This window comes from Vigna umbellata, chromosome 5 (assembly GCF_029865625.1).
Source record: "Vigna umbellata cultivar VRB3 chromosome 5, Vumbellata_1.0, whole genome shotgun sequence".
In the NCBI taxonomy this organism is placed as follows: Eukaryota; Viridiplantae; Streptophyta; class Magnoliopsida; order Fabales; family Fabaceae; genus Vigna; species Vigna umbellata.
The window spans coordinates 61,092,909-61,226,566 of NC_142169.1; the positions used below are offsets into that span (position 1 = coordinate 61,092,909).

At 31.5% G+C, this 133,658-nt stretch overlaps 12 protein-coding genes and 3 pseudogenes across 15 annotated transcripts; 9 read left to right on the top strand and 6 right to left on the bottom strand.

Moving 5' to 3' along the window:
* The first annotated feature begins 5,848 nt into the window (after window positions 1-5,848).
* LOC124837963 (GDSL esterase/lipase LTL1-like) lies at window positions 5,849-8,553 on the top strand. Its single transcript, XM_047313461.2, has 5 exons — window positions 5,849-6,221; window positions 6,342-6,472; window positions 6,826-7,068; window positions 7,264-7,516; window positions 8,068-8,553. Exons 1-5 carry the CDS (start codon window positions 5,984-5,986, stop codon window positions 8,301-8,303), a joined length of 1,101 nt encoding a protein of 366 aa, XP_047169417.2. The 5' UTR covers window positions 5,849-5,983; the 3' UTR covers window positions 8,304-8,553.
* An 865-nt stretch (window positions 8,554-9,418) lies between these two features.
* Window positions 9,419-14,038, bottom strand: LOC124838000 (uncharacterized; annotated as a pseudogene).
* Window positions 14,039-21,049: 7,011 nt separating this feature from the next.
* Window positions 21,050-22,742, top strand: LOC124837953 (GDSL esterase/lipase At5g18430-like). Its single transcript, XM_047313450.2, has 5 exons — window positions 21,050-21,358; window positions 21,472-21,599; window positions 21,688-21,930; window positions 22,005-22,257; window positions 22,357-22,742. Exons 1-5 carry the CDS (start codon window positions 21,100-21,102, stop codon window positions 22,587-22,589), a joined length of 1,116 nt encoding a protein of 371 aa, XP_047169406.1. The 5' UTR covers window positions 21,050-21,099; the 3' UTR covers window positions 22,590-22,742.
* A 6,950-nt stretch (window positions 22,743-29,692) lies between these two features.
* Window positions 29,693-30,215, top strand: LOC124837981 (two-component response regulator 24-like). The gene is made up of 2 exons (XM_047313480.2): window positions 29,693-29,944; window positions 30,036-30,215. The coding sequence occupies exons 1-2, from the start codon at window positions 29,708-29,710 to the stop codon at window positions 30,213-30,215; spliced, it is 417 nt and encodes a 138-aa protein (XP_047169436.1). The 5' UTR covers window positions 29,693-29,707.
* Window positions 30,216-44,970: 14,755 nt separating this feature from the next.
* PIR121 (transcription activator) lies at window positions 44,971-64,835 on the top strand. Its single transcript, XM_047313439.2, has 30 exons — window positions 44,971-45,139; window positions 45,604-45,676; window positions 45,810-45,874; window positions 45,983-46,060; window positions 46,474-46,593; window positions 46,702-46,772; window positions 46,859-46,951; window positions 47,757-47,826; window positions 47,968-48,032; window positions 48,627-48,822; window positions 48,974-49,125; window positions 49,659-49,752; window positions 49,881-50,072; window positions 51,073-51,284; window positions 52,699-52,846; window positions 53,454-53,622; window positions 54,507-54,583; window positions 55,272-55,442; window positions 55,804-55,880; window positions 55,974-56,076; window positions 56,932-57,051; window positions 57,157-57,300; window positions 57,502-57,645; window positions 58,217-58,360; window positions 59,433-59,520; window positions 60,183-60,310; window positions 61,101-61,308; window positions 63,311-63,483; window positions 63,758-63,967; window positions 64,381-64,835. Exons 1-30 carry the CDS (start codon window positions 45,083-45,085, stop codon window positions 64,573-64,575), a joined length of 3,837 nt encoding a protein of 1,278 aa, XP_047169395.2. The 5' UTR covers window positions 44,971-45,082; the 3' UTR covers window positions 64,576-64,835.
* A 1,233-nt stretch (window positions 64,836-66,068) lies between these two features.
* On the top strand, window positions 66,069-67,983 carry LOC124837933 (U-box domain-containing protein 9). Its single transcript, XM_047313428.1, has 2 exons — window positions 66,069-66,547; window positions 66,715-67,983. Exons 1-2 carry the CDS (start codon window positions 66,296-66,298, stop codon window positions 67,792-67,794), a joined length of 1,332 nt encoding a protein of 443 aa, XP_047169384.1. The 5' UTR covers window positions 66,069-66,295; the 3' UTR covers window positions 67,795-67,983.
* Window positions 67,984-74,332: 6,349 nt separating this feature from the next.
* Window positions 74,333-75,143, bottom strand: LOC124837774 (indole-3-acetic acid-induced protein ARG2-like). The gene is made up of 2 exons (XM_047313240.2): window positions 74,888-75,143; window positions 74,333-74,780 (listed from the first exon to the last, which is right to left on the bottom strand). The coding sequence occupies exons 1-2, from the start codon at window positions 74,959-74,961 to the stop codon at window positions 74,573-74,575; spliced, it is 282 nt and encodes a 93-aa protein (XP_047169196.1). The 5' UTR covers window positions 74,962-75,143; the 3' UTR covers window positions 74,333-74,572.
* A 3,753-nt stretch (window positions 75,144-78,896) lies between these two features.
* Window positions 78,897-79,814, bottom strand: LOC148198766 (putative hexosyltransferase MUCI70; annotated as a pseudogene).
* Window positions 79,815-81,581: 1,767 nt separating this feature from the next.
* On the top strand, window positions 81,582-85,284 carry U1A (spliceosomal protein U1A). Its single transcript, XM_047295573.2, has 5 exons — window positions 81,582-81,782; window positions 81,862-82,034; window positions 83,442-83,535; window positions 84,274-84,362; window positions 84,799-85,284. The coding sequence occupies exons 1-5, from the start codon at window positions 81,698-81,700 to the stop codon at window positions 85,081-85,083; spliced, it is 726 nt and encodes a 241-aa protein (XP_047151529.2). The 5' UTR covers window positions 81,582-81,697; the 3' UTR covers window positions 85,084-85,284.
* A 7,376-nt stretch (window positions 85,285-92,660) lies between these two features.
* On the bottom strand, window positions 92,661-94,846 carry LOC124837922 (uncharacterized). Its single transcript, XM_047313407.2, has 4 exons — window positions 93,846-94,846; window positions 93,515-93,733; window positions 92,989-93,249; window positions 92,661-92,907 (listed from the first exon to the last, which is right to left on the bottom strand). Exons 1-4 carry the CDS (start codon window positions 93,849-93,851, stop codon window positions 92,851-92,853), a joined length of 543 nt encoding a protein of 180 aa, XP_047169363.1. The 5' UTR covers window positions 93,852-94,846; the 3' UTR covers window positions 92,661-92,850.
* Window positions 94,847-98,535: 3,689 nt separating this feature from the next.
* NPQ1 (non-photochemical quenching 1) lies at window positions 98,536-102,284 on the bottom strand. Of its 3 annotated transcripts, none has more exons than XM_047313387.2 (6): window positions 102,148-102,284; window positions 101,406-101,743; window positions 101,094-101,263; window positions 100,884-100,980; window positions 100,395-100,786; window positions 98,536-99,316 (listed from the first exon to the last, which is right to left on the bottom strand). In XM_047313387.2, the coding sequence occupies exons 2-6, from the start codon at window positions 101,682-101,684 to the stop codon at window positions 98,815-98,817; spliced, it is 1,440 nt and encodes a 479-aa protein (XP_047169343.1). In that variant the 5' UTR covers window positions 101,685-101,743; window positions 102,148-102,284; the 3' UTR covers window positions 98,536-98,814. The 3 variants fall into 3 exon arrangements, with proteins under 3 accessions (XP_047169343.1, XP_047169327.1, XP_047169333.1); XM_047313371.2 differs by having other exon boundaries at window positions 101,980-102,183; XM_047313377.2 differs by having other exon boundaries at window positions 101,873-102,183.
* Window positions 102,285-103,063: 779 nt separating this feature from the next.
* LOC124837890 (putative receptor-like protein kinase At5g18500) lies at window positions 103,064-106,695 on the top strand. Its single transcript, XM_088115909.1, has 7 exons — window positions 103,064-103,172; window positions 104,458-105,039; window positions 105,137-105,574; window positions 105,694-105,809; window positions 105,935-106,195; window positions 106,281-106,481; window positions 106,612-106,695. Exons 1-7 carry the CDS (start codon window positions 103,064-103,066, stop codon window positions 106,693-106,695), a joined length of 1,791 nt encoding a protein of 596 aa, XP_087972035.1.
* A 1,843-nt stretch (window positions 106,696-108,538) lies between these two features.
* On the bottom strand, window positions 108,539-111,303 carry LOC124837973 (putative serine/threonine-protein kinase PBL25; annotated as a pseudogene). The gene is made up of 5 exons (XR_015779798.1): window positions 111,001-111,303; window positions 110,693-110,868; window positions 110,421-110,610; window positions 109,849-110,240; window positions 108,539-109,469 (listed from the first exon to the last, which is right to left on the bottom strand). The product of XR_015779798.1 is annotated as a putative serine/threonine-protein kinase PBL25 (transcript).
* A 5,959-nt stretch (window positions 111,304-117,262) lies between these two features.
* On the top strand, window positions 117,263-118,754 carry LOC124837914 (putative F-box protein PP2-B12). Its single transcript, XM_047313396.2, has 3 exons — window positions 117,263-117,771; window positions 117,840-117,958; window positions 118,064-118,754. Exons 1-3 carry the CDS (start codon window positions 117,442-117,444, stop codon window positions 118,584-118,586), a joined length of 972 nt encoding a protein of 323 aa, XP_047169352.1. The 5' UTR covers window positions 117,263-117,441; the 3' UTR covers window positions 118,587-118,754.
* A 6,199-nt stretch (window positions 118,755-124,953) lies between these two features.
* LOC124837881 (uncharacterized) lies at window positions 124,954-129,320 on the top strand. The gene is made up of 2 exons (XM_047313350.2): window positions 124,954-125,198; window positions 127,257-129,320. Exon 2 carries the CDS (start codon window positions 127,358-127,360, stop codon window positions 129,185-129,187), a length of 1,830 nt encoding a protein of 609 aa, XP_047169306.1. The 5' UTR covers window positions 124,954-125,198; window positions 127,257-127,357; the 3' UTR covers window positions 129,188-129,320.
* The last annotated feature ends 4,338 nt before the right edge of the window (window positions 129,321-133,658 follow it).

Below are 133,658 nucleotides of genomic sequence, written 5' to 3' on the forward strand. Positions count from 1 at the left end.
GATGCAATCTTCATTATAACATATATTACAAACTTCACATAAAAGAAGTGGAAGATAGATGGATAACATTATTAACGAACCTTATTAATTAAAGCTGAATTATTAAAAATATGCTTCTGTATATATTCTTCTCTTCTGTATATATGCTTCTGTATATATTAAAAATAAGTTAAAGGAATTGGAAAAAACATAAATAAATAAAACACATACTTTGACTTGTCTGTGGAAGGATCACCTTGTTTTTTTTTTTTTTTACATGTACAGCCAAATGATGGTGGATTAATCATATACAGAGAAAATATCTAAAGGACAAAGACAAAACTTAGATATTTGTTATATTGATATATATCCAAGTAAAATAAACCATGTGATCTTTTAGGCATGACTTATTCAACAATATACATTTGATTTTTTTTTATTGAAGAACAACTATATACGCGTAAAAGTGATTGTATATATATCTAAGTTTTATTCTTTTTAAAATATTAAAATGACTTTAAATATATAATATTTTAGAAAAAGAGAACAATGTTAGCAAAGGTGTGAGGATATATGTGATGAATGTTAGAAACTGAAGACGAGTTAAACGATCCACATCGAATAAAATTAAATTAAAAACTCGGTTTTTGATTAAAAATATATCCTAATATTTTACATAAACATGTCATTAATATGGAATTGTCCAATAAATATCTTTTTGAAAAGTATACAAAGGATAATTAAGATGAAGGAACAGAAAAAGCGAGGACGAAAACCGAATTTACGACTAAATCCGAATGCATTAAAGAGTGCACCAACCTCAGAAATGATGAAGATTGGTGAAATAAATATATAGGGGCCATGGTGTGCTAGCTAACTCATGTGTTGTAACAATAACTCAGCCTCCGAATACGTTATACGGAGTAAAATAATTAATCCCAATTAAATTTTTAATGTTTTTTAAACGAAGCCAATTTCATGTATACTTAATTTTTTCTTTGTAAGAAGAAGAAAAAAAATGTGCAGACGATGATGATGTGGTGGTGCATTGCATGATGCATGATGCATGATGCATGGGGATGTGATGAGATAGTTGAATTGTGGTGTTTGTTACTAGGTAGGTATAGGTTTTGGGAAGTGGGTGTTTGAGAAGTTGAATTGGTTGGAATTGAATAGCCTGCAATGTTGGTTAGAGAGAGATGAAATTAACACTTTTGTGATGTTAGTTGAACCGTTTCTCCAGCCAAATTATGTGATGTCCAAGGTATTAGGTGTAGAGTAGTTGGTATTATAAATGTCTATACAGCTCACTCTTACTCTCATTTTTTCTATCCATCTCCTTCTAATCATCACATACCATCCAAAAACTAAACCCTTTCTCCCTATGCCCTACTATTTATCATCATCACTTTATTATATTTAATTCCTCAACAAAATTCAAAAAATCACTCTATCTTATTCTTTGCACTTTATCGGTCCCTAGTGCTACACATTCCATATTTCACTTGTCTACAAATATAGGTCATCAAGTTTGTCGTTGATATATGTTTAGATTATATTTTAAATAATTATAAAAGATTATTTTAAAATAATTTATCTATGGATTATATTATTAAATTTTTTTAATGAATGATAAATAGATTGTTTATCTTAGTACAAATTTGTCTCATCCATTTTTCATGGATCTTGTTTATTTTGATTGAGAATTGGAGAAATAAATCTGTACGAAGGTAACATTATGGCGAAGGACCCTTGAGTATTCGAAATATGATGGACGGTTAGGATTAAGGCGAGTTTCACCTAAAAACAGGAAAATGGAGAAGTTTTTATATTGATACAGAGATAAAAAAAATACTTATATTTTTTATTATATTTATGTCATTTTAAAAAAATGAAATAATCTCTTTAGTTTTACTGTTTTTTACTAAATAACTTAAAGAAATTATTCAATTTTTACATCAATTTTTACTGCACCAAATTATATTTCTGCTTATATGCGATCAATTTTTTTCTTCCCAAATTTCATTTCACCAAACGTGATTTTAGGTATTAAAAATTGCTTTTACTTTACTATTACGTCCGTCCACTCTATATATACATAGATATATATTATTCATAATCTTTAATTTTATAACATTTTTTATTCTTTTAAATATATATATATATATATATATATATATATATATATATATATATATATATATTATTTTTTTTAACTAGTTGACTATGGAATTAATTCACATCTCCAAAATATTTTATCTTTTATCAAAAAAATTGTAAAATTATATTTAAGTGATATGTGTAAATTAAATACTTTTTATATCTTATTTTAAATATTTATACTCACTTTTAATATTTATTTATTACTTATTATTTTCATGTAAAAATGTTTAACTTTTAATTTAATTGTTCAATAACATAAATCTTTTATTTACTAGGTAATATACAATAATTATTTTTTTATTCTTAATATTTGTTTCATTTGGAAAACTATTTTTGTTTTGTTAAAACAATTTTTATAATCTATCAACGATTTCCCAAGTTTGATATTTAAAAAGGTTTTTTAAGATTCTTAAGAAAATTTTCATGTTATTATACCCTTAATTATGTATTTATTTTCTTTTATAAAATTTCATAAGATTATCAATTTTTTTCTAAAAAACACGTTTAACTTCTTTTTAGTATTTTTATTTTTTATATTTTTTTATTATATTGAATATTGAATATTGTTTTGATTTTTTTTATATAATTATTTTTATTTTCTAACTTATTATCATAAGTGTACTTTTATCAATACAAATGTATAAATTTTTTAATATAATAATAATTTAATGTCATTATCATTAATATTTTTTTATAATCCAACATATATTAACGTTTAAAGAGGAAATATTTGTGTTAAACTTAAAGTATTATTAGTTTAATTTTTTTTTTGTGTGATTTCATTCCAGTGTTGAATTATAATTTTTATTAGTATATAAAAAAATATTTTGTTAAAACTTAAAGTGTGATATTAAAAAAACATTTAAAATATTTTTAAATTTGATTATCTATATTTGTTTTTGGTAATTTTTAAAAATACTTTTGAGTTTTATCAATTTTGTTTCATTAGTTTTGCAAATTTAATAAATATTTTGGTTTCATGAAATGTTATTTGGATCCTAATTTAAAATGTATACATTTACAATTTCTTTCTAATTATTTAATATTAAAGAAACATAATATTATGTTTTCTTTTATAATACTTTTTATTATTTTATAAAAATTAATTACTCGACGAAATAGTAAGAAAATAGTTACATAAGTGTATATGAGATAGTGAAACCTGAATGTGTGTATTTCAAATAATTGACAAGATTATCACCAAGTTCTGAGTTTGGCTATTGGTTTGATTGAATTTAAAGTGACTTCAATTGTTTTACTGTACATAATTTAAAGAAAATTCTAATACATTAACTGTCGATGTTAAATTCTGAAACCCTTTCAAATCTCTTGTAGATGGGAGCTTGACCTATATCTACTTATACCACTATGATGAAAGATCATTGATATTGTCCTAAAAATACTTTAAATTATTGGTTCATTCAATCATTCCATTTCGTCAAATACCAAATTAAAAAGTGAGAAAGTTAATTTAAATTATTATTATTTTAATCCATAAACTTTTTAAACTCTAATCCACATAGTTTTTCATAAAATAAATAATTTTGAAATAATTTTTTTTAACTGGGAAAACTGTGGTGGCATTAAAGTAATAGGGGAAATAGGTTTGGCTTCCTTCAAATGCTTTGAATTTTAATTCTAGTCGTTGCGTTTTCTTTTTCTTTATTTTTATTCAATGATTCAAACAATACTTTTTCTATTAAAAATTTACAATTTTACATTGATTATTTTTTTTATCAACACAAACCCAAATGAATAATTTGTGCCATCCATTAATAAACCACAGTTCAAAAGATAAATGAAAATAAATAGAAAAACAATGTTTATTGCGTGAGCGTAAAGGTATTCTACTGATATTATAAATAATTTTGCATTGATAGTTTTTTTTTTCCTTTAAATGACATGACATTCTTTTAATTAAATATTAAAAAAACTTTAGAAACTCTAAAAACAAGGGTAAGCTTGATAATCCATCGGTCTATTTCAATCTGTCCCTAATAGACGTGGATCAACATGACTAACAAAAATTAATTTTTTTAAACTGTGATTTGATAGGTCACTTGTTAATCTTAAAAACTAACAACATCAATGTCATTAGCTTTTTAATAATTTTTTTAAGTGTCCAATATTAACTTTGTAACTTCATAGAATGATTGGATTATTTCTCCAAAAAATCACTCTGAATAAATTCAATTACAATTATAATTTAAATCTGGTATTTTAATTTAAAAAGTAAATCATAAAATATCAAAGAAAGACAAAATTATTATTATTATTATTATAATGGGGTAGAGTGTTATACATTACACGAAGTCGAAATCAATTTTTCAATGAAAGACACATCAATTAGGATTGGAAAGTGCATGTAGATAATGAAACTTGTTGAAAGGAGCATCACTTTACTTGCTAACATGATCTTATTTGAATATGTCAGGTGATACTTAAACTATATATTAAAATATGAAATTTAATAGCATTAAAATTAAACAAAAGTGTTCTATTAGAGGATGTTGACAACAACCATGTTCGAAACAATCAGTGGTTAAATGACACAAACAACGACACCAGTTTATGAACATAAACATCTTAACAAATATATTCTAATAATATTCGTGTGTTGTGTCTCTCTCTCTCTCGCATTTTATCAAATTAGAGAAACATGTTTTTCTAAGAAAACAGGTATTTTTTTCTCGAACAAAAATTGTAAGGAGTGATATTTGTATGTCCCTGTTTGCCTTTCACAAACATTAATTTGAACGCCCCCACATACCTAAAACTCGCTAATTAGAATGCGTGGATCCTTTTATTTTGTGAAATTAAAATATCTCTCACTCCTCTTTTCTTGTTGCACCAATTACTAGCTTGTGTATGAGGTAAAAAATACCCAACTTTTTTGTATAAAAAACATAATTAATATTTTACTTTTCTTAATTGTTTCCAATTTAATAACTCATTTCATTAAGTAAACTTTTAGTATTAAAATTATATTATTAAATTGTACCCAAATGAATGTAAACCTTATTTTATAAATTAGTTATGTAAAATTGAATTTTTTAATATGATAAAAAAATTAAAATATCGAGATTTGTCATATTTGGAGTTTATCATGTCATCTTACCTATCGTAAATATTTTGTCTCATCCTAAAAACTGTGTTGAAATTCTCCTATATTTTAAAAATAAAACCATTTTTAAAATATCCTCTTGAGATAAACTAAATTTTCAGAATATAAACGAGTTTGGTAAATTTTTATATTTGAAAAGTTACATGCTCATTTTTCTGAGGTAAATCAGAATACTTGGTGTGGCCGTACATACAGAAAGGAAACATGCATGTACAGTACAAAATACAAAATGCGAAGGATAGTTCGATATAATTGAAGTGGTAAATGTTTGTCAGTTCTGGACAACGTAACGAAATTGTCAGTGCTGTTGTTTTTGATCCTTAATGAGGCACAGATTTACATGTACTTCCTTTCTTTCACCCATCAAAAGAGGGTCAAATCTTCCCCCCCACTTCGTTGAGGGCTTCTTCAGGCACATGGCTGTTTCATTTTCGTTAATGCATCATGTCTCTCTCTCACTCCATACACTGTCAGACACACCCATAATTTCCAACCTGTGCTACCTTTTTGCTACGTGGGCCATTCACCTTTTTCCAATATCACACACTCTCGATCTTATATAACACCTCTTCCTCATTCCTCCTCTGCATGCACGGACACCACAATAACATATCAGCTTAATATATATCTATGTGGGTGTCTCAACAGCTCTCATTATATATATAACTTGATCAGTTCGATATCCTCTTCTTCCTCGTCCAGTTAAAATCCAAGTCGATGGCTAGTTCTATGGCTCTTGCGTGTTACATTGTTGTTTTGATATCGATGTTGGGTTTGAGAGGTGCAGAGGCACAACGTGCCTTCTTTGTGTTTGGGGACTCGCTTGTAGATAACGGCAACAACAATTATTTGGCAACTACGGCTCGAGCTGATTCTCCTCCTTATGGCATTGACTACCCAACCGGAAGAGCCACTGGCCGTTTCTCTAATGGCTTGAACATTCCTGACTTCATCAGTTCCGTTTAAACTTCTTTTTCTTAATTATTGCTTCAATCTCTAGTACTGTGTCTGCATGCTTGCTTCAATATAATGTACTAGTTATTGTTCTCATATTCATCTATGCGCTCTTTTGTAGGTCAAGCTATTGGGGCGAGCGAATCCACATTGCCATATTTAGATCCTGAGCTCAACGGGGAAAGATTGCTTGTCGGTGCCAACTTTGCTTCTGCTGGAATTGGAATTCTCAATGACACTGGAATCCAATTTGTAAGTCACATCACTTGCTTCTGTGTTCCAGCTGTGTTGAAAATCCATGTTCAGAGTGTCCAAATTTTCAAACATAAACATATTCTTTAATTCAATGATTTATTTATGTACAAAAAATTAGCTGGGAAGATTTGAATCATATATACATGATATGGTTATATATTAATAACATGTCTAGTATCTCCATTAGCTGAGATGGATAGTGATTTAACAAGACTGGTGACATTTTTATGTGAAAAGATTCCCATGTTTTTCTTATAATTGACTAAATAAGAAAGAAAAAAGGTGGAAGAAAAAACGAAGGAGGCATTGACTATATATAGAGATAGATTATTTACAATATTGAATTGCAGGTAAACATAATCAGAATATACAGACAGTTACAGTACTGGGAAGAATACCAGCAAAGAGTGAGTGCTATTATAGGACCTGAAGAGACTCAAAGCTTAGTAGAAGGAGCATTAGTCCTCATCACTCTTGGAGGAAACGACTTCGTCAATAACTATTACTTGGTGCCTTACTCTGCAAGATCACGCCAATACAATTTACCAGACTATGTCAAGTATCTTATCTCTGAGTATAAGAAAGTCCTCGGGGTACGCAATATATTCTCTTCCATCAATTTTCTTTATTAGCTAGCTAGGTCTTTCTACTGACAATGGTCAACAACACTCATCACACGAAACAATATACACGTATCAGTACGTGTTTGGTGTTAAAGTAAATTAAGGTTTCATTATGATAAGCAAAATATTATGTGAAATTGAACATGTTTGTGTTATATATTTCAGAGGCTATACGAGATTGGAGCACGTAGGGTGTTGGTGACGGGAACTGGTCCTTTGGGCTGTGTGCCGGCGGAATTGGCCCAGAGAAGCGCAAACGGGGAATGCTCGGCCGAACTACAGCGTGCGGCGGCGTTATTTAACCCTCAACTTGTTCAGATAATCAGAGAACTCAATAGCGAGATTGGTTCTGATGTCTTCGTTGCGGTCAACACGCAACAGATGCACATTGACTTCATCAGTAACCCTCAACGATATGGTAAATAATATGCTACTAATTACCCTATGCATACACTGGCTTCATTAATGAACATGGAGTAGAGTAGGTGTACAATATTAAACTTCTGCCAGATTGCTGAAATAAACACATGATTTCTTAAAATTAATACGTGAAATGTGCTATAAATATATATGTCTAGCAATGTTCAAAGCCATTTTTCTAAAAGTAATATAAGAATGCAAATATTAAAGTCACGTAACTCACGTACACAGAGGAGACTATTTAATTAATGGGGATAAAGTTATATAGGTAGATGCCATTAATATAGGCACGGGCCCATGCATAATCATACGTGGGGGAGAATAGTTTCCCTTTCCTTTTCCTTTCTTTCTTTGTTAACCCTACTTTGCTGCATATCAAAAAGCCAGAGTTAAAAAGTTACGAGACGTTGTGCTCAGAATTGCATGATATGTAGTTCATGATGAACTCACACATACATATATAGAAAGTTTATCTTGACGACATTTTAGTTTTAAGAGTAACAGTGATTGTAAAAGTTTATTTATTAAAGGTGGTGGATGAACATGCAGGATTTGTTACATCAAAAGTAGCATGTTGTGGTCAAGGAAGGTACAATGGCATTGGACTGTGTACTGTGGCATCGAACTTGTGCCCTGATCGTCGCGTTTATGCGTTTTGGGATCCTTTCCATCCCTCAGAAAGGGCTAATGGGTTGATCGTTCAACAGATACTGTCAGGCACATCAGATTATATGTATCCAATGAATCTCAGCACCATTTTGGCTATGGATTCCAAGAAGAACTAGATCGTCCATCATCAAGGAGTTAAAGGAATCTGGTTCATCTTTTGTGTCTACCTCTTATAGTTTGTGATAAATATGTATTGAAATTTGGTGCATCTACAATTAAGTTATAGTGTGTCAGTGAATAGTATTTCATAATGTTGTGTCCTTCTTCTCTTGGGAAGTAGAAAAGAAACAGTGCACAATAATCGAGTGATTTTTAATCTTCAATAATTCCTTCTTTGTTTCTCCTATAAATATTTTATTTATTACATGTGTTTGAGTTTAGAAAATCGTATTGTTATCACAGAAATATCTGAACTTTTCATTCACGAACACAGTCTAAAATTTCAGTATCTAATTACGTGTAGTCAGAAAGAGAAAAATGATATCTATGAATTATTTCCTTAAAGTTTAATGTCTATATTTTTTGTTTTGCCTTGCTCTCCGCTGAGTAGAATCAGGCATGAAATGATAGATACCCCATCCGCCTATGAATATTACTTAACCCAGGACCACAAAAGAGGGTCACTGAACAAATTAAGCCAATCTTGTTTGGGTGGAATTTTATATTTCAAGATCAATTGATTACAACATTTAGTCTTTCTGTTGCCCAGAATGTCTAAATTTGATTTCTTAATACCTAAATTTTACTTCTTAATATTTGTTTATTAACATTAAATCTTAAAAAAAATATTTACTACTATAATTTTTTTATTGACTTTTCTTTAACGAATAATTCAAATTAAACTTTTTTTCTTCTTCTAAATCTTTTCAACTATAATAGACCTCAGCCTAAACAGGACGAGACCGTCTCAACCCTCCATGCTAGAAATAATGTCCATCCAACAAACATGATAATGGATAACTAATGGAAAATGCTAATCACAAATAAGAAAACCTTAAGAGGGAGTATACCTTTGAATTCTAAGTCCATGAACGACAAAAACTCATCTAAATAATATAAATAACCACTATCAAGAAAGTATGACATACATCTAATTATTTGTTACATATTACTATTGACCGTGATATTTGTTTTGCAAACTTTCTAACCGAAGAGTATATATAACAGTATATATATATATATATATATATATATATATATATATATAATCTTACCGACATCATGTCTTCTCTCACGGTTGAAAATCTTTTAAAAGCATATTTGGTTTTCGGTGCCTCATGCTTTTTCTTCCTTCTTTAATTTCCTTATCACCCTCTACGTGTCTCTTGCCCATTTCCACGTGTCTCTTCTCCATAACCAACTTTCTCACGTTTTTATCTGTTACATTATCTTTCCCTTCCAAATCAACCTTGTCCTCAAGGTTGAACTGAGGATAGTGCTGCTTAATGAAGATGAAATCTTCCCACGTAGCTTCATTAGGGTCTGATAGTTCCCATTGAATCAACAATTGTTGCACTTCTATACCATTCCGGAGGATGGTTCTAGCATCTAGAACCTGTTGAGGCTGAACAATAGGCCCAATTTCAGTTGTGGTAAGAGGTAATGGGAAATATGGTTTCTGTTGGTTACCGTAAAACTTCTTGAGCAATGAAATATGGAAAACAGAATGTATACGAGCCGATTCCGGTAATTCCAACTTGTAAGCCACCTGACCAATACGCTGCACCACCTTAAAAGGGCCAAAAAATCGCATTCCCAACTTTTGATTCTTTCGAAGGGCAATAGAGTGTTGCCTATAAGGTTGTAATTTCACCAATGCTAAATCACCCACTGCTAGTTGAACGTCTCTCCTCTTCTTATCAGCTTGGAACTTCATATAATTCTGGGCTTTGAATAAGTTATCCTTAAGTTGCTGCAAAAGTTTGTCTTTCTTGATTAAGGTTTCTTGCAGAGATGAAGAATCCTTAGAATGAATATGATAACGAATAACCGAAGGGGCTTCTCGACCAAACACAGCCTTGAAAGGACTCATTGCAATACTGTGATGAAATGAGGAATTATACAAATATTGTGCCCAAGATAACATTGGATACCATGACTTAGGATTCTCATAAACAAAGCATCGTAAATACATCTCAAGAGTCTTGTTAAGGACCTCCGTCTGACCATCACTTTGTGGGTGATAAGAAGAACTCATAGCTATGGTGGTGCCCTACGGTTTGAATAATTGTTGCCAGAAAGAGATAATAAAAACTTTGTCTTTATCAGACACAATAGATTTAGGAAAGCCATGGATTTTTGCAACATTGTTGATGAATGCATTTGCTATTGTTTTACTGTTAAATTCAGCTTTCAACGCAATAAAGTGACCAAATTTGGAGAGACGATCTACCACTACCATAATTGTAGCATAGCCATGAGAAGAAGGTAGATGAGTAATGAAGTCCATTGCATTGTCTTTCCAAATCTGTGTAGGGACAGGTAAAGGTTGTAGTAAACCAGCAGGCAAAACCAGATCACTCTTCGCTTGCTGACCTATGCTACACTTTTTTATGTAGGTTTTAATATCCTCCTGCATTTTAGGCCAATAAAACTCAGTGCAAATTCTCGCAACAGTTTTAGTCCTGCCTGCATGACCCCCGGTCTTGGTATCGTGAAATTCTTGAAGTATTTGTTGTCGCAAGGAAGAGCCTTTAGAAATCATCAGCTTCCCTTTCCTAAATACCAACCCATCCTTTATTTCATACTTAGGATCAATTTTAACCCTTTGAGCATGCTGATTAAGTAACTCAAAGAGTGTGTTATCCTTCTTTGTTTCCCCTACAACTTTGATCAACCAGTTACTGGTAGGTTCTGACCAAGCCATAAACAAGCTCCTAGATAAAGCATCAGCAGGAACATTTTCTTTTCCAGGCTTATACTGAATAGTAAAATCATAACCTAGAAATTAAGGTAACCATTGTTGTTGTTCAGGAGTTTGTAATGTTTGTTCCAATAATTCTTTAAGGCTCTTTTGGTTCGTCCTTATAATGAATTTGTGGCCAAGTAAGTAATGCCGAAATTTAGCCAGTGCTTCTGTAATTGCATAGAATTCCCTTGCATAGGTAGATTGTTTTTGCATTCTAGGAGATAGCTTTTTGGAGAAATAGGCCACTGGATGGTGTGCTTAACTCAAAACAACCCCGATACCGGAACCTGAAGCATCAGTCTCCAAAATAAAGGGTTCCTTGAAATTAGGAATGACCAATACTGGTGTTGAAGTCATAGCTTGTTTGAGTTGCAAAAAAGCTTGTGAAGCTAATTTAGACCAATGAAAATAATTTTTCTTCAACAAATTCATGAGTGGACCAGTCATAGACGCATAGTTCCTTATGAATCTTCTGTAGTAACCCGTGAGGTCTAGAAACCCTCTGAGTTGTTTGAGAGACGTAGGTTGTGGCCAACTATTAATAGCTTCCAATTTTGAAGTCTTCATAGCAACTCCTGCTCCAGATAACACATGGCCCAAATAATCAATTTGGACAACTCTAAAAGAACATTTAGAGAGCCGAGCATATAGTTTCTGTTGTTGGAGAGTTTGCAACACAAACTCTAAATGCAATAAATGATCATGCCATGTATGACTATACACCAATATATCATCAAAAAACACTAAAACAAATTTTCTCAAAACTCCTTTAAAAGCCTCATTCATAAGGCTCTGGAATGTAGCTGGAGCATTAGTGAGTCCAAATGGCTTAACCAGCCATTCATAATGCCCATGATGTGTTCTGAAAGCTGTTTTGTACCTATCCTCAGGCTTTAACAAAATTTGGTGATAACTAGATTTCAAGTCCAACTTAGAAAAAAACTAGGCTCCAAATAACTCATCAATTAATTCATCAACTGTTGGGATGGGAAAGGTATCCTTCACAGTAACAACATTTAATGCCCTATAATCAGTACAGACTCTCCATGATCCATCCTTCTTTTTGACCAAGATTATTGGTGAAGAGAAGGGACTCTTAATAGGTTGTATGATACCGTCTTCCAACATACCATGTACTAGTCTTTCAGTCTCATCCTTCTGACTGTGCAGATATCTATATGGCTTGACTTTGATGGGCTTAGATCCATCAATCAGGGGAATAGCATGATCATGTGATCGAGGTGGTGGGAGAGAAGAGGGTGTCTCAAAGACAAATAGATACTTGTGCTATAATAAGGCCAAGTCAGGTGCTACCTCAGCTGTAAACTCATCTAATGGAGATTGAAGATCAAGAGATTCCAAAAGTTGCATGCTGAAAGCTTCAACAATAGAATGAGTAAAAACCATTCTTTTGAGATGGTGTAATTGAGCGTGAGTAGGGGAATGATCCTTCTCGCCATGTAGGGTTATAAATCGTCCATTGTGCAAGAATTTAAGTTGCAATGAGTTGTAATTTGCAATGTCAGATCCTAGTGTTTTTAACCAATTAGCTCCGAGTATGAGATCAGCACCACATATAGGTAATAAAATGACAGGTACTTGAACTTTGGTGCCCTGAGCTTGAATATTAAGATCTGGAATCATTCCTTCAACAGTCATGTAATTGCCATTGCCAACCATAACCTTAAATAAGGGTGTGGTTCCACAGGTAATTTCAGAAAATTGGCCACCCTGGGTTGCAGAAAAATATCTAAGCTTCCACCATCAACCAAGACTGTCACTGGCAAGGTATTAATATGGGCAATAAACCGGATAGTCCCCACACCAGGACCACCTTTCAGAGCATTCAAAGACAAATGAGGAGGACTATCAATGCCACTTTCAGAGTTAGTATTACTATCGCCAACAGGAACATCAAAAATGGTCTCAGATTCAACTTCATCCTCATCAAATTATAGCATAAGCATTTGGCGGTTGGGGCAGCGATGGTTAAAAGTGAACTTATCATCACAAAAGTAGCACAACCCTTTTTCACGCCACAATTGCATTTCAGCCGGAGAAATTTTCTTAATAGCCCCATTTTTTAGAGGAGGGGTAGTAAGAGTGGGTAATAAGGGAGGCAAGGGAGACTTATTGTTATGTCGAATAACAGTAGCAGACACTGAAGTGGAAGGAGAAGTAGTAGCATGAAGGGGGGTATATTTATGAACATAATTGTTAGGACGAGAGGCAACTTTTGGTGCATATTTTTCTTCATACAATTTAGCCAATGACACAGCTCTAATCAAGGTTGTAGGACTCTGAGCCACAACATCTCGCCGAATATCAGGATTCAAACCACTCACAAAACAATTTAAAATAGCGTCATTAGGAAGGCCGTTAGATTGTTAGCTAAACTTGTGAATTTCAAGTAATAATCTGAAACGGAACCAATTTGCTGGAGTTTAAACAACTCACCCATAGGACAATCAAAAGGAGAGGGCCCAACTGAGATTCCAATGCACGAGTAAGATCTGACCAAGAATACATCAAATCCATCCGTTGCAGCATTTGAAACCACGAAATGACGTCTTTCTCAAAATGAATAGCAACAATTTCTACTCTATCCTCATCCGGTGTATGATGATAGCTGAAGAACTTTTCAGCTTTAAAAATCCACTCCAAAATTGGAGTATGACCATCAAAATATGGAAAACCAAGGGAAATGTCTCGAACAGAAGAAGTAATAGAAGCAACCGAAGAGCTCGAAGTACCTCCATCTGAGTTCGTACCATCGACGGCGCGACCGTGATTTCGAAGTAACAACTCCATCATTTTCTGGATTTCCTCAAAGCGATCTTGATTTTCCTTTTGATACTTGCGTTGTTCTTCCATCCACGTTGTCAGAGTATTAATCTGAATCTGCATAGTTTGAATCCGCGTACGATCGTTGTTGTCCGCCATTGATGTCAGTGAAAGCACCAATGTAACAATATATATATATATATATATATATATATATATATATATATATATATATATATATATATTCGATATATGTATAACAGTTGCCAACACAATACAAAAGAAAAGTGTGTTTAATAAAGTTTCAGTATGAGGTAATAAAAGAATGAAAACGCCACTAAGCAGTAAATCACCAGGCCACGTGCAATCCAGAATCAACCTGAAGCAGAGAATGACAGAGGTATGAATAGAGAGTGACAGAGTAGAGAAGTTTGGAGAAGAATTTTTAGGAAGAGGAATCTTACCCACACCATGCCTTCTCTCACGGTTGAAAATCCTTTGAAAGCATATTTGGTTTTCGGTGCCTCATGTTTTTTCTTCCTTCTTTAATTTCCTTATCACCCTCCACGTGTCTCTTGCCCATCTCCACGTGTCTCTTCTCCATAACCAACTTTCTCACGCTTTTATCTGTTACAGTCTCAATCAAGAATGGTAAAGATACTCAGACCTATATCCTTGAAGACACCTTGGTTTAAGAGGAGCAAACATAAAAGACGTTTTTATCTTCATTATCATTTATCTCTTCTCAATCATTGTTTATCTTTTCCTTTTGTTTTTCTTTTCTTTCTGTTAATGTTTTTTTTATCGTTTTGGTGTCATAGTTTGATGTCATTATTATCTTTTCATGTTGGGCCAACACAACATTACATATTTATGTTGGTCTTAATCTATTGCATTTACATGTCATAACCTTGTTGTCTTGATTGTTAGTTTGCGTTTAAACAATTAGTTTTAGTCTTTCTTGTTCTTGGTCACGAGCTTGCTTATATATGATCGAAACTTTTTACTTTTGTTTTATTTTTTATTTTTAATTGTTTTATACTTCAATTATCATATTAATCGAAACTTATTACAGAGCTTTTGGTTGACATCGGAAGTCTAAACTCGTTCTTTTACCTTGCTGGATATGTTTTGGTGTATAAGCAAAATATAATGATTAAAACTAGTGCTTTTAAAGTCTTTCACGATATTAATCTCCTCAAGTTAATTGTTGAAGAAAATGTGATTTTGCTTTCTGGTTAAATATAACTTGGAAAAAACATGTTTCCATTGGTCAATATTAACCCAAATAAAGTACTTGAAAAAAAAAACTAACGCAAAAAACTTTTTAACATAGCGAAACCGTATTTCTGTTCTGTTTTATGAATTCATACTAACACGATGAAACTATCATATTGATCTTTTTATACAAGAATAACACAGTAGAAACTTGTTTTTGTTACTTTTAATATATATATATATATATATATATATATATATATATATATATATATATATATATATATATATATATATATATATATATATATATATATATATATATATATATATGGGGTTTGCTAACGCGCGTACGTCTGTTTTTCAGTTGGTACATTTTAGCAATGTGTACCGGGTTTTAGTAGACAAAAATACCCTTATATATCATGGATTCTAAGTTTTAAGGTTAAGGGTATTTTAATAATTTTCATTCTCAAAACTTAAAAAAAAAAGAAAGCCCCGAAACCCTTACTCACCTCTCTCATTCCTCTCAATCCTTTCTCTTTCATCTCTCTTACTCCAACCTTTTCTCTGTCATTCCTACTGTAGTCCCAATTGAAAAAATAAGGTTTAATGTCTCAATAGGTCCCTATTTTTGTTCAGAATTTGAAATAGGTCCCTTTATTTTTTGGCGTCTCAATTGGATCCTTTCCGTCAATTTCATCAAACGGCGTTAATGAATGTGTGACGTGGCCTTACACGTGTCAATACTGTCCTCAGGCCACGTCACACATTCATTAACGCCGTTTGATGAAATTGACGGAAAGGATTTATTTGCATCAAATTAACAAAAATAAGGACCCAATTGAGACGCCAAAAAATAAAGGGACCTATTTCAAATTCTGAACAAAAATAAGGACCTATTGAGACATTAAACCAAAAAATAAAAAACACTTGCCTTTAAACAATTTGCCTTTGTAAAGAGTTGAGTAGTTGACATATTCACCTTCAGGCAAAGGTTCATTCAAGATCTCTTCAATTTCACCATCTTCACTAATCTCTCTAAAATTAGATAAGACAAAAATTATAAAATAAAAACTCATTATAAAATCATTTTTTGTAAGAAATTATTTAACAACAAGTATTTCTGATTTTTTTCCAGATCAATTACCAATTCCTTTATGCTTGTGAAAATTGGATAAGACAAAAATTATAAGATCAAAACTCATTATAAAATCATTTTTTTTGTAAGATTAAGTGTTTCTGATTTTTGCAATTGGAGCTACAGTAAGGATGACAGAGAAAATATTGGAGTGAGAAAGATGAAAGAGAAAGGGTTGAGAGGAATGAGAGAGGTGAGTAAGGGTTTGGAGAAATTATTAAAATATCCTTAACCTTAAAACTTAGAATCCATGATATATAAGGGTATTTTTGTCTACTAAAACCCGGTACACATTACTAAAATGTATCAACTGAAAAACAGGCGTACGCGCGTTAGCAAACCCATATATATATATATATATATATATATATATATATATATATATATATATATATATATATGAAAACTTTAATTCTGTTATCATAAAATTTTTAAAAAAACACATACAAATAAAACTTGTTTATGTCTGATGTATTTCTTCAAAAAAATAAAAAATGATTTGAGAGAATTAAATATTCCTCTTTGGAGTGGTTTATATTTCAACTTGATGGTTGAATTATCAATGTGTTCGAATAAGAAATTTTTAAATAATAACATGCTTCTATAAAAGAAATTAAAACATTTTATAACAAAATATTTTGAATGGATATATTGTTTTAAAGTTTATAGATGTATGATAGCAAATTCTTTATAATTAGAAAATTTTAAATTCCGAAGTGTAAATTTTTAAATTCCAACTTCACATTTCTTACATCTATATGCATTTCTTTTCATGTTTATTTGTGTGCTAGATTCCAGTTGAAGCGTTGGTTTTCGATCTTAAATGGAGAGTTATTCATTTAACACTATTCAACTTTCATTAGGTTTGTGTTTATTTGACATCATTTGTAACATAGTTAATTTAACATTTATCTTTTTTCATTAATGTCAAGTAGGATTTATTTCAAATCAAAGTCAACTAAAGTTATATTTGACAATATTGTCATGATTATTTTTGTATTGATGTATTAAAATTCATTAACATAAACCATTATTATTGCTATGTTTTTTAATGAATATTGGAAGGAAAATTATTGTAAAAGAAAATAAGTTATGTAATTTTAAAATTTGTATTAGTAAGTTATGTAATTTTTTAGAATACATGTTACAGTTTTTTTCCTGAACTGAAGATTATTTTTTAGTTGATAATATTGAGAGATTTTTTAATAGTAATTAAAATTTCAACAAGTTCGAATTATCTTATTTAGATAATTTTTTTAGAAAATAAAACAATAAAAATAATTTAAAATTCAATATGTTTTAATTTTTAAAAAAATGCGAATTACTCTATCTTAACTTGTAGGAAAGAGATTTTGGATAAATTCAAATATATGTATATGTTTATAATTACCATTCATTGAGTAAGAAGTACAACTGTGTGAGAATATGGTATCCAAGGGATAAAGGAATGAAAAATTAAAATTTTTCACGCGAATATAGGTACAACTATTCCCTTTTTTAAGAGTGGGTACAAAAGCATCCATTATTTCCATTTTTTTTCACAAAGTTTTTATCCTTTAATTTAACAAATTTGTTAAAAATGTAAGTTAGCTTATATAGTTTTATAAACAAAAACTAGAATAATTATGACCTTTTTATATATAAAAATGTATCAGTTAATGAAAGATATTTTTTAAAAAGAAAATAATTAATGTTATTTTAAATTTTAAAACAATATATAAATACAATAAAAAAATTCCTAATTTACAGATAAAATAGGAAAAGAAAACGTATATATAATTTGAAAATTTAATTAAAACATTGTCGGTGCTAAATTTTTTGCGGTATGGGCCTAACAATTAATGGTAGGGTGTTGCTCCCTCCACCCCCACACATCTCTTCCTCCACCTCCCCAATTTTCTAAAATGCCAATTATATCCTTCTAAAATGACAATTATATCCTTTTAATATTTTAATTTATTTAAAACTTCTGATTTATTTCCCTCTGCACCTCTGCACCTCTTCCTCTCTTCCATTTCCGTTTACCTTTCTCTCTTCCGTCAAGCTTCTTCTCCACCGTTTATCATTTTCTCTTCCGTCAAGCCTCATCAACGTTTAAAAACTAATCATATATAACATTTAAAATTATAAATTTAAATATAAATTACTGTGAATAAAATAAACAAATAAAATAAAAACGAAACGTAAAACGAACGCTGCCTCTGGACGGATGACATCCTTCAACGGATGTCAACATCCGTTTAAGGCAAAACGGATGTCGACATCCGTTTAAGGTAAAACGGATGTTGAGATCCGTTTTTCCTTTAAATGAATGTGTGTTGATTTTTCTTAAACGGAGTTCAACTTCTGTGGAAGAAACAGATGTTACAAAGAGGGTCACGGATGTTAACATCCGTCCAACTAGTACTCAATTGTTTTGTTTGCTAACGAAGAAACGAAATAGAAAATTAGAGTTATTCAAACTCAAACCCTAACATTACAAAAAAGAAGCAATGTATCGACTTTTCTCTTGCATTCGCCATGACCAAGGATCTTCCTTTGAATCTCTCCTTGCATCAAAACCTGCATATCCATTTTATGAAAGTAGCTTAAGGTAGCATAAGATGATGGAAAAGTAGGGAACAGTGTGGGTGTATAACCTAGTTAGTGCAGACTGGGTAGAAGAATATGGAATCAAGGAAGTCAATGCTTTTATGGAAGCTTTTTGAATTAATTGAACTTCAATAGTTGGTCTGATGTTGTAAACGGAAAAGAAAAAAAAAGAGTTCGGAAGAAAATAGAAGTAGTGGTGGTGCATTAGAAGGCGTTGATGACTTGTTCGAAAGATCAAACAGTTGGCATGCATGATGAGAGGCATGGACTTGGGTGTGCTCATCAAGCCACAAAGCCACTGCCAACATCAACAACATTATTTAATAGGAAAGTGGCAGTGTTAAGCCAGTGTCAAGGGTTGCCATTTTAACACCCCTACCAGTCATTCTTTCTATACTATTATACTATTATTTCCTCAATCTTAATTAATTTTTTAATTAATCTTTTATTTAATCTTCCTTCTCTATCATTAAAGGTGGCGGTGGAGGAAGGATGGAGTTGGATGAGACATGCACGGTCGTGATGGTAGACGTTCATTGGCTGTGAGAGCTTAGGTGGAACGGAACTCCTTTCTAGCGTGGAGGTGCAGATGTTTAGGAAGATTTAGGATTTTAAAAAAGATAAATAAAATTAAATGATAAAAGTTAAATTAAGGTTGGTATTTTTGGAATAAAAATAATAATGAAAAGATGTAGGGAGTATTTGGGATGGTGGAGGAAACAATTTTAAAAATAAAATTTTAATGAGGGGCAAAATAGTAAAGGAAAGGTGGAGGAAGGGGCAAAATGGTAAAGGGGAGGTGGAGGAAGAGATGTGTGGGGGTGGAGGGAGCAACACCCTTAATGGTATATGTTGGATCAGTTAATATTAGATCCGTACTTTCTTCTTGCACCTCCATATTTTCAAAATTCCAATTATATCTCTGTAATTATATTTTCGGGTTGTGCAATCTTTACATATTTTGGATTACACTATTCGAATTCGAAATTCAGAAACATAATTTTCATATATTTTAGGTTATATAATTTGTGATGTAAATTTAAAAGACAATTCAAAATATAAATTACATTCTGAATTATAAGATTCGTAATGTATATTTATATTACGGATTATACATTTTATTATGAAATTTTTCGATATAGTTATAAAACAGAATGTGACTGGAAGTAGATAAAGAGTAGCCTAAGATACTCACCAGATTTCAATGCTTAATGCTGCCAATAGTGTCGAGTTCAGTTTCAAATTCTTTAATGCATCAAAGGAGAAATGCACAGGCAATGAAGGGAGGAAGGACATCTTAGTGGCGTGGGATGAAAGGGATGAAGGGTATTAAAGACATTTCAATAACATTATGGGGGTGCAGAAAGAAAACATTGGGGTGCAGGAAACAATGTCCAAATTCAGAACATGTAATTCGATAGTCACTTTTACAAAAGATAAAATGGTTATTTTGAAAATTTGGGAGGCTCATGAAGAAATTGAGGAGGTGGAGGAAGTGAAAACCTACTAATCTCCAGCTAACTATACTATGAACTATTAGTTGTGAGACATGAGTTGTCATAATTTAAATATATTATGATAAAAACATTTTTCTGTATTGTTTTTAACCTTAAACTTTAATGATGTATTTTTCATCTTCCATGAAAAGTAGCAACCCATAGCTTGAGCCACATGTCACGTGCCTATGAAAAAGTTGTTTAGAGTCAACTAGAAATCCACTAGGAGGAGCAGAATTCGTTGATGAAGCCATTGATGCATGGAAAGTTGCAAGCTGGCAAAAAGGTCTAAGGCGTTTTGAAAACAATCTGATCTGAAAACTGAAGTTCCACTCGTGACTGTAGCCACCACAATTCATCACCTATGTGACAACAATTATGCTGTTGAATATTAAAAGCATGCATCAACCCAAGGAAACATACCTCTTTTCACTTTTCGCTTTTTTCGTCTCTTTCTCATTCTTCATATAGAGCCTTGGGCGGCGGAAATAACTTCTCTTTGCATCTCCTCCGTTCACCTCACATCACATGCCTCATGCACCTTTAGAACTATACAATCATTCAATTATTCAATCCCAATTTAAATCCCACCTAAAAGTTGCCATGCAAAACCCAAAACCTATTTCTGCCTACTGCATACCCTGATAAAAATCTCTCTTTTTTATTTACTTTTTACTTTGGAAGTAAATTATTTAACGGCTATAAAAAGCCATGATTCCAGTCTCACTGCATCGACATCAACATAGAATTTAAGGTTCATTATTTTCACCCCAATGGCAGTTCCCTCAGGTTTTGTTGGCACCATGGTGGTGATACTTTTTGGTGTGGTTGTGTTATCTGGGGTCGTTGTCCCAGGGGTTGAGGCCAAGTCAAGGGCTTTCTTTGTGTTTGGAGATTCACTCGTTGACAGTGGTAACAACAATTACTTGGCCACCACTGCACGAGCTGATTCCCCTCCTTATGGCATTGACTATCCATCTCGCAAACCAACCGGTCGTTTTTCCAATGGCCGCAACATCCCTGATCTTATCAGTTAAGCACAATCTATGTTTTTTAAAAACAGTCTGCTTTTCTTTAATTATGCACTTACGTGGTGATTAATCTAACGCATGCACTTAGTAATAACATGTTTTGTTGATTATCAGGTGAAGGAATGGGTGGTGAATCCGTGTTGCCATATTTGAGTCCACAGCTAAAAGGTGACAATCTTCTGAACGGAGCCAATTTCGCTTCAGCCGGAATTGGCATTCTTAACGACACTGGAGCTCAGTTTGTAAGTCTGTTGTTGTCTTGTTGTAGTAATCATGGTCGAGTTACGTAAAATTTATTGTATAAACTTGCTGATCACTAGCTACTTGCAGCTGAACATAATCAGAATGTATAGACAGTTGGACTACTTTGAAGAATACCAGCAACGAGTGTCCATTCTCATTGGAGTAGGACGAGCAAAGAAACTTGTGAACCAAGCATTGGTCCTCATCACTGTTGGTGGCAACGATTTCGTGAACAATTACTACTTGGTACCTTATTCTGCAAGGTCTCGCCAGTTTTCGCTGCAGGATTATGTCAAGTATCTCATTGTGGAGTACCGTAAACTCTTGATGGTAATCAAATCATTCTCGTGTATAAACTGACACACGTGTTATAGCTTAGATTAATTTGTCGCAAATTGTTGCAGAGGCTATATGATCTGGGAGCTCGAAGAGTGCTCGTGACAGGAACTGGACCAATGGGTTGTGTTCCAGCAGAACTAGCCATGCGTGGAACAAATGGAGGATGTTCTGCTGAACTTCAACGAGCTGCATCACTCTACAACCCTCAACTACAACACATGATACAAGGACTCAACAAGAAAATCGGCAAAGATGTTTTTATCGCTGCAAATACAGCACGGATGCACAATGATTTCGTAAATAACCCTGCAGCATATGGTACTTGATTATTACTACATACAAGAAAAACTTTTATATTAATTGTTCTCTCTATATATACAGGCATATGTCAAATTGTATATTTTTGTTGTTGGGCAGGATTTACTACATCAAGAATTGCTTGTTGTGGGCAAGGACCGTACAACGGGATTGGGTTATGCACACCACTCTCTAACTTGTGCCCAAACAGAAACTTGCATGCGTTTTGGGATCCATTCCACCCGACAGAAAAGGCAAACAGAATCATTGTGGAGCAGATTATGTCGGGTTCTAAACGATACATGAAACCAATGAACCTCAGCACCGTCCTAGCATTGGATGCTACAAAATGACAGCACTTATGATGTTTTCTTTGTTGTTGTTATAAACTTGTATCGATTATCAGGTGTTTTTGTTTTGTGTGTGCCATTGTCATAGTCTTTAGAGTTGTTATTTCACGAACAAATTATTCATCAATTCAATAATTTACTCAGAGTCTTCTTTTCTTTTCTTTTTTCCTTAGCCTTTATCTTTTAAGAATTAAACGTCAATTTTTACAACTTCGTTTCTTAGTTAAAAGTGTTAGAAAGTGGATTTTTTAAGCCTAACTCAATCCCACAAAACCAACTTGTAGGGTTAGATTTACATCCAATTATAAACTATGAATTGACTTTATCTCTAGTCGATGTAGGACTTCCAACACACCTCCTTCACGTCGAGGTATAGACATCTCGTGCGTGATAGTAGAAATTTGGTGGTCCAATGACGGCTCAATAGCGGGTGGAATAGAAGAATAGAATGTTCACTTAAAATTCGTTAGGATAGGCTCTAATCATGACTCTGATACCATGACTCTGATACCATGTTAGTAGGATAGGCTCTAGAGATAAGGTCAATTTATAATTGGGTGCAAACTTCACCCTACAAACTCTGATACCATGTTAGTAGGATAGGCTCTAGAGATAAGGTCAATTTATAATTGGGTGCAAACCTCACCCTACAAGCCAGTTTTGTGGGGTTGAGTTAGACTTAAAGTCCACTTCTTAACATGGTATCATCAGAGCCATGATTAGAGCCTATCCTAACGAGTTCTATGTGGGCATTCTATTCTTCTATTCCACTCGTTATCGGACCACCCAATTCTACTATCACGCACGAGATGTCTATACCTCGGCGTGAAGGGAGTGTGTTGAAAGTCCCACATTGACTAGAGATAAGGTCACATTATAATATATAAGTGAGATGCAAACCTCACTTATCAAACTTTATAAATTGATTTTGTGGACTTGAGTTAGGTTAAAACCCACTGCTAAGTGTTTCCTAAACATAACAATTTTTCACAACAAAGTTTTTTAATTTACACAAAAAAAATTGTCATTTACTTTAACTATTCACTTTTATAGTTTAAAATCGTCCATAAATATGATAATTTCTTCAAAATAAAGTTTTATTGCTTATACAAAAACAACTTTATTACTTAGTGGTAATTTTTTAAAGCAAACCCAAATTGATAATTTTAAAAACAAATTGATTTCATTATATTAAAAAACCTTTTCTTGTTAATGTCCTCAAGTTGGATAGTGACGTTTAATTTATAAAAAATAAAGGCGAAGGAAAAAAAAAAAAGAAGACTGTGAAATTATATAATTGGTACAAATCTTTTTACTGTGAAACTATGATAATTTTTATACTCAATTTAAATTAAAACTTCTTAAGAATATCCCATACAATTATTAAAAAAATTTACTATAAAATATAACATTAACACTACAAACGCCTTATATTAGAAATATGACCAAAAACAGAATTCAAAATGTATAAACATTAAGTCATTCTATTTGAAATATATAAAAAACATAGGATACTCTTTAAAAAGATATCTAAAATATTTGAATCTTAAAAATATTTATATTTATATTTATTCATTATTATTTATTATAATTGATTATGAATATATTTTCATTATTTATTATATTTATTTATATTATTTAATGTTATTTATATTTATTATGATTTATGCATATTTATTGTGAATTATTTTTTATTATTTATTATTTATATTCATATCGTTTATCATCATTTATATTATTTATTATTTACTATAAATTAATATTATTTATTATGAAATTTTTATTGTTATTTAATATATCTATTTATATTTATTATTATCAGTTATTGTTTATTACTTCAGATGTCCCTATTTCTGTATATTTGTATTAATTGGGTCCTCATATTTTGAAAGCTCTCAATTGGATTCCTATTTATGAAAAATTGAATGAATAAAGTCTCTGCTGTTAAAGTCTGTAGACGACGTTAAAAGTGTTGCCTAATGACTAAGTGAGGTGGCATCTCATATGCAGGTGGCACGAAAAGACGTTAATAGGTGGACTTAAATGACTTTTTAATTTAAAATAAAAATTAAAATAAGGTATGCGACGAGAACGCGAGAAACCCTAGGTCTCCACGGTGTTATGCGACGACGCTTGAACTTGGCTTCTGGTTTGCTTGCAGGTCTGATTGTGGTTGCAGATGCAAGCAGCGACGCAGTTAGTGGTGGAGAAGAGTGACGATTCGCGATCTGCAGCAGCGACGTATGGTGGACGATTCTGTGGTGGAGATTGGACGGCAGTGCTACTGGCGCGACAGCGATTTGGCTGGTGCGAGGGTGAAAATGGTGAAGATTGGTGGTCGCGGCGTAGCAAGGGATCACGTTGGGTGGTGGCGCGAGAACGAAGGCCGAAACGCATCACCTTCGCGATTTGGATTTTGGGTTCTGTTTTCTAGGAATGATTGGATGGTCCGGTGATATGCGAAGGTGATGGACGTGCAACAGAAGGGAGAAAACGCTTTGGTAGTGGCGCGTGATGCGTTGGAGACGACGGCTAGGGTTTCATGGAGAAAAATTAGGGTTTCTCTGCAGATGGTGATGATGACGTGTCAGGGTGGTGATGTGGCGAGGACTTTTCTAAACTTTTTTTAAATTAAAAAATCATTTATGTCCACCTACTAACGTCTTTGGATGCCACGTGCTTATGAGATGTCACCTTACCTAGCCACCAAGCAACACTTTTAACGCCGTCCACATGATTTAACATAGAGGCTTTATTGATTCAATTTTTTATAAATAGGGACCCCTTTCAAAATATGAAAATCCAATTGATACGAATATGTAGGAATAGAGAACTCCGAAATGATTAAACCTCATGGAAATATTTTTAGAGTAGTTTTAAAAGCTTATTTATATTTATATGCTTTAACATATGATAATTAATATTTAAATAATCTATTATTTATTTACGTGATTAAGAAAATCACTTTATGATATTTTTTAATATTTTATTATTTATTTAATTATAATTTTTGTTTAATAGAAACCAAAAACATGTTTTTGAAACCTTAACATTATATCTAATTATTATCGTAACAATTGTTCATGAAAGTTGTGTTTATTGCTTTTTATTTATTTATTATGATTAATATTTATTTTGTTGCCTAATTTATATCAAAATTTGAAATGCTTATATATATTATTTTTTGCAGAATGAATAAATTAATTTTTTTCATTTATAATTTGAGAAGCTTTCATTGGATTGGAATCACATAAGATGAATAATTCTTTTATTTTAATTTATAACAATTTGAAAAAAAAAGAGAGGCTAAAATAGAACTGATTAGCTAAGGGTTTTTCCTATATTTATCTACGTTCACACCAACATTCATTGAAATTTGGAAGTTTATCTCTGCACCTCCAACTTTTTTTTTTATCTCCAAATTTTTTTAAAATCCCAAAACTATCTATTTTATAATAAAAAAAGATAACTTAAAGTAATTTTTTTAAAGCTTTTCATTTTTTGTAACTCAAAAAATCTTACACTTCCACTTTTGATGTTTTACAAAAATCGTTGAATGTTTTGATAGATTCCAAAATAGGTTGAAAATTTAGATAAATTTTAAAACTTACTTAAATGAATTTTGAAATCCGTAAAAAAAATCTTTGAATTTCGAAATCTATTGAAAATTTGAATGAAAATTCATAGAAAAGAATTTTTAAAAGATTTCAATAAATTTCAAAATTTGTTGAAAGTCATCAATACATATGTTTTCGTTTATCATATTCTTTTAAGTTTTGTTTTTCAATTTAAAATTAGTAAATATTTCATTTAATTTAATATTTAATATATGTTAATATTTTAATATTTTAAAATATATTTTATTAAACTAAAACAAGTAAAAAATATTTAAAAAATTAAAATAAAAAAATGTAAAAGAATAAAATTAAAAAACTTAAAAGGTCAGAAAATAATTCTAAATGGATTTTGAAATTTGTTGAAAAATGTAACAGATTTCAAAATCTGTTGAGAAATATAACAGAGTTTGAAAGCCGATCAATTTCTCAAATAGAGTAAGTTGGTTTTCTGCTTCTTTCTTTGGTTTGTTTTGTTTTCCTTTGCATGCAAATTAATTGGAGTTACATGTGACATCATAGTCATCTTTAAGAGTCTCTATTAATCAATGATCCTAATGGTATGTTTGATAGTGTTTTTGTTATTCGTATGAGCAAATAGAGTTTTTTTATGCTTTTGGAGATATTTTAGAACCTTTAAAGTTGTTTGGTCAAGGAAAGTGATATACTTTAATAAGCATGAGTTGGATATTGCATTTGCTATGTTGAATTTGTATTGAATTGCATGGTATATTTGATTGTTTCAACTGAGTGTTGGTTTTGTTTGGACTCTGGTAATTGAGGAAACTAAGGATTTCACCATTTGATCAAGTTGGTGTTCATTCTAACATTAAGAACTATTTTTAACTAAGCATTGAGTCAGGAATAGCAATTTGATCATCTGAACAAGTCTTTTTTTCCCTAATCACATATTTGAAGTGATTGTTTTTTGATATGGCATTGAGCGACAGTAATGTGGCACTGAGTTCTAGTTTGATACTGCAAGTCTGGAAACAATTTTACTTTAGACGAGCGCCTATTTTTCCCTCTGAGTGACCATTTATGCAAATGGTTTGGCATTAAACGGTGGTACGTAGGGCACCATTGAGCAACATTTTTCACTACAAATCTAAAACCATTTTAAGTCTAGTTCTCTGAGCGAGCCATTTACGAGAAGAATGGCGTTGAGTGTCAGAGTTTTCGTTGAACACCAATTTAAATTCCATGTTTTTGGTTTTTTCCTTTGGTTGCTTCGTATTGATTTGTATAATTCTTAATGTTTTTCGTGAGTATAATGAGTATTTGCATATATATGAAAACTTTTGATATGTTGATGTATGGTTTTGATATTGAAAGAATTTCAACGAGAAATTTTATGTCTCGGTAATGTTTAATGTATGTTTGACATATGAGAGTTTAGAAAGTAGATATCCTAATATATTACGTGTCATTCAACTTATATAGAGATGAATGGTGTGTAGGAGAGAATGACAGGAGGTCTTTACCTTAGACTTTTGTTCTTAGGCGTGAAAGATTTATCCTGTGAGTGTAGGGTGATAACTGCTATGTTTATAACTCTATAGAGTATAAACACTATTACGAGTGCACACCTATAGTGAAACTCTGTCAAAACATATATCCAAATAATTGAGTCTAAAATCAACATATGTATGTTTTTAAGAGTTTCTAATACTTTATAAATGTTGATACAAATAATTTGATAATATATTATTTTAACACTAGGTTATCTTATATATTGTCTCTTTTTGTTTTCTTTTGTGTTGTTTTTTTATGATGAATACTTTATTAGTATGTAACGAATGTGTTGAAACATATGATAAAAGACTAATACTATAAAATGTTCTTCATAATCGTCTAATTATTTTATGTTTATAATTTGAGACAATTTGTTTTAATTTTATTAATATTTTATTGTCTTGCTTTATTACTTGTAAACTAAAATTAAGACGTGACACTTCGAATAAGTAAGTTTTTTTAAGAATATATTATATTATAATATATATATATATATATATATATATATATATATATATATAATAATAATAATAAGGGTTAAATATGTTTTTAGTCCCTAAACTATTGACAGTTTCTGGTTTTCGTCCCTCTTTCAAAGTAAGGTACAATTTGATTCTCATTCTTTTCGAAACGTTCGTTTTAGTCCTACCAAAATTCTGAGGACTAAAACGAACATTTCGAAAAGAATGAGGATCAAATTGTACCTTACTTTGAAAGAGAGACGAAAACCAGAAACGACCAATAGTTTAGGGATTAAAAACATATTTAACCCTAATAGTAATAATAATAATATAATATAATATGTGTATGTTTTCATCGTATAAAGTGACAACTTTTTAAAACATTGTTTAAAAGATCGAAAAACAACACTTATGATTTGAAGTAAAATGTTTTTTCATATATATATATATATATATATATATATATATATATTGCATTTTAATTAAGGCAAAAGAAAAACATAAAAGTGAAGAAAACAGAAAATATAATATTTAAATGAGTAAAAAAGAAAGAGGAAAGTTTATAAACTATTTAAGAAAGGGAAAAAATAGAAAAAATAAAATGAAATTATCTTCTCTATTAATAGTATAAATTAATACTATAGATATAGAAATAGATTCTCCTAAAACTGGAAAATCTCTACACAAGAGTTAGAAGTGAAATCTAATGCGTTTCTGTTATAAATTAAGACTATACTTTAGTGGATAATCATATTTGGGGTTTTGCATCTCATCCTTTTAGCATTTAAATAAAGATTTTTACATAGTTTTATCCTTGATATCATTCAATGGATTTGGATTAAATATGGGGATAATAATTATTGCAATCCAATATACCAAAAATTAATATTGCGTATCTAATTCAGTGGTGAAATTATTGACGTGATCCCTATCGAACAGGAAAAAATGAAACACAATCAATCTTCCATTTCAGCTTATATTTCTCTCAATCTATATCATTTTTAATATCTATATGTTTAGTATTTATTTATAAGCTGCAAGAACTTCATCGGATGTACCTTTCAGCAGCTATAATCAAAAGAACTGAAGTCAGTGATTCGAGCACATATTTTCTATGTACGTGTAACGTATGCCATTTTGTTCTTGTTTTTATAACGTCAAGCATTATATTTGTGGGTGGAACTGTTTTCTTTCGAATGTAAATTTCTCGTTATAAGTAAATTGTACAGGATTTGTTGTTTGTTTTTCTAATCTCATGTTCAAGATATGTTAGAAATTTTATCTCAACTAAAAATATGATGAATTTATTGTATAGTGTAATTCCCATTTTGTCATATTATGAATTTGAATTAGATTTAAGATCCGATATGTTACATATACTTCAGATTTAAACTTCAGTTGATTCTCTAATTATGTTATATGCGTGAATTTATTGTAGTTGGATTTCTATCTCATGCATGTGTACGTGCACGTCATTTTCCTAATTTTTTTCTGTTAATTAACACAGGCATAGTTAACTATCGGGAATACAATGGAATCAATGAAGCAGAGGAACAAAGGAGGAAGTACAAGGTCGAGAATTTCAGCACTGATTGTGGATGACGATGCTGTCATTCGGAAAATCCACATGATGATGTTGGCACGGTTATTTAACATGGACGCAAAAACGGTTAGTGATGGAAAGGAAGCAGTGGATCTGCATCGATGTGGGGCAAATTTTGACATAATTTTCATGGACAAAGAAATGCCCATCATGGATGGTCACGAGGTACCACTACTATATATCATGATACTTTTATGTCACTATAGGGTGCTTAATATGATTATTTAATGGTGATTATGGATGGTGTCTGAATTAGGCCACAAAAGAGCTACGTGGTATGGGTGTGAAGTGCTTGATTGTGGGAATTACTACGCGTGCTAATGGGAAAGATGGTGAAGAATTTTTTGCTGCAGGATCCAACTATTGCTTTGAAAAGCCTCTTGATCGAACAAAGATTGAACGAGTCTTGCAAGACCATCCCAATTTTACAACTTGATTCATTTTTTCAATGTGTATAGTTTTGCTGTTTAATTATTTAGCTCCTCCATAGTCTGTAAGATTGTGGTGTAAAAATATAGTTAACTGTTTATCTTTTGTTTATCAAAATCTCAATTATATCTTTTGGTTTAAAATCTAAAGTAATTCTGTTTACTTTGGTTCAAAGCAATTGACAAGTCTTCAACTAAATTTTTTTTGGCATAGGTTAATGGATTTAATTATGGTACTTGCTGTCAAGATGAAACAAGGGTCCCACAATTTTTTAATACAGTGAATTCATATTAAATTCGTTCCGTTATTACATTAATTAAAGAATTAATGTTATACAAGAATAAAATTTTATTTATAAGATTGATTTGGTAATAATGTGAGACATAGTGTGAATTCAAATTATCCACTAACACTTTTTAATAATTATAACAGTGATTTGGTGAGTTAGCAATAACAGTATAACGCGTTTAATTCTTATCATTAATATAATCCTAACAATTAACACTGCTCATAAAAAAATAATAATTTTATATTTATGATTGCTTATATAAAATTATCTTCATTTTATAATTTATATTTTAAGTGTGTTTCACTTGAGAATCCTAAGAGGAGTCGCTTAGTCCTAATTATCAAGTGTTACTGTATAATGTCGTAAGTTGAAAAATGAAATGATCTATTGAATGAATAGAATTAAAACTTTGTCCACCCACTAGGGCAGTCAGGGAAACGACAGTGGTTATTTTCAAGTTGATACCTTAATCATAAGTTAATAAATTTTAAAGTTAATCCACTATGATATCATTCATCCTGATCGATATAATTCAAGGTTGAACGGTTTGTTTAGTGATCATACTGACTTGTTGGTTTACTTTCTGAGTTGGTATTGTCTGAGCTGGTGTATGAACTGGCGACCTATCTGATGCTTGGCCAGGCCCACTCGATTGCTTTCCAAGTTGGAGGTTGTCCATCTGGATAGACGACTTGTTTGATAATTGGCCGGGTTTGCTGGTTTGCTCTTCAAACTTAGGATTGATCATCCACGATGGTGCATAACCCACCAACATGGTTGGTAGTCGGTCGAACTCATTGCTTTATTTTCTAAGTTAGGAATTGATTGTTGAGATTAGTGTATGGTTAGCCGAATTTATTGATTTTTTTAAATTGAAAATTAACCTTCTAAACTATAGTTGATTGTTCAAATTTAACTAGATGATAACATATTTTAAATAAGAGTTTATTGTAATTGACCCAAAAATTATTACAAAATCTTATAGAAAGTAACAATTTCCTCAACCGAAGCTAATATAGGAATTATAGGAATCTACGGCGAATAAAAGTTAAATATGCAAAAACATAATGAAAAGAGTGCATGTATATATAGTCATAGAGATAAAAATTTAATCTACTGAAACTATATATAAATATAAATACATAGATATATATTTTTAAAATATTAAAGTAATTATTGTAATTTTAGTTTGTATTATGAAAAAATTGTTAGTCTTTATACAGAAGAGAGGTTACATTTTAAGATTATATCCTCTCCCATTTATTTTATTTCTTTTCAGTTAATATCTTGATAGTGGTCCATTTTAAAATCGGTTTTCTCAAACGTGCGTGGATGTGCTGTGATTCCCGCAACAAACTCTTCTAATGTTAAAATACTTTGTGATTGTTTTTGGAGTTCTATAGAAATTTTATAATCAGGCCAGTGAGTCTACTCTTTACTTCATATCATCATCACCGTGTTTTAAGAGCAAGGATTCAGAAACTAGAAGTTAAACAAGCATATAACAATGGTTGGAGGTTGGTCTTTCTACTTCCGCTTTTTTTCTTATAATATGAATATGCTTAAATATATGCTTGTTTGACATATTTATATTTATTGAATCTTTAGTATAAATCTGTTTCAAAAATATTTAATTTTTAAGAAAAACTAAAACATGAAGTTTCCCCTGCCCAACTACTTTCTTATCTCGGCATCAAATATTTTTTGTTTATCCTGAATAAAAAATAAATCTAACAGTGACGAGTTATTAATCTATATTTTAAAATAAGTATTATAAAAATTTAAACAAAACACTATACTAATATAGTTGATATTATATTAAATAACATTTACATCTTATTTAATGTTAAAATAAATACTTAAACTCATATATCTTCCCTTTCTAAATAAGCATTCATTTATTTTTATATTTTAATTAATGTTATTTTCATTTGTAATTTATACATATATCTAAACAGGATTCGTTTTTTTCACACTAGTTTTTTCAAATTTATCCTTTAAGTAATTGTTATTTTAAATTAAAATAATTTTCATTTTTATCTTTAAATGATCCGTTAATCTAAATTTAATTATTTTATAAAATAAAATAATTATTTTATTATTATATATTTTTAATATTTTAAAATTTAAATAATTATTTAGAATAAAAAATTATTCAATAATAACATAGTATAAAAATGATATTTTAATAATTTTTTATAATTAAATAATTTTTATTTAAAATAAAAAATATGTACACAAATACCCATATGTGTTTCCACCCTTTTATTTTATTTAAAAATATTACTTCAATTAAAGTTTAAATACTTAATTAAAAAAATGAAAAAAGAAGAAGTAAAGTTTAAAACATAAAGCAAACTTTTCCACCGAACATAATGATTTAGTTATTATATATTAAAAGTTTCATAAGAATTATGATGATTCAAAACTAAAAAAAAATCTTCTGAAAAATAAAAAATATATTTTTTGAGAAATATTTATTTTAATTAAAAATAAATAAATAACTGTAAAATATATTATTAAATGTATTTATTTGTCATTATGTTTTTGTAAGGACATGAAAAATAGAGTATTATAGAGTAATGAGACAGACTATTTTACTTTAAAATAATATTATAATATAAATAGAATTTTATAAACACTTCTCATTATTCTAAGAACATTTCATCTCTCTAGAACTCTATTCTTCATAGTTCTCTGACTTCTCTCTATAATCTCTCTCGGTTGAGTTTTCTGTTCGACGATCAGGAGGTGCATAGGCGATCTTGGCGTTGAGGGCTTCGATATTGATCGATCAATTTCGTGTTCTTCAGCTGGTAAGTGGTTTCCACTGTTATCCGTTCTTCACTGGACTGTGAGCATGCAACGTTTTTGTTTTGCATGTGGTTAGCAGTTCTTCCTTCAATTTTATAGCTCGATTTAGGTTCTAAGTGTTGTTCTCTATCATCAATTGGTGAGTTGTAGGTTTATGTTGAGTTTCCTTGCGTTGCAAGTCAATTGTCCGTGTATCTCTGTGAGCGGGACTGTTATCTCTGAGGTAAGGGGAGCTAGCTACTGTATTAAATTGTTGTATGACCTGTATATATGTTGAATGTGGTAGCATTTTACTGTTTAGGACTAAATTGTTAGTTTTAGGGTAATGTGAATTGAATGTGTTGAAAGGGTGGATTTATGAAACTGTAATGTGTTGTTGATGAACTGTTTTGGATTAATCTAAATGTTGTAATTGTGCGTGTTGGAGGTAGTTTATGTGAGTAATCTATTGTGGTAGTGATGAGGTATGAAGTGAAGTGAATTGTGCTTGTTTAAAGTCAATTTAGAGGAAGTGAGGTAGTGAATTTGAGTATTAGAGGTCAAGTGCTGTTAGAGGCTGTTGGGATAGTTTAGATAAGTATGTGACTTGTTTGAGTCATCAAATTGGTTAAAATCAGGTTCAAAGTGGTAAATTAGAATTTGGGTCTCTAAGTTGATGAAATTGAGGTTTTAGAGTAGGATTTGATGTATAAACACTTTAGATTGAGGTTAGGAAGGTCTAGAATCACTTAGTCAAGTCTAATTAAGCATATACAACGATCTAGGAGTGTTAGAAGTTGGGAAAATTGAGTAGAATTGGTAAGTGGTGGTTGAGTTGCATAAGTCTGCAGAATTTCGTTCTGCAGATTATGCAGACTCGCTGTGCGAATGGATTCGCACAGCGAGTCACCTTGGCAAGGTGCTCTCTGTCAAGGCATTCACATAGCGATGGGTGCGCTGTGCGAGTGGATCGAGAGGGTTGCTCTATGCTTGTCGATACGCATAGCGAATCAAGTCGCTATGTTACTGGTTGAGGTCTGAAACTATTATTCATTTTATTCGAACATCGAGTGGGTCTTACTCTGCGAGTGTTTAGGAAGTCTGAGTCTCTGTATGAGGTTCTCGCATAGCGAGTTGGGACGTTATGCGAGGGGTTTGGGGTCTGATACATTTCACAATTTATTCGCATAGCGAGTTTAACCGTTATGCGAGTGGTTATGAGAAGTTGGTCTCTGTTTGAGGATTCGCATGGCGAGTTTGGTCGCTGTGCGAGAAGCTTATGGTTTCGCTATGCGAAGGTGTGCGCTGTGCGAGGAGTTCAGTTCTAGTTCAATTCTCTTTTGATCTTAAGTTGTTTTAAATGAAACATTGAGTGTTGTATGGAGTAAGTTGAAGTTGTATCATGTAATATCAGTGGTTATTGATATATATGTTGTAATTCAAAGTGTAAAGTTCAAAGTATGGTTAATAGATGTAATTCCATGATCCTCAAGGAAAGGAGACATAGTGGTGCCCTATGTTGTGATTCAAAGTGAAATCTCTAGTTGAGATTCAAGTAAGTTTAGAATGGATGCAGGAGCTTAGTCTTGGGGGTTATCCTGAAACTCCAATGGTCTTTCATTCTCAAGTAAAGAGGATTGATCCATGTCGTGAGGAGTAGTAGGAGGTCCTAGTCTTGGGTGCTTCCAGTATGACCCAAAGTAAGTGATAACGGACTAACCTCGTGAGTATGGTAGAGTGAAACCCATTGGCAATGGTTGTGCAAAGCAGTAGAAGTCATCACGAGTGCACGACCCGCCATGGCTCGGCAATCATTCTAAGTCTGGATGGTCAAAGTCAGTGTAATGTTATGTGTGAAGAGTTTATGTGATGTGAATGAATAGTATGATTGTATGAAGTTAAATAAATTGATGTATGATTAATCTTTGTTTAAACTAGCTTACCCTGTTGTGTGCTTGTATTTTGTATGTTCTGGTCTTCTTCTTCTACAATGATCATCCTTTGGATGTGAGCAGCGGGAGAAGAGGTTTCGCTGGAGCAAACATTGGATGGAGGTGATGCTACTGAGTAGTTTACTGAGTTCAGTAGGGACCTTGTGTATAGTTTTGAGTCTCCTATAATATGTTTATAAAGTTTTAAATTTATAGTTGTTTTTGGATGATTGTAAAGGTAATACTTTATACTCTAGATGGATAACTATATTACTTTATCATGTATGTGACTTCTCTTTAATATAGTTTATACTATATATTTTGGGATGTTGCAGTTTTAGTATAAATAAAACTAAATAAATATAAGTAAAATAAAGGAAACAATTGTTATTTTGAATTTTGAAGAGGGCATTTTAGTCCATACAAAAGTGATACCTGCTCAGACTTGCAAATGAAGACTTATGTTAATGTGCCTACCGAGTAGTGGGAAGAGAGAGAGAGTGTGGATTATAATGCTTTATACAACGATTGTCAATTAATTTTTATTTATTTGATTTTAAAATAAATAATTAAATAACTAAATAGCTTTTTGTTTAAAAAAATAACAGTTATATAATACTTCATTATTTTATAATACATTCTAGAAACTATTTTACTAAAAAAATTTAACTTTTGTTTAAGGGTTTCTTTCATATTTATCTTATTAAAAATCCGAGAAACTAGGATTAATCCTTGCCATAAATTCTTTAATTTGGAGAAACTAAGATTAATCCTTGCCACAAATTCTTTAATTTGGATAATGATTTTTTTTTTTGCATAAATTGAATTTTAATCTTTTTTTATTATATTACATGTGAGTTTTTTTCCACTTATACGTATTTTTTTAATCATTTATATAAATTTCTGTTAATCAATAATCATAGTATATTTTGATTGTTTTTGTAATGTTTTTACGTATAAATAAAATATTTGCAAATTTAAGAAAAGCTTTGACTCATCAGGGTTTTGTGAGATGTTCGTCAAATAAGTAAAAGTAATTATTTTATTTTTGAACTATAAATATTTTGAAATTTTTAATTGTATGATTATACGATGGAGTGAATGATTAATTATATAACGAGTATGATATATTGAAATATAAAAATGTTATTTGATTTTTGTTATTTTCAGAAATGATATAAGATATATTTTTTTACTTTGATATCCTGTTCACTAATATTCTTGAACGACTTGGCAAAATACTGTATTTTTTCATACATAAAAGTAACGCCTTGGTTAATGCATATTATTTTAAGCATTTACAATCACAAAATAAAGTAACTCTTGATATTATTGTTATTACCTAAAAGCTGGTAAAAACATAATTACATGTTTGTTTTTTTAGTTACAGTGAAAATTTATTAAAAATAATTATAAAAATAAATAATTTATATAATTTTTTATTATTCAAATGAAAAAAAAAACTATTAATGGAATAAAATTAAGAAATACTTTTGTATTATAAATAATCATTTAAATTTAGAAAAAGTGATTAACAAAAGATAATATTTAAAAAAATACGAATACCAAAAAAATGAATTATCTTTATATTTTAACGCGAGAATTAATTAATAAGATTGAAAAACTGAACTTGTTATTTTACTTTTATGAAGTAATTTATGGAACACTTTTAATCTAATAAATTAATTTAAAATTAAAGATGAGAAACCCAGATTAATCAGAATTAAAATTTTGACAAAGCAATAGAGATAACTAACAATTATTTGATCTGGTATGATTTATTGATTATTGATAAATGAGAGAATTGCTAACAAGGACTCCAAGATTCCCTTTTTTCCCAGTTTGTATTGTCCAAACTGTGATACAAACCATCTTCTCTGACAGACCAAAAAATACGTTGTCCTTTTTCAATACTAGGTATCACACTGATTGTTGCACATGTGATTATTGCACCTTTATTCCATCTGAATCCACCAGTGTGGCTCTCCATGTTGAGCAATTTTACGTAAGCATTTTCATTCCCAGGGCCAATTTCCACTTGTGACTGAAAATCAGCAAAAAAGAAAAGCTTTGATGAGTCTGGAGGCAAGTCGTTCTCAATGGAAAGCCCTATAACATTTATAGCAGAGACCCAACTCTGCAAATTCAAACACACAGCAAACAAAACCACAGAGAAAACACGAATAGAGATTGAAATCGACATTTTTCTGTGCTTGTCTTCCTACTATTCTGCTTCTGTCTATCTATCTATATATATATATATAATATAAAATTTATTATAACTTCTTGACTATTAAATACGGAATTTTTATATTTTTAAATTGATTATGTGATGATTATTTTGTTGAACGATATTGTTTAATTACTTTTACGTCTTACGAAATATAAAATTTCAAGTATTTTTTAATTTAAATATTTTTAATTGCGTCTTTATTAGATTTTTTGGCTTATTAAGCATGAAAAATTCATTTATTTTAATTAATTACCTGATATCAATCTTTTTATTAATTTGAATGATATGAAAATTATCTCATCTCGTGGTATTTTTCTATTTGTTTTTACATGCTATCAAACATGAATGATGACTTTATTTTATAATAATACTTCCCAAAACATAGATTTCATTCACGAAATTTATGGGAGAAGGACCATCAGATATTTCTATAACATTTACTCAATTTCTTTTAATGTTATGAATTCAATGTGTACCAGATTACTTTATATTTATTTAGGCATGTTTTTCAAAAGCTCTTTCAAGGATCTTTCCAAAGCCAAACACAGAAATCGTAAAATTTTATCTTGAAACTACAAATTTTTCGTTCTTCATTTTTTCATTGAACTAGCCGTTGTTTATTGTGATCTGGCATTGGAAAACGAGCATTAACAATAAATTGAAGAGTCAAAAGAAATTTAAAGCTGGGTTTGAGGTAGTAGTCCAACCAATAAGATGCAAGTAATTGTTAACCAGATGCAGCTTCTGAGGCCAATTCCAACACTCTTTTTAACTGTTGTTTTAAACTAAAATAAGTACATTATTACTTTTTTTAACTGTTTTTTAGTTTGAATTTAATTATTTTTGGCATTTTTCTTCCCAAAAATTATTGCAGTAGGATAATAGCTAGGAGGATTTGAAAATCATTATGGCATTAGCTAGGAGGATAAGACCCCACTACTCGTCGTATTTGGTTTGGTATTGCTACCGCACATGACTTCGAAAGTCATGATGATATTACTGAGGAACGTCTTTATCAGAATATTTTTGCTTCTCATTTCGGGCAATTAGCAATCATTTTTCTGTGGACTTCCGGGAATCTCTTTCATGTAGCTTGGCAAGGTAATTTTGAGTTCTGATGTTAAGTCAGAATTTTTTCTCTCAATATCTAAAGCGATTCAATTATTAAGAAAAAAAATTATAGAATTCCATTTGCATTTCAAAGAAAAAAAGGTAATTTCTTTATAAAAAAAACATCATGAAAAAGTATAGAGAAAAAAAAACATTCAATAGGGATACATGTAGAATTCATTTAACATTTTTATTTTATGAACTTAATTAAATTTCAAGTCTTTTTTAATTTAAATATTTTTAATTGTCTTTATTACAATTTTTTGGCTTTTAAGCATGAAAAATTCATTTATTTTAATTAATTACTAACATCAATCTTTTTATTAATTTGAATGATATGAAAATTATATCATCTCATGATATTTTTTATTTGTTTTTACATACTCTCAAATATGAGGTATAAATAAATAAAAATCTTTAATAGTTATAAATGATTAGTTGACTTTATTTTATAATAAGTTTGTAATAAGAATAATAAAAATCATGCAATTTCATATTTATTAATATTTGAAAACTTTTTAAGTAAAATAATAAAATAAAATATTAATAATATAACCTCATATTTTTATATTAACAATAATCTCACATTTTTTATACGTAAATTTTATTTAAGTAAAATAATTATTAAAGTAAGAATCACATTGAATATGAAAGACTGAAAAACAACTACTTAATTAAAAAGTATTAAATTTTTAATAATTAATAGATAAAGAAAATACAAACCCGGTAACATTTCTTTTAATAGTATAAAATTACTAAATTATAGATGTGGTAGTCAAAAAGCAAAAAAAAAAAAAGACAGTCATACGACCATTATTTTATAGTCATTAGTAAAAGCATATGCTAAGTATAAAAAGTCATATATATATATATATATATATATATATATATATTCACTCTAATAGGATCAAGAGTTTGTCAAAAAAGATTATATAAAATAAAATTATATCCTAAACTAAGTGGTTGCATGATTCACATAGTTAAAGTCATAATTGTAAACAAAATAACAAAAAGATGAAAAAAAAGTAAGCTAATTTTACTTTTATGAACTAATTTATGGAACACTTTTAATCTAATAAATTAATTTAAAATTAAAGACGAGGAACTCAAATTAATCAAATTTTATCTGATTTGGTATGATTTATTGATTATTGATAAATGAGAGAATTGCTAACAAGAACCCAAAAATTCCCTCTCTTTTTTTCCCAATTTGTGTTGTCCCAACTGTGATACAAACCATCTTATTCACAGACAAAAAACAACTATTTTTTATGTGCACAATTTTTTATTATTTTTAAACTAAAATAAGTATCTTATTAATTTTTTTAACTGTATTTTAAAACAAAATAATTATTTTAACAAATTGTTTCAGCTGAAATGGGAAGAGGATAATTCATGTACGATACTCATGTCTTGGGTGTACTTTCTCTCTGTTCTAGGTGATTGATCGGTTTGAGGAGGTTGACTTGTAGAAGACACTCTAGTGCTCAAGTCAAAATATTTTTCTTTGAAGATCTAAAGTGATTCAATTATTAAAAAAAGTTTTACCTCGAAATTAAACCCCTATTTACAGAGTTTACAAGAAATTTGACAAATTAATATACCTCTTAGTGGTCATTAATGTCAATTTTAACCAGATATCAATAACAGTTACCGTATTGATTGCACTTTAACTATGCTCAACTACTGTCGTGACCGAACGAATGCGAAGTCCATTTCCATGCCTCGGCCGTTCGATCCATTTTACTCAGCACACAGTCATACCTGATTAGTCGGGTCTAACCCTTTAGTAACATAAGCCCCTAAGCTCTAGCAGAACCTTGGATATTGCGTAGGCTTTACTTAGCTATACTAATCGGTTGATGCATTTACCTAGGTTACCCAAGGTAACGACGATTCACAGAAGGACACGTGTTCCCCCGAGATCCGTGAAAAGGCGGGAAAGGGTAGAAACTGAAACGTCAGGTCTTTTGAACCGTCAGATCCCCTCACATCCAACGCCTCAAATGGCTTGAGTGAAATGCTTTTGTCGGCTATAAATAGTGGTGGGGTCACCCTTCATTTTCACCTTTACCCTCGAGCTCTCCAATTCCCCAACGTTCTTTCTATCTTTCCAGATTCCTCTCCAAAGCTCCAAGCCTTCATCTTCATTCAGGTAAATGATGTCTTCTCCGACGAGTTTTGAGTTTGTCGGGAGGGAAGGCCAGGGGTACGCTGACGGTGTTGCAATGTCCACTTCCATAATTAACTCCTCTACCTTAGGTCTCGACGATGACAGAAATCCTCCCGCCGAGAACCAAGTTGATTCACCAGCCGTTGAAAACTCCTCTCGTATACTTTAGGACAACGAAGACGAGAAAGTGGAGATCAACGTTGATTTCACTGATGAATGGGATGAAAGATGTAAAGTTAGGCTCGTCGTCATTGGTTACGACTAGGCTCCTCACAAGGTTAAACTTTATACATCCTCTTTCGTTATCGGTCGCTCGATAAAAGGGCTTGCCAGTGAGATTTGCCAATAACAGTATATATATATATATATATATATATATATATATATATATATATATATATATATATATATATATATATATATATATATATATATATATATATATAAACATTTTAATATCATATAATTCGAAAAATAATAATTCATAACAAAAACGGTGTACAAAAATTTATATATTCATTATATAGAATTAGTAGATATAAAAGGTGTCCTTCTTTTAAAAATTTATCAAACTATAAAATAATTAATTATAAAAATAAACAATTTTTATGATTATCTTATTATAACTAATTATTTAAAGTTAAAAAGATAATTGTTAAAGAGATTAAATTTTAAAAATTATTATTAAAAAGGTAAAATTGAAGTTTTATTAGTATAAAGATAAAAGTGTGATTATTTGGATTAAAAATAAATGTAATAAAAAATGAAGGAAAATGACAATAAGTTTAAAAAAATTAGTGAATATGCGATAAAATTGATAGATTAAAAAATTATTTTAATTAATAAAATTAAATAATTATCATTTTATCTCTTATTATAAAATATAATTTGTGGTTAAATATGTTAAAATAGAATTATTATTTAAAATTAAAAAAATCATAAAATTATATTGAAATAAGATAGGTAATTGGTTCCCCACGTATCCACAAATACAATTGATTTTTTAAAAAATCAGATTGTGAAGAGAACGATTGATACTATGGGGAAGAATATTCAATCAATAGTTATTTTTTTTATTATGTTTAAATATTATGAAAGGTGTTTATTTAGATAAGTCAACATTAATTTTAATGTGTGTTTTAACGTATTTATGAAGTTAAGAAAAACTTTAATAAGATAATAATTCATTAGTTTTAATTTAGGAAAGTTTTTAATCAAATTTAGAAAATAAATCTAAAATCTTATTATTTTAATCAATTAAACCACTTACATAATTAAACCACTTACATAATCAATTAATCTAGTAAGTTTTAAAATGTGGCTAATGCACATTAATCGATTAATCTTGAGTTTTTTTTAAATCTTATATTTTGTAACATTACATTTTAGTAGAATAAAACTACTAAAATAAAATATTAGATATTAACTTACAAAACAATTATAGACTACCGAGAAAAAAAAACTTTATTATCTATGTTGTTGTTTCATTCTCAACCAACGACTGAAAAGACGTTTTCCCTAAATTCACGCCATTTAAGGTGATTATCGCAAAAAAAAAACACAAACAAAGACAAAAACAAGAGTAAGCTAGTGATACAAAACATTTTCATAATACATCAAACCATATTAAACATTTTACTTAATGATACATATCTCACACCAAATCAACAAAAAATTTATTTAAAAATTTAATGCATGCACTAGTACAAAAACACCGCATAACCTCGCTGTTTTCAACCTTTCACGTCAAATTCGAGGTCGACGTCATATTGGGAGACATTAAATTGACATCGAACATAGAACAATTCGACGTTCATAGTAAAGCAAATTAACGTTTTACAACTCTACGAGACCTGAAAAACAAAAAAATAACATTTTAGTTTTTGGTATTTTACAAAGAATGAACTATAAACGTGTGTAGTGTAATATAAACAACAAACACCAATAACAAATAACAATAACAAACAACAACACAAGTTCAATCAAACAACAACAAACATGTTCAACCAAACAACAACGACAAACAAGTTCAACAAAAAAACAACAAACAAGTTCAACAAATAAGTTATTCAAAATGAAAACTAACTTTCAAAAGGTGGGTTCGTCGAAATAAAGTGTTGCCACTAGTGAGAGAGAAGCAGAATGTGCCTATGAAGAACAAGAACACGAAAATAATCGGTCAAAACAAACGAAGAGGGTATCGCGCTTTATGATAAAGTGAATGACTTTTCAATCTTTCGCTCAAATTTTTATTGAATCCACTAACCTTTTAACGTCTAATGCTGAGACATTCGACGTTTTATATCATTTTGACATCTAATTCTAGAGAATTCGACGTCATACGTAAATACAATTTTACTTTCGCGCTAAACATTTTTGCAAAAATTTACCCAATATAACAAATTGTCGTCGAATTACAATTCTAAACGACGTCTAGTAATTGCATTTATTTACAAAAATGCCACCGATCATTTATAACGTTGGCTATTCAGTGGTTGTACATTGAACGCGTGATGTTATACGTTCTTTTTGCACTAGTGATGTCAACCCTTTGACTTGACTATCTGAATTAATATAAATATCGAGCTATTGCAGATCATGCACTTGTTGTGGTGAAACAACTGACCCACCCCAAGCTACCATAAAAGGTTATTCGTTATCACTCGCCTTATGCCAATATAAAACCCCTAGACTAGGACCTCCTGTTATTCTTACGACATGCCTCACCTCTCTCTATTTGAGAATGAGTGATCATTATAATGTTAGATGAATTCTAAGACTGAGTTTCCTATATTCATACTATGGTACTGTTCATTCTAATCGATCCAATTTAATGTTAGATAATCTATTTAGTGATCATCCTGACTTTGTGTCATGCTCTCCTAATTGGTGATGATTATTCGAGCGAGCTTGTTATTTTACTTTTCAAATTAAAAATTAACCATTCGAGCCCTCGGTCCTAAACATTATTACAAAATGTTATAGAAAGTAACAAATTCCTCAACTGAAAAGCTAATATAGGAATTATAGGAATCTAGTTGAATAAGTTAAATATGCGAAAACATAAAGGAAAGAGTGCATGACTTTTCTTTCGTATATATAGTGATAGAGATAAAAAAAAATTAATCTTCTGAAACTATATATAAATATAAATATATAGATATATATTTTTTAAATATTAAAGTAATTGCTGTAAGTTTATTTTGTATTATGAAAAATTATTTAATTTTTAAGGAGAAAACTAAAACATGCCCCTCCTGAATAAAAATAAATCTAACCGTGACGAGTTATTAATCTATATTTTAAAATAATTATTATAGAAATTTAAACAAAACAGTATACTAATATATTTGATATTATATTAAATAACATTTACATCTTATTTAATGTTAAAATAAATATTTAAACTCATATATCGTCCCTTTCTAAATAAGCATTCATTTATTTTTATATTTTAATAAAGTTATTTTCATTTGTAATTTATACACAGATTCGTTTTTTTAACACTTGTTTTTAAAATTTATCCTTTAAGTAATTGTTATTTTAAATTAAAATAATCATATTTTCCTTTTTATCTTTTAAATGATCCGTTAATCTAAATTTAATTATTTTATAAATTAAAATAATTATTTTATTATTATATATTTTTAATAACTATTTTTTAAAATTTAAATAATTATTTAGAATAAAAAATTATTCAATAATAACATAGTATAAAAATGACTTTTTAATAATTTTTTATAATTAAATAAATTTTAGTTAAAATAAAAAATATGAACACACGTACCCATGTGTCTTTCCACTCTTTTATTTTATTTAAAAATATTAGTTCAATTAAAGTTTAAATACAAAATTAAAAAAAAAATGAAAAGGAAGAAGTAAAGTTTAAAACATAAAGCAAACTTTTCCACGCAACATAATGATTTAGTCATTATATATTAAAAGTATCATAAGAATTATAATGATTCAAAATTTAAAAAAGTCTTCTGAAATATAAAAATTATATTTTTTTTTTGAGAAATATTGATTTTAATAAAAATAAATAAATAACTGTAAAATATAGATTAAATGTATGTATTTGTCATTATGTTTTAGCATAAATAAAAGTAAATAAATATAAGTAAAATAAAGGGCAGAATTGCTATTTTGAATTTTGAAGGAGGGCATTTTAGTCCATACAAAAGTGATACCTGCTCAGACTTGCAAATGAAGACTTGTGTTAATGTACCTACCGAGTAGTGGAAAGAGAGAGAAAGAAAGGGAAGAATTGTAGTGGTTAATCTTTCCTCTGTTCTTCTTCTATGCTTCGCGCTCTTGTTTTCTCCTTTGATTGACTCAGCAATTGATGATGGCTGTACCAGTAGAGGAAGCCATTGCTGCTCTATCCACATTCTCTCTCGAAGTACACTCTTCACCTACAGCTCTCCTACATCAATTTCTTTCTATATTTCAATCCAATTTCCGCCACATTTTTCTCACTTTCTTTTGTTACGAACATTGAAATGAAATGCGCTTACCGATTCTTTTCTGTCTTTTTGTTGCTATTGTTTGTCTGATTCAATCCATCACTCGCTTAATTTGTTGATGCTAATTTTAATTAAAGAAACTTCCATCTTGGTTTCTTTTAAGTTTTGTGAGATTGTTATACACAGTGTGGCTTCTTTATTTTCTCTTTCCGAAATGTTTATTAAGCAGAAGATAACTGAAACAAACTTCTGATCTGCGAATGCTAGATTTACATGGCATGTCATTATATGACGAGGTCCCAAACTAACGCATTGCAGGAACTTGAGGTTTTTATTTCTATGTACGAGGGTCATTTTCATGTATCCCCCTTTTTTATTTATTTTGTTGTGAATTATTTAGGATGAACAACCGGAGGTGCAGGGACCTGGAGTGTGGGTTTCAACTGAGCGAGGTGCAACGGAAAGTCCAATAGGTACTTCTTTTTCTTATTGCATTATTTTTTTCTTTGGATCTGTTATGCTTTCACGCTATGATGACTGTACTTAATAGCTTCTAAGATGCATAGAGTTATTCGTAATTGCCATTTACCACCCACTTTTTTGTAGAGTACAGCGATGTCTCTGCTTACCGACTATCTCTATCAGAGGACACAAAAGCTCTCAATCAGCTGGTATGCAGCTCTTGAGCTATTCTTGTTGTTTAATCTACCCTTTACCTCTAGTTCAATTTTTTTTTTCTGATTATAAATTTTAACTGTTTTTTCTGATATAAAATGCAGAATGTCCTTAGCCAAGAGGGAAAGGAGATGGCATCAGTGCTTTACACTTATCGCAGTTGCGTCAAAGCACTTCCTCAGGTAAAATTTCTTCAAAGCTACTGGTAGTTGAGGAGTTCATCAATGCATACAAAATATATTTCTTTTAGAAATAAAGAAATTTGTCGGAACAGAAAGATTTAAGCTTTGGGCTTTAACTAATTATATTTAAAGTTCACCGGCACTAATTCAGACTTACTATATATATATATATATATATATTATGTTGCTATTTTTAAAACTTAGCATTTTGGGGATAAAGAATGAATTCAAGTAGACTGGGCTTTGTCTAACTGATAGTTTTCTAATGCAACATGATATCTTATGTGCTGCCATTTTCTTTTGCTTTGTTGATAGTTGGAAATATTAAATTGACTACACTGGAGATCCTTTTTAATATTTCCGTATGCCTATATTGTTTTATGTAATTTATGCATTTTGCCACAATGGAGCAGCTACCTGATTCTATGAAGCAAAGTCAAGCTGACCTATACTTGGAGACATATCAAGTTCTGGATTTGGAAATGAGTCGTCTGCGTGAAATTCAGCGATGGCAAGCATCAGCTTCTTCAAAGGTATGGGATGTTCTTAACATATTATAAGACCCTTTGTTATTTTATTAGAAGCTTAGCTGATCCAGACTTAGGACGTTAAGTCAATATGTAAATGTCACTTTTATGCAGTTAGCTGCTGACATGCAACGTTTTTCCAGGCCTGAACGACGCATTAATGGCCCTACAATATCTCACTTGTGGTGTGTTATAATTATTATGCTTTTGTTGTTAATTCTTGTTATTGTTGTTGTTTTAGATTTTTTAATAGCTTTGTTCGTATGTTTAGGTCTATGTTGAAGTTGCTTGATGTTTTGGTGCAACTTGATCACCTTAAAAATGCTAAGGCAAGCATACCAAATGACTTTACATGGTATAAAAGGTATGTATTTTATTTATGCCTATCTCCCTTTATCTTTAGGTTGAGGGTCTTCAACTTTTCTTCCAGGTTCAGTGTTTCAGTTTGTGTATATTGTATCTTATTTCCATTTCTTCGTGGAGGTTTTATTTTTTTGTTCTCGGTGCTTTAGGTGCATGTCAATTTGTTTGTATAATAATGAACAGAGATTTAATCAGCTTTTTAATAGTATTTGGTTTCCAAGATTCTTCAATATAACTTTTGCAGAGTTGATCTGTTCGACACATTTCTTTGTACTTTTCACATGTTTGGGTAAATAGAAGAGCAAAAATAAACAAATTATAGTAAATATATTTTTATATTCATTATTTTTTTATTCTATTCTTATTCTTAATATAAATTTATTTATTATTTCTAAGTAATAAAAAATTATTTAATTTTTATGAAATTAAAACAAAAATAATAGAACAGCAGATGTGGGAGACGATTCTTCAAGGAAATAGTTTCATGCTTAAATTGGGAGGAGCTTATTTCCATGTAGGCCTTTCAAAAGTTCACTTTTCCCCTTCATTTCATTAAAGAATGAACAAGGGAAGTTAATTTCTCTTTCATTTTCGTCTTCTGTACAACCTGTAAGTCATCTGAACAAACAAGATGTAATGTAAGGATGTCGAAATTATGGTTTTCATTTTTGTCTATGTTAATAAGTACAGGCTTAAAAATATTATTATGCAATCATCTACTCACCTGATTTAGGATTTCCTTCTTTGAAAAGTTACTTGATGAAGTTCAGTCATTCATACTGTTTTTTTTTCCTTCAATTTGTCAGGACTTTTACACAAGTCAGTGGTCAGTGGCAAGACAGTGATTCAATGCGGGAGGAATTAGATGATTTGCAGGTGCATAATATATGAAATTTCTAAGTTTATGAAACAGTTATGAAAGATTCTTTTCCAAAATTGTCCATTTTCATATTGTACTTTGGAATATGCCAAACTAAAGATGGCCGGTGATTGATCCTTTTTTAATTGAATGTGCAGATTTTCTTGAGCACAAGATGGGCTATTTTGTTGAATTTGCATGTGGAGATGTTCCGAGTGAACAAGTATCCTGTATATTTTCTTCACATTTCTTTGTTCCATGAGATTCTTTGAAAAACCACAATACCTACACTTTTTGTATAACATGTAAATGTTTTTTTTTGTTTAGATTTTGTTTTTGTTGAAAAGGGTCATTTGTGTTCAGGCTATACCTGGAAACTGATTCAATTGACAAATAAGGTGGTCTATTAAAACAAAAAAATGAGTGCTAGTTTGTCTTGAACTTTTAGTGATGATGAGAATATGTAGATGGGAGGATTTTATCCTTAACCTAGTTATACTTTCATAAAAAAGAAAAAGGTAGATTTCGTCAATACTTGGGTTGAGAAATAAAGACAAGAGAATAACTGCTGGCTAGGCTACCTCAAATCCTTCTTTTGATTAGTTATCTATGTTTGCAGTTTAAAGCAAGTCAAAGGAAATCTAGTTGACAAGAGATGTTTTTAATCTAAAATTTAGGGTTCGTCTGTTGTCCTTGAATACTATCACAAAGAAGTGAAGAGAACTGATCAATATATCACACCAATAATTTTATGCTTGTAACACTGTTTAAATATCCTGATTTTTTGTTTGTTGTTAAAATCCTTTACATGAGATAGTGTAGAAGACATTCTTCAAGTTCTTATAGTCTTTGTAGTAGAGTCTTTAGAATTGGACTTTGCCCTTCTCTTTCCAGAGCGCCACATTCTTTTGCGTGTTTTGCCTGTTCTTGTTGTCCTAGTGACATCATCAGAGAAAGATAGCGAGTCTCTGTACAAGAGGGTGAAAATCAACAGACTGATCAATATATTTAAGGTACCGTTGTTTATATGCTTATTGATAAATGTACTGGTTAACAAAATAACATTATTATCTGATTACCTGAAAAATTCTACGTTTAATGCACTGAATTCTTTCTCTGTTGCCAATAAGTTTAATTTGTGTATCATTTTATCCCTTTTTACAGAATGAGGCAGTCATTCCTGCCTTTCCAGATCTGCATTTGTCTCCTGCTTCAATATTAAAGGAATTATCAACATACTTTCCTAAGTTTTCTTCCCAAACTCGCCTTCTCACACTTCCGGCGCCACATGAGCTTCCACCTCGTGAGGCACAAGAATATCCTCCAAATTGTTTTATGTTGTTACTGATAAATTTATAATAATTTATTATTATTGAACTAAATTTCAATTTCTTGAGTGTCATCCATGTACTGATACTACTTTTCAGTACCACTCTAACTGCACATAGATGAGTTGTTATCATGATATATACATTTGGGTAACAAATTGCATGTTTTCTGTTCAATTTAGTTAAAGAATGCCAGGAGGGTGGTCTATATAGTTCTTCTTTTTATTGTTGACAGATTTTTTATATTTTGTATCAGCTGGAATTGAACAATACGTTAGTTGAAAACTGGAGTGGTTATAGCTTCATAAAAAAATGGTGTTTACGCAGTTAATTTTTTCCTGCAAAGTTGTGTATTCATTGTTGGATGACATGGAAAACTTGTAGGTTTAATGAATACATTTTATTGCAGCCTCTGATGCATTTTAGAACTTAAATTAGTTTGTAGTTAAGATTACTAGAGGAGCTTCTATTAAAAATATTACTGAGGAATTCCTTTAGAATGTAAACTTGACATGATACACATATCAGAGACATTATTTGATCATAAATCATATTGGAGCCATCCGTGCTGAGCATGATGATTTTGTAATTCGATTTGCTTCTGCAATGAATCAGGTGTTGCCCTCTGCTCTGCTTTGGCTGCATATTGAATGCCCTTCCTGAAATCTTATTTGTTTTGTTTCTTTGGACTGTTTCTTAGCGTGTAATATCTGCTACTTAGTTGTTTGTCTCTACTTTTACAGCTGTTATTGTTGAAGTCAACTGATGGTTCTGATATTGAATGGAGCAAGGAAGTCAAGGGGAACATGTATGATATGATTGTTGAAGGTTTTCAGCTATTAAGCAAATGGACTGCACGCATATGGGAACAATGCGCATGGAAATTTTCTCGACCATGCAAAGATCCATCCGAATCATTTTCTGACTATGAAAAGGTAAGGAGTATTAAAACGTTGCAGTTATTGAAACTTCTATTTCCTTATCATTCTTTTTCTCCTTTGTTGTGATGGCTGATTTATGTTCTAATCTGGTACTGGGGCTATGGCAAATATTACTATCACTTTTTTATTTGTATAATGTAATTGACTATTTACACAAAATAGCAATTCTACATCACTATTACAAGTTGTATGTGCAGTGGTCTTGATACCGCATGTAGCCATATCCATCTTAAATATTACTCAAATCGATTTAGTTTTTCAATTGGACACATCAAAATTAACCATTTTCACTCTAAGCCAATATTTCCTTGATTTTTATTTGTTATGAAATAATTAATTTAGAGCAATTCTAAAATATGATATTGTGCTTTCAGTAGTGTTGATACTCCTTGTTACTTCAAGCATATAAAACGCTTAAATTTTGAATTAGCCATAAATTTTTACATAAGCCACATAGAACATAACTATTTATAAAGTATTGCATCAGTTAGGCATTTATTTTCAGTTATTTAGTTAATTGTGTTAATTACACACAAAGGTGATTTTTGTATTAGTTGTGCATTTTGATTATGTCAAAGTTGGCACCCTGCACTTCAAATAAAAATCTATCTTGAATAAGTCCGTTGAGTGACATTGTTAGGTTAATCATCCCTCCTCCGAGGTATTATCTACTTTGGAGCATGTGTTTCATCACGGTTTTGAACTATTTAATGGGATAGAAACACAAGCCCCCAGTCGAGGTCTAAGGAAAACGACTGGTCATCCCAGTGACATTGTTAGGGTTAGTCACCTCTCATTCGAGATATTGTCCACTTTGGAACATGGAGCTCTGTCATGGTTTTGTCCTTAAAAGGCATTTTGGAGGGTGGAAGGAGGAAGGAGTATTTAGACTGTCTTAGACTTCGACTCCTAAGTAATGTGAGATTATTGGGTATGGTAGGAACAATTTCTATTAAAAAAATAGAAGTTAACATAAGAGTTGTGTTTCTTGTAGGTGGTAAGATATAATTACAGTGCGGAAGAAAGGAAAGCACTGGTTGAACTTGTGAGCTACATAAAGAGTGTTGGATCTATGATGCAGCGGTGTGATACTTTGGTTGCTGATGCTTTATGGGAAACAATACATGCTGAAGTCCAGGATTTTGTCCAAAACACATTAGCTATTATGTTGCGGACTACCTTCAGAAAGAAGAAGGACCTCTCTAGGTAGTATTCTAATTTCACATTACATGGTATAACATTGTTAGTTTTTTGATTTCATAGCTGATATGTTCCTTGGACTTGGCGTTCTCATGGAATTGTTCTGGATCATAATTCTGTATCATGAAAAATAATTCTTCTGGATCATAATCAACGACATGGCAATGTTCTGTTTGTTCCTTTTTAAATGTTTGTTTTTTAACAACAAAATGTTCCTTTTTATCTGTCATTTTTTTAGATTTCAAGATAACATCTTCTTTTCCAGTTACCCTTTATTTCCGTTTTGATTTTATAAAAGTGAATAATTATTATGCATTGAAAATTCTTTAAACATTAAATAAATTTTTAGTGTAAATTTATTTGCACAGTTAGAAAAGTTTCCATGTGTTATCTATTTCCAGTTACAAAATCTATGATCACATATGACCTGAATCTAAATTTATATGTGAGAAGTTCAAATGACATTATGGAGGGAAGTTTATTTTTTGTTAAAAAAATGTTAAGTGAACAAAAAAAGGCTTCAAGAACAACATTTTGAGAAAGAAAAGGTGCAGAACCCTTTTATTCACTTTGAGAAAGAAAAGGTAGTTATAATTAATGAGAGAGAATACAAATAGGCATACAACATTTCTTTTGATTGATATGGAGAGTGAATAAGTAGGTTATAACGTGCAACACTTTTCTTTAATTAATATGGAAGAGATAATATAATGACACATAAATGTAGGTTGCAATAAGAAAACTGAAATAAATGTAATAGGTAACTCACTTAAAGTTGCATTAAAATTAGAAAAATTAAATGATTCCTTGGCTTGGGTGAAAAATATCTTACACCACTATTAGGCTATCTCCATAGTACAAATTATTTTGTGAGGTCTTAATTTAATTTTGGCAGGTTTCACTGTACGACATAACTTTGAAGACCTTTTTGTAACTTTTCCAGGGGAGAGGTTTAAATTTCAAATAATAAATATTAGTAGTTGTCATCTGTTAATCAAAATGCTCTTGTGAGCTGCTGTACTTTGTTTCTATTTCTTACTTTATTTCCTTTGTTGAAAATTGCATTGCCTGAGGCTTGTGAAATATGTGAGCAACGCAGTCAAAGAGTATGGTTAGAATTTAGACTGTTAACAAAACCTGGATTTTCAGTTTGCAAAATTTTGCTTATGGTTTCATGATTTCAGTTGTTATTATTTGATAGAAATTGAGTTTTATTTTTAAATTTTATAGGCAGTATTTGATAATTTTTTGAATTATCCTATGAGATTAACTTCTTTATGGAGTTTTTGGGTTGGATGTTGTCCCTTCATTTGAATAAGAAAATTTCCAGGAAAACAGTTCACTGATTGAAAAGTCTGCATCAACTGTTCCTTCATTCTTTTTGCTTTTTTGTATCAATTAACCAAATATGGATTTTCAGGATTCTTTCAGATATGCGGACCCTTTCAGCTGATTGGATGGCTAATACAAACAAATCAGAATCTGAGTTACAGTCCTCACAGCATGGAGGTGAAGATAGCAAAGCAAACATATTTTATCCAAGAGCAGTTGCCCCAACTACCGCTCAGGTCTGCATCTTTTTCAATTCTCGTTGCTCCACTTTTATAGTTTGTCATATCAATATGCATGAAGAGCTGCATGTATTAGGGATCAAAATTTTAATATTGAATTCTGCTATCTGTATAGATGTTTTTGTTCAACTAGCAAATGGACTTACCAATGCTGTGATAAGGGAAAATAAATGAAGATGCTCAAGTGTGTCTTTATTTTGAAACGACCATTCATTTGCGGTATGCATGTGGGAAGACTCATTCTTACGTGTTATGATTTTGAAAAAGTCTATTTTCTTTGTTTCTTAGATTACTTTTTTCAAGTTCCAGTGTCCTGCATGAAATTTTCTTGTGTATTTGTTAGAATTTCAAGTGAGTCTAAGTTCCACATTCGATAGAAATGAGAAAATAAAATACTATATAAGAATGAAGACCCATTAACCCATTGCCTTAAGGTTTTGGGTAGATAGTAGTGTCAATCACTTATGTGGTTGAATTCAGGTCTCATTAGTGTTGTATAATCAATAGTTGTTACCAAAGATTCTGTGTATCCTGACTTAAGCTGCTTTGCAAATTCTTTCTGTGGATACATGTAATTGTTGCTTAGCTAATCTCTTTACTACAGGTCCACTGCTTGCAGTTCTTAATATATGAGGTGGTTTCTGGTGGTAACCTTAGGAGGCCAGGTGGACTCTTTGGCAATAGTGGCTCAGAAATCCCAGTTAATGATTTAAAACAGCTGGAGACATTTTTTTACAAGCTTGGTTTTTTCCTTCATATTTTAGACTACTCAGGTAATGGTCTTCGGTTTATCTGAGCATCAATGTTACTGCAAAGACTCATTTTTTGGACACATTCCATTGATATATGAAATATCATCTAAACTGACATCCTCTTTCTCTCACTACTCCTGCCGTATGGCTCTTCTCTTAAACTAGGGGCTAGTTTGAAGCATTACATTTTGTTTTGTATTGCTGTTTGTTGGAAGTCCCACATTGACTAGAGATAAGGTCAATTCATAGTTTATAAGCGGGTGCAAACCTCACCCTACAAGCCGGTTTTGTGGGGTTGAGTTAGGCTTAAAGTCCACTTCTAACATGGTATCACATGCAATGGAGCTGATAGATGATTATTTGTTATCATTTGGTGTTCAGGAAATCATTGGGTTCTTTCTAAAGTTAAAACATCTAATACAAAACTAAACATGGTTGAATTGGGAGGGTACATGGATGTTTAAATGATAGCTGAACGCAACATTAAACTAATACCTACTTTCTTGAGTAGAATAGTTTCTGATAAATTTCTGCATTTTGGGTGTTATTTAGTTCTCTGGTAAATTATCAGGTTCAGATTATGTTTGCCCCTGGCATGTGGACCTAAGAGTGAAGATTGGTCCTTTTAAAGCTTCCAAACTCATTTTTTGTACTATGTAGGTGTCACAACTTGATTTTATTTGCTCATTATTGTACCTTAAGTATACCAATTTGAAGGTCATTTTCACCAATTTTTAGAAAGTATCCTAAAAGTTTTTGGTTTCTTGGACTTGAGAAATACATTAGAAGGTAGTAAATTCTGAAAGATTTTGACTCTAACTTCTGAGACAGTTTACTGATAGAATCCTTTGCATATACCTTATTGCATCCTTCAGTGTAATTTACTTGGGTGATGATGCTTGCAGCGACTGTTGCAACATTGACAGATCTTGGTTTCTTATGGTTTAGAGAATTCTATTTAGAGTCTTCACGAGTCATTCAGGTAATACTTCATCACGAAATTTTTTGAGTTTCAAATCTATCAAGTTCACAGCAATCATTTATGATAAGATCACCTACTAATTTCATAGCTCCTTGCAAAATATTGATTGCCTCAAGCATTCACTCATCTATTTGTACTTGTAATTGAATAAAAAAAATTCAAATAATGGAAGGCTAGTAACTTTGAATTTGAATTGTTATATAGTAGGATGATGGTTTATCTGTTAGTTTTTTCCAAATTTTTCTTCTAATATTGGGTTTTTCTTTGTCCTGAACCTTTGAAAGTTAACATCTTGTCTCCAATTCTGCATATTTTTATTTAGTTATCCCCTACTTGCCACCAAATCCTGGTTCTGTTAGTTACGTAGACTACTCATAGGGATAGAGACTGAAATAACAATCAAAAGAAGGCTGAAGATTTCGTAGAAACATGTTTTATTAAGAAAGAAAAGTTATATGTTGTGTGAATCTGATATTTCTTTATTCTTGCTGGTAGCCTATTCTGAACTTCAACATTACTCTATTTTCAAGTAGTCATTCCTGTGTAACGGGTATTCAATGTTGTTTTTCAAACTTTGAAAATTTCAAATTCTACCAAACTTGTGATCTTTTTTATTATTCCTTTCTTTATATGCTTGTTTGTTCCAGCTCCCCTTCTTTTACTAAATTTACTTTGTTATTTAATGTAGTTTCCAATTGAATGCTCTCTTCCCTGGATGTTGGTGGATTGTGTACTTGAGTCACCAAATTCTGGTCTTCTCGAGAGTGTTCTGATGCCTTTTGACATCTATAATGATTCAGCTCAGCAAGCCTTGGTGTTGCTGAAGCAACGTTATCTATACGATGAAATTGAGGCTGAGGTATTAGAAATTTTTAACTTGGAAGGCTAATGCTAGTTGATTATATGGTGAATTTCCTGGAACAGTATAATATCTGATACAATGATTAGGTGCATATGGTGAAGTACACCAAATTTATGGGAGTACTTTTGGAAGGGAGGATGCAGGATCCTCAATAAACTTGCAATTTTTTGTATCTTTGTTTTATGTTTAAGAGTTGTTTTTGATGTTATGCTTCATGACTTATGTTAACATCAGTTTATACTAGTAGCAGATACAGTATTAGGTTGTTAGTAAGATCAGATTTTTGCTTATGTTTACAAGTTTCCTGTCATATACTTTCTCCAACAATCAACTGTTTTCTGTTTACCTTTTTTCATAGGTGGATCATTGTTTTGATATATTTGTTACAAAATTGTGTGAAATCATTTTCACATATTACAAAAGTTGGGCAGCAAGGTATGCTTATTTTTCTCTGGGTCAGGCACATTTTATTTTCATTATTCCATGGACTAACCTTTTTTTGTACTGATGGATACCTAAATCGTGCAGTGAATTACTTGATCCTTCATTCCTCTTTGCTTCAGACAATGCAGAAAAGTATGCTGTGCAACCCATAAGGCTCAATATGCTACTTAAAATGACTAGAGTGAAGGTTAATGGATTACATTATCATCATGTTTATTCTACATAATTTTGATTTGGAGCTTTAAAGTGTAGGCTAGGTGCATACTGCCTGCTTAACAATTTTGGGATATTAAAATTGCCCAAGGTGGGGCATGTGTGGGAGGATTGTAAACATATGTGTGCATGGTGTTAGATCACCTGCCTCCCAGCAGAATCTGGAAACACTTGACTGAAGCCCTACATTAAGTGAAAAAAGATTAACTGTTTTATTACTTATTTTTTTAATAGCGACTTTGGAATGATGTGACTTTCTATAACTTGAGAATGTATACATAATAGATAACGTTGTGTACTATTATAAGCAGGAATAAGTTGTTAGCCTATTTTTCCCCTGGGATTTGATTTCATACTGATTATCAGTCAGGTTCAGAAAAGGCTTCCCATGAGTTAACAGAGTTTGTTTATCAGAAAGTCCTGATTTTGAAATCTTGGAAAAACAGGTGCTGGGAGTGTTTCTGCTTTAATTGTTCAACCTAACTCCATATTGATTAGTTAGGTTCCAAAGTGGCTTTTGGATGCCAATTGGCTAACGTAATGTTTGGTCTAATTTTTTGGGACTTCTCTCTTTGAAATGAGAAGCTAGGCCAAATACAATTCTAGAAAAACTATTAAGTTTAAAAGTAGGTTCTTTCTAATGAACTAATGAAGAAAATAATAATGAAGACTAAGATAGATGCTTACATGATTTATAATTTTCTTTTTATTTTCATGGTGTATTCCTTGTTCAGTTTATATGGTCTCCCTCTCTCTCTCACACTCACATTCGTTCTGCTGGATGTCATAATTCCAATTTCTCTCATGTGATTAAATATACTATGTACAGCTTCTTGGAAGGATGATTAATTTGCGTAGTTTGATCACTGAACGGATTAACAAGGCTTTCCGTGAAAATATTGAGTTTTTGTTTGATCGATTTGAATGCCAGGATCTTTGTGCCATAGTGGTTAGTGATTTTACCTCTGCTACTTCCCATTGCCTACAATTATGAACTATTTTTCTTTTCTCAATGTTCATTGACTAAAGCAGTACTTTAACTATTTTATTTAAGGAATTAGAGAAGTTGTTGGATGTCTTAAAGCATTCCCATGAACTACTGTCTAGAGATCTTTCTATTGACTCTTTCAGTCTCATGTTGAATGAGATGCAAGAGAACATCTCCCTTGTATCATTTTCTAGTCGACTGGCCTCACAGGTTCGTCTTTTGAGCTCTAAAGATGACTTTAACTTGAAGTCTCCCTTTCTTCTCTGCACCACTTTGTTAATTAATTTCCTGTTATCTTTTAATATTGAACCTTCGAATTGACGACTGAAATCACTGTTTTAGTGGTAATTAATAATGTCATGACTTGCTCCGTTTTCAATTTAATTTGATCTATTTCTTTATCCATGCTAGATTTGGTCAGAGTTGCAAACCGATTTTTTGCCAAATTTCATTCTCTGCAATACTACTCAACGTTTTATCAGATCATCAAGAACTGTTCCTGTTCAAAAGCCATCTGTACCCTCTGCTAAGCCTAGCTTCTATTGTGGTACTCAAGTAAGCATTCCTCGGACTGCCTTTAATGACGGTACAACCATTATAAGTCAGTATCAATATTTTTATGGGTTAAATAATCATCACTTTGTGAATAAACCTCTTAAATACCAACAGTTCAAAGTCTCACTTATGTCAGATGTTTACATTGGTAAAATAATGTGATTTACTTTCTCTGACTAAAATTTTCATCTCATTTTCCATTTTGGGAAGTTCGAAAAGTTATTTCAGCATGGTTTAGTCCTTAGAAAAATCTAATGCAAATTTCTTGGAGTTTAGATCACTTTTCTCAGTTTTTGTTCTGTTTTTCCATATTTTTTCTGTCTTATATATATATATATATATATATATATATATATATATATATGTATGTATATATATATATATATATATATATATATATATATATATGTATGTATATATATATATATATATATATTTACTTGTTCAGTGCTGTTATAACGGGGGAGAGGGAGATGAACTATTGTGTTTTTTTGCGCTTTCTACAATTTTCCCATGTTCACATATGTATAGACTTAGTATTTATGTTTCTCATTCTCTCACACTGTGATAGGATTTGAATTCTGCCCATCAAAGTTTTGCACGATTACATAGTGGATTCTTTGGAATACCGCACATGTTTTCTATTGTTCGACTTCTGGGATCCCGATCATTACCTTGGCTTATTAGAGCTCTTCTTGATCACTTATCAAACAAGGTACACCGTTCTTTATTATTGCTAAATTCTGAATAATTATAATTGCACACATTTTTTTTTCCTAGAAACCTTGTAAACATAATAAAATATAATTTAATATATACATTAAGTTTGATAATAAACTAAACAATAGAAACTTGTTTAAACTAATTGAAATATTTCTTGCTTCTTACACCTTGTCACTGATGAAGTTTTTTTTAGTTTTCTACAAAAAATCCTTCATGTATATACATTTAGTATCCATATTCAGGACACCTGTTTCCTATTTCAATAGTAGGTTATGTTCCGATATCAATTCTGCTAACATTTTATTATTGAAGTCAGTTACTGCATCATGGTTTTGTCTTTAAAAGATGTCTTAATGAGTTAAGAAAAGGTGTATATAAATTGCCCTTGGCTTTGACTGCTAAACAATATGGACCTTTTGGACATACTAGAACGTAAGCCCCTTAATCAAGGACTAAGGAGAAGGCTCGTTTTCTTTTGGACCTCTTCTTCATTCTCATGAACGACACTAATATTTTGGCCTTAAGTTTGTTTAGATAACATTATTAAGGTTAAAGACACAATCCAAAATATTGTCTGCTTTGGAGTTTAGTGACTCTGTCATAGTTTTGTCATTTGAAGGTGTCACGGTGGGTCAAGAGAGAAAGGTGTATGTAAAGAGTCTTAGTTTTGACTCGTAAGCTGTGGACTTTGAGCTTATCAAAACAGATTATAAAGTGCAAAGTTGTCCTACGGAAAATGATCAACTAACTCTTTATAATCATGTAAAAAGGATTTGAGCAATGAATACATAGTGCAAGGCTTTGTATAATAAGTTTTACCATAATACTGTGCACACTATTTTGCTAAGGATAGGGGGAATGAATGATGAAATGTTACAATCTGTAGTTTTTCAAGTATATAGATTACACATTGACATTCACGAAAATTTCTACCTTAATATAACTATTTTAAGCAACTGATTGTTGTTTATAGACACATGCATATTGTATGCTTTTAGTTTGGATTTGTCTATTATAAAATTTGGATGTGGCTCACTAACACCGAAAATGCATGCTGTTTCCAGATTACTTTGCTTGAACCAATGATTACAGGATTACAAGAATCTTTGCCAAAATCAATTGGGCTTCTTCCTTTCGACGGAGGTGTGACAGGTAAATGGTGACATTTTTTCATTCACTTTGTTTTTATTGAAAAAAAGGGTTTATTCTGCAATTTACTTACATGCGAATGCTTTAAATTTATTCTTCTTTCAACATCTTGACAGTAAATTAGGCATACTGATTCAATGTATAGAAAATTGTTTGAGTATATAAAATTCTGAACAGCGAATCATTGACAAAATAGTGGTGAATTTTATAGTGTAAATCATATTGGTAATTTTATATGCTTGGATATGCATGCAACGTACCATATTCCAAATTCTTGGTAAATATGCCCCAATTACACAGTGTGTAACCAAAAATATTTTTAGATAAATATTAATTATTAGTTCTTAGTTGTTGGTAGCGCCTATATCTTTGCCTTTTCTTTTTAGTATAGTAATACTGGATACAGTTTCTATGTCATGGTGTTGAGGTCATTGGCATAATTCTTTCTCTCTTCTTTTGTTTTTCTTATATTAAGGGAAGAAACCTTGGAAGACTAATGCATTTTTCAAAATCTCAAAAGCACTTAAAGGTTTAGCTAGAAATATATAGGCACAGTTATATTTCATGGACTTTACAAATAATTCTCAAACAAATTAACTGTAAAGGAATACAGTACGTACATACATGATCGTATCTGGAAATTGACTTAGATTATTTCTACACAGGTTGTGTGAGACTTGTTAAGGAACATCTTAACTGGGAGACGAAATCGGAGCTGAAAGCTGAGGTTCTTCATGGCTTAAAAGAGATTGGAAGTGTATTATATTGGATGGGGCTTCTAGATATTGTGTTGGTCAGTAATGCAGTTTAATTTCCAATTTATATATTGGAATTTACATCGACAAAAACATAAAACTTAATAAATCTGCTTTATATTTCAAGATAGTTTTAGAATTTATATTATGTTTTTTCTAACACTACCTAAAAAGAAGAGGATGGGACAAAAACAATTATTTTAGCCAATTGTACATGTAGTCAAGAACCTCTCTATATTGAAACTTGAAGGCCATGAAAAGCTTGGTAAATACAATGAACAAAAAGGAAATGTTTTGCAGATCACTTGCCTGAAGTCCTTATTTGGTCATAAACTTTAAATAGATGAAGAGGGAAAACTTGTTTAGGTAGAACTAGAAAAATTTGGGCTTTCGCTTTGAAGGCACAAAAATGGAAAGGAAGGACCTAAGAATGTATGAGTGGAAGTTAGGTGCTTGTGGGTAGGTTAACTGGTCTAGTCCCATCCTAATGTTTTGGACTTGAACCAGGCTGGTCTATACTTAGACAAGACAAAGTAAGAGGTGTTTAGGGAGTTTGAAATCTCATAAAGGCATTTTAAGAATCTGAACCCCTGAACTGGAGGAGATCTAATTTCAGTTAAAGTATAATAATTTATCTATCATCATCTAACTCCCGAAGTAATTTACAAGGATGCATAGTGCTGAAGAATAAATTTTGCAAAATTGGTAGTATTACAGGGGAAAGAAGGAGGAATAATCATATAACTCCTTTAATTGTAATCTTGATGTTTTCATGTATGCTGCTTTAATTGGTGAGTTATAGTGATAAATACATTGCATTCTTGATAGAGAGAAAAGGATTCTATGGATTTCATGCAAACTGCTCCTTGGCTGGGCTTGCTTCCTGGAGGAGATGGTCCAATAGTGACTTCCCAAGATGGTGAACACAGCCCTGTTGTTAGTCTCTTTAAATCAACTGCTTCTGCAATGGTTTCATACCCTGGTTGCCCATCGCCTTCCTCTTTCCATATTATGGCAAAACAAGCAGAAGCTGCAGGTGTGCTGTTGGAATGCTTTTAATTTGTTTGCTGTTACCTTGGCATGCTTTCTTGTATAAATAAAGGCACTAATGCTTGATTTTAAAAAATTAGTTGAGAAACTTAGATTTTAACTGCAGGAAATATAATGCCCATAAGGTATTTCAAATGAAGGAAATAAAATGTATAACTCAAATTAGTTTAGTATCATCATGATGCAATAGGCATGATTGTCATTGTCTGGGCATCTTCGAGAAATGATGGTGAAAACTTAACACAATGTCTTTATGTCAAAAGAGATATCCAACAACAATAATCTTACTATGTGAGGTTGACTATATATGACTTTGAACTCGGTCCAAAAAACAATATTGCTCAAACAAATTTTATACTAGTTCAATTACCATCATTGTGATCTACATATTGTCCACTAAAATCAAAGTTCATACTACCAAAACATATCTCACTTTAGTTGTTCTCAGGATCCCACAACTCAAATGCCTTCAGCCAAGAGATACTCCGCTCTTAATATGTTGGATGGCTTCCTTTTCAAACTTCACAAAATAGAGAAAAATACAGTGTTGTAGTGGCACACTACTCCCTTGGTGCATGAATCTGCCAATGAAACCTCTAAAATCTCAATATGATGGTTGAATGTATTTGGCTCAAAATTATGGCAGCATAGTGGTACTTTTTCCAAGTTCAAAAACCATGGCTCAAGTATTTAGTAATTACCCCTTCATATAAAATTTCAAATGGGCTACACAAATGACAAATACACAAAGAGTGATAAATTCCTGCACTGGTAATAAATTTCTCTCACTTGTAACTGGCCCTATTAACCGTTTAATTGATTACTGCACCCCAACCATGAATCGAGTTATTTCACAAAATATTCAATTACTTTGTGTGGATACTCTTGGGTAATTGATTATTGTACTTTGATGGTAATTGATCAATTTTTCAGTGGCAGTTATGAAAAATCTTTTTTGAGCCAAACCCAACCTTTACTGTTTAGTGAGATTTAACATTATTACTAATCACTCAAACCGTAAAAGCAAAACCACTCAACACCAACAAAATTAAAAAAAAAAGAAGAAAAAACCATTTAACTAATCTAAAAGTGGAATCGTCAAAATCATTTTGAGAGGCATGTAATCCTAAGTGCCTTTTGAGAGGTGCAGCATCTGCATTTACTGTCACCGCTTTTTTCTTTCAATTCTTATCCACAATAATACCCACTACATCAAGCATTATGCCTGATTTTAAGCAACTAACAGCATAAAATTTTATTGAGAGAAGATTGTTAGGATAGACTTGGATGGCCAAAAACATCTTGTCACATCTCACATTATCCTCTAGGATAAGTTTTCCTGTTTCCTCATTTATCTCTTAGGATTAGTTACCATATTTCCTTATATTATCATGATTTCTTTTATCTATGTAGATAGGAGTATGATTAGTGTACAAAAGGGTTAGTGCTGTAGGATTTATGAACACATGAATGCGTTGTAGTCCATCTCAATAATATCAATTAAACTTCATTTCTTTTTCTCCCTCTATACCAAAAACGAAATTTTTTTTCTGACAAATACATTATTATACCGTTGTATTTATACTAAATTCTTTTTCAATAAAACTTTCTGACTTTTGATTGCTTAAAATCAACTCTGGGGGTTTTATTTAGCAAAATCCTTTTATTATCTATTTCTACTAGAAACGTTCATGTTTTGCTTGCGTTCATTTACTTTGTGATGTAATTTTAGGAGAAGAAAAGCACATTTCTTATTATACATTAATAAAATTACGAGTGATATATAGGCAGAGCTGGCCAGTATTCGTAACTACCCTGATTATAGAACAAATACGAGGATAAAATAGGGAAAGGGAGAACGAGATCAATCAGATTTAAAGAATCTAGTCTTGATCATAACTACCTAAATCTTCTAGAATGAATTTGAAATAAAAGTACATACATGATCCTTTATTAGTGGCTCAAACCTTGTTTTTTTTTTATTGCAGATCTTTTATACAAGGCTAACTTGAATTCTGGAAGTGTGCTGGAGTATGCACTTGCCTTCACTAGTGCTGCGTTGGATAAATATTGTAGCAAATGGAGTGCTGCACCCAAAACAGGCTTCATTGACATTACAATTTCCAAAGACTTCTACCGAATATACAGTGGTCTCCAAATTGTAAGGAGCAACCTTGCACACTCCTCTTTTACTCGTCGCACTGCTTAATAACTTGCTAGTCCTTTGTATCTCTATACACCTTTTAGCTCTATGTTTTGGTTGCTTAAGTTGGCCCTGCGGTTGATGGAAACTGCCTGAACATAGAAACATTATAGGTTAAAGGTTAAATGGCTAAAACTTAGTTTGAACCACTTTGTAACATCTTGTTCAATACATTAATAAATTTCCTACTGTGTATATATAATTAATGGGTGCTTTTGCTTGAGCTACGTAGGGATACTTGGAAGAGTCTGCTCAAGTGTCATCAAATAGTCATGACAGGCTGGGAGATTCAATTGCTTGGGGGGGCTGCACTATTATTTATTTGCTTGGGCAGCAGCTGCATTTTGAGCTCTTTGACTTTTCGTATCAGATCCTCAATATCGCAGAAGTGGAGGCTGTATCTGTTATGCAAACACATAAGAACTCACAATTTTCTGTCCAGGTTTATTTTACTTCTTCAAATCATCCAAAAGAAAACTTTCTAGGTTTACATCATCATTGTCCGTTAATAAAAAATTACTGCTTTCATTATTGTCTACATGCAAACATTATATAAATGTTTATTATTTATTCTTCTGTACTGCATTTCTAGAAAATAATATGTTTTTTCAACTCAGAAATACTGTGATAAAGATTAAATCAACCTCAGTCGTACCATGTTAAGACAAATCAAATTTAATTTATATGGATGTCGTATCAGATGTTTTAACAATATCCAAATGGTGCACAGTAATGAAGAAGCTGCAACCTGGTTGTGCAATTTAAATTCCACGTCCTGGCAGCATAAGGAGCGATGGTTTTCTTTATGTGTGTCTTTGTCTGCTGCTTAAATAGCATTTATTTTTCTTTTGACAGGGATGGGAAGCCTTATTGGAAGCAATGAAAAAAGCTAGGAGATTAAATAACCATGTATTCTCTATGCTTAAAGCACGTTGTCCCTTAGAAGAAAAGACAGCTTGTGCTATTAAGCAAAGTGGTGCTCCAATACATCGTATAAAATTTGACAACACAGTTTCAGCATTTGAAACACTGCCACAGAAAGGTTCTTAGACGAGTAGTCGAGTTGTAGGCTTCCTGCAACTTCTGTGCCCTTTTTCCTGTACGTTGTACATGTATCTCTTGTGTTGTATGTAAATGTTCATGAGCTGAGTTTCTATGCAGAGGTGGTAACATTTTTTATAAGCTGTAATGGAACTCAGTCAGTTCCCAATTACAACTATTGTTTGATATTAGTTATAAGCTTGTTGTATAAACTCGTTACTCTCTACCTCTAAAGAGTAATTCAATTGGAGATTGCTTTTGCTTTTTTCTCCAAACTCTTTCTTTTACTTCCAATTCTTAGTTTATCCGACAGCTTTCGTGGTAGCAAAGTTAGCTCTCAAGAAATGGTAATACAATTAATTCACTCTTCAAACCATCTCTAGTTCAATTTCATTCAAGTTTAATGAAGGTAACCTTCCTTCGAAGCAACACGTGTGAATAATGGTCAGGGTAGGTTGCATCAGCATCAAATAATTTTCTTTTTCATTGTTAGAAATGAGAAATATAAAACTACATTTTTAGATTTTATTTAAATAGTCAATTGAAAAAAAAAATACTTCTTTAGTAGTCATTTGATAACTAATTCATTTACATACACATGTATGTAAATATCATATGAAAACCCCTTTTACTTTAAAAAATGAAAATTGTTAATATATGTTAGGAGACCCTATTTGACCTGTCAATATTAAAAGAAAACAAGTCATGTATCGATATTGTTTTAATTAGTTTTTATCTTAATCATCCTTCTTAAGTACAAATTTGAGGTTTACTTTGTTCACAATCTCATTTCACATTTGACAAATTTTCAATATTAGGGAATCATCTGTTTGGCTTTGTTATACTATTTTATACGTTCTATATTATAAAGTAAAATCTTTTAAGGAAAAAGAATAAAATAATTTTTAAAATAAATCCAATATTTATGTTTTAATTTTAGTGTGAATAATTTAGCAACTAAAAATTAGAACATAAAATATTGGATTTATTTTAAAAATTATTTTATTCTTTTTCCTTAAAAGATTTTACTTTATAATATATGATGTATTTAATTCATACAGATTAATAAAAGGTTTTGATTAAAAGGAAAATGCTTAGTAAGTAATCATAATTAAGACACTAACATTATGGCAAGATGTTAAATATGAGAATCCCTTGTAGTAGACAGAAATCATTTAATAGTGATTTTGTCATTTTATATCATTTGACTAAGTTCTTTTATTACAAGGAATCAGTTTCCGATCCTGCATTCCTTAAAAACCTGTTGTTTGTTGAGCTAATTAATGTAGGAAGAAGCAAATAAAAGGGACATTTATAATTATTACATTCCCGTGTGCACCTTAGACTTCAATTTAATTCACGCGCACATTACTCTCCAGCCTTTTATATGGGCTGGGCCGGGCCCAGTGGGTGGGTGACGTGCCGTTATAACTAGCTTATTTTATTTATTTATTTATTTATTTATTAATTAGAGCTATCTATCTCACCCTACCACGCTACACGGTGTCTGCACTCTGAACACACGCACTCGCATAGAGAGATAAAGAGAGTTAAATTGTGTGTTGCGTTGTGAAGCATGATATGACAGAGACACATTGCTTACTGTTTATAATTTCGTTAACTGTCATCATTTTCATACAATAGAGAAGAGAAGAGAGAATTTTCATTTGTTTGAATTAGGAAGAAAGAAAACAAGGGGAATGAATTTTGGGAGTTAGCAGGAATAGTAATGGCGAAGAGGGAGCGAGTGAGAGGAGTGTCGGCGTCGGAATTGAAGGAGAGGTTGAGGGAATTGGTGAAGGCTATAGTTGACTCCGACGACTACGTGGTGGCAGCCGCCGACGAAGCCATCGCCACCCTTTCGGCTCTCAAACATTTAAAGTCTCCAGACTCTTTGGATGACTTTCCCCTCCCTCCCGAATTTCGATGCCCCATTTCAACCCAATTGATGACGGATCCCGTTATCTTATCCACCGGCCAGGTTAGGTTATTCCCTCTTTTCAATTTCATTTTCGTTTTTTTTTTGTTCTGTCAGTGTTTGGTGTTTATAGTTTATTCCTTTAGAAAATAGAAAGCGTGACACTGAGTGGTGACTGATTGCGTTTGTGCTTTTTTATGTGTTTTAATTTCGTTGTATTGTTGCTTCAGACTTATGATAGGCCATTCATTCAAAGGTGGTTGGATGAGGGTCACAGAACGTGTCCGCAGACACAGCAGGTCCTGTCTCACTCCATTTTAACACCTAATTACTTGGTCCGGGACATGATTGTGCAGTGGTGTAGGGAGCGTGGAATTGAGCTTCCTGAGCCTGTTAAGGACATTGATGGCGTGGTCACTAAGGCGGATAGGAACCACTTGAATTCGTTGCTTCGGAAGTTGTCATTGTCTGTTTCTGATCAGAAACAAGCTGCCAAGGAGCTTCGCCTTTTGACAAAGCGAATGCCTTCTATTCGAATCCTTGTTGGGGAGTCCAGTGATGTGATTCCCCAATTGCTGAGTCCATTATCATCGCCTGGCACGGCTTCTACTGACCCTGATCTCCACGAGGATTTGATCACCACGGTTCTCAATCTCTCTATCCATGATGATAACAAAAAGGCCTTTGCAGAGGATCCTGCGGTGATTTCTCTGCTTATTGATGCCTTGAAACGTGGAACAATTCAAACGAGGAGCAATGCTGCTGCTGCTATTTTCACATTGTCCGCGCTTGATTCCAACAAATACATCATTGGAAAATCCGGGGCTATCAAGCATTTGCTTGCGCTTTTGGATGAGGGACAGCCATTGGCCATGAAAGATGCTGCTTCGGCAATATTTAACCTTTGTCTTGTACACGAGAATAAAGGAAGGACAGTGCGAGATGGGGCAGTTCGGGTTATTCTGAACAAGATGATGGACCACATTCTAGTTGATGAGTTGTTGGCCATACTGGCACTCCTATCCAGTCATCCCAGGGCTGTTGAAGAAATGGGTGATCTAGGTGCTGTTCCTTTGTTATTGGGGATTATTAGGGAGAGTGCATCAGAGAGGAGCAAGGAAAATTGTGTTGCAATTCTGTATACAATCTGTTTTAGTGATAGAACTAAGTTGAAGGAAATTAGAGAAGAAGAAAGAGCAAATGGTACACTGTCAAAACTTGCACAATGTGGAACTTCAAGGGCCAAAAGGAAAGCTAACGGTATTCTTGAAAGGTTTAATAGATCCCCCTCCTTAACACACACTGCTTAGTGAAACTAAACCTCGGGGATTAGGAAATCACCACTCTGTAAATAGTTTTTCTTGTGTTCTTCTGTACAAGCACAAACCATCTCGGGTAGCTGTAAAAATGGGAAAGAGAAGTTCACATATTGTGTACAGAACCTTCACTTACAATCAGGGTGAATGAGCAAAGAGTTTGTTACTTATTCCTTTATTTCACTTCGGTTTGATTCTTTATCCCTTTTGAAAAAGCTCTTTTTCTTTGCTAAAGTTACTATATTCTTCTATTTTCTCATTGCCTGACTGACTGCCCGTGATTGATGTTTTTGCTATCTAAATTTGTAAGTATTCTTCCCGTGTTTGTCGCGTAGCCAACCAACTTTGAGTGCTGACAAAGTGTCTGTTTGTATTTTGTTAGTGACTCTATTGTTGTATTTGTATGTGGTTTTCGTTGCTGGTAACTTGGTATCTTACAGCTGAGAAGGATAACGAATAAAAAGGTTAGTGTGTGGGAGTGGGGTAGGGTAGGGCCTCCTTTTGTTTTCTTTCCCTCGCCAACCAGTGAAGAGTGTCGGCACCGTTTTTGTTGCTCTACTTTACCCAACTTTCTTTTATTACACTTTTAGGCACCAATTTTGCCCATGCCCCATAGATTTTATGAATTGATTATATATGTATGATTATCGGTCACATACTTTCGCCTCTAAGTTGATATGACTGGTATTTTGACTTGTGCGTTTCTTTTTATTCATGTTCAGTTCCATGGTGTCACCGACAGTCTAGAATATTCAAAGTTACTTGGGTCATGCATGCCTAACTATTCAGAATCTTAATCATGTCCTGACTGCTGGTGCTGACTAACTTGTTATTCCATCAAATGTTTAGTTAACTTGTTCCAACAGCCTATCATAAGTATGAAAAAGAAACAGTGGATTGGTTTGGTCACATAAATGAAGAGTGCTAGGAAATAGGAACGATTTCAGGGTGAGTACTGCTTAAATCTTGCCTTTCTATATGATAAGGTTCTTTGTACCTAGAGCTTTTATTTCGTTCACAGTCGCAAAGGTAATGATTACTTCAATAAAATAATATTTGCCATTATTGTCTCTTATTATACTAGGCTTGCTGCAAAAAGGTTGGTGAGTCGAGTGGTGATTAGCCTACTCGTAGAATTCAATTATTAAGTCCCAAAGGATGGCTGGTTTTAGGTTCAAGTAGAATGATTTAAAACTTTTGTTTAGAGCAATTTTAGGAGGAGCTACTTGTAAGGAACTGTTGCATATAAAGTATCTCGCAGGAGCTCATGTGGACAGATAAGTATAGGCACCAGGAATTTGTACTGTAAATTTTTTTATATTAATTTCATTAAAATATGTCTTTAACCAATACATAAGTAATTCATTTTAAATTATGAAATAAACTATTTCATTTTTCTTATTTTCCTTTCTTAACAATATTATTAATGGAAAATTATGGATGAGGTTGAATCTTTAGTGACACTTGTGTTGTGCCTGTGGGGTTATGCTCTCCTTGTAGTGTGTTTGAATGACGAAATTTAAGATGAATTCATATTTTCTACGGGGGAGTCTTCAAAATATATTGGTGTTGGTATATTAAAAGTCTTTAATATATTTTAAAACATTAACATCAGTGTCCATCGTCAACACTCAATCAATTTTGTCCGGGTAATTGCGATCCCGACACCCATCAATATAGTTTAGAAGTACAGTACAAAAAATTAGACGATCCAAATTCAATTTAAGATAGTAATACATTTATTAAGAGATTTTCAAAACTTTTTGTTACAAAATGAGTTGTTTAAATATCATCTATTTTAATTTCTTAAAATTACAGAAAACAAAAAGCATGATCTTAAACTCAATCCTCAGAAATCTGTTTTCGCTTTCTTGGAATATCAAGAAATGCAAACAATCCTCGTCTTCTCCTTAGAGATTCCTTGACATCTAGAGAATAGATAAATGGCAGTAAATTAATAAAAGTGGTTGTGGTTGATGAAATTGGATAGGGATATGTTCACTGTTTCGGCATGTAGCATGTGATTAGCATCCCCAATAATATTAGCATAGTTTTTTGTCCTACCTCTTTACTCTCCCAAAGAAGAACTACCATTTATGCAGTCTATGTTTAAGCATCTCTCATGAGTTAGTTACATAGGTATTCATATTGTGGACAGACCAAATTTGGTGTTCAATTTTGAAAAGTATTTCATATTTGTGCAAACTACTCTTCTCTTACTTTTGGCAAAATTTACTGCAATAAAATAATTACATTGTAGATGCATGGACAATAACAGTGTAAAGTGGAACTGGGAAAGAAGACAAATGCAGATGGGGAGAAGAATTTGGAAGGTCCTTTTCGTGGGCACTATAAAAGGCCACCTACTGATCCCAAAACCTGTTATTTCTTTCTGCGCACGTTAGTGACCGACTCACTCACGGGCTCCACTCTGCTTGTTCCAAAGTAAACCATGAGCTGAGAGCCATTATTTCATGGCTGAAGATGGAAAATGATAGAATCTCACGCAATGTAACGCTCTGTCACTTATTTGGCTACTGTCTATAATATAATCATAACTTCCTTAACAGCAACCATATTCAATGGATGAAACTCTTCAAAAAAAAATCACCATCCTTAGAATCTTATTTAGATAGTGTATTTTTGTCTTTGACTGGTTCTTTTTTATTATTTATATAGTTGAAGATTGTTGATTTTTTGAAACATGATCTAACTGTACTGTATAATTATCATCAAACTCCTAATACTATAATTCTGTGAACTGTGAAGTGAATCTGTCAATGTATACATTTTTTCTGAGTCATCTTCTTTTAGTTTCTTTGAAATGGTCCTCATTGCACAGAACAGTTTTGAAATAGACTAGCAAATAGAGGATGATGGTACAATCACTAATCACCTATCTACATGCACATACAAAATGGTCCACAACCACAAATATCATAATATCATAACCTTCTGAATAATTTTTTGTCAGCATTTAAAATTAATCTACATCTTGAAGGAGAAACAGTGATATAATATGACAAAAAAATATGCAGTAAAATAGTGTTATTGAATGTGTACATATAAAATGTTTGATATGCTGGTGAATGAATGTCTTTAGGATACCATAAATTAATAAACTCAAATGTTAAAGTACATGCAAATTTTAATTTTTTATTCATGTCATTTTTATTAAGAACTTTTTTCTTAAAACATTTTCTTTTTAAATGAATGAATGATACTTCTATTAATAACCCTGTTTCTTAAAGCAATGACATCTTACACCAACTTCTGGTCCATCTATATTCCCAACACTCTCAAGTTGATGTTCTGCATAAGCACAACAAAATTTTTATCCAGTTACTAAATTTATTTTCAACTGCCCCACCTTTCCTGGCATGTAAATTGTATTTGGTACAAATCCTTAATTTACTCAAATTCACTTGATTTTAAACAATAGATTGATAACAATAGTAGCTGATTGCACTGTTCCCTAAAGGCATGACATTTTACACTAACTTCTGACTTATCTATTCCCAACTATGAAGCCTATGTTTGAACCAACAACACTCATGTAAATTTCACATATAGAAGGAGTGCAAGAGTGAACTTAGTGTAACTTTAATTTGATATCCTTGAAAATGGTGAAATGAATTTCGAATGTCCACGCATTCGTCCATCCCGGTATTCATCAGTACAGTGTATTTTCCAACTTCTAGGGCATAATATAATTGAATGCTAAGGTGGAAGAGATTTTGTAACTATTTAAGGAAATTCAGTGAAATAAAAGACATCAAACATATAAAATATATATATATATATATATATATATATATACACTCACACTAAGGACAATTATTTTTTTCACCCTCATATTCTCCATGTGCATTATCATATGATGCTTAAGAGACTATATTGTCCTCTACAACTGTCATGCTTTGCAGTCACTATCCCTTGTCATCGTCACCTTTTGCCTTGTCAATTTTTTTCTATATATTGCGTTATGGACAGATGTAAGGAATAAAGTATTTTAAATTGCAGAGTTGGAAAATTGGTTTTCTTTTTTCTAAATATCTATTTAGTTCAATATTTGAATTCTTCTTTCTTCCAAATTTACTTTCATGGTGCTTCTAAATTTTAAAAATGATAAATAATTTTTAATTTAATTATGTTAAATTTTTTCGATGCATTAAATATGTTTTAAGTTAGTGTTTAAATATGTTTAACATGTTTCAACTCAAATATTAGTTTAAAATATCACTTATAAGCTTAAAATCATTATTCTTATTGAGTTAAAATGATTATATTTATTTAATTTCAAAATTTAGAGATCAAAATATGTCAAAGTTTAAGATAAGGACTAATTTTAATTTTGTGTCCAAGTTGAAGAACTAAAAATATATTAAATTTTTTTTACAAAAATATTTCAAATTTTTTAATTTGGATGTAAACATGATTTTCAAAGTGTAATCTCATGTAACTTTTCTTACGAAAAAGATTACATCATTTATTATTCAAAAACCTTTTTCATGCAAAAGATTGCTTTTGAAATGAATAACCCAAAAGTAAAAGAAATAATGTATGAATTGTACAACTTGTAAGTTTTTTATGCAAAATTTTGTTGGATTGTATAATTTGGAAATTAAAAAAATCAGATTGCATTATTTTAACTTTCATATCGTGTAATACCAAAAACTTTCCTTATATCAAAAAATCACTTTCAAACTGCAAAATTCATAAATCATTTTTAAAGATAAAGGGCAAACTTTCGTATTATAGAGGTACAGAAGGAAGACATACGGTGTGTACAGAAAAATCTCATTGCAGTAAAATTCTTCAGACCGAATCCTGACCTATAAACCCATATTGAAGGCCCAATTTAATGTAGTCACACACACTTGTCTAGAGAATAATTAATAAGGTTATATTTATTTTATGATATTAAAATTATTTATAGAAAAAATGAACTTGAGAATGTCACATTTGGTAGAAATCTTGAAGATTATTCTCGTGTACTATTTATTTCCAAGAATATAAATATATGTGCTTGTCTTAACATTTTACAAAATCTTATTTCATTTTTCTATTTTTTTTTTACTTTTATACATATCATTCATGATGTAATGCTCTATTAATTGATATTATATTTTAAATTATTTAACTATTACATTAACTGATTATATATTTTTATAATTATATTGTTTGGTTTAATAAGACAATAAACGAGAGAGAAATAATTTTAAAAACTCCTAAATACTAACAGGTTCGAGGCTAAAGGATTAGAAAACAATTCAAATAAAAAAATAGATGAAAAGTAAAAAATAAATAACTAGATAAGTTCACTCTAACTAAGTTTCATTATTTCTCCCCACACAACTCACAACTTCCCCTTTAAAATCTTTTTTAAAAAATACCATTTTATCATTCTAAAAGTCCTTCTAATAAAAGAAGGAGGAAACCAAACATATCGATATAATATTTGTTTAAGAGTATATAAAATTAACCATATAAAGGATTGATATAAACTAATAATTAGCTAAACTTTCACATGTAATATAGAATTTAAATTTTCAAATTTCATAAATTTTCTTCTCTAATATTTTATAGTGAAATAAAATGTTATTAAATTAAAAAGAAATGTATGGAGGACACCAACCACATAATAAAAACTACACTTCACACATAAGTGATTTATGTCTGAAAAAAAATTTAAATACATAAAAATAAAATATTAAAACTTATATTAATCTTTATGAATAAAAATCAAATCAATTAACTTAATAGTACAATAATTTTTCACACAAAAAATAAAAGGTTTTAAATTACATATGTTTATAAATATAAAATTCAAAAGAATCACTCATTCGTCTAAAAAACTAATTGAATTTATCATCTACAACATAACTAAATAAACCTGACCTTTTTAAAAATATATTTACACAACTGGAAGATAAAGTGTTATGTCATATTTGATAAATCAACAAATTAATCTTTAAAAAGAAAAACTAACAAACACTGTTTTTTGCATTTTGGTTATTACATTTAATTATAACTTGCTTCAGAATAAAATAAATTACCATTCTAAAAAAAAAAAACAAATACTTTAAGCGAGTCCAAAAATCAATTTAATTTTTTTAAAGAATGGAATTGTAGTGATTGTGACAAAAAAAAGGAAGAACTTATTTTCTGGAATTTTAGGTTTTAACAAATTCTAATGTTCTTACCTTTCAATAAAGTTTTTTTTTTTTCAAATTTGTCCACGGAGTAATTATTGGCTTTGGCTTATTCAAGCAAGATTCTTTTTTTATCATTTATAATCATTTAATTTTTTTAATTAGTTTATATATATTTTGCAGAAGACCATCTTTCCCAACTCTTGAGTCGCTCAACAAAAATAACTTTTCCTTTTTTATTTGTTTAAATCATGCCCGGATGCTACACGAAATATATATTTTTTCAAATTAAATTGTAAAATTCATTCAAGGTTTGTTTAAAAGTTAATGAATTATTTAAGTCATTCAAAAGAAAAATGTGGCAATGCAAGGAAATATAAAATATAATAAACGATTATTTATAAAGCATAAAAAAAATCCTAATAAAAAATCAACGTCTTCTCTTTAACAAGTACATAGCAAACATAGACATTAATTAATTTCCTTTCCCTCTGTGATAAACACATATAATCAATCAATCAATCAACCTAGTTTTCGTTAAGCCATCATCATCCGAAGCAGATCCCGAAACGCATCGTTGAATCTTTAATGCCATAGTTTTGTAATTTTGTTTGAATTTAGTTGTTGAATTTTTTGCGAAGAAGAGAAGCACGCAAATCGGCAACGTCAACCTCGTTGATGTTCTCCGGTTTGTAGTAACCGGTGACAGGATCTGGCACCCATGAAACCTCGTACGACGACACCCTTTTCTCTTCCCCTGACTTCCCTGCCATCGCGTTAACTCCTCCCCTTTTCACGCTCCGTGTTGCAACAGAGTATCCGCGTCTGTTTAATATAAACCATCTCATTATTTCACTGATAAACAATTTAATTACCGTAAAAAGGATTAAAAATTAACTTAAAACGAGGAAATAATATTCTGGGTACGTTACCTGGTTAGAGTGTTGGAGAATCCGTCTAGAAGAAGAGCAGAGAAAGTCTTAACGTTAGCGAAAGAGCGAGCCATTGGTTTGATGAGATTACAGAGTGGATTAAAACCAAGGAAATCTCGTTGTATCTTTGATAAGAATTTTAAATTGGTGAGTGCAAAATCGTGGGCAGAACACAAGCTTTCCAAAGTGTAATCTTTTTAATTTGAGTTTGTGAGAGATGAGGTGAGGGTGGTCTTTATATAAAGAAGGTAACGGAAAATTGTTGACGCGTCAAAGCATGAATAATTGGAGTTGAAGGTAGAGTTTTCAATGACCTGAGAAAGTGGGAAGGTTCTAAAATTTAGGTAAAAGGTGGTGAGATTATGACATAGGAAGAGTCGTGTGAGGACGTGAATTGGAAAAGTTTGATGGAGTCAATGGTGGTGTGAGCTGAATCTGGTCGTGCTTTTGACTCAGCAAGTTGTTGATGTGGGGTGGTATTAATTACAAACGTGTGGTGTGCACAATCAACATGCATCTCTAGAAGAATGCCGAAATTTAGGAGAACCTTCCCAAACCTCTCTTTTTTGGGTAACCAATCAATTGAATTCCCTTTTTCTCCTTTTCCTCGTTTTCCCATATTCTAAAAACGTTTTTCACTTTCCATCAAATTAAACTACGTATGTGATTTTATATTAAAAGTTATGCTTAGTTTGTATTAATCAGGCAAAACAGATAAGACAGTAAAGAAGGTGAGAGACGATGGTTCTTACTACAAAAAGAATGAGCAAACTTAACACGGCACCACCATAGAGTGTGTGCGTGAAATTATTAGATTCATGGCATCACCGAATTTAAATGTTGAGTTTCGTATCTTCACATCAAAACTCACCTCAAATCAAAGTTATTAATTCTGTATATGATAATTTAGTTTTTGTAAAAGATTAACATAGTTAAGCTGCACAAACCGAAGTAGAACGTTAAAAGATATGACTTTTGGCTAAAGTTTCGCATAATAAAATGAATGATTTTTGGCTTAAGTTTCACATGACGTATCTTAGATAGATTTGATTATGTCTCATTGTTATCGAATCTTTTTCCACTACATTCTCAAATATTTATCAGTGGTATTTGTTAAGTATTTAAACACTTTTAAGTATTTGTTAACAATTAATTGCATTGATATTTAAACACTTTTATGATAATTCTCTTTTTAGTAGATTCTAATATTAGTTTGTTTCTCTCAATAATGTGTTTTCAAGCTTAATTGTGAATGGGTAACAAATTTTCGCGTGAATTGACCTATTACAAATTTTTCATTTTTTCATTTTTTCATCATAGCTTATACAAGTTGCTTCTTCTTACCTTTTAAATGGACTTATGGAAACAGATATGTAAAATGAAAAAGTAACGACCCTGATAATGCAAGTAAAATGTTAGTAACGTCCTTTTAGCTTAATTATGTTGTAAGCCTATGAAAAATTTAAGAACTTTTAATTGAATTTTTAATAAATTTTTATGATTTATTTAATACTTACTAAATTAAAAAAATTCAATTGAATCCTCACTTTTTTAAAATTTTTATCATCTTGAAATTATTAGAAATTAGAAATACTTGTAATTCTTAATGAATATCTCATTTACCGTTATTATAAATTTTAATCAATTATAAAATTCAAGTTCACAAATATTTTCATAATATTTAATAATTAAAAGAGATTATTGTATGATATTATTTCTTAACATCTAATTCAAATTATAACATTTTAAATTAAATTAATAATATTTTTTAATTTATTCGGTTTTAATTTTTTATAGAGAATAATAATAAAAAATAAAAAAGTTTAAAATAAATATAAAATAATAGAATATTTCTAGTAATTTATTTTAAATAAAAAATTATATATATATATATATATATATATAATTTTCTCCACATTTTATATTTTCTAAATAATTAAATATAAATTTATGAAGAAATCCCTTTAAATCGGTTCTAATTTGTTTTTTCTTTTCGATAAAATATGTTTTTAAATAATATTAAAACTTTATATCTATTATTACTACAAGAAAATTTTAAAATAATAACAAAGAGATAAGAGCAATAATTAGTCATAATTAAGTTAAATATTATTTTATAAAATAAATATTTATACCTATAGATCAATAAATTTTTTGTGGTCACATTTATTTTCTAATTTCATTCTTTAAGTAAAAGTTTTTAATATTAAAAATAATCATTTTATTAGTTTTATCATCTCTTTAAATTTAACTAATAACTGCTTTTTTATATATGACCATATTTTAAAATTAACCATTTTTTAATTATTAACTAAATTTTTAATCCCATTTATCAAATATTTCACACAAGAAAACACATCTTATTTTATCATTTTTAATGTAAAATATCCTACAAGATGCATACCATCTGTGAATTAATCAGGTCTGTGTCTAGGATTTATGACAAAACTATTTCTCAAAATTATACAAAATGACAAATTCATTCAATTATTCTTGGAAAGAGCTAATTTAAGATCAATTGAAATGATTTGTTTAAGATTGTTTAGTCTTATTAACAGAAACAATAATCAATACCATATCCTACCATGACTTATCATTAAATAATTTGAATTAAAAAAATATATGACCTACTAATATAACGAGACCTTGAATAATTGGGAGGCCTAATATCAATGTCTCGATTGTTTAACGACCTTCGATCTAGTCAACTTGATTATTAAATTTTAAATAATACATTATAATTATTCAAAATAATAAATACTGGTCAAAAGATTATATATATATATATATATATATATATATATATTTCATCTTTAAATATATTTTACAAATTAACTTTAAAAAATATTAATAAAATAAAAAATATAAATAAGAATTAAATCAGATGTTACATTAAATGCTACATTAAACTTTCGAATTAATGATTGCCCATGTATTAACTGTCTTAAATTAACAGTACAAATGATACGCTGATACATCTTTTGAAGTCTACTTTATATAATGTTATATATATAGAGGTAAATAAGTACTTGAATTAAAAAAAAGTTTTATAAAGTAATTTTTCAAAATGTAAAATTAAATACTAACATTGTGTCGTACAGTACTATTTAAGAAAATAAGTTACTTATTTATAATATTACACTATTAGCTTTAAATTGTTTACATTAGCTTGTTTCTAATTATTACTAATAAAGAAAAGAAAAGGTTTAATCATTCATTAAGTCCCTATTTTCGCATGGAATCTCAATTTCGTCCCTTTCTTTTTGAAAATCTCAATTGGATCCCAAATTTATGAAAATTGCAACAATTGGGTCCTTTCCGTTAAATTATCTCTAACGGTGTTAGTATGTGTTTCACATGGCACTCTGTAGTCAGTTTCTTAACTGACGTGGCTGATCGAGCAAGTGGAGAGACTTGAGTTTCGACCGTGGTTTCACGAGAGTGGAGCTCGGCGATTCGTTTGCGTACCTGAGAGTGGAGCTCGGCGATTTCGTGGCGTACATTGCATCCGGCAACATCCTTCTGGAGTACGTGGTGGGCGGCGCCGCCGTGGCATGCTCCTGGACCTCCTATTTCGCCACTCTCTGCAACCAAGACCCCGACAAGTTCCTCATCCATGCCCACCACCTCTCTGCCGACTACAGCAACCTCGACCCCATCGCCGTCGCCGTCCTCTTCATCATTGGCCTCTTCGCCGTCTCCAGCACCAAGGGCTCCTCCCGCTTCAACTACCTCGCCTCCATCCTCCACCTCCTCGTCCTCCTCTTCATCATCGTCGTCGGCCTCACCAAAGCCAACGCCGCTAACTACTCCTCCTTTCTTCCCTTCGGATCCCGCGGCATCTTCCAGGTAAAGAAAACTTAGATCATTTGCATGATTCAAAACCAGTTCTGGTGGTGGCTTGTTCCAAGGTGGAAGGCACAACGACATCCCCCAAGTCGGAGGGAAGACATATCTCACAGAAAAAGAAGAGGGGAGCAGCACCACCGGCTCTAAATCAATGATATAGTCACACTTCCAAAACTGTATAATTTGCTTCTATGTTTGTGTGTCCCTGTCTCCGGCCACAACTTTCCGGTGGCGTCTACTACTCGGTCTCCGTTCTTTTCCGTGCTTTCCAGAGCCCCTCCTGGCAACCTTTTCTGATGATGTTTCATGCACACGTTGCAATGGAGGACTGAGAGCAAATGCCACCGGAGCAGCCAGACGTTCCAATATATCCCTATGGTATTTCTTTAACCAACAAAAACAAATCATCAGTGACAATAAAGTTGACTTTATTATCAACATGTTTTCCTGAGTAATTATCAAACTATCCTTTTATTGAAAAAACACACGAACTTATCGTTCATAATATAATTTGTAATTAGAAAACAATTCTTTCATGGTAAACACAATACATGTTGAGTAAAAAGTTTATAACTTGATAGTGTGAAGCGAGCTTATCCAACTTCGTTGAACCAAAGACAAGTAAAAAGGTTGCTGATGGGAACATGCTCTCTTACAATTACACATCCTTCAGGAACATCTGCAATTTAGCCATCAGGATTGAGAAATGAAGCAGAAGCAGAAGTAGAGGCATGTCATCCAACTGGGAAACGAAGTTTAGCTTACCACTTATAAGAGGAAGTTTGGCCTCTGTATATGGAGTCAGTCCCTCATTCTTGTAAAACTCAATCTGAAAGTCTATAGAGGCATTATCATACTTTTCAGCAGCTTTATTTGCCTCGGCCTCAGCAAATACATCGAAGCGTCTATAATGTTTAGATATTGCAAAAGTTGCATTCTTCCTCCACAAAAACCTAAACAAGGATTACTGCATGCTGTCGGTGACCCTGTGTTTGATGCAGAGGTTTTCAGAGGTTGACGAGAAAGCTGCTTTCTCTGTGGCGTTTGAAGCGGTAGGGATGAGTTGGGCGAAGTACATAGTTGCATTTGGGGCGTTGAAAGGAATGACAAGCGTTCTCCTTGTTGGTGCTGTGGGACAAGCCAGGTATCTCACTCACATTGCTAGAAAGCAATTGCCACGTCAGTTAAGAAACTGACTACAGAGTGCCATGTGAAACACATACTAACACCGTTAGAGATAATTTAACGGAAAGGACCCAATTGTTGCAATTTTCATAAATTTGGGACCCAATTGAGATTTTCAAAAAGAAAGGGACGAAATTGAGATTCCATGCGAAAATAGGGACTTAATGAATGATTAAACCAAAAGAAAAACATTAGAAGAGTGTATTCAATAATTTTGTTATGTATAATTAGAGTAATCACATGAAAATGAGTGTTTCATCCTACACCTCCAAGATCTCATCCTGCACCTCCAAAAATTCCAATTTTATCCTTCTAACATCTCATCATCATCCTGCACCTCCAACTTTTTCAAAACTTTATTTTTAACTTTAATAAATATTTTTTATTTTCTTTTCTTTTTTATTAAAAACAATCTTCACTACCTTAATAATAATTTAATTTAATTTATTTTAAAATTTAAATATTATTTAAAATAATTTTGTATTTTAATAATTATTAAAATATAATTTATATTATAATAATAGTTATATTAAAAACATAAAAATAAAATAATAAAATAATAATAAAAATAGTAATAATAATAATAAATAATAATAAATAATAATAAAAATAAATTTCATTTAATATATTCAAATATATTAAATTATAATAAAATATTAAAATAAATTAAATAATTATTAAATTTTAAATAAAAATAAAAATTTTAAAAAGCTTATTTATATATTACAATCTATAAAATATGTTAATACTTTGCTTTTTATTTAAAATTTAATAAATATTAAACTTAAATAAAAATTATAATATTATTTATTATATTTTTATATTTTAATAATTAATAAAATATAATTTATATTTTTAAAATAGTTCTATTAAGAAAATTCAAAAATAATAATTAAAATAAAAATAAAAATAAAAATAAAAATAATACTCAAAATCATATTTAATATATTTAAATATATTAAAATTTTAAAAAAACAAAATTTTGAAAAATTTGTCAATCGGATATAGATATCCGATGAATTATAAATCGGATATCCATATCCGATAAAGAATGTTTTTAAAATTTTATTTTATATATAAATTTTAATAATTATTTAATTTAATTTAATATTTTAATATAATTTAGTATATTTAAATATTTTATTTAATATAATTTTATTTATTATTTGATAATTAATTGTTTTAAAATTTTGTTTATTATTTAAATTTTAATAATTATTTAATTTAGTTTAATATTTTAATATAATTTAATATATTTGAAGATATTAAATATTTTATTTAATATAATTTACTTTTTTGTTATTATTTTTATTTTCAATTATTTTATTTTTATATTTTTAATATAATTATTATTATAACATGAATCATATTTTAATAATTATTGAAATATAAAATTATATTAAATAATATTTGAATTTTAAATTTAGTTATTATTAAGGTGATATAGAATCTTTTTAATAAGAAAAAGAAAAAAAATAAGAATATATTTATTAAAATTAAAAGTAAAATTTTTTATAAAATTAAAGGTGTAGGATAATGATGAAATGTCAGAAGGTTAAAAGTGGAATTTTTAGAGGTGCAGGATGAGATCTTGGAGGTGTAGGATGAAACACTCCATGAAAATTTGAGGTAGATATTATTAGGCCCACTACCAAAATACGACCAAAGCCCAATTATTTTGAAAATCAGCAGTAGCTTCCCCCGCCGTGGCTTAGGGTTTTACCTGTACCCCGTCGTGGAAAAGCTTGGTCTTCTCTTTCACTTGCTGAGCGCAAAATGTCTGAAGTGAATGCTACCCCTGAAGTTCCTCAAAACAACACCATCTACATCAATAACCTTAACGAGAAGATCAAGATTGATGGTACGCGTCTTTTTCGTGTTTCCGCAACTTCGATTTCGATGGATTATACGTTCTTTGAATTGTCGTATGTTGGATGTAGAGTTGAAGAAGTCTCTGAACGCTGTTTTCACTCAGTTCGGGAAGATACTTGAGGTGTTAGCTTTTAAAACCCTAAAACACAAAGGTCAAGCTTGGGTGGTCTTTGAGGAGGTCTCTTCTGCTTCCAATGCTCTGCGGCAAATGCAAGGATTTCCTTTCTATGATAAGCCCATGGTATCATATCTTCTATTTCGCGTTTTCAAAGTCAAATTTATATCTGTTTTGTAATTTTTATTATTATTTGAATGGTTTTTTGAATTGGGGCATGGTTTTAGTTAATTATGATTGGTTTTTCCGGTTGGAATTATTTCTTATTGTTGCCTCGTTCTAATTTCTAATGCTACACTTCTTTTAAGAACTATGATAATCTCCAATTTGCAGAAGCTCGTACCAACAGAAAATTGTTTGAAATTTTAGCATAATTCACGTGCCCCAAGGTTAAAGAACTCTTCTTTTTCCCATTATAATGGTTAAATCAAGAATGTTGAGGAGCAATGCTTATCTGTCATCATCAACAGCTCTTTTCTTTTCAGTAGATATTACTTTGTTCATGGGATATTGTGATGCTGAAGGAAGGGCTAATGTTGTGTAAAATTGCTGTCAACGTTTAACCAGTGGCGACAGTGGCTATCATGTTTTCCATGTAGTCCGTGGAATGAGTTGTCTTTATTGATTAGGTTCCGATCTCATCACCTCACCAAAAACAGTATAGGAAATTTTTTTTGGTGTAGGTAGGAACAAATTATTTTAGATAGAAATGGCCTACAACTCTTGGCAAAGCTGACGCTAAGGACTGACAGAGTAGAACTTGTCCTATATTAATCCTCAATCCCAAGGATTCATTGACTACAATTCATTTATTATTAATTTAGCATACACTCCTCAGTGGTTTACCATTTGGTGCCAAATTAACTACGCCATAATATATTGGGCACCCAGGATACTACATCTCATCCTGATTACGTTCCAAGGAAAAATTGTAATTGCAATTCTATTGAATAAGCTTTGATCTTAAGTTCCTGAGCCACATCAGATTTTAGATTTATGTGACAGTGTAGCACTGGAAAAAAGAAAAGAGGAGATAGAAGATTTGAGTTGGTTGACATCGTGATGTGGCATTAAAAAGCTGGCAATCATTTCCATCTGAATTGCCTGTTCAAATTGCTTATGTAATTTTCTTTGAAATAATGGTTTCCCACTCGCTACTTGGGGCTTCACCTGCTAATCTATGTATTAATATGATTCCATATTGGCTTCACCCGATTTATATTTAGCAAACCTCTAGTAGAACCGTGCCTAAATTGCTTTGTGGCTATAAATCAACTAGTCAAATAAAAAAGTTAGTAGTATTCATTTTAGGAATGAATGTTATCACAATCATGCATCTCATTTCTATTCTTTTAATATGAACACTTCTATATTTTTTATTTTTTTATATTTTTTTGAAAGAACTGATTGGTCTGAACAATTTGCATATTCATTTTACTTGATTTCCTTACTTTCTGCTGCATTGTTCTCTCAATTTGCGTCAGTGCAAAATTATCCTTTTCTAGAATTTGAATTTTGTTGTCATTTATCCAGAGAATACAGTATGCAAAGACCAAATCTGATGTAATAGCAAAAGCGGATGGTACTTTTGTTCCTAGGGAAAAACGTAAGAGGCATGATGACAAAGGTACAACTCGCTTCAAGCACTCTATTCTTTTTATTCAAGGATGCTTCACTGTAAAATTTTAAACCCATTGGTTTTAAATGGGAACAAGAACAAACAAGGTTAAAAGTTCTTCCTTTCTATAACTGAGGGCCCTAAGCACTTAATGCCCAAAACAATGACAATATTATCCTATTGATTTCATGCAATTGTCTTCCCTTGAAAATCAAAGGACTATTCTGTTTCTTGGGGTATTATCTCCCCTTTTAAATTAGGTTAGTCTTTTTCATGCAACTGTCACATGCCTTGTATGGTTCCAAGAAATACTATATCTGACTATAGTGCCTGCCTTAAGACTCTGAGGCATGTGTATTTATTTTATGGATCATATATTATATCTTTTATCTTTTAGTTAGTTTGTTATTATTTCTCATTTGTATTTTGGGCTTAACCCATATTTGTTCTATTATAAATAGAGAACCCTATGTGTGTATTTTACACAAGGGAGATCAATCTAATATATAGTTTTTCACTATATTCAACAGATCATATAAATTATGTGTTTTATTAAATACATTGCGTAATAAGTGTTACTCAGAAGTGTGACATTTTTACATTTTAAGTTCACTTTTGTGTTTCTGTGCATAAAGGGAAATGGTTGTTCCATACTGCTGAACATCTAGGTGGACAGGTTTTATGACACACATCACATAATCAATAAGCAACTTTACATGGAAGTAACCTTGTTATGCTCTGTTGCAGGCAAAAAGCGGAAGGACCAACATGATGCTAATTTAGCTGGAATGGGACTAAACCCAGCCTATTCTGGTGCTTATGGTGCAACACCTACGGTAAGTTTTTTATGCTGTTGTAAATTTTCGGGCTGGAGGGGTGGTCAATCATCCATGGTCATTTTAAAAAACTACTAAAATAATATATCCCATCTAAATTTAGCACCTTTTAATTTTTTTCCTGATTTATAGCAATTTGTCTGTTACAGACAGGAAAGTCTTTTCTAAGTTCTCTGGTTTACCTTTGAGATATCATTTTTTATTTTCTGATTTTGATTTTGCCTTGAAAGAAGGAGAAAATGTTCTAGTAAGCAGTGGGATTGTGTGAAAGATTGTAATCGGCTATAGAGATTATGAGATGATACAATATCTGGTTTAAAGCAAGTGATTCAAATAAACAGAATCTTGAACAACTTCGTTCTGTTCTTTATTGTGTCCATGTTTATTTAGTTCTATATTTGTTACACATGCTTTTCTAACATTCAAATTATCCTAGATACCTTATCCAGGTGGTGCAAAATCCATGGTACCTGAGGCTCCTGCTCCACCAAATAATATTCTCTTTATTCAGAATCTTCCCAATGAGTCAACTCCCATGATGCTGCAAATGCTCTTTCTCCAATATCCTGGATTCAAGGAAGTTAGAATGGTTGAAGCAAAGCCAGGAATTGCATTTGTGGAATATGGTGATGAGATGCAATCTACAGTGGCTATGCAGTCGCTGCAAGGTTTCAAGATAACCCCACAAAACCCTATGTTGATAACTTACGCCAAAAAATAGATAGCGGTTTCTTGAACTTGTATGAGAAAAGACAGGAATCCCATCTTCAGCATAGAGTTGTTAATCCATTTAATGCAGTGGTGTAATGTTAATTGGCTTCTATCTTTGGCACAGCCTTGATTCAAGTATGATTGTAGTTACGGATAATAACTGTCATTTTATACAAATGTATTTAGGAAAGTTCAGATTTATTATTTTACATTTTCTAGATTCGTCAATTGACCTTCTTTTGCCCTTATTTGAAGAAAATTACCTGCCAGGATTTGCTGGATGAAGTTCAGTAAGTGAATACATGACGTCTTCCTTGCGCAAGTACACAAATAATTTTGGTTATACTCTTATGACGTGCTATCCCTGCTTAAATTTTGAAAATTGGGTGTTTAATCTACGTTGGCCAAAAGTTGAAAGCAAGATTGAAGTTTTACCTATGTCTAGCGTAAATTCTAAAAGCAGCCAATTTGAATTCACTGCAGTAAGAGATCATGTTGCAGTTACACGGATTACCTCTACTTTGTGATTGTACAAAATAAATGTAGTTTATCAAACGACGGGTGTTCATTGACTACAACAACTATGACATTTGTTTCACTGCATAAAATACTCTATGGATGTTAGCCATTAAAGGTCAATTTTCTTGCTCTGATATTAATTCGTTTCATTTCGTTAATATGAAGGTTGGTCACTATGGTTGACCAGCAAGAAATTTGACAATGCCAACATGATGAATATTCAAGTAGGTTTGACAAATGCCATCTTATTCGTTTATTTCTAGTTTAAGATTATGTAATTATGATATAAGTATAACATCTAAAAATACAACATTAAACAAATTTCATGAGGATTATTGGATGTCTAGTTATCGTTCACTCATATCAAGCATAATAGATTAAAAAAAAAGAAAACTTAGTGCATGATCTAAACATTTTTTTTTAAACTTGTAATTACTTTTTATTTGAGTTTCAATATGGATGTTTAAATTAGTTCTACCCATCTTAAGTAGTTTTAATTCATTTCTTAAAGCTTGGTATTTTAATTTTTTAGCTTATATTGTTTTACACGTTTGTTGTGATAGTTTTAGAATTACTAATTGTCTTGTGTTATTTTTTTTTATCTTAACTAGTTTTAAACTCGTGTCCACACACGAGTTAATATTTGTTTATGTGTTTGCTAAAAAATATTTATAAATTGAGAAAATAAATAATAAATAATAAATAGTTTTAAGTTTATAATTAAGGTTTTAATAGAATCAATTTGAAAAATAATTTATAAGTTTAAAAAATCAATATGTCTATAAAATATAAATAGTAGACTTTGTAAAAAATGTAAAGGATAAAACATATGTAAAAATAAAGTAAATTCTTTAAAATATAAAAGACAGGTAGATTAGAAATATGTAAAATAGATTCTCTAAAAATACAAATCAATATATGAACAAACTAATATAATATGTATTGCTAGACTCGTCTAATAAGTGCATTGAAAAATTGTCTAATATGTGTTGTTTGACTCGTATAATCAATATATGACATATTTGTCTAATGTGTATTATTAGATTCTTGTAATCAGAATATGACCAAGTTTGTTTAATATATATCACAATACTCATCTAATCGGAGAATGAATAGAGTTGTCTAACCTGTATTAAGAAATCCATCTAATATGTGTATGTGACTCATTTAATGTATATTGTTAGACTCGTCTAATTAGTGTATAAACAAATTTGTCTAACACATATTGTCAGACTCGTCTGATTTGTGTATAAACATATTTATCTAATTGTAATCTTAGACTCATCTAATTAATGTATGAAATGACTCATCTAATGTTTTTTGACTATATTAATCTAATCAATATATTAACAAACTCGTCTAATATATATTGTTATGTTTGTCTAATTAGTACATAGTTGCACTCGTATAACTTATGTTGCTAGATTTGTCTAATTAGTGTATATTCATACTCGTGTAATATGTATTGTAAGACTCTTTTAGTTTCTGAATAATCAAACTTGTCTAATATGTGTAAATAGATTGGTCTAATATGTGTATAGAGAGTCTTGTCTACTATTAAACTTGTAACTTATTTAATATAGACATACTTTGTTGCTAGATTCGTTTTTTAAATATTTATCAATAAAATAAATGAGTAATAAAATAGTTTTGTTAGTATTTTTTTTATGATAAATTTCAATTTTGGCGAAAAAAAATTTAAGATGTCATCGTTCCTAGCGTAAAGAGAAAGAAAGTACAAGGAAACACAAGATCTTTTAACTTTTGTTGGATGTCGCTAGGAATTATAAATAACTCGTTATTAACTTTATAATCAATTTTAGTAATTTAAAATAAAAGTTTTATGTTTTCTCAAAGAAATCACTGTGAAGAACTTTTATTATTATTTTTGAATTATTAATTTGAAACAATAAATCTGACTATACTTATGAATCAATCTTAATCAGTATATTTTTTAATTTTTTTATTCTTTCAGGATGAATTTCTGAGAAACAATCCATTTATCATAATCTAGATAGGCGTTGATGAGAGTGAAGTTATGATATTCGATGTTCACACGTGAATAGGTTCGGACTGGGAGCAAATAAGTTGAAAGATTTTGTTGGGTTCTCAAGTTTAATGAACAAAGAAAGCAAACACTTTTTTTCGATGGGTTACTGTTCCTTTTTCTGAATCATAGTCAAAAACACAAATGAAGTGCAGTAAAATTTGAACCGTTTGGGAGTATGGTTGAGTCTCACGAGTGTTTGAATGGCCACGCCAATATTGAAGTCCTTAGATTTGACAATGATCTCATCAAGAATCTATCTTCTTCTTCCACAAGATAGAGGAGCATGCCAACAGTTCCAACTCATCTCTTTAATGCAACAGACGCAAAAATTCACAGGCAAAACCACCATTGCACTTTGTTTTTTAAACTTATATATGGCAGTGGACGATTCACCAAATCGAAATGATGACCCAAGTGTGAGTAAACGTGGCCTGTGTAGAAACTCCTCACTAATATATAACCCAATGTCGCACGTCACAGATTCCCGCATGCTGTGGACTAGACTTAGCAATCTGCTATCAACAGACTATAGTCACCACTGAATATAAATCATAAAGAGAAATCAAAATGTGTAGATACATATAACATTTCATTGTTTACTTTTTCTGCTCTGTGTATTAATTAATGGTGCCTTTGAAATTGTTGCAGTCTACTCTGTGTTAAATCACCAAAAACTTTGGGGCAAAAGGTAAGGACCTATTACGTATAGGGAATGATATCTACCTAGGGAGCGTCCCCAACTTTCTCTAAAACTCTCACAAGCACACACATGCACATGCCATACTCAAAAACTCGCAACCCCACACGCAAAGCCTACGTGCACTCATACATATTCTTCTCCACCTCCTTGCACCATCAAATTCTTCATCAATGGAAAAGGCCAACAGAGATTGCATGTGGGACCCAAAACTCTTCATCCATTGCCTGCCGTTTGATTTAGTACAAGGAAAACCTTGTCTCCTTGCTGCACTACACTGAAGTACATCGCTAAATAATACTTGAGTATGCAAACAAACTAATGTCATACTGATTTATATGTTTATGGTTGCCACTTAAGAAATAATAATGTGGCTGTGCTGAATTTTAGGAGAAGATTTTTGCACTCTACTTTTTCTCTGAAGTTAAAGCAGGCAACAATCTGGTTGAGTTTCCTTCGATATCTCGCTACGTTTGTGTACTGGCATGGCATGATGATATGGTATGGCAGAGTTTTTTTTTTAATTTTTCTGCAGAGGAAGACCTGAATTTCTCTCATTGTTCCTGCCATTGTCCTTTGATGAATCTCTTTTCTCTCTCTAAAGTTGCATCTATAAATATGAGCTTTTTCACCTGTCTAGTTCAACTTCAACTTTCATTACCGTTCTCATGAAGCTCACTGGCAAGAAACTCCTCGTTGGAGAAGCAGGGCACGTGCAAGATTCTTGGCTCTAAAATGTCACTTAGTTCTTTGCAGGTGCTCTCCTTCTCCAACATGGTGTCTCTCCTAACCTAACCATTTGAGTTCATCACTTCACTAGGTATAATTGCTTTCCTTTTATCTTCGTGCGTTCTTACCTAGAGTTTCTGCAACATGCATCTTCTTCTTCTAAAAAAGAAAAAACTTTTTCAATCACTTTGAAATTGAGTTCTGCAGTTTATAAAAGGGATCTTACCACTCTCATGACTGCTATATAACTAGTAAAACCTTTTCATGACTGAGAAATAACATGATACAAGGAAGGGTGTTCTATATGTGCTAACATTTTACTATATTTACGTTTTACTGTTGTTGTCTCTGCATATTGATCCCCAGGTTCTGAACTTGAACAATGGAAACCTTTAAGCTTACGAGTCTAAAAATGAACATCAAGGTAATGTAACTCAACACTTTCATTATATTTACGTTGTTAAAACTATTGTATATGATTAATCCACGTGATAAATTTCCTATACTTATAGGAATAAACATTCTATGTTGAATGTCATTTTCTTGTAACTACACACACAATGTTAAGTGATTTCCGTAACATGATTAATTAAAAGTACTAATGAAGGTTATGTTAAGGCTTAATTGATATTGAGTTTTATATCTTACATATGCATTAGTTAAGATTTGTTCCTCGGCATTAACATTAAGATTATCGCCATTGACATGACATGAGATTATTGTTAACACTGCTACACATTTTTCTCACAATATCACGGATATTTTTTTACAAATTTTAAATCTTTAGGAAAATCTTCTATAAAATACAATACAAATCACAAAAATGTCCAATTTCATTGAAAAAAAAATCCTCATTTTTTGAGGAAGAATGCAGAAGAATATAGGAATATAATATTTATAGCAAGAACAAATTGAGTTTGACGACATGAAGATTATTTGAAAAAGACAACATTAAAAAGGATAATTAGATAAGCCTAAAAAAAACAAAGGTCAGGGAGCGTACTTAGTAAATTAAGAACTACAAATAGCCGAAGCCTAGCTGGACAATGAGAATTTTTTAAGCAGCCCAATTGGTTGGGCCTAATAATAAAATTCGGGCTATGCGTGTCCAGCGAATATATAGATTTTTTCCATTATGGACTAAACCATTTTTACTAGATTAAATTAAATTACCTTGCAATAATCACTAATATTATCAATATAATATGACTTTTTCTTCTTCTTAAGGAGATGTATGTACATCTTCATCTCTTAACATCTAAAGACAAATTTTATAGTGAATGTCCAAAAGAATTTATCAGCTTATGATGGTTCAGTTGAGTTTCTTAAATAATAAAAATATATTTAAATTATTTTAGAAAATCTGTTGCTTTTTAAGAAAATAAATTATATAATTTTGTATGTAAAAAAGTTAGAACATTCAAATATTTTATTATTGATATATCTTTTTTTGGATAAAAAAAATTGAAACACCACTTAAAAACCTATTGTCCTTCTGGTCAAATTCTTTGTAATAGAAACATATAACACAATAATTAATGAGAAAAGTATGAATTAATTAAAAAGGTATTAAAAATTGCTTTGTATTGCGCAAAAACTAAATTTTCCTCTCAGATACGCAAAAATAATAATTCTGTGACTCTGTTGTGTAGTTTGCCAATAATCATGCATCGATACAAGTGAACAAACAAAAGTCACTTTTCATTAGACAAGCTATTTCAGTTTCTTCTTTCCTTCATTTATTAGAAAAAATATATAAAGATGATGCTTTGGGTATTAACAAAATCCAAATATTATGACTTCCTTTATAAATCACATTATGGGAAAAAGAATCTTAGTATTAAGAATTATAAATATTTAATGTATAACTAAATTAATTTTTTAATTCTACAAATATAATTCTTAAAAAAAATGTTTTTAGATATTAAAAGTAAAATAATATAATGAAAGTTGCTTCTGGTAGAAATTACAGAGTGCTTTATGTTAAACAGTTTAAAATCATATCAAATTAAAATATTTTAAATAACACGTGGTTGTATAATTTATTTTAGCCAACGTAGTTTTATAGAATTCATTGTAAGTCACGAGTTTACCACAACATGACTTTTGTTTGGAGAATGAAGACGAGAAAATGGTTTCTGACACAGGTTTCAAACGCAATTACACTAGATTGATTTTTTGATATTTAATAGAACAAGTGATGTCATTACAACCTATGATTTTGATAATTAAAATTTTAATTTTTTTAAATTAAATTATTGCTATATATTATTTAAATAAATTATTAAGTGGGTGTTTATTCCATAAAGTATGTTAAAATATATTTTTAATATACTAAAATATTATGTTTGACTAAGAATATAACGAAATAATAAACACGACCACTTAGAATATGCTAAAAATAAACAACATGACTAAAATTATGATTGAAACAAGTTATACATTTTATTCTAAGTATTTATAAGACAAAAAAAAAAATTAAATGATATTTTCGTAAGTTGATATATATATATATAAACTTGGTTAGATAAATTTCTGATTTCGTATTTTAAGTTTGTGTGTAAGTTAATTTTAATCTTTATCATTTTTTTTTATCTTTTAAAAGTATTTATAAAAGTTTATGAAAAAATTACTTCTAGTAAAACTTATAATAATATTTTCCAACAAATAAAGAATATCTTGATATAATCAGTCAAAATTACTTTTATTAAACTTTACTATAATATTTTCCAACAAATAAAGAACATCGTGATATAATCAGTCTGTCTTTTTTAGTTTTAAGTGATGTTAAATATGCATTCTAACACACCTAGTGTTTACACGTTTAATATTGTTTTAATATATTAACTCTAAATCCAAAATCATTAAACAAGTGTTGAGTTAAAACAATTATAAATAAATTTTGCACTACACATAAGTCTCCCAAATCATTAAAAAGATGAAGGGAAAGGTATGTATAACATGTTATTGTTATATTAGGTGTCGGTCATTTGTTTTTATAATAATGAATTATTATATTTTTTATTTATCATATTTATAAAAATAAGATATATTACTTTTATCTATATATATATAGATAGATAGACATGAGTTTAGAGAAGTTCCTAGTTAATTCCTAGCTAGGCCTGACATGCCTTGTAAACGTAAACATATAAATGAAGTTGGGCCCGAAAGTGATTTGGGAGATGAGACAATTAAAACTCGATGTGAAAATGCATGCAAAGCTATCTAGGATCTGTCAGATTAGTGTTTCCACAACCTCTCATACCTAATCCCTCTTCCTTCTCACATAGTTCATGTTGAATCTGCTTCTGGTACAACTTAACTTAAACCTAAACGACACTGCAATTCAATCAAACTCTCACTGTGACAATGCATGTTACTTCACCGTTCTTGTGTGCTTCATTAACCCACTTATATTACTTAATGTTTCACGTGTTTTACGCTGATCCATACGCGCTCTTTGGGAAGAAGAAACAGGAACATTAACATAGTATGGATATGACATCATACGTATGGTGTTAAGGGTCCACCTCACAATACCAACAAATGATCATTTAATTCAAAGACAATAATAAATGCTGGCACCGACTAAATGAATAAATGAAGAAGGAGATCAACTCATTAAACCAAGACACAATTACTTTACTTACTACATTCATTCTCATAGTCACAAAAATACTTTTGTTCTTGTTTTTTTAATCCCTAGACAGTCATATTAGCGTCGGGGAGCAGCAAAAACCAGCCCAACATAGCTTCAGAGTAAAACAGATGTTGCAGTCTCATGAAGCGCAGGCAGCAGGAACCAGACACTTGGAAATGAAACCCAGCATTTTCTTCTGCACATGCAACAATGTCAATTGTAAATATTATAAATCAATAAATAAGTAAAACGCGTGAGCCGAGGTGAGTTGACTCACGCGCTTGGTTGTGCGAAGGAGCTCTGGAGGGATCTTGTAGAGATCTTCATCCACAGGTTTCGGAAGTCTAACGGCACGAGGTGGCGGGGAAAGCGGAACGACGTCGTGTAGATGCATTTCTTTTCTCCCCGGCTTCCTTGCCTGTTCCGTCACGTCGCACACTTTCCCTTGCTTTCTCATGTTCACCTTCGCACCCTCTTTTTCCTTATCATTAACCATCACCATAACCTGCGCACACCTCCTTTCCTTGATCCTCGTCGCCTGCACCATCATCCTCCCACGTCACCGAATTTTACCCACAACAAAATATACAATAATAACATAACAGACATGTGCTTTCATGTCCTGTCTCAACCACCGCACTCTTAACAACCATGGGTGACCGAGACGCGCATTTATGAACGTAGTACCACAAACATTGCAGAGAAAGAAAACGTAAAAACTATTTTACGCTCTAACATAGTAAGATGAAATAATAAATGAAGGTTGTGGGGTTGGATTGAATAGAAATGAAAAGAAAAAGGACCTTTTTAACGGTGGACGGTGGCATATTCCGAAGAGGTTTCTTGAAATCGACGGCGTAGAGATCGCGATGGGGACGCACGTAGGGATCGCTTTCGCCGGAGGAGGAACTGTAACGAACCAAACCGGCCTGTCTGGCAGTCTCGAAGTACTGGGTGATTGGCAACTCGTTTGCGTAATCCCAGTTTCCGAACGCAGGTATTTGCCCGCTCCTCTTGCATTCCTGTCAAATCAAATAAATTAATTAACTAACTGATTTGCTGATTAGCGCAGATGAATTCGTTAATGATTAGTGATCTGAAAAAACGAAAAGGGAAAGTGAAAACCCGGCTTACATCCATTTTTGGGTGGTGAGATAGAAGTGAAGAGAAAAAGGGCAGTGGGTGGTGTCCTAGGAAGAAAAGGTTGAGGTGGGGTTGGAGGAGAGGTGGTTTGAACTATAAAGGAATAGTGAGGGCAAAAGGGTTAAAGAAAAGACAGTATCCGTAAGGAGGGGGTTCCCGATAAAACCTCAGACAGGGATATAAATTCTCTGCCCAGAATTTGGAGGAGAGAAAAAGAATCTGAAAAGTGAAAAGCAAGGAGGCAGAAACAGAGATGCAGAGAGGCAGAGGGTGGGGTTAAGTTAAGATAAAACTTTTTTACTACCTTTCTTCTTCTTATGATAAAAAAGGTATATAGAAATTAATGCAGTGAGTTTTGAAGAGACAGAAAAGGGGGCCTAGGTAGGCAGTTTGTTCCCTTTAGCACAGAGAGAATTGGTGGAAAAAAGAAAGAGGAGAGTTATGTTGGTGGTGGTGTGGTGGTTGATGGAAAAAGGAAAGAGGGAATTGAATGAGGAATGTGAAGAAGGGGGATTGAGGGAGAGGGAAAGAGAAAGGGAAAGGGACTGGTCGGTTGTGATATGGAAGGGTATGTAGCTAGATTTGGGGAATTTAGTAAGCGAGTGAGTGTTCCTGACAAGTTGGTGGGTGTTACTGTTGCCAAGTATGACCAATCTCAAAAAAGCCTTAGAATTTCAAATGCCAATGGCTGCTGCCATTCTGTCACTGTTCAATCTCTTCCCTTCCCTTCTCTTCTCTTCTCTTCTGAATCACTTTGCCTTTATAAATCACACCAATGCCTAAGGCCCCCCACCTTCTGTCTCTGCGCAAACTCGCTAACAAAGTCCACTAACTTTTTCTATGCACTCAAAACAAATAAACAGAGAAAGCAAGAACACCGATCCTCTTTTACTTCTTCTTTGGATTCGATCTTTTATTTCTTTAGGTCCATGCCGGATCTCACGCATTTGTTTTATTCTAAACTAAAAGCTTCAAATCAGATTTCCTTCTCTGTTCATTACAAAACATAAAAAGGTGAATCAAAACTCTAATAAACAAAACAGAGAGATATTAATTTATCATTTTTGGAGTTTTTATTGAATTTTAGTTACAGCAGAGTCTAGGTCAAGCCACTCTCTGACATAAATATTTGATTTTGATTATAGACTTAAGAAAAACGAGGAAGATTGGCCAATAGTCAATAGCACAGAGTGTACAAGTCAGCGAAGAAAACGGATATGGCGAGACAAGGTTTGCAGGAAGAAAGCATAGTCAAACCAAGCAGCCATGAGTCAAACACGACCCTAGTGTTTGTAGACCTTTGCAACTGACTATTATTAATACTAAACACTTATTTCTTCTCTATCATTTAGGGTGTGTTCGTTTGGAGTGATTTGGAGGAGATGATTTGGGGGAGATGATTTGAATGGATTTGAGTGGATTTGAGGGTAATTTTTTTGTTGTTTTTTTGAGTGGATTTGTGGATAATTGAGAGTGGATTTGGAAGTAAAGTTTGTGAAAATTAGTGTAGGATTTGATTGATGTGATAGATTTTAAAAATTAGTTTAATTGATATAAATTGAAGATTACCAAAATGTCCCTAGTTATAAAATGTTATTTATAAATGTTATATTTAATTGTAAAAATGTTTATAAAGAAAAAAAAATTATGAATAATTTATAAAATTAATGTTTAAAAATTTTAAAAACTAAGTAATCAATTTTTTTTAATAAATTAGAATACTAAATAATCAATTTATTAAAAATAAATTAGAAAATATAATAATCAATTTATTAAAAATAAATTAGAAAATATAGTAATCAATTTATTAAAAAAAATTAGAAAATATAATAATCAATTTATTAAAAATAAATTAAAAAATATAATATATCTAATTTTATTAATATTAAAATAATTATAAAAAAACTTGAAAAAAAATAGGAAATCGCGTAACCGGTTACGCGAACGCGTAACCGGTTACGCGAACTCGTAACCGGTTACGCGAACTCGTAACCTGTTACGCGAACGTGTAACCGGTTACGCGAACTCGTAACTGGTTACGCGAACGCGTAACCTGTTACGCGAACGCGTAACCGGTTACGCGAACATGTAACCGGTTACGCGTTTCTAGCGTTTCTTAACCGAGGGCACACGCGACATTTCGCTCACAATCCGCGCAAATCTCTTCACAACTGCGAGTGACTGAACAGTGCAACCATCCCGCATTTCATCGCAAATCCGTCCGCGCATTTCACTCCAAACGAACGCATAACGAGCTGAATTCTTCGCTCGCAAATTCGCATGAACAGTAAATTCCGTTCATGCGAACACAGCCTTAAGGCCAGGTTTTATAACTTTTAAAATAGCCATTACAAAAAATCAGTACGATTTCTTCTGTAACCCTTTGGAATTGAATGATAATAAAAAAAACAACTCTATAGTAGGTGCACGCATTTTTTTTTTTTGTTAAATTTAAAATTACTTTTCTTAGAATCAAAATGGTTTTGTAAGAAATTGTATCTGTATATATTTTGTAGAACAGATAAAAATAAAAGTATATAATAATATTTTTAACATTATAAATTATAGTATTAGTTCCAGGTAGAAGTGACATGAGTTTTTCTCACGTTTGTTATTTGTCATATTTGAAGAAAAACAAATCTATTACTATTAATTACGTTTTAAAAGTTGTAAATGGTATAATTGTTATTTTCTATATTATAATCTCGGTCAACAAAGAAAGAGCAATAATAAACACAAAAAGAAGTAAAGGCAATAAATAAAAATAAAAAATATTAGTTTTACAAATAACTTTTTTAATGTTTAATATTTTTTAATTGTATATAATAAACTATCTCAAAAATAATAAATAAACATAATTGTAATGGGTTGATAAATTATAGTGTTTACAAAACTTTAACTCATTTTAAATAAAGAAACTGATTAATTTTTTAATATAAATATTATAATCTTAAATGGCCTAATAATAAAAAAAAGGGATAAACACTGAAGACTATTGTCCAACATCGAGCTGTAACGGAAAGAGATATTTGGCAAAAGATAGAGATTTTGAGGTGTGAAGAAGAACAGGGAAGAAGAGTGCAAAACACGATGTGGGGCTCGGGAAATAATTTATTATCCCAAGTTTGACTTTAACCCCTATTTGTTTTCAACTTAGAAAATCATTTTACTACTGTTTTAACAGCAAAAGTGTAAAACGCACGTCTTAATTAATAAACTAAAACTAAATTCTACTTAAAAGTTAAACCTACCACGGACTTCCAATACCAATGCATTCATACTAACCAAACCAATAATTTATCAATGTGTTTTCAAAGTTTGGCTATGGCATTGAATTTGTGAAGTATTTGAGCATGAAGTGGGTTAGGATTAGGAAGTGGGGGGGCCTGTCTTAGGAAAAGTTTGAAAAAGAGTGAGAGGAGATTGATTAGTAAACAGAAGAAGAAGACCACATGACATGACATGCCAAAATGTGCTTGTTTCCTTCCATAATACGACACTTATGTCCTCTTCTCTTATCTCATTATTTTTTTCATCCACAACTCAGAACTAAACTCCCACCAATCAAACAATGGAGTTCCCCCACGTGAGCATCCCTCTATGCATGCGTAATTCATGGAATTGGATGTTTTCACAGTAATGCATCGGGCAGTGAAATTATGGCATTCTCACCTATACTACACTCCCAACACCCAATTCATTCATCTCAACGTTACATTTGTACTACCCTTTCAACTGTATCTCACACATCTAATCACGCAAAAAAAGGGAAATGCGTTATATCTATACACCGACACCCATTTATGTCCACCTTTCACCTTTCTTTCACCTATTCTTTATATGTTTTTTTTTTCAATACATACAAAAGCTTCTAACAATATCTATATAAAACAAAAATCCACATTCTAATTTAAACAACTTTCGTTTTCACTCTTTCACTTTCTATCCTTCTATCCAGACAACACTAATTCATTCTTGTCCCTTAACTTCGACTCTACTTGTTTCTATACCCTGCAAGTTTGAGGCCTCTACCACATTATCCTATCCAGCTACAGAAATGCAGAGCAACAATTCCAGATTCTGACAGTGACTGTGTTTAAGTTGGATAGTTTGGAGTTTAGGCCCAAGACAAGTTGGGTTGACTATTCCTTTGTGGTCCATGTGTTACGGAGTTCAACCACCCACCATTTCTATAAATTCATGTGTACTCTCAAACAATATTTTAACCATTAATTCATAAGCTATGATGCATTATTTGGATGCCCTTTACTTTTTCCTGAAAAAATTAACTGATAGTATAAATGCTTCAAGACTGAGAAACGTACTATACTACCGGAAAAGAAAAGCAAGAACACAAATGTCTCATCAACCGCATCAGAAGTCACTCGAAAGTCTCGGGACAGCCAAAAAGAAGACTTGCATTATCAATTTTATAACAGAGAGAACAGAAGAGTAAAGAAATTACAAGAAAAAGTGAGACGGAAAATGACAAGTTATAAAATATTCAACTAATTAATAAGTATGGTTGATATGACCTTAAGAAAAATGTTATTAAACTTAACAAGTTTGATATGTTAACGACATAAAAATTAGTGAATGCTTTTTATTTCAATAATTTGAGAAAGAATAAGGGTTTGAGGAGGAAAAAAATTGAGGTTGAATACATAAAAGGAGCCAGAGGTACAGCTAATAGCTTCTAAATGGTTCAAACGTGTGTAGATCAAACACGAATGAACCTGTATGCAAATACAATAGTCTGCATATATACAATAATGATAATTGCGTTTACAAATATTTGAATGTTAACTGGTAGATGTCAACATAAAAGCAATGGCTGAGAAGGAAGGACACCTAAATCCATATTATATATATATATAGTGAATGAATAAAAAAGCAAAGAGAAAATTAAGATGATCAAAAAGATTTTGACGCCAACTTATCTTGGACATAGTTTTCAGACTTATCTTAGTTTCCTTATGGGCAAGGCATTTCCAAAGAGCTTCTCTACTTCTCTGGCTTCCATTTTGAGGTCATTAAGTATCTCCATTTCTTCTTTTGAAAGCCCTTTCAAGAAGTTCTCCTCATCTTCTTGAAATACTTTGAACCCTTCTGCCAACCTCTGAAACAATGTGACCTCTGTTTTCCCCACCTTCTCCACCTCTTCTTCTAACTGTTCAACTTCCTTCACAATGGTCTCCTCTCCTTCCTCTACCTTTTTCTCCAACCTTTCCACCAGGGAAGGCTCTGGTCCACATGTGTTATCTGTCTTGATGAATTTGCTAAAGTCTCTTCCTACATTCTTGGCTGCTCTTTCAAGTTCAGGAACTATAGATTCTGGCAAAACTGCACTTCTTGTGTACACAACAGCACCTCCATAACCATCCCATGCATCGTTTCTGCCTCGGTAGTATACAAATACGTAGTCATCTGGTTTATTCTCAATCTTTGATGACAAAATATACCTGCATATACATGTCATTGTTCGTAAGTTTAGTGAAGTTTACAGAAGACTCTTGAATCCAAATATATTGCAATGTAAAACGAGTTAAGGTGTGCGCACGTAAAAGGAACAGAAGCATGTTGTATTCTTTTTCTCAACTTGGAAAGTAACATTTACTTCCTTCAAACACCTGAATTTCATTTAAGTAGCAACATGTAGAGTGTGTGTGGTAACTACTACTTTTAAAATATTTAGTTTCCCCTATAAATTTACCTTACTCGTGTGGTCTTGGTCTTGATTGATTAGTCCTATCACCCATTTGAATTATTGGACCAAAGCGTTAAAATTCATCTTTGAAGTTGAACCATAGGTATTGGGCGTGCACGCACGACACACTTTAGTATTTTGAGCTTATATAATGTAATCTAAGCTCAAGTGAGATGTGCTTTTGGATTCATTGGTGATTGCTACGAGAGGTCTAAAGATTTGGATTCTGATGCTTGTTCTTATTTCTATATTGGATTCAATACTCACCTTCCTTTCTGAATTTGCATGAAAGCATAATTATGCATGAACTGAATCTGATTGGATATCGAAATTCATTCCAGAAATTAGTTTTTACAGGCTAGACTAACAAATTTGTGCTCTAAGTTAATTGGATCATTCTTAAATCAATCTTTTGCAAATGCAAACTGGTGTTTTCATTCGTTGATTGAATCAGAGATTTTCTAGAAGATAATTCAACCATTAACAATAATTGGAGACAGAATAAATATAGTGATATGATGAACTCTACCACGAGTGTGAATTACTGAAATTCTTGAGTGGAGCTTTTCATATCACCTAAATTTCTACTCAAATTTTGTTTGCTAAATTTTAATCTACTTACGATGGTCAAAACCCCCCTTTCTAACTTCCCTAACTTGATTTCTAAAGTCAATTAATGGAAGAATGACTTAGGCCGTGCCTGAGACTACAAGTAGGAAGCTGATTTTATTTTGGCTCCTGCACAAAGCTCACGCCAATCTAGATGTAGTTGCCAATAACTAAACATGTCTGGCTACGTAAAAAATAAAGAGTACTTATGAGTAAGAAATTACCAGTCATCTTGATAGTGAAGGTACTCGTTGTCATGATTGTATAGGATCCCAGGATAGGAAGGATCTTGAACAAATTTCTGTTCAGCGGACCTAGTAATAAATCCAGCATCCGGAGTCCGTATTCTCCATGTCAAATTACCCACAAGCTTATTGGATTCTGTGTGGAACTCATGTAATTGGCAGTCAAAGGCATCAAAGGTAGGATTTAAGCCACTAGTGATGAACCATTTGCCACTGAAATCCGCAATGTTGAAGCTATTAACAAGGACATCAGGATTTGGAGCAGGAAATTCTCCCACATCAGATTTCTTAGGTACACATTTCTTCCGTGAGACTGCACACTCATTGAATTCATCAACCACACTGTTTTCAAACAGGTCCCCACATTTAATCTGCGAAAATGAGGAAGAAAAAGAAGCTTCCATGAGCAGGTTTGGGAGAAAAGAATAATAATGCAGGCATTAACTTCATGTAAAGCTCAAGACTAACTTGACATTCAGTCTCATCAGGTCGATTGTTGCAAGTTTGGAGACAGGCAATATTGGCAGCACAAGATGGGTTTGAAAGACACTTAGCCAGTTCCAACCTGCATATACCCAAGAGCATGAAATTGGAGGCCTATTGTATAACTTTCCATCATACCGTGAAGGTGACATGTAAGGTATATACATTATTATGGAAGAGAGAGAGATGGCATACCTGCAATCCTTCAATAAGCAAGCACAAGTTTTAAGAGCATCAACAGCATCAGCTGATGGAGTGATCATTAAAATTGATACCAATAAGCCAGCTATTCCCATGATGCGTAAATTATTCCAATTCCAATCATTGAGAACAACAAGCATTCGGTCAGCAAGGAATTTGAATATCTGTTGTTATCAAAGAAGGGGTAAGTAAAATCAGAACATGATTATCTTTAGCAACAATATTTGCATTTTCACAAAAAGGGGGAAGCATGATTGCGATAACAATGAAGTAGAATAAATAATAAACAAAGCAGCAGTTACTTACCCGTGGTACTTGTATAGTAGTAGCACGTGAAGAATAATCCATCCCTTGGTTGTGTTTCCCCCCTAAACTACAATAAGGTTTTAACAAGCACAAACGTGTAGGCTTTCTGGCAGTGTAAAACACTTTGAGCACTACCACTCGAGGAGCATATTTAAATTTTCTCGTTCTGTGAAACCTTAAATCGCCTCTAACAGTAAGGCCTGCTTTTACAGATACGTTGGGAGCGCATGTGCCTTCCCCATGGGATAACAACATTGAATGTGCACCCCACGTTGCCATTCATACATACAATATAACAATAGTATATGTATGTGTATGTCCTCACCTCCAGATTCAATCTGACATACCCAAAAAACCAGAGCATAAATCAGCAAGATCAACAGGTATAATTTAGAATGCAGAGTAATAATCGTGTACAAAAATGGTATTCTAAAAACTCTAACATAAAAGGAAAACATATTGCATACCCAGTAGTTGTCATTAGTCAAGTTCCAAAATTTAGTTAATATATAGTAAAAGTGGTAGTAATTGAGAGCAGAAACACGATTTATAACGAGCAGAGTGTGAAACATGCCTTGCGGTGTGTATGAGGCGAAGTGCAGGTACAGTGAAAGAAATAATAGAATAAGAGGATTTAGAAGAGAAAAATGGCGGCGTAGCATAAGAGTTCCGGGGATGAATGGGATGAGAAGGGATGAGATAGATAAGAAGACGATGGTGTTCGTGTGGACTGCAAACATACCCGTCACTGCACTCTGCAACCACAGCGCACCCGTCCACGCTTCAATTTTGCTTCCAATTTTCTCGCAAATGGACTCAATGTTCCAAGTCCAATACCTTCTTTCAAGGCCCACTTCATAATCCTATCACAAAACTATAGTTAAAATCTTCTTTATTATTTTTTTTTCTATTTATAATTGTATCTCTTCTGATAAAATATTACTGACAAAACAAGGAATTCCCCCGAATCCTATAATTTTGTAGGGATTTTTGGTCAAACTATGAAATAAACCTTATCTAGTAGGTAGAAAGGTTAATACCAGGGAAGAGACAAACCAAAAATATAATTCCTATCGAAATTAAAAGAAAGAACTGAGATGGTAAAACACGAAACGTGGTTGCTTACACACGACGAGGCAATGCATGTATGATCCTTGGCTTACAAACATTCTTTTGAATTATTTTAAATTAACTAAATTTATTAAAAAACATATATTTTTTTAACTTTTATATTTTTAATAAATTTTAATTAATATTAAACAATGTGGTAGAAGATATGTTATTAGTATTTTTGGTGGGTGCAAATCACAAGACAAGCAAGGTACAAGAAAAACATAATTAATCCTTGATTAGAAGATGTTTAATAAATAATGAAGGATAAATAGTTATTTTGTATAGTAATTTTGGTTATTGAAAATTGATAGTCGGCTAAGGGTAAGATTAAAATATGTTGTTGATGAAATCAAGACATGTAGTACAAGCTGTAATCTAAAGGCAATATGGCAGCGAGAATATCCAAATCCATAACGGTGTTAACGAAGAAAACTCACTCTATATCTTCTCTATTCTACTTTTAGCTTGATCTGCTATGAACGTTACGCTGCTTCACAATGGGTAACTTTTAGTTTCCATACAGAGCAAAAGAGGTTTGGTTGGACATGAAAACAAAAACACACTTACCTCTTCATCTTTTGTTTGCACTTATATTTCTTGCATTTCCTCACTCCTCCCCACTCCTATTCTCTGCTGCACTCACCGATCCGCAAGGTCAAATCCTTTTCCCTTCTCTTTTCATTTTTTCTTCTGCATTCACAGACTTATCTATGTATAAAACAGACAAACATCTATTTTCAATCCCTTCTCCTATTTAATTAAATAAGGAAATATCTTTTTAACAATCTTTTTACAACAACCTATGTGTTAGCATATAACCAGTCCGTTACCAGTAAGATAGTTACACATAGTCTATATTATCAAAAAGTTGATAAAAAAAATTATTAAAATATCACGGTCCAATTAAATAATATCTCTGCCTTTTAATAATGAAATATCAATTTCGGATATTTAAAATTCAGAAAAACAATTGTAGTGTGTTAGTGTAAACTTAAATGGAATAAAATAAATGAAGAAATATTTAGCGGAGTTTATTAGTGGTAATACAAGGGAGTATTTAACGGGTTTTATTAGTAATTATATAGGTAAACTCAAATGAGAAAATATTAATCATATTTTATTGGTAATATTTTGATGTTTTAAGAGAGAAATTATCAAGAGTTTAATAGATTGTGATTTGAGTTATATTTTATAATAATCAGAGATATTGTGACTCAAATGTAATATGGCTTATGGATTGTAATGTTTAGTTGACAAAAATACAAAGAAGTAAATAAGTTTTTTTACTGTTTTTTGCTAAATGATGATATAGAATAGTAAAATTGTTTAGATATCATTCAATCTTAAAATACTTATTTTATGTCATGTACTCATCGTAATTAGCAAGATGAATAGTTGATTCTGATCATACCACTTTTGTTAAATCCTTATAATAATATTTCCAATCTAAACTCATAAGAAAATAGGTTTATAGGTTTTTTTTTTTGTTTTTATATTGTCAATCTTAATCGTTTATTAAATAATGTCCGAGTTCCAACCCTAACAAAAGAAAAAGTTTTTATAAACCATTGATGATATGTATTTATTGATGATTAGATGTATTTTTGGTGTTATGTACGTCATACACTTATCCATGTTCTGTAAATATGTTATCACATGCAGCCAGATATAATAAACTAACACAAAATTAGATTAGACAATTCAAACCAATAGGGAGACTAAGCGCAGAAGTTAAAACATAGATTGGAAGTAGGTAGAGTTTACTAATATCTAGGTAACATGTATATGCATGTTATTAATCTCTGTCATAAGTAGAATAATACGTTTACCTTTGTCGTAGAAATTGGTTGCAGATCATATAATAATTTTCCAATCAAGTGATGGATAGAAAATTTGAGTAGCTTCACAAAGTTGTAGATTGAATGCTGTTTTGATACAGGTTCATGTGTGCTGAAGTTCAACACAAGCCAGTATGTGGCAATGGATGAGTGCGTCGAAGTGAAAGAGTATATTTACACGTGGGGTGAGGACGGGTTCCCGACCTCATTGTGCTGTCGAAATGCTCTCACGGTTGTGTCCAATGCGTTGGCCACACACGCACTGAGCTCGGGAGGACAAGTGTTCCTTTCCCAAGATCAATGGCAGCGTTGTTTGCAGTCATTTCACCCGCAACCAGGGATGTCACTTGATTCATGTGGCTTTGACAACTTTTACCGAGGAAGTTCCGTATGCTCTAACTTCATTTTGCAGGATGTTAGGACCCTGCAACCATACCAAGACGCATTGAGCCGGTGCTCCCACTTCGACCAACCTTTTGGTCAATCTTGTGCAGATTGTACCAGTGGAATATCGAACGTGAGAGATACTTTGTATTCTCAAGTTGAAAAACACAACAACGACATTGACAGAGCCATATGTGGGGTAGCAGCTATTGTTGGTCTTGCAGCTGGCAGACCAAATGATCCTCTCGTTGACAAATTTTTACTATGCTTGCCATCTTCAGCTTCAGGATCAGACAAGAGTAGTCATCTCATCTCTACCATTTTATTTTTTGAACCTAACATTAATAGGACCATGTGAGAGAATACTGACAAAAAGTGTTTTTGGGTCCCCAGGAGGATCTCTGTGGAAAGCCTTGCTGAGTGTGCCAGTAGTTGTGATTGTAACATTGATTGTGGTTATTATGGTGAAATGTTTGTCCAAGAAGAAGGGTCGTAAACCGGTTGACTTGCAAGACATCACTGCATGGTCTGGATTGTACTGGTTCAGCAAAACGGAAATTGAGAATGCCATGAATTATGGTGGTCGAAAGATAAGCCTTGGACGTGGAAGTGCAGGGCATGTATATAGAGGCGTTCTACCCAGTGGTCAAATAGTGGCCATCAAGCATTTAACAAAGAGTAATACCTCTGAGTCTTTCACTCGAGAAATTGAAGGCCTTTCAAGGCTTCGTCATCCAAACTTGGTTTGCCTCTTTGGCTGCTGCATTGAAGGGGATGAGAGATATTTAGTCTATGAATTTTGTGCAAACGGGAATCTTGCTCAACATCTCTTACGTAATGTCCTCTCCCTTAAATGGAAGAACTAGACCAAATATTTTATCCATACAAATGCATCTAAATCTTTGATTATCCCTTAACTGTTTTATATATATATATATGTCTCTATTTTTCAGGAAGAGACAGTCACTTGACCTGGGAAACAAGAGTGAGAATTTTGAGAGATTGTTCGTTTGCACTCAAGTACCTCCACCATCATATAGAAGGCTGTGTTGTCCATAGAGATATTAAGGCAAGTAACATGCAATGAAAATTTGAATATGTTGTATATTGCACTTGAAAACAACAAGCAAATACATGTACAATTGTTTTGGGTTAGCTCTATGATAATGCCTCTCACTGGTTCTAATTTTATAGCTTACGAACATTCTTTTGACTGAGAAATACCAAGCGAAACTGTCAGATTTTGGACTGTCAAAGGTGATGGGAATCAAAGAGAGCAAGGTTTTTACCGATGTAAGAGGAACCATAGGCTACATGGATCCAGAATACATGAGTAATGCCAAGCTAACGTGTGCCAGTGATGTATACAGTTTTGGTATTGTTGCTTTGCAAATATTGTCTGGACAGAAAGTCATAGAGTTGGATCTTGATGCCAGAGACCAGCTCACAAGGAAGGTACTTAAAAATATATTCATTATCATATTTCCATGCCATTCAATGATTCAACTAAAAATGAGATAATTTGAAATTTGTTTTGTAGGCAAGAGATGTGAGTATGGGAAAGCGCCCATTGTCTGATTTTGAAGACCCACGACTAAAAGGAAAGGTTGATAAGGCAGACTTCGAAGCCATCCTACAAATTGCAGTGTTGTGTGTTGCCAAATCAAGCAAAGGTCGACCAACCATTGAGGTAGTTTTTGATGAATTGGACAAGGTCTGCATGGACACAGAAACCAAGATGGTAAATATATATTTGTCAAGTTACTCCTAATCTCATTCTAACTATGTTTACAAATTAATGTGTCAAGCCCTTTTGTGCTAGTCCTTGCCTTGTGTTTATCAAATTTACATTTTTTTTTTTGTTGATGCAGAAGGTAAAGAAGGATGAGAGTTCATCATCAAACTCCACCCCCAGCTCCAAATCCTCCAAATCCTCCAAATCAGCTCCTCTTTGACATAAAGGGTATTGTGTTGTGTTGTTGTTCTATTAGTCTGTGAGATGAAACATGAAAATGTAGTGTAAATGGAATTAGAAAATGAAGATATATTACAAGTGATATACTGTTTCAGCATCTTACTATGGTACAAAATTGGGATCTCTTTCATTCACAGTGTGTTCTGCTGAACTACTGATCCGACCAAATGATTCATTTGGTGGGAAGAGAATCAAATCTATTGAGCAATCATCCAGATCTTAGATATATAAAAGGTGTTATTATAGACTTATAGTGATAGCAATTCAAATACACTTCTTTTCTTTTGGCTCTATGTATATTTGGATATTTAATAATGAAAGGACCAGAATGGAATAAACATAAATAAGATTGAATTGGATAATCTGTATGACTTTCTTGGCGTGAATTACTATCAATTGTAAATTGTTGATGTATTTACATATAATGATATGTATTTTTGGTATTTATAAATTCTTTCTTTATTAATTTACTAACAGATAAGTGATTTACACTGTTTAAATCTGGTTTATATTTTAAAAATCATTTTGCAAACATTAAAAATATAAACTCATGAATTTAGAATACGAAAAACATTTCTGACAAACTATTTTATAATTGTAATTGTTAATTGAAAAAAAAATTGTTGTACTACTTTCTCTTCTCTCATATCCATTATCATGTATTTATTTTGTTAAAAGTGATTTTTCACTTATTCTCAAGTGTAGTGTTAAGGATATAATTTTTCTAAATAATACTCTTCTAGTGTTGTTGACCAATAATAAAACAATAGAAAAAATGTGTGCAGGATCTAAAAGTTAATAGTTATGCCAATTAGTGATCAATTTGTGTTAGTTGTCAGAAAATTTGGACTTTAACTCCTTTTCTTAAATAAAAGAAATATTGGCACAAATTTGAAGTTTAATATCTCTATTTATGGTAAAAGAAAAATAAAAAACTCTCTACGCTTTTTTCATGTTTTATGAGAATGTGTGAATATCTTAATGCATCTAACACGAATTCAATTTCTACGAACAAAAAAAATTATAAAAGTATCACAACTTTGTTTTATCAATCTTAAAATAAATAATTATGGATAATGAGATAATTTTAATAAAATAGCTGTTTGGTTTAATTAGTCCATTTTTTTTTTTTGAGGTGTCAACACTCGACAATGTTCCAAAAGTTACAAAGCATTAATGGTAAAATTGATAATGTAAGATCAACCATCTTCAGGAATCATAGGAAGAATATGCCTCAGTCTCAAATGAAAATTATGATTATTAATACCAATGGACAACATTAGGTGTGTTGTCGGAGTTTTAGTTTTAGTTTTGTAATATTTAGTACCTCTTCAAGTTTACTACGTTAATCAATGTTAAAACCTAGATTTTACAAGATAGAGGAATTGCAAACTTTGATCAAATTATTTAGTCCTTTATAAAAATCATAAAGAAGTTTGGGCTAGTTGCATACCCAAACTTTGAGACAACTCGTGTAAGTGAGAATGATTGATAAATATATGTGAACCTTGAAAAGATGACATTTGACACATGATCTAACATTCTTCTAGTTAGTGCTACTAAAAAAATTATATTGAATCCACCAAATCAATAGGGATGGATATCCACAGCACGACGCAAGATTTAATTCTCACATATGCATGCATATATATGATGACAGAAGGAAACACAATAGAATTGCCAAAAATATTACATAACACAAAACAAAGATCACTATTTCCAATAATGTCAAGAATCTTCTATCGAAATTCACAGTTATTGTCTGTCTTTGTTCACGAACTAAAGGTAGATACAAAAAAAAAAATCCAAAACCTTCTAAAAGATAAGTATATAAGTGTGTAAATATTTGAGGTGTTATATGGTTGTTCGAGATTGTTTGAAAATAGCGGATAGCAGATATTGTTATCTTACTTATTTCACTCGACCATACGTATAAACAAACATTGACAGAAGTGTACAAAGCATGATATGATGCCGAATTAAGTGGTGACTGCAACCATGCAGACAAGGATAATCGATTTTTATGGTGAATGAACATTTGACTGTTGTTTTGGTTCCCTATTGCTGGTGTAATCTAAATGCATGCTGCTCCTTTCCTTGGACCTTATGCTGCTGCTGCCATTGTCTGAGTGAACAATATCACTACTGATTTGGCCGATTGAAATGTTCCCTTTTACGGTAAATAACATCACACCATCATGTTGCCACATCCCACTGCTACTTGAATTGGATGAAGGACTTCTCTTGTTGCTCCTCTTTTGCTTACTGCTCCTCTGATTTAACGAAGATTTCTTTTGCCTACTTTTCCTACTGATTGAGACGCGTCCATGATCTAAATAATCAATGGTGCTGCTCTTGCGGCTCGATTTGGAGCAGAGTCTCTTTACTGACTTCAGGACTGTAATTATGTTGGTTTTCATTCTCATAATATTCATACTCAGATTCTCAGGCGTCTTCACTTTCTTGTTATTTTTCACTAACCTGGTTTTTAGAAGATCCACTGTCATCGCTAGAAGAAGAGTATTCACCGGAGGAGCTATTGTTGTTGCCACCACCACCCTCTGGACAAGCAGTCGAAAGAAAACTCAGAGCAGTTACAACATCACTCATCAAAGGACGGGCTGCTGCTTCCTCCTGCAAGCACATGGCTGCTATTGCAACAACTTGGTTCAAATCCTTTTCTGGGAAATCATTTTTCAAATTTGGATCTGCCATATCTGGATATCTCTTTGGATCCCTAAATATGGGTTGTGCCTGCTCAATAATAATAAGGACAAATGTACATAATTAACCAAATACATATTGTTTCATATTCTCCTCAAGTCAACCTAAAACATTTTCCTTAGATACATTACCTCGTATAAATTTTCTGTTTTTCATCAATCAGAATCAAATCAAGTTTCACTTCCATAATTTTACATTAAAAAAAAAAACCCTAATTTGTAGATTACTTATTGTATTTTTTTATTGAAAACAATACTAAACTATAAAGAACTATGCGTGTGTCTCGTCTTTTTTCCACATTTTTTACTGTTTGGTGGAATTCCTGTAGGAACTATAACTCATTAAGAAACATAGTAAATTTTTTACAACATAATCAAAGTCCAAATTAAGGAGGTTGTTATAGGTATACCCATGAAACTAGATTCTGCTCATCGTGTGATCTTGTGGTGTCAACCGCACGCCGTCCAGTAATGAGCTCTAGCAAGACAACTCCAAAACTGTAGACATCTGATTTCAAGGTGAGGTTACCTGTTCTTACGTACTCAGGAGCACTGTAACCGTAAGTGCCCATAACTCTTGTGGGTACAATGTTCGCCTTATCGTTGCCAGCAAGTTTGGCCAATCCATAATCTGATAGTTTTGCATTGAAATCATCATCTAGCAAGATGTTTGCAGATTTCAAGTCTCGATATATGATTGCAGGGTTGGCCTTGTCGTGCAAGTACCACAATCCTTTCGCAGCATGTGATGCTATTTTCATTCTGCTGTACCAATCTAATGGAGGTTCATCTGGTCTCCTCTCTGTTACAAAACCAAGCACATGTTTTATTTTGGTTTTACAAGGTAACCTTTTACCAAAACTAACTAGGTAAGTCAATAAGCAAAATGACATTATACGAAAAAACAAGACAAAGATAATGTATTGTGGTCATATAATATATATAATTTGAGATGGAATATTCCAGTAAGGTGTGAGTATACCAAGAAGACGGGCTTCTAACGAGCCACCTGGCATGAACTCATACACCAAAAGACGTTGATCTCCATCAGCGCAATAACCAGTGAGTTTGACGAGGTTGTCATGGTTCAAGAGGCTTAACATCAAAACCTCAACCAGAAAATCCTTACATCCTTGCGCCCCATTTCGGTCAAGTTGCTTCACTGCTACCACCTGGGTAGGGAAACAAAACACAGTGTGAAATTGAATTCAATTGTTTTTTATGAACCAAAAATTGAAGGACTTGTGATATGACCTGCCCGGTTGCAGGAATTGTTCCCTTGTAAACTCTGCCAAAGCAACCTTCACCCATCAAACATTCTTGTCGGAAATTCTTCGTTGCAATTGCCAGTTCACGGAACGTGAAATTTTGCGCTTGAATATTTGAAGTGTCAACATTGTTTGGATCATCTGCCTTTGGTTTTTTCACGTCTACATTTCACCCGAGTGTTTAATTTTCAATCATTAGACCTTTCAAACAGCATTGTCTCTTACACAATATTTTGATTAAATGAATGACACAGAACGAAGTAAATTTGAATTGTTTGTGTTCATTGATCTTACCCGGAGGTTTTGTTGCTATAAAGTTTTCTTGGTGTTGTGTAGGCCCTTGCTGCTCCCTCCTGCTATTGCATTTCTTAGTCTTTGAAAAACACGGAAAACAATTCATTCTTGTAAATTTGTAGAAAGAAAAAACAAAAGGTGAAAGTAGGATTGTAGGTTGGAATATATATAGTGTATGTGGAGGTTTTGGTTCTAAAGAATATTTTCATTCAATCAAAGAATGGTTATGGTGATGCAAAGGTGAAAATGAAAGCCTCCATGAACTCTGGTTGAATTGAGCAATGGACGGAGGTTCCCCCAAGTGAGATTGAAGGACCCCGAGCAGAGGCTATAAATCAAAATGAAAGGGAAACAAACAGCAGAAGGTGAAAAGGAGGAGGAGTTAGGCATGCATGTATGAGAGGAATAGCAAAATGATGACGTTTTCTCAGAAGACTCGGAGAGAAAAAGGGGGAATTTTGGGTGGACATCATTATGAGCTGTCCCTTTTAGATGCCTTCCTACAAATGTGGAACTTATATTTCACTTTTCCTATATTGTCTTCCAATCCAACCATGCATGGCTAGCCTCTAACGTTTTCCTTTCGTTAATTATGGTTACATTTTGACTCCAATTCTATATCATCGTTTTTATGCCTAAAATATTTTTTTTTATTCTTATTATTTCGCATCTATGCCATACATAGATTTTAAATTTCAGTTTAAGTACAACTCCTGATTTTTTATTCCTCAAATTAGAATAACACAACGCAGTTACATAGAGTTCTTCAATTCAGTCTTTGAAAATGAAGTGAAATTTCTGGTTATATTTGACTATATTTAAAATGGTACTATATAGTTCATGCATGCTGAATTAATTTAAATGATTTATATTTCATTTTATATATAATATATATTATATATAAAAATCATTATAAATTTGTGATGAACATAAAGTATATTATTGTGGTGGGTTGAAAGTGTGTAAATGGTATTGAATTTGATGGTGCACATGGAACCAAATTTGGGCACGTGATGTGAGAAAGCTAAGGAGTAAACACGTCAAAAGAGTTCCCAATTGCAGTAAAGATGTGAATGGAACATAAAGACACTACTCTCTCTCGTACCTTTAAAGATATATATATGCTAAACCCCATCTCATTATACTCATTCTACTCCTCATCAAATCACATCATTGCTCTATCATTACCTTATCCAAACCTACACTCATTATTCAACTAATTCTAATAACTTTTTAGCTTTAATTTTTAATACTTTTCTTGTTTCTTTTTTCTTACAATTTTATAAATGAATTACATGCTCAATTCCTATACTAAGTAATCCTTGATGAGTGCATGAAAAATTCCTTGCTTTCGCACCTCTACAAGGTAAGAAAATGAATGGGAGAAACACAACCATCTAATATGGATTCAATAAGATTAGTTGAAGACGGATTAAACATGTTTGTCTCTCATTTTCCCTTTTTTAAAAAAAGTATTTTTGTATTGCCTATCTCAGAATTATCATGTTCTTGACCCACTTTCTTTTTTCTTACCCTGATCAAGGAGATTCAATTCCTTCTTCAAGCAATCTTTTCACATTCTTTATCATAATGAGTTTGAAATGTGACTTTAAGAGAATATAGTATTAAAGAGTTTGAAATCATTAATATATATGTGACTTTCAATTTATAATATAAATTTTAAAATGGTTGTATTTATTCATAAATTTGTAATGCATGATAATTTATTATTCATTCCGTTGATTATAATCTTAACCTTTTGAAAAGTGTAGATTACAGTGACATTTATTGGGTTTTCTCAAAATATTTTCATATTCCAATTTTTTTTATATTCTACACAAACTTTCATATTATTTTCTAAATTTTATGATGTCACTATTTCTTTTACATTATACATTAAATGATTTATATTAAAAAAATTACATTTAAATCCCATAAAAGATCGCTGCAATGGTAAAAGAAAGGAAATGTAAACTGTAATTTGAAATGTTTTTTTTCTTAAAGAAAACAATTTAATTAATTCATACCTTTTAATATTTTTATATATTTTTTTATGTTTTAATTTATTATCAAATTGACCACTCTATGTCTCGATCGAGGAATGTATTTAACGGAAAGAGTGAGTTTTTCAGTAGAACTATTTACATAAAATACTGCATGTTGTTGTTCTTAGTGAATAAATAAATATAATCCAGTTAAATTCATGAACAGTAATGGAAAAACACATAAAAGTATTACTTATAAGTTAATTATTCGATTACTCAAATTTTACGGTAGTTGTATTTGAAATTTGTTAATAAATATTCAATGATAGATTTTACAAGAAATTTCTATATAAATATTGGTCAAAATTAAGATTTTGGATCATGTTTTTAAAATGTCAACTTTAAATTAATATATAAATATAACATTTATAAGAATTGCTTAAAAATATCTAACATAAAATAATTTATTTAAATTAAAATAAGGATTTAGTGGGCTTGATAAAATCATTTAAAGTAAAATATGAACTCACACTATTTTTTTTATGATAAATTTGCATGTTAGATGTGAGGTGTGAGTATCGAAAGACGAGGTATCACGGAAGAGCGTGCGCAGGGTATAACTATCGGAACAGAGCATTATTATGTTATTATTAATTAACCAAATCCATAAGTATTGTTAAAATGTTAAAAAGTTGTTCGTTGACGTGGATTCTTATGCATGATGCTTTTATTATGCAATAAAGATAAAACAACCTTTTCTCTTTATATTTATTATTTATCCTATACTCTATTTCAAGAAGAAAACATGTTATATATTAGTGTAATTATTCAATTATAGCATTAGTAATATTATTAAGAAGAGATTACATGATTATATAAAAAACCACTGGTATAAAGTTTATAACAAGATATACAGTTTTCTAATTATAAAGATCTCACAAGCGTTTCAAAATGAAAAAAATAAAAATATAGAAAAATCAATACATCATATTACCATTTATGTTTGTACAAAACTATTTATATATATAGTCTCAAAGTTATATTTCTTTAACATTTATTTTACATTATTTTCTGTTTTTATGAATTATATTGCTATAGATGAATAAACCATCCATAAAACACATTGGGTAAGCTAAAAATAGTTTAAAATTTATAAATTTTAAATAAAAAAAATTTAACAAACATTTTTACATCATATCACTATATATTTAAACATATATTAAACATATGGTCTTCGAGGCTTATTTAAACGTCACTAACCACAAACAATCTTTGAAATATTTATGTATTGACTAGTGCTATGAAATCATGCACATGTTATTACTCAATCACTCTTACTTTCCAAGAGTTATAATTATAACATGTTTCGACTTCTTCCCATTCATAGAGTGTGATAGAATAAATTATATATTTGATGAGTTAAACAATTGTCGACACTCTAAACATGAACCTTCATCAACTATAGAGTTTTTTTCATCTACATAAATCCAATTACCAGTAGAGTCAAAATGATCTCATTTCAATACCTATCACTAATACACCTCATACAAAACCATTTGTGATAGTATTCCCTCCAAAAAAAACAATTATATCATCATTTCCTTTTATAAAATATCTAATTTCACTATTAACTTTACCAATATAGCAAGCATAGTCAATAGAAATTAACAAAAACACAAAGTATCCATATTAAACCAGGTGGCGCCAATAATTAGAAGGATGTCCAACGCGTTACTGTCAAGTGAGAGCCCAACACACTATTGTCCAGTGTTGGGGACCTCTAAAGCTCACTAGCATATCTATACACTATGTTACACAAGAACTGCCTAATGCCTAGAGCTTTCTCACTTTGATTTTTAGAACTAGTGTCCTACTACTTCTGTCCAACACCATTGTAGAAAATTAAGAAATATGAGTGTCTCAACTTGCTTGATTGGTTTTAATTGGTAATTTTGAGTCTTTTTCTAACTTTCATTAGTTGCCAAAAAAAATTCAAAGTTGTATAATTATATAAGCCAATTATTTAAATTTAATACTCTCATTCAATCATTTTCTCAATTTCAAACTCAATCAATCATACATTTACTTGTAAAGGCAAACATTATCACTTAACAAATTTAACCAACTTATTTTACACAATTAAGATGACTTCAACAAATCATACAAAACATTACACAATCTAATCAAATCGTGTTTTACTATCCCAATAATTATGATATGAAACAAGAATGCAATACTAGCTTCCCTTACTTTTTATTATAGTTGTTAACACAATTAGTCTTTAATCTTTACGTTATACAAGCTACTCTACAACTCTATAGAAATTTAAATAAGTGATCTCAACACATCTTTTTAAGACAAGAAAAAGACAAAGATTTATAAAAGACTCCTTACAACTATATGCAAAACTACCATATTCAACCTACATCACAAACATGATTTGACTCTAAAATCGAACAAAAATTGAAGGCTATAAATGTTTTCCTTATCACTAGAAACACTTATGTCTATTTGAATCTTAAAAAGGATGAGAAGTAGGATTAGAATTTTAGAAAGAAGATAAATGATTAAATTTAAATTTTACTACTCGTTTTCTCTTTTAATTTAAGCCTCTCCTGCAGTTTTCATTTTTATTCATTCTCCGCCGGGTTCTCTCCACTACTGCAGTTTACGTGTCGGTTATTAATCATGCATGACTTTACTGAAAAAAAAAACCAAAAAGTCTCATTGAGACAATGGAATATTATAATTATATATTAACTAAAACCAATAAACCTCCATTAATATGTATATTTACAATTAGTAAAAGATATTAATAAGAAATTAAAAGCATTTAATCTGATTGTTCTATAGTGAGGATATGAAGATACATAGACCAACAATTAATATTTCACTTCATTTAGTAACGCTAAATATTGTTAAGAAAATGAAATAAAACAGGTTTTTTTACTTTAAATTAAATTCCCATTGTCCATATCAAAAACCCTAATTATTCCAGATAGATCCACCATTAAAAAAGTTTTTTATTAGGAATGTATTAAAAGTTCTAGTAAATATTAAAATATTTTATTTCTTGAAACCTGTACTCGTTGGTATTTGTTGAAATCTATAACCAAATGTTAATCTTGCTTGAAATGATTTTTCGCATATTTCTCTCCAGGATAATGATCAGAAAGTAAACAAAAAAATATTCTCAAATGTGGTCCTTTTTTTCCTTTCTCAGCAAAACTCCCTAATTTTTATTTTCAACCATTATTCAGAGTATTGACTTTCATGTCACTGAACTAAGTCTAGATCTGACAAAAATTGAAACGAAAATATATTTTTAACAATTTTTTTTTTATAATTTTCTTATAATAACCTACGTGGTAATTTATGATTGGTCTATTTCAAAATACTGACTTTCACATAACTGAATTAAATCAAATTGAAAAGAAAATATATTTTTAACAAATTTTTCTATAACCTTTTTACAACAACCTACATGGTAACTTATGATTGGTTCATTTCAAATATACATACTAATAAAATAGTTACACATAATTTGTTGTCAAAAAATTGTTAAGAAAAGTGGTTAAAATATTATAGTCCAGATTAAAATATGTAAAATGAAACACTAGTACACTCTTTGTGTAATAAAAAAAGGGGTTAAATATGTTTTTAGTCCCTAATCTAAGCGAATTTGTTTTTAGTCCCTCTTTCAAATTAAGGTACATTTTAGTCTTCTCCTCTAGTAAACCTTAATTTTTCGTCCTCCAAAACTAACGACGTTAGAAAAAAGTGAGCTGGCCAACGGTGAAGTGCCAACCATTTTTTTTCTGACACTGAGTCAATCTGTCCCTCACCATTCGATCACTATCATCATTCAGTCACCATCATCGTTCGGTCACCATCACCATTCAGTCGTCATAACCGATCATTACCAATATTGTTTGGTCACCATCACCATTCAGTCATCATCAAAATTATATTTTTTTTAACGCTGTTGATTTTTTAGGACGAAAAATTATAATTTTCTAAAAAAGAATGACCAAAAAGTACTTTAATTTAAAAGAATCACTAAAAACAAAATCGTTTGATAGTTTAGGGACTAAAAACATATTTAACCCTAAAAAAACATGTTAATAATTTTTATAGTATTATTATTTGGTCTTTTAATTATTTAGTGTTACTTTTTACTTTTGTATTTTTCATGAACTTTTTTTTTCTTTGTAAAAGAAAAGTTATGGTACAGTGTAAATTGATAAAAAAGAAGAGTATTATAAATAAAAATCGTTGCTTGGAATTGTGCGGCAAATAAAAATGCAGGATATGAACAAAGCTTAACCGCTAAGCTTGCCCGTATTCAAATTCACTACTTCTCTTTGGCTTGCATTATAAAGAGCACACCATATACCGACACAAAGCGGAATCAAGGGAAAGGAAGCTGCATTCTTTGTTAGTGCTGTATATTACTATGCATACCAATAACAATAACAAGGTCATGGTTGTGGAAGCGGAAGAAGGTGGTGCTGGCGGCGGCGGCGGCGGCGAGTTCGACCATCTCCCAGAAGGTTGCATAGCGAACATACTTTCGTTCACCAGTCCTCGTGATGTCTTCGTTCTGTCTTTGGTGTCATCCTCCTTCAGATCCGCCGCACAATCCGACGTGGTATGGGAGAGATTCCTCCCCTCCGATTTGCACGCCATGGTTTCCCAATCCTCGAAACCTCTTTCTTACTCTTCCAAGAAGGAACTCTACCTCCACCTATGTCATAATCCCCTCCTCATCGACGGTGGTCAAAAGGTAGTTATTCAAATAACAAATCACTTTCTCTCAATAATTGTGAAATAACGATAATAATTATTCACCAGAGCTTTGCACTCGATAAACCCAGCGCCAGAAAATGCTACATGCTCTCTGCTAGAAGTCTCTCCATTGTTTGGGGAAACACTCCTAGGTACTGGAAATGGACTTCGGTTCCAGCGACCAGGTAATTCGTTCTTAATTATAATTCTCAAATATTTTCACTTATTTATTGGTTGGGTTATTGATCTGAAATTGAACCAGGTATCAAAATTGTGTTTGTTTGACGTAGGTTTTGGGAGGTGGCGGAACTTGTTAGTGTGTGTTGGTTGGAAATAAAGGGAGGGATCAAAGGTCGCATGTTGTCCCCGAATACGTTGTACGGGGCATACCTTGTGTTTAAGCAAAGGAGTGGCGGCGCCTACGGGTTTGAGAACCAACCGGTTGAAGTGTCGGTTGGGGTTGCCGGAGAAGGGGAAGCTCGGCGGCGAACGGTGTACTTGGAGACAGCGACACCTCGAAGGCCACGTCACCAGATTGTTCCTCGAATATTCAGCCGTGTTCGTTCTCGTTTTCTGGATAGTTTTGATGCGGCACCGCCTCCACCGTCCCGTGTTGATGATTCGGCGGTGGGAGGTGAGCATCCGAAGGAGAGAGACGATGGGTGGATGGAGGTGGAATTGGGTGACTTCTTCAACGGCGGCGGCGGAGGAGAGGAAGAGGTGGAGATTGGTGTGTACGAGGTGAAGAGTGGGGAATGGAAAGGGGGCATTCTCGTGCAAGGAATCGAGATAAGGCCCAAGAACAAAAATTAAAACGACGACGCGCCACGCCCAATTTACGATGTTGTTTTGTTTGTGTCTACTTTTGCCTGCACGTAGCGATTAAAATAAGCAAGCTCAGTCTAGAAACTACAACTAGAATGATTTGTATTTCCAACGGATGAGATGACTCTCAATTTTACAAAATGGTATTTGTTTCAATTTTGAGCTTAAAATAATATAAGATAAACTAAAAAAACTACTATGAAAAATTTATTTAGATTTATAATTATTTTAAAATTTCGTGGTTGAAAGGCTATTAGTAGATATAATAACATGTCTTTTGAGAATATATCTGTTGTTGCGTATGTTTTCTTAAAATTAAAATAATTTTGAAAAATATTAGAAGACTAAAATATAATAGATACCTCTTAATAATTGTTGTAATTTTAGTTTGAATACTTTAAAATGTGTTACATGACCCAATTAGTTAATATAGATTTCATTCGTTATTTTATAAAAATATAAGATCTTTATAAGAATGTAAATTTTTCAAATACTAAGGTGTAGTTTTATATAAAATTGATTTTCATTTTAAATATAATTAAGAAAAAATGTAAATGTATCTTTCAATAAATTATTATAAAGAAAAATAATTTTTTAATATAAACAACAACTAAAAAACTTCTCTAATAATTTATAAATTACTAAATATTTTAAAAAGATGAACATTTTAAAAAGATGAACATGAACAAATAATTAGATTAATTTAAAAGAAATATATATATATATATATATATATATATATATATAATTGTTCTTCACACAAGTATAGATAGGTCAGGTTAATGAATTGTTAGACAAATAATAGTATTAATAACGTTTAATAGTTTGATGATTAACATAAGATCAAGTTTGATTGTGAATATAAGATCGATATCTGAATGAGAAGACATATTAAACATATATGGGAAGTTTTCATATTAGTTGGATGGAGATAAGGTTGATTTTAAGTTTATATGTAGGTGGACTTTACCTTATGAGTGAGTTTCATGAGATTAAGTTAGGTTTAAAGTCAATTTTTATCCTAATATCAAAGTAATGAGTTAGAGTCTATAATAGCGGGCCTTGTGTTTATCAGGCATATCTTTTGAAAGTTTTTAACATTTATATAACTTTCATTTGAAAAACAATCATGAAAGGTAAGTGTCGTTTTAGAAATATGCATTATTTATAAGTATGTCACCAACTTTTTTTTTTTTCATCTAAGTCTTTTAACTATCATTATTAGACGTCGTTGAAGCCCTTTTATGTATTAATATAAATATCTTTAAACTGAATAACTCAAACTTTTTTCAATTGTGTAACCTTTGTTTTACTTTCGACTTTTTTATTAAGTAATTTTTTCTTTAACTTTATTAAAATATTTCATTTGATATATAACATGATAAACTAAAACAAGCTCATAAAAAAAATTATTTCATTATAATATATTTTTTATTGGTGACAAACTTTTTAAGTTTGACCTAGAAATGTCTAACATAAATTTACATGAAACTAACGTAAAAAAAACTAAAATAAGTGAAGAAAAAAACATTAGCTGTGTTGATCAAATCAACTCAAACAAACAATTAAATCAAATTTAAAAAGAAAAAAGTAAAAACTAAAAAAGAGCAAATTTCGAAAACTACAAAAAAACTCATTAAACCTGTAAAACTCAGAATCAACAAAAAAAAGTTAATAAATCGCAAATTTGATTTGAAAAACAAAATAAAAATCCATTATTAATTTTATTTTATAGATGAACATTCCATTATTAACTGTATAGTCCTAGTTGATCTTGAAGCTTTGGAAGATAATTATTATACCTTAAAGCCATTTGAAGCATGTATGCTGAAATTATCATGTCGAAGTTAAGAAAATGACCCAAGTTTTCATAAAATTATAGTGTCCAACCATCCTAACTCGAGAGACTAGTATCAACATGACGTTTTTGAGGACTTAAACCAAAAAACTATGAAATAAATTTGGGCTCAGGCCTAAGCTTTTAATAAGTGGTTTTAGTTTTTTATCCTGTAATCTATAAGATATTTTAATAATATATAAAGGAAACTATATCTTAATTAATTATTAAAAGATATATATATATATATATATATATATATTTTTTTTTTTCTTTTTTTGAAATCCTTAAAGCTGTAAATAGGAAGGTCAAAAATAAATCTAAACCCTTTAATTTTTTGATTTAATGTATTGTTAACTTTTAAAATAAATTAATTTATTAATTATTTGTTTTTAACCTGATTTTGGACCAGAACATTAATAAATATTGATGTACTTTACTAAAATTTTACGTATCTTAAACGGTAGGAAATTATAAACTTATGTCTATTTTAATTTTAAGTATAATAAATTTGTGATAGTATATTTTAATGCCATTTTATATATTTTATCATAATATATTTTTTTAATATCAGTTTGAGTCTAATTAAATGATTGAACTTTGATTTGAAAGGGTCGAATTCTAAAATCATAAATTAAAACAGTTTAAAGACAATCACTTTTTTGTTTTATTTAGTTGAACTTGTCTAGAATATTCAAATGTTACTTTTAATAAAAATATTATATCTATAGAAAACCAAAAAAAAAAGGAATAAAATTTTAGAAGAAGACTTTTATTATTCTTGAACAATCTTAACTATGTTTAAAATAATATGATTAAATTATTTCTCACATATGATTAAGTAAGTTTTATTCTCATAATTCTCCTCTCTATTCATTCAAAAAAATAATTATAAAATCTAAAGAGTACAATAATTAATAAAATAGATTATATTGATAAGAATAAATTGATAATGAAATTTGTATAAAGTACAAACTATGAAATTTGTATAAAGTTACAAAAGTAACCCATTTATTAAGATTAGTGAAAATACATGCTGCACCTGTGTTTACTTTTATTTTTATGATAATAACATATAATAAAATTATTTTATTATTATTATTATAATTATAAAATTAAACATAAATATTTTTATAATTTTGTAACATCCCAAAAATACAGTCTAAACTATATAATAGACTACTCACATTTAATAATATACAAATCAGTCTTACACTAAAGTAGAGCGAACGCTTATGGTCGAACGACTTTACAGAAAAAGTTACAAAATTAATTATTCAGGTTAAGAAAGTCTGACCGAACGATTTAAAAAACTTATACCGAACAGTCAATCAAATTAAAAAAAAAGGGTGATCTAACGACCACATTACTATAACTAGACTACTGACCGAACGTTCTATTGTTAGGCCTTAACTTCAATCTCAACTAGATTTTCTTCTTCCAACGCCTCTTCCAGCAGCTCGTCTCCTTCTGCTCACATCCACAACGGAGGATCATTGCAAGGACAGGACAGGAAACACAGGGTAAGCTTATGTAATTTAATTCAGATATAATCATACAATTCATACCATCAAACACACAAGATAAATTTCGTCATACTTTCATACAAAGCCTAATACTAGACTGACTGTCCGGACTGCATGAAATCTGTGTAGCTACGACGTTCGTGCACCCGGGTGATGTAGTAACTGGGATACCCTCAACAGCTGTCACCCGAGGTTAGTCCTATCTGTCTAAAGTAACCCTAAGGACTAGGACCTCCTGCCGTTCCCAACCATGACCTACCCCCTCTACGTGAGGACGAGTACTCACGGAACATCAGGATGAACCACCAGCTTAGCATAACCACATTCATGCTTTACAAATTCCAATATTCATTCATGAGTTGTTCCTCCCCGGAACGCTCGTTCATAACCATACATTTCATTCATATCATATTCTCTTCATCTTTCATTATCCATCATCTTAATGTCATCTTTGTTCAAAGATTTTTAAAGACACTTAATACTGAACGTTCAATCCTCACTCAGAATTAGGATGAACGCTGGGAACGAGACAGTGAAGTCTCGAGTTCTAGAATAGGATAAGACCGAGAGGTCACTGTTGGTTTGAGAAAGAAACCGAGCATAATCCTATATCACTGGAACGACTAGAACGAACGTTATAAATACAAAGTGAGCCAGTTGGATGAACTGACTATTGAGGGTTCTAACCAAACACTGAAAGAACCATGTCAAATACTAAGGTTCTAAGCCGAAACCAAATGGATGTATACACTTTAATACCTTCATAGGAAAATACTTAGAAGGATTCACATTTAGGAAATGAATGCCAGTCAATGGCCGAACACAGTAGAGAGAAAAATCTATTGAAGTTGGACGAACGTTATTTTCATCAAGATAGATCATACAAGAAACGAGTACGAGCGCTTGGTATAAGACCGAACACTACTCATTACGAGCGCTGGGTGTGAGACCGAGCACTACTAAACTTATAATAGAAAGCTTGGTAAATATAATAAGATACTATTGGAGTAGTGTTTAAGAATAACTAAAATATACAAATACATATATTTACAAAATTTAAGTTTATCACAGGATACTCAAATACAACTACGCTTGGCCAAACGCTTCAAGCATAATATTATCACACGAAGACGCTCGTTCTCAACTAGGATTCTTTCCAAATGAAAGAATCCAATTTTAACCAAGGTTACTAGTATTACCGAACGGTCAATGACCGTTCCATGACGAATGTACACTATCATAGGGAATTTCATATCCAGGTCTCATTTACTTCAACTCTTTTCTTAATACATAATTTCATAACTTTATAAATTCATATCATACTCAATTTTCATACTTCATACAAACCGTATCATAGTAAATAATCATATTCCATATAAACAAGCATTTCAACATTCACACTTTATATGCATTCCACCACTCAGCAACATGCATTCATTATCAACGAACGTACAAGCGAACATACAATTAAATTAGATAAGCTTCCCTTACCTCTGAGCGTGAACGATCATCCTAGAGACAGAATACGGTTCGTCTGACTACAATTCCTTCTACCCTCAACGCTCAACAACTCTTCCAACTAAACTAAACAACAGAAAACCAACAATGGCTCAGACAAGATGACAACATGCAACTAGGACTTGGTTTGCATGTACCAGAGAACGAACAACTAAGGATAAGAAGAACTTACCAGTTCAGAACTCGAAACTGTTCGGCTCAAACTGAAGCTCAGGACGCTGGAAGTGCTTCTACGGTGCCTGAACGAAGATCGGAGAAGAGAAACAGTGAGTTTTGGTAGAGAGAAGGGGGAGCTTTTTAGAGAGAAGAAGGAGAAATGAAATTTCAGAGTTTTGGAGAAGAATGTGCATGCAGAGAGTGTGACGTAAACTTTCAAAAACTCAGTTTTGTTTAAAACGAACGTCCGCTCATCTGTTGACACCTGCATTCCACTATCTGATTTCCGGATCCTCGTCGCTTGACACCTGACGTCCGTCCAGAAAGGTTTTGGGTGCGTTTTTAATGAGGTCTGACAAATTTTATTATTAATAATAATTTATATATTTTGTAGAATTTTTTTTTATTTAAAAATGGTTAAATTTTAAAAAATAACAATTAACTAAAAAAAGTCATTAAAATCAATGAAATTGATAAAATAATTATTTTAATTTAAATTCTTTTTATTTTAAAGAATAAAATTGTAAAACAAATATGTAGATCGAAGATATTTCTTTTCTTTAAGTATAAATTAGATTTATAGATATTCTCTTGTATTTTTAATGTAAATACAAGAGTTTATTAAGTCATAACCTAATATCATAAATCAATTTCAAACATATATTTTATCTTCAAAAGTTAAATACTTTCTGATTTTTTTAATCTAAAACACAAGGACGTTTCTGATGTGTTTGACATGCGTTTAACATTAATTAAATAAATGGTTTAAAAAACTGTAATTGAAGAAAAAAAAGAGAAAACCGATATATATTCTTAAAAAACTGATCACAGTGGGGCATGTTTTCTTATGTTTTTAATATTTATTAATTATTCTATTTAAGTTCTTACCTTTTTCAATCTATCATTTTAAATATTTCCAGTCTAACCTAATTTTCAATATTATTTTTAAAAATTTGATCAAATTTTTAAAATAACAATTGCCTCACAATGCAAGTTATTTACCATAAAATTAAAAAAAAGAGCAATAATTTATACATTAAAAATATTTTTTATAGATTTTAATTTTACCATGATTAATGTGTATAAGATATTTATTTATTATGAATTTTATTTGTATAAAACAAACATTTATTTTCTATAACGCAAAAATACTAGTTACAATTTCGTCTTACAAACTCTGATTTTGGATTATGGAAAAAACTATGGTTTTAAAATTTACAATTTTAAAATTGAATTAAATAATGAGTTTTTGTTATTATTTTACCACAGAGTCATGTGGTAGCAGTTGAAATAAGAAAAAAGATAGTAGATAAAAACATATTAGCAAATTTGTAGTACCCTACTCTGGAACGGAAATCAAAAGAAAGAAAAAGAAAAGGAAAACAAAGCAGAGAAGAACAAAAAGAAACAGAAATTTGTTTTACTACGGTCCACCATCTCCTCAAATTCAAGAGACCGAAGCTAAAGAACGAGGAGAAGAAGGAGGAGGAAAAGGAGAAACAGCAGCAACAACTGTAGCACAAACTTTCAATTTCAAACACCAACAACTGTAAGCGAACTAAGGTACTCTTTCTCTCTCTGTTTTTTTTTTTCCAATAATTGTATACGCATGCTTTCAGCCAAAGTCTCTTCCTTCCTTCACTTATTGCTTTGCTTCGTATCCCCAATTAGCTTTCTGCTTCAGGATGTTTCGATTTCCTTTGTGCCAAAAATAAAAATCAATTTTATAAAATACTGGTGTATATATATTGGTCGCTTTCTCTGAATTGGCTGAACCAAAGGGAAATCCGACCTCGTAGTTTACGAATTTAGATTACGAATTCAGAAATTGCATTTTCCTGATTGCAAATGTTTGGATCCGAAAGGAGTGTTAGCAGTTGCGGTCGTGGTTTGATGTATGACCTAGGTGAGCAATGTGATCCTCGTTTCGTGAGTGTGACGCCTCCATTTGAAGCTTGAATACGAATCTCTCGGATATATTATCAAGAGACTATGAAAACGTGGGTTTTATGTTGCTGTTTTGTATGTTGGCGCTGTTTGCTTCTTCAAAAGAGAATCATCACACGAAATACAGGGGCATACCCATAACCTCAGTTTCTGGATCCAAATAGGCGCAGTTACTACTGCTAACTACAGAGATGAAAGTGTTATTTGTTTTAGTGCCTGAGAGGGGTAGACCGATTAGTGCTCACTGGGTTTTTATTCTGTTTTGGTTTGTTTTAAATGAGCTTCCGGTTACGGTGATGTCCTCTTATGTTTCCTGAGAATAAAAACACGATGAAGTGGTCCTGTGCAGCTAACAAGCTTTTATGACTTAATCACTGGGACTGTGTGCAGGACCAATCAACCATTTGGGATGTTTGGACAGGGTCATTTGCAAAAGTGGCATACTCAAAGTAGTATTCTTCAGAAATGTGGATTTTTCCATAGGCTATAATCAGTTACATGATGGTGTAGAAAACAATGCAGTTTGTGTTGTGGATAAATGCAGTTTGTGTTGTGGATACATGCAGTTGAATGAGTTCCATAGCAACCAAAAAGATTAAAATTAACATTTTTTCGGTTTCTGAGACAGAGATCTTTCTTCACCTGCAACCATTAGTGTCTGGTCAACTTTTAAATTGTGATTATGGCATTCAAATATAATTTAGTTATAATCCTGCAATTGTATCATTCAGGTAATGTTTGATTTCAACCCCCCCTTCCCTGGCACCTTAACTATGTCACTTTCATCATCTCTCAAATTAATAAGAAAACAAAATAGAAGGCTTCCAACAAAATTAAGTTAGAGGGATAGAGAACTAGAATCATCTTCTAATTGTTTTGTCGTCTGTATCTCAGTAGCATGTTACACTCATGTCTTGTTTCACTTGTGCAATCTTTTCTATGTATTGAGTTGTACAGACTCACGTATGGTGGGTTTTACAGTAGTTTGAAATCATAATAGTTGGAATTCGATTAACCAAATTAATTGATTTTCATACTAATAAAAAAAAGGCTTAGTTCAATTCTTGAGGTGTTGGTGAAGTGGAGTAAGACAAAGTCTTGTATTTGATAGGTTATAGGGTCAAGCTCCCACTCATTACCTTGGAATGATAGGTTGTAAGTGTTCTTTGAGTTCGGGAGCTTCCCCTATCTTGGATTAAGGCTCCATCCTGGAATCTCCTTTTCCTAATTTTATTTCATGAAGAAGAAGTGCTTAGTTTCAAATTATGTTCCTTTGGTTACTTATAAAGTTTGAATTTCTATTATCGAAGAGCTTATTGATTTTATGCCAGAGTTCAATGTTCTACTTCTGCAACTCTCCTTTTGTAGGCAGCCTCACAGTGTTCAGATTGAGCAAGCAATAATCTATTTAAAAACTCATGCATTAGTGTATAAGTTTGTAGATTTATATATTCGAAGTCTTCTTATGGATCTTTTCACTTTTTCCTCCTTCTGCTATTATTTGCATTTGAATAATTTGATTATTGAACATTTATTATCAGTTAGCTACTTACTGTATTTACAGCTTGTATGTATTTGACTTGTACAGCAATCCCAAATTTCCATTTTGTTTCAGTGACTTTTCATTCTGAACTGTATATAAAATTTAACCATTCTTTCTTTTATTTATTGCAGAATCATTAGTTGGCTGGAAGTTTGATATAATGACATTTTTCAGTTCCTATCCTTGGAAGCCCTTGATAATTCATAAATATGATGGAAACCCATAGAGTCAAATGACATTGCTCTTTCCTTGTTTTGGTGGATATATGGCTAATCATTCTTTAGTTTTAGACAACACATCTGTTAGTACTGTTACTGTAGCAGAGCAGCCATTAGTCATAGGGCAAGAGTTTCCAGATGTGGAAACCTGCCGAAGAACACTGAAAGATATTGCCATTGCTATGCATTTTGATCTTCGGATAGTTAAGTCTGATCGCAGTCGTTTTATAGCAAAATGCTCCAAAGAAGGGTGCCCATGGCGGGTCCACGTTGCAAAGTGTCCTGGTGTTCCAACTTTTACTGTAAGAACACTACAAGGAGAACATACTTGTGAGGGGGTTCAGAACCTTCATCATCAGCAGGCATCAGTAGGTTGGGTTGCAAGATCTGTTGAAGCACGCATTCGAGATAATCCACAATACAAACCCAGGGAAATACTGCAAGATATTCGTGATCAGCATGGAGTTGCTGTTTCTTACATGCAAGCTTGGCGGGGCAAGGAACGTAGCATGGCTGCTCTTCATGGGACATTTGAAGAGGGTTACCGTCTTCTCCCTGCTTACTGTGAACAAATAAGGAAAACCAACCCTGGTAGCATTGCATCTGTTGTTGCTACTGGACAAGAAAATTGTTTTCAAAGACTGTTTATTTCTTATCGTGCATCAATTTATGGGTTTATAAATGCTTGTAGGCCACTTGTAGAACTTGACCGAGCACATCTTAAAGGAAAGTACCTAGGTACACTGCTTTGTGCTGCAGCTGTTGATGCAGATGATGCGCTGTTTCCTTTGGCTATTGCTGTTGTTGATACTGAAAGTGACGATAATTGGATGTGGTTCATGTCAGAATTGCGCAAACTTCTAGGAGTGAACACAGAAAACATGCCTAGGCTGACAATACTATCTGAAAGGCAAAGAGGCTTGGTGGAGGCAGTAGAAACACATTTTCCTAGTGCTTCACACGGTTTCTGTCTGCGTTTTGTGAGTGAAAATTTTCGTGATACATTTAAAAACACAAAGTTGGTAAACATCTTTTGGAATGCAGTCTATGCGCTTACTGCTGCTGAATTTGAAAGCAAGATTACTGAGATGATGGAAATTTCACAAGATGTTATATCATGGTTTCAACAATTTCCTCCCTATCTTTGGGCTGTGGCATACTTTGATGGTGTTCGATATGGCCATTTCACACTTGGAGTAACAGAATTATTGTATAACTGGGCCCTTGAATGTCATGAGCTCCCTATAGTTCAGATGATGGAACACATCCGTCAGCAGATGGTATCATGGTTTAGTGATCGGCAGGATATGGGCATGAGGTGGACATCAATTCTTGTACCGTCAGCAGAGAAGCGAATTTTGGAGGCAATTGCCGATGCTCATTGCTATCAAGTTCTCCGGGCAAATGAAGTTGAGTTTGAAATTGTGTCCACCGAAAGGACCAATATTGTAGATATACGGAGTCGTGAATGCTCTTGTCGCCGTTGGCAGCTGTATGGATTACCTTGTGCCCATGCTGCTGCTGCACTTATCTCTTGTGGACACAATGCCCATATGTTTGCTGAACCATGCTTCACTGTACAAAGTTACAGAATGACCTATTCTCAGATGATTAATCCTATACCAGATAAGAGCCAATGGAGAGATCAGGGAGAAGGAGCTGAAGGTGGAGGAGGGGCAAGGGTTGATATTATAATCCACCCACCAAAAACTCGCCGGCCACCTGGGAGGCCTAAAAAGAAGGTTCTACGAGTGGAGAATTTTAAGCGTCCCAAAAGAGTTGTCCAATGTGGCCGCTGTCACATGTTAGGACATTCTCAAAAGAAATGCACGATGCCCATTTGAAAAATTTGCTTACTTGTTTCAAATATGTTTTGTTTCAGGGACATTCTGCAATAGAATTAATGTGTCTGTATTGTAATTTAAATGTATTCTGAACCTATCAATGACAAAATAAGAATCCATTAGTTTTTGCAAAGGTTTTCGTAAAATGTGGGCGAGATGTCTGTATCCCTGTTTTCTCATTTCGCGTAATAATCGATTAATGTTAGAAAATTGGCTTGCCCGTTTGAGTTGGGGAAAATAATCTGAACTGGTAGATTTCATATTTAATCAAAATTCTTCTTGATTTTCAATCTTTCAATTGTAGGTCTCTTGGTTGTCGTTAAATGTTACATATATTTCTTTTATTGATTTGGTAAGACATTCTCTAGCGGAATGGTAAGGCCAAGAAAACTGATCTACAGAGTTTGGTACTGCCATGGAAAAACATTTTTGAATGGCGTTTACACGAGAAATCCACATATACTTTGATGTTTGTATCCTTCTGGGCGAACGCTGTATGGAAGATGTTACTAGAGATTTGAATCTAATTGCTGCCCATCTGGCCAGTTATTGGCAGTTATTGCCCAGTGCATCTTTATATATATATATATATATATATATATATATATATATATATATATATATATATATATATATATATATATATATTTCTCTGTTTTCTGAATTGCTTTTATAACGGTGGGATAAATTGCAGCTAGTACCTAGGTTTTCTTATTCCAAGTCTGCATGCATTGAAGTTCATCTGCTTTGGTAGCAAGCGCATTACTTACTAGTGATCAGACTTCGTTCTGTGCTGCTTTAAGGGTCAGTTCTGACAGCCACGTAATTACAACGATGGCATTTCATTTTCCCAATCACCAAAACTTAGACGTTTACCTTGTTTATTTTTTGTTATCATTTGGGCAATCAAGAGCATGTTCTGTCAAAGTCAAAAAAGGACAAAGAAATCCTTCAGAAGATGTGAGCACATCACAGTTCGCAGGTGCACAATCACATAAATACGACCAGATCAAAGTTAGGGTAGTTGTGTTTATAAATGTATTTGTTTTAGTTTGTGCAAAATCAAATAACACCATGAGAGAACTTAAATATGTTGAAATAAGTCAGAGCAATCCATTTTCACAATTGATGAATTGCACATACAATTGATCATGATATTAAGCGAGACTAAACATCAAATATGCAGGCATGCAATGCAGTACGCAGTATAATGTAAATCACATTGGATCATACCAAACATGTACAAGGAAACACAATCTTCCTTACCCCGTTAAAAAGTAAGAACAATGGGATCACCATTGTCTTTTTTGGTCATAGATACAGTAATCAAAGCGCCATTATCGTTCTGCTGCCAGCTTGGTGTAGTAAATTGTAACCTTCAAAAGAAGAACACCATACTTACACCATTAACAGAATCATAATGAATGAAACCAATAAAAAGGTTAGTATTTTCATTCATTGAATTCTTCTATATTGAAATATAATTCTTCAAATTATCTGGTACTACCAACAAAACAAAGAACAGAACTTATATATTGTACTATAGGTATATATACATATAAGTTCTGTACCATTAGTATGATTTTCTAACTAAATTTGGAGTGTTGCATCGATACTTTGCATTTTATTGAACATAAAACATATTCATAAGTTGAAGTTTTATATTTAATTGGAGCACTACACTATTATACTTGATTATAAATACCTTCATCGCATAAACAAATCCTACATCATCGCATAAAAAAATCCTACATCGCATAAACAAATCCTACATCGCATAAATACTTGGTCCCCATTTACGGGAACTTCATCTGAACTAACACATAAGCAGAAAGCCTTAGTCTACAGGAATTAGAAATTGAACATGAATCTAAATGGAAAGTTGGACAAATCAGCAGGTTGATATTAGAAGTGAGTTTCCTCAATTGGGGAAGATCGTCTGGGTATGACTTAAGTCCCACATCGTAAGAAAGTATTAAATAAAACTAACTTCTGTTATATAAACAGCTAACATGAATCAATAAAGGTATGATCCTTCGGGCAGTTAATGGGATATGAGAAGTGGTTCAAGCTCTCTAATATTAAGAGAGTTGGATGTTCGCCCCAAAGCCAAAACTCCTTTGTATTATTTATCCTATTAAAGATTTTATTTATTTTATTAAAAATTTCATCTCTTAATAGTTTTATAATTCAATTCAGTATTTAAATACAAAATAAAACAAAAAAAGACATTTCTAATCTTAATATAAAATATAAATTTAAAAATCGAATAAAAACACAAATAGAAAACAAAACTACTAAAAAAAATATCTTTATAATAGACTAATTAGAATAAGATAAAAATGAGTAATTATTTTTATTTTCATAAACAAAATTATAATTCATTAAAAAAGCTTTTAACTCATTAAATTTTATTTTTAATATTAATAAACATTAATAAAAATTAAATTAAATTTTATGTTTAAACATAAAGTTATAATTAATTTAATAAAAATATATTAACATTAAATATTTTTCAGACCTTTTTTTCTTAAAACAGTTTTATAATTAATTAAACAGTATTAGAAATTTTGTTGAGATTTTTTTTACATAATTTAATACAAGAAATATTAGTGTTAAAAACTTATTTAGGCCTATTTTTTGAAGTTTAAGCTGAGTATCTGATTCACCTATTTTTTTGGAAGTTTAAGCTGAGTGTTTTATCTGATTCACCGTCGGTCTTGATAGGATTTGTGACTTATTAGGTTGTTGGCAAGTTAGTAATAGAAATATTTATCGAATTTCATTACTCAATATTCTTTTTCATGATTCAATATTAGTATAATCAGGTTGACATTATTTTTAGAATTTCTAATGTAATATTTAACATGAATTCCTATGTAAACGATCCATTTTATTTATTTTTATTTGTATATTTGTGTGAATAAATTAATTTCTTTATAGATTTTATTTTGTTGTCTCTAAGTTTGATATGTTTTTATATTTTCTTATTTAGTTCTAATCTTTATTTTAAGTGTGTAAAATAATTGAATATAAAATATCTGTGATGGAGGAATACAAACAAAAACTCGAGAGAACATATTTTTAAAAAAAAGATCAATTGTGGAGTAAATATCTGTGTTAAGCGACATCAAAATCACAACGTTACAAAGTTAGAAAACAATCCATGCTAGAGTCTAGTATGTTGAGAGGTGGTTTGACAGATAATTTCTTTCACGTTTTAAATGATATAGCACCGAGTAGTGTTAATATGATATTAAATGGTGACATAGCTGATATGTCAAAATGAGTTATTTAAATATTTTTCTCCGTAATTGTAATTTATTATTAGAGATTAGGCAATACCATTTAAGGTGTTTCATTATGTTTAAATTCATGCATTCTTAAACATAACATCTAGATAGGAATTATATATCCATTTAAATTCATCATTCCCCCTTGCATGCATGTTTGTATTTGTTTATCATTTAACTATCTACACTCTCAACCAATACTCATTCTAGGTCTTATATTTTATTGCATTTATTGCCTACCGCTCATTTGTTAGGTCAATTAGGTTCATTACCATGTTATACATAGTATTCATGCATTCTTAAACATAACATCTAGATAGGAATTAGATATCCATTTAAATTCATCATTCCCCCTTGCATGCATGTTTCTTAGCAATGATTAAATATACAATCTAGGCCTAATACGAACAAGTCTACATATTAGATACCCATGGTTCCTGATTCTACATTAGGGGGAATTTTGGTTTGTTAGTGTTGGTTGCAAAATTAATGGTAAGTACACCAATAATAACGTAGCAAGTGATAAATATCGTTTTTCTCCAAGAGAGTTGTGCAACACTGATATTTCTCATAATTCACAACTCAATTAGATGTAAGATAACAAAAACATAAAAAACAATTATTTAGGAAGACACCTCTAGAAGTATATTAGCCAGCAAATACTTGGCTCGTTCAATAACCAATTCTTTATAGATTCTCTAAACTTTAATTAAAAGAATTTCACTCAATGAAGTGATTGACTCGTCCATTTGATCAAATATTGGAAACTAAAAAAATAATTCGTCCAACAAAAACAAACTCGTCCACAGTCTAGATTTTAATAAAATTGGGAGTATTTCTCAACGACTCAATGACTCAACAACGAGCTAAGCACAATTGAGTCTTTCTCATAGACTCACCCAACAATTTAAGTGACCCAAGTTCTTCGAATTTTAAAAAAAAATTCTTAATTAATGGATGACTCGTCTGTCGAGTTTGCATAACTTCAAAAATTATATATATATATATAAGTTTTATCCATAGGTTACAAGTAGTGTTTTTTTAACTCTTTTAAAATCATTCATCTCAATTCTATAGTACAGTACAATGAGTCATTATCAAACTGATATATCCAACTTTTTAAAAGTTATCACTATAGTCATTTCAAAACATCTCCATCCAACATATCATATAAATTT

What these genes read in the sequence shown, in the direction of transcription:
- LOC124837963 (XM_047313461.2), top strand. Translation starts at nt 5,984, where the DNA reads ATGGCTAGTTCTATGGCTCTTGCGTGTTACATTGTTGTTTTGATATCG. An exon ending in AGTATAAGAAAGTCCTCGGG is followed by an intron (nt 7,069 to 7,263) that starts GTACGCAATATA and finishes TATATATTTCAG; the next exon opens with AGGCTATACGAGATTGGAGC. An exon ending in CAGTAACCCTCAACGATATG is followed by an intron (nt 7,517 to 8,067) that starts GTAAATAATATG and finishes ATGAACATGCAG; the next exon opens with GATTTGTTACATCAAAAGTA.
- LOC124837953 (XM_047313450.2), top strand. Translation starts at nt 21,100, where the DNA reads ATGGCAGTTCCCTCAGGTTTTGTTGGCACCATGGTGGTGATACTTTTT. An exon ending in ACGACACTGGAGCTCAGTTT is followed by an intron (nt 21,600 to 21,687) that starts GTAAGTCTGTTG and finishes AGCTACTTGCAG; the next exon opens with CTGAACATAATCAGAATGTA. An exon ending in AGTACCGTAAACTCTTGATG is followed by an intron (nt 21,931 to 22,004) that starts GTAATCAAATCA and finishes AAATTGTTGCAG; the next exon opens with AGGCTATATGATCTGGGAGC.
- LOC124837981 (XM_047313480.2), top strand. Translation starts at nt 29,708, where the DNA reads ATGGAATCAATGAAGCAGAGGAACAAAGGAGGAAGTACAAGGTCGAGA. An exon ending in CCATCATGGATGGTCACGAG is followed by an intron (nt 29,945 to 30,035) that starts GTACCACTACTA and finishes TGTCTGAATTAG; the next exon opens with GCCACAAAAGAGCTACGTGG.
- PIR121 (XM_047313439.2), top strand. Translation starts at nt 45,083, where the DNA reads ATGATGGCTGTACCAGTAGAGGAAGCCATTGCTGCTCTATCCACATTC. An exon ending in CCTACAATATCTCACTTGTG is followed by an intron (nt 46,773 to 46,858) that starts GTGTGTTATAAT and finishes TCGTATGTTTAG; the next exon opens with GTCTATGTTGAAGTTGCTTG. An exon ending in AGTCTTCACGAGTCATTCAG is followed by an intron (nt 54,584 to 55,271) that starts GTAATACTTCAT and finishes TATTTAATGTAG; the next exon opens with TTTCCAATTGAATGCTCTCT.
- LOC124837933 (XM_047313428.1), top strand. Translation starts at nt 66,296, where the DNA reads ATGGCGAAGAGGGAGCGAGTGAGAGGAGTGTCGGCGTCGGAATTGAAG. An exon ending in TTATCTTATCCACCGGCCAG is followed by an intron (nt 66,548 to 66,714) that starts GTTAGGTTATTC and finishes TTGTTGCTTCAG; the next exon opens with ACTTATGATAGGCCATTCAT.
- LOC124837774 (XM_047313240.2), bottom strand. Translation starts at nt 74,961, where the DNA reads ATGGCTCGCTCTTTCGCTAACGTTAAGACTTTCTCTGCTCTTCTTCTA. An exon ending in TTCTCCAACACTCTAACCAG is followed by an intron (nt 74,781 to 74,887) that starts GTAACGTACCCA and finishes TATATTAAACAG; the next exon opens with ACGCGGATACTCTGTTGCAA.
- U1A (XM_047295573.2), top strand. Translation starts at nt 81,698, where the DNA reads ATGTCTGAAGTGAATGCTACCCCTGAAGTTCCTCAAAACAACACCATC. An exon ending in TAAGAGGCATGATGACAAAG is followed by an intron (nt 83,536 to 84,273) that starts GTACAACTCGCT and finishes GCTCTGTTGCAG; the next exon opens with GCAAAAAGCGGAAGGACCAA. An exon ending in CTTATGGTGCAACACCTACG is followed by an intron (nt 84,363 to 84,798) that starts GTAAGTTTTTTA and finishes AAATTATCCTAG; the next exon opens with ATACCTTATCCAGGTGGTGC.
- LOC124837922 (XM_047313407.2), bottom strand. An exon ending in CACCGTCCACCGTTAAAAAG is followed by an intron (nt 93,250 to 93,514) that starts GTCCTTTTTCTT and finishes ATGATGGTGCAG; the next exon opens with GCGACGAGGATCAAGGAAAG. An exon ending in TCCTTCGCACAACCAAGCGC is followed by an intron (nt 92,908 to 92,988) that starts GTGAGTCAACTC and finishes TTGCATGTGCAG; the next exon opens with AAGAAAATGCTGGGTTTCAT.
- NPQ1 (XM_047313387.2), bottom strand. Translation starts at nt 101,684, where the DNA reads ATGGCAACGTGGGGTGCACATTCAATGTTGTTATCCCATGGGGAAGGC. An exon ending in CTGATGAGACTGAATGTCAA is followed by an intron (nt 100,787 to 100,883) that starts GTTAGTCTTGAG and finishes TCATTTTCGCAG; the next exon opens with ATTAAATGTGGGGACCTGTT. An exon ending in CTTCACTATCAAGATGACTG is followed by an intron (nt 99,317 to 100,394) that starts GTAATTTCTTAC and finishes ATGTATATGCAG; the next exon opens with GTATATTTTGTCATCAAAGA.
- LOC124837890 (XM_088115909.1), top strand. Translation starts at nt 103,064, where the DNA reads ATGAAAACAAAAACACACTTACCTCTTCATCTTTTGTTTGCACTTATA. An exon ending in TTGTCCATAGAGATATTAAG is followed by an intron (nt 105,810 to 105,934) that starts GCAAGTAACATG and finishes CTAATTTTATAG; the next exon opens with CTTACGAACATTCTTTTGAC. An exon ending in GAGACCAGCTCACAAGGAAG is followed by an intron (nt 106,196 to 106,280) that starts GTACTTAAAAAT and finishes TTTGTTTTGTAG; the next exon opens with GCAAGAGATGTGAGTATGGG.
- LOC124837914 (XM_047313396.2), top strand. Translation starts at nt 117,442, where the DNA reads ATGCATACCAATAACAATAACAAGGTCATGGTTGTGGAAGCGGAAGAA. An exon ending in TCATCGACGGTGGTCAAAAG is followed by an intron (nt 117,772 to 117,839) that starts GTAGTTATTCAA and finishes ATTATTCACCAG; the next exon opens with AGCTTTGCACTCGATAAACC. An exon ending in ACTTCGGTTCCAGCGACCAG is followed by an intron (nt 117,959 to 118,063) that starts GTAATTCGTTCT and finishes TGTTTGACGTAG; the next exon opens with GTTTTGGGAGGTGGCGGAAC.
- LOC124837881 (XM_047313350.2), top strand. Translation starts at nt 127,358, where the DNA reads ATGACATTGCTCTTTCCTTGTTTTGGTGGATATATGGCTAATCATTCT.